We start from the raw sequence: 144,179 nt of genomic DNA, 5'->3' as shown, positions 1-144,179 counted from the left end.
GCAATTAGAAAACTATGACATAATTGCTGTCACAGAAACATGGTGGGATGACTCACGTGAGTGGAGCCCTGTAACTGAGAGTTACAAGTTTTTCAGAAGGCACAGGCTGGGAAGGAGGGGTGGGGGTGTTGCGCTCATGTTAAGGACGGGAGAGATTGTGAAGTGCTGTTTCTGAGTAACAGCCATGAAAAGGTCAGGATGCAGTAGGTGAAAACCAAGGACAGGACCAACAAAAGACACTTGGTTGTGGGCTGCCTGATCAGGGGGAGCCTGTTGATGAGATGTTTTGCTTCAGATACGGGAAGCATTACAATCACAGGTTCTCATTGCAATGGAGAAGTTCAACCACATCTGCTGGGAAAGCAACACAGCTGGCTCCAGGCCATCCAAGAGACTCCTGGAGTGTGTAGAGAACAAATTCCTGGTACAGGTATTAGACAAACTAATGAGAGGTGAGGCATTACTGGACCTGGTGCTCACCAATGCAGATAAGCTTATCAAAGGATTTAAGACAGAAGGCAGCCCAGGCTGTAACAATCACCCTGGTTGAGTTTGTGATCTCACGGAGCTTCAGCCTGGCAAGGACAAAAGTCAAGACCCTGAAATTTGCAAGAGTGAACTTCTAGCTGTTTAAGGAGTTAGTGAATAAGATACCCTGGATAACTTTCCTTAAGGACAAGGGGGTTGATCAGAGTTCGCAACTCTTTAAGGCAGCTTCTCTTAGAGCACAAGAGTTCTCTATCCCAGTGTGTAGGGAACTGAGCAAGGCAGGCTGGAAACCAGCATGGCTGGGTGAGGATCTGCTCTTCAAACTGAGTAAGAAAGAAATGCACAGCTGGTGGAAGCAGGGACATGTGACCTAGGGAGACCACAGGCATATGGTTCAAATGTGTAGGGATGGGGTCAGGAAGGCAAAGCTAAAGTTGAAACAGGGCTTTTGAAGAGACGTGAAAAATAACATGAAGAAAAATAACATGAAGAAGGGATTCTGTAATACATAGGTCAGAAAAGGAAGGCCAAGGAGACTGTATCCCCCCAGTAAGTGAGAAGGGTGAACTGGTGGCAAATGGAAGACTGAGATACTCAATGAGTTCTTTGCCTCGTCTTCTCTGGCAGTCAGACTTCCCAATTCCCTCAAGTCCCTGATCCTCTGAGTGGGTGTGGGCAGAGTGAAGTCCCTCGCATTACAAGCAAAGAACAGGTTCAGGATCACTTGGTAAAGCTGAATAGCCACAAGTCTATGGGATCTGGTGAGATACATCCCAGAGTCCTGAGGAAACTGGCTGATATTTTTGCCAAGTCACTCTCCATCATACTTGAAAAGTCATGACAGTCAGGTAAAGTGACTAGAAAAAGGGAAATGTCACTTGACATCCAGGCTGAGACATATGGGCTTCTTCACCTTGGAGAAGAGAAGGCTCCAGAGAGACCTCATTGCAGCCTTCCGGTACCTGAAGGTGGCCTATAAAAAGGAGGCAGATAGTAGGGACTTTTTATATGGGTAGATAGTAACAGGACAAGCAGCAATGATTTTAAACTGAAAGAGGGTATGTTTAGATTAGATGTTAGGAAGAAATTCTTTACTGTAAGAGTGGTGAGACACTGGCACAGGTTGCCCAGAGAAATTGTGGACACCACTGAAAGTTTTCAAGGCCAGGTTGGACGGGGCTCTGAGCAACCTGAGCTACTGAATGGTATCCCTGCCCTTGTCAGAGGGGTTGGAACCAGATGATCTTTAAGGTCCCTTTCAACTCAAACCCTTCTATGATTTTATGATCATTGTCAGCATCTTGGTACTGTTGTGAACCTGAAATTATATACTAAATGCCTAGTCTAATGAGAAGGAAAAATGATGAAAGAAAGATCTCTGTTTGCCTCTTCTTAAGTACAGCGCTTAACAGACATTCTTTAAACAAGATGTAATGCCCAAGGAAATACATGTGTTGACATATTAATTTAAAAATATTGTATATTTTTATATGCACAAACAAGGAAGCAGTGCCTGGATGCTTCAAGAAGGGCAAAATGAAAAACTGATTCCTGACTCAATACTTGTTCTACCACTATTTAATTAAAAAGTAACAACAGTAGTCTGGGCTCAGTAGCACATCATTTACCAACTGTACTACTTAGACACAAAAATGCTCATTTTATTATTCCCCATCAGTTGTTATGAAATTTTAGAGGATTTTTTGTTAATTTTCAACTTTTGTGAATTTGTCAGAAAAGGTACTAACCCACAGTGGAGTATATACTGTAGTTGAAACTGTGGGAGTGGTAGTATCAGTCTCATAAAATTACTTTATTGTCTTTTTTTTTCAGAGATTTCTGATGAACAACTTATATTCAGATGGTGCTCAATGTCATTAATACTCATTCTTGTGCAAAATAGTGTGCTTTTCTGTAGTCATACTAGGTTACATTTCCAATCATAAAGCTTAAAAGGAAAATTGTACCCAGCTATAAAAACTTCTTTTTCCTGTGCAATGACAGGTGCATCAGAAAAACCAAAATGACATGGTGGGTCAAAAACTATTGTTTTAGGCATTCTTAGGAAAATGTTACAGGAAAAATGAAATTAGAGAAAAACAGAATAGATCACATTCTGATTTCATTTGGAGGTGGAGTTATACCTGGACGCTGAAATATATTTTCAAGTTTTGAGAAACACATAGCACAACACATAACCATCCTTTATTGGGAGTGCAAATGCAGCTTTTGAAGAAAATGGAATTACAGTTTCTGGACAAAATAAGAACCTGTTATGAGCAAGCCACTTCTACCAGCTGCAAAGCATTATAGTTATTTACATTAAAGACCTACTTGCAAGTCATTGTGGGAAAGCAGCAGTAGCCTCATTTTATCAGTACACCACCTTCCACCACTTCACTGATACTCAGAATATGCTGGACAACCAAAACTCTAAAGCAGTTTGAAGGAATAACTTCTGCTTGCAACCAAACCCTATGCTATAAGGTGAAGAAACCAGAAATACAAAAGGATTCATAGCTAAGCTATAAATATTTAATATATAAATCCAGTTCCTCAAGGGTTCAAAAAGCTATATGAGCACTTACTATATATCAGAGGCATCTTTGACTTTCAGCTTGCATTTAAAGCATGTCTTGCAATTTTTCTTACTTCAAACCATGGTGAAGATTAAAACAGACTGATTTTGGCACTTCTTTTAACCTCCAGCTATTTCCAGTACATTACCTAGGAATCTCTGAACTATAGGAAGTTAAAGGAATGACTAAGGGACTGGATTGAAGAAATATCAGTAAGTCAAAGAATTTTAACATGCAGGAAAGAATAAATAATATAATTGATCATTTTAAGCTAATATTATTAACATCACATCAAGAAAGATATGACCAGTTCCTACCATGTTACATAAGTGCAGTTCCTAAGATTGTATAGCACCTAGGCAACTTAAAAGAATATTGTGCCTTGATTCAAGCTATATAGAGACTGCTTCTTACATTAACCTGATTTATGAAAGAATGAGAAACAAGCAGCTTTTCCCTAACTTGACCAAGAAATCATGAGAACTTTCCGAAGCAATTTCCCACGCACTGTCCAACTGTGGTTTGTAAGCTAAAATGAAGAATGTTCTTGCTTAGAGAGGGGATCTTGTCTTTCCTGTCATTTCTATGAGCTAGAAATATGAGTCTGAAGCATCAATTTCTTTACTCTTACAGAGAAATTGTGAGACAATACTGTACAAACAGATGAATGAAAGGAGAATACTATGAACAACTAGATTATCCTTTTGGAGAACATCAGGCATTGCTGGCAGAAAAATATTTGTTGAAATGGTGTTAAATTCCACTTTTTATAGGAGGTTAAATACAATTTTAGGCTCAGAGCAAAGCATTTTTTTAGTGCATTTCTCGTATATAGATTTCACATTCATCAGATATCATTCTCCATTACAGAATTCAGAGAAACATTTCTGTTAGGGATTTCAGGATTCCTTTACTACATATGAACAAGAAACTTATTAATGTATTCTGTAATGTGCAATAAATCAGTCTGCCATAGATTAGAGCAACCCCACCACTAGGACGGTGGTACCATGACCCCGGTTGTGATCATGGCAAAGGTGTCATCTCATTTCCCAAGAGTTCCTTATATATCCTCATTGTTCCTGGCTGCAATGTGTGCATCAGAAGAATCTTCTCAAACAAGAAGCATGTAAAAGGAATGTTAATAAGAGGTCAAAAAGTATTTCTCAAAGAACTTGTTTGAAACCAGACCGTTTGAAAATTATGGTCCTATCTCATTAATATGCATCATCTTAAACACACTTTGTATTAACAAATGCTGGCAATTTATGGGTGGAACGATAGATTCTGCTTTGAAAGATGATTATTTTTATTTGGAAGCGGCTGAAGAGGAATCTGGTTTGGGCAAACCCAGTGCAGAATGGGGTTTGCCTCAAAGGTAGCAGCTGTGAGGACTGCAAGATAGGGGAGAATGAACTGCTGAGAGTGAAGCAAGGAGGCATGCTGGATGCGATCATCCTGTGATGCATTCTCTCAGCAAAACAGAGAAGGCTATCTTTGCAAGGAGTAGACTTCGTTTAAGATATGATAAAGAAAAGCCAATCAAATTTGAAGGGAAGGAACCTTTATAACCTTGGTTTCACTCATACTATCATAGTGATCATAAAACAAAGAGCAGATCACTCTTCCAAAAGGATCACTGCGGGGAGCTCCTTCATCAGTGGACCAGTAGAGAAGCTGTCACGGTAAGAAGTCTGCCTTTATGGTATACTGGAGTTTATACCAGCAGCTCACGCAAATTTCTGTTCCTAATTATTGTACTTATGTGAGTTCTTAGACAAATGTTATCAGGAAGATACGGAGCATAACTCAGCTCCAGCTGTTCTTAAGGGAGACAAAATTTATTTCTACCAAAGAATTGTAAGTACAGTAGTGAAAAACAAAGCACATTTACGTATTTATTTTTCAAAAATAACAGCATAAAGATATTTTGTAAACTTCTTACAGCAAGACATCTCACATTCTAAAATTTCTTCAACTTTAAAACTGAGCTGTAAAAATCTACAGATATTTCCTAATCTTACATAAATATTTGCTGAATAACATGATTTGACTTCCATTACAGAGAATCATACAATCCTATTGACTGCCTTAATGACTTTTCTTAAAAAGTATCTATCCCTACTGAAGGTTCTTCCAGTTTAGGAGGAGAGAATGACCTCATCTAGCAGCATTAAAAATGGGTCTGTATGTCATATGTTATATATTTAAATGAATTTTTAAAAACCTCACCCAAATGAGTTAATTTGGTAACAAATGCACCTGCTTCATTTGGGCTCCAAGATGGAAATCTGTAAGCATGATGAGTGTTACATACTGCAGGCAACCCTATCAAAGTACAAAGACTGTCCTGTGTGACCAGTAGTTCTACATGGGCTCATCTGAGGCTGTAACACTGCTTCCACTTGCAAATTTGGGTGACTGGTGTCATCTATGACAAAAGAATTCAAACTCCAACAGAAATATCTCGAAATAATTTCAAGTATCTTATTAATGTAAGCTGTTAACCTCAGATGACAGGTCAGCTTATGTCTGTGTTTTAATATGCAGTATCTGTTTTAGTTATGTCTAAGATTGTCACTAATTGGAAGTAGAATTTTCTTTGGTGGTTGGTTGTTTTTTGGTTTTTTGTTCTTTGTTGGTTTTTTTGGTTGGTTGGTTTTGGGGGGTTTTGTCTGTTTGTTTGCTTGGTGAGTGGTTATTTTTCAAACTTGACAAAGTTTGTCAGCTTCAAGCCAAAGGCAATCTCCTATAAATTCACACTTAAAAAAAAAGTCCAGGAAGAAACTCTTGTACTTTCTAACATAATAGTCAGAAAACCAACATAGCACATCTTATTGCTAGATCAGGCTTCCAAGTATCTGCAAACAGAAATATGAGACAATGCCTCCCTTCCTGCAGTTCAGTGGCACTTCTCAAACACAGCACTCCCAAAAATCACACTGCTATTCAAGTGGACAAAGAATTCCAAAGCCTTATTTCTCTTCAGTGAAAGACAGCAACTGGAGTGTATGCTGCAATACTGTATCAAATTAGCCCTAGTGGTATCTAGACACGTGAAACTGGCTATGTGCTCTGCCTTAGTTTTAAGACTGCAGGTTAATCTACCCAAAAAAACTTTCCAGGGCCAAATGTTCAAAAAATGAAAGAATTTAGAACCAAATAATTTTAAACAACTAATTAATTAAACATAAATTTTTAAGCTTGAAGAATACTTGGAAGCAGATGAGGGGTTCTTCATGCATACTTTTTGTTCCTTATTTTAGAAGATAGTTCAGAACAGATAGTCCAGTGAAATAACTAAAAAAAAAAAATCCTTGCAGCAAACTTAATGTTTATTTTCATCTATTTTAGCTCACCAATAGAGCTCCAACTCATGAAGATTTTCAAAAGAAAATATTTTAGGAAGATCATTTTCTGTGGATTTGTTGCAATTTTTTTACAGCATAGTTGAAGCCTGTTGGTATTCATCCAGCTTTAGAGTACCAGCAAATTTAGCAACCTTGGAAACACTACAAGAAAGAAGATCTTAAGTATAAGGATGTTTGCTTCTATAGGATTTCACTTGAAACATAAGGAGACTTAAGCCTTTTCCCCTTCATTAGATTTGTGCATATTGCTTTTCAAATGGATCTGCAGATGAGTGCACCACCACTAAAATCCCTGCTGGAGCTGCTGTGAAAGACAAGTGATCTGTTGGAAAGATTTTATTAATTTTGTGGTCTTAGATAAGTAAGAGGCATTACAAGTGTTAAAGCAGAGTAGTCATTAAAATTACTGCTGAAACATGATTAATTATCCTCTCCCTGTCACCTGTGTTAGTCTGTCACCTTTCTCTCTGACCTGTTTCTGTTCTTATTTCCTCAGCACTCTGTGGATAAAATTTGTATTGGTGACATCAGTGATGCTGAGATCAGAAATTGGCTCCTTGCCTCTATTTTTCCATGCCTTCCCTCTAGTTTGCCTTTCCCTGTGCTCGTCTTCAAAGATGCTTCACTGCAGTCCTCAGTGCTTTGCAGGTATCCTTGACTACAGCTCACATTCCCAGCCTCTGGCCAGCTGGAGCCGGTCTGGATATAATCCAGATCAAAAGCAGGTGGCTAATCAGCAAATCAGCAACTTATTGGCACACAACAGAAGTGACTCAGTACTTCTTTATCCCCTATTTTCAGTCTTAAATTTGGCCAAAAAGTAGTTGTGGGTGGTGGATCTTAAAGACAGTACACTGCTAGTCATGTTGAGCTGTAGCAATTGGGGGGAAAACAACAAAAACCAAAACCAAAACCACGCCCTAATAATGGCTCTTCTGGAATTGAACAGAGTTGCAGACTTGCTCAGCTACATGGCAAACCCGCATAGCCTGATATTGCAGCTGATTTGTAATGTGCTTTTTGGAGATGGCATGAAAATAACTTTGTAATGCAGAAATCTATGACTGAACGGACAGCATAACACCTGTGGGATTAGAAAGAAAAACTGTGATGTATTTTAACAAACCTTTAAAGACACTAATTGCATAATAATGTAACTGTAGCATGAGATTTGTACTCCATTTATATATAACCCATCTGGAGCAGGTTCTAGGCACAAAGCAAGCTGCTATGAGCACAGTGATTGGAACATGTTTACAAAGCCCTGCTTGTATTTGAAATCAAAGTACATCCTCCTACAAACATTTGCACCCCATGAAGTTACTCAGCAAATTGTTACAAAGATAAGTCACTATTTATTTTCACTATCTATTCTTGGAAGGCTTGTTTTCTAAAGAATTTTTACTAAACAGAAACAAATTTAAAACCACAAGTTTTTAAACCTAGCTGTCAAAATTCTTGTGATAGTAGTTGTTTTACAGAACAGCTTCAAATTATCCCTTTTGTTCTCATCAAGTAATTAATGCAATTATTGAACTGCAAGGAGAAATTTCCCATATCAACACAGATTCAACATTTCTGCCAGTTAGACCATGGGATAAAGAGTTGACCTTTGTGTGCTGTCCATATCTGCTACTAGTTTCTTTCTTTCACGGAAATTGCATGCTGTCTTTGTGCATTCAAAGTGGGGATTATCTATCTTGCAAGAATTTAGGTGCTTGGCCAAATTACATTTGCAACACAAGAATATTATTCTCCACAGTATAATTGCAGACATAAGGAAACACTGCAGGAGAAAATTCACTGCTGTGGCTTGCTGAGCTAGAAATTCTACCATCATGTGTCAACACAGCTCCATATGCCAGGAGTACATAAGAAGGCCAGTGTTACCCTGAACACGAGTATTGGTACAATTTACTCAGTCTAGCATCCAATGCAATTTAATGCTGTTTTCTTTAATCCAAGGTATAAAAGTATTGAAAGCAGTATTTCTCAGGAAAAGAAAAATATGGTAGCTATGTACAGTATAGTTCCATAATGCTTTGGCAGCAATTCACTTGCTGTTATCCAAGTTAAAAATAAAAGAATTTTCAAAAAAGAGAGACAAAGCCAGATCACACATGTACACTTTCAGAAACAAAGTAGGGAAGGTTCCACCCATGCCATTTCAATTCCCATCTGCACTAACATCTTCGCCAGTTCTTGAAACCAGTGCTTTGATTTTCCCGAGGGTCTCTGTCAAAGCCTGGCCAATATAGCTGCAGACCTCCGTACCTAACTGGTTTGTCGGTTGTACCACTGTTGCATCACACAATCCTTTTCTACTCACTAGTGCCTAATAATAGCCGCTGTTTCTTGAGTAAAATTACACAACAATGTAACCCACCTACATGTTGAATAATGCTTGCCTGGAAGAAGGCACTTTAGTAATGACTGAAACTTGAGATCTCTGAAGGTGGAATTCCTTATTCCTCAATTCAGCCTCTCACAATTGCAGCAGCATTAAGGTACTTGTTTCTTAAATTAGTATAACACTGTTTTAACTGTAACAGAAAATAATAGTGTACATGAGCCATGGCACCATGTTAATAAAAAAGTAACTTGTTTACAATCTCTACAAAGTCTGCTTTATCCATGAGATCACCCTCTAACCAACTACAATCATAAATGTTTCCATTTGAAGTCACTTATACAGGATGTTCCAAAAACACCTATCAGATGAAACAATGCATAGAAATAAGTTTTGAAGTTATATACCAGCTATGAGGAAAACCTGCTGCAACCATGAGAAGGGAAAAGAACTGGCTCAGTCAAATGTGCTTCCCACTAGCTGCAGGAACCTCCATTTCACATTCCTTCACCTGAATTTTTTTCCATCAGTTAGTTTTAACTTGGCTTGTTTCTTATTTCCATTATGGCTTTTTTCCCATTGATACCACCTCCCGTGCTTCCTCTGGTCTTCACTGCCTTTCCTCAGCTACTCCCTCAAATAAACAAAAGTAATTTTTCTTCCAGACAGACCATGCATACCAGCCAGGAACTTACTGAAGTAAGCTCTCTGGTTTCAGGTACCTATGCACATTTAAAGGCAGATTGACAAAAAAAAAAAAAAAAAAAAAAGACAACAAACCCACAAAAATGAAAACCCAAAAACAAACCCACAGGAATTAGGTATAGGAAAGAAAATGAGTATTTAGAAGGAGCAACATTCTTTATTGGGATCCTTCATTCTTCAAAATGGCCAAATTTGTCTTGTTTCATGGGTGAGAGTACAGGGAGCAAGGAATAGCAATGATTATATTAATGATGCCAATAATGGAGCCTCATCTCTAGATTTGGAAGAGTAATATAGTATTACACCCTGTAAATGTTATTCTCTGTGGGTGCTGACTATACAGTAGTAAGACCCACTGTCTCCAGCGTATTTAGGTTGTTCCTCAGCAGTCCATGAGTTTTTGATAACTGGCCTAGAATGGGATCTTCCTGCTATTGCCCCTACTTGTGCATATGGTCCGATTCCTCTATTCCAAAATTCTTCATGTTGTGACAAACAGGTTTTTCATGCCAACTTGCCTGGCAACATGAAGAGTAGAAGTCTGTCCAACTAACCAATCAATTTTTAAGTGGGCAATTTCTACTTAACTTTTGGGACGGTTTCTGAATCTAACATGCTGCTAGTGCATCTAGGGTTAACCTTCCAGTTTGGATCTACCCTCTGTAAAGATTTGTGCCAGACCTTTGCTCTCAGGTACTCATGGGGAAAGTCCTCCATGTAGTGGCTTCAGAAACAGACATGGCTGTGCATTCTCTGTTTAGATTTAGCTCCTTCCTAGATTCTAAAATGCAACTTGTTCAGCCTCTTGGAGTGAAAAAACCTGGCTTTTGGCCCAGACAGACAGTAACTTAGAACAGCAGACTACCTGCTTTATCTGGGATAAGACAGCAATAATCACTTGCTTGAGCAACCTATACAACTGGAAGAGTCGGTTTTACTTCCCACTTGCATAACCTTGGCTTATGAGGAAAGAGTTAGAGATGCAAGGGAGTAGCAGAAACAAACAGGAGCAATAAAAGTACCAAGTCCTTTTCTTCTCCTCACTGTCCTATGCCATGACAGAAGTAGCAAGCTTAGTCCCTTGCAAGCCCTCCCTTACAGAGGGGAGAGAGATTACAGGCATAACTCTAATCATTACTTCAAAACAATTTTCCTATTGCAAGAATCATTATCACTTCTCCCCAAACAAGAGAAAGTTATGATAATAAATCCCAGTTTATTAACAATAAACCCCATTCTTTTCTAATTACAAATGAAATAACTCAGTTTGTTTACAATGGTGCAGGATAATGAATGCTTTGCTAGAGATTCCCATGTCTTTCACACCTGTTTCAGGCCTTACACAACTTTGTCTCCAATTAAACTGTCCTAGCTTGCTTTTTTTTTTTTTTTTGACATTACATCCCTTACATGTAGGGCTATAATAGCGTATTTTTTGTAACAGATTGTATTTGTTTTCTTGTTCTGCTGTGTTCTCTTGCACAGCACTCCAGTACTGGTTTCCAGTTATCTTTTAAATATGACTTTATTTGGTTACTGGGGGGATGTTTGTCTTGTTACTCTTCTATCTCAGATTGCTTGCATCTACCTGCTCACAAATTTGTTTTCTTTCTTGCTAATTATTCTTAATGCATCCAGTCTTAGCGGAGGTTCAGAAGTTCAGCAGCAGAAAGCAGGTTCTCTGTGGTTTTTGAAAGGCTTCTGAGAAAGTTCAATACAATTATGCATCTGTGCTGCTTACCGGTCTGTACACCTCACATACTAACACACATGAACCTAAATGTCAACGTTCAACCCAGCTGTAACTTTTCATAAAAATCTTACTGGCTTCCACAAGCACCCAGGCTGACAGCTTCCTTTGCTTGATAATTTGCTTACAGCACTGGGCCCAGTGAGAAGGCAGATGGCAGTCAGGGGCACAGCCATAGTACTTAATGTTATCGTTAGCACACATTAGAATGGATAGAGGCAATAGTGAGACAGGGGATTGTGCCCCTTAGAAAAATCCATTTGTCCTGCTAAATAGGAGGTAAATACAAAGGGCCAATAAATAATACAGGAAACACCTGAAAAAATTATGAGCATTATGGACAAAATATCAACCTAGTTTCATTCCCCAAGATATTAATATCAGGCTCTTCGGAACTAAGGAGTGTAAGCTTACCTACCTCATGGCCTTCCCTGGAGTGGAATCACTCTGCTTTCTAAAGTTTCCAATTGGAGATGATCCATTTAAATGTATCCCTTTTTATTTACTGGAATTAGCAACTGCACTAGAGTCAAACCCCTCTTAGACAAACACCTCTCCAGTATAAACCCACAGTTGCCTGATTATTTATTTTCCTTGATAGTTGCATCTTTTATCCTGAACAAATGAATTCTGATGCATTAAATATATCTACTTTCTTCCAGATATTAGTATATTAAGATTCAGTGGCCTCTTTCTCCTCATTATCTTATATTAATACTTTTCAAGTACTCCTAGGTAATTTAAGACTTTTCATGATGCCCCTCCAACTATTTCAGATAAGAAATTAGGACAACTTTTCCCCAGATTCCCCCACCTTCTGCAGGAATTGATCTGACAGGTTTTTTGCTTTATTTTGTTATTACTCTTAGCAGGTCTTTCTATACAAATTTATAGTGGAAAAAATCCTCATTAATTTTGAAAAATATCCTAGGTTTTTTTAGTAAGTGGTACATTTTCAGAAATCAAGAATGGCTGGCTAACTGCATATGTTTTATACACTTTAGAGAAAGTGAAAGTAGGAAAATAATTTCTGTTTCCTGACAGTTGATAACAGAAGTATTTGAAAACCATTGACAGAGGCCTGTTACACAGAATTTAACTCTTCTGAGTACCTTTTTACCAGAAATTGGTTATATTTACACAGTTCAAAAGCAGTATCCAATTCTGCTCCTTTAGCCATAAAAAGCATTAAAAAATCAAGTTTGTAACCCTATTAACAGCTTTTCATTGAAATATAATTCTGATTATTCTCTGTCTTAGGGGTGAAAATAAAGCACGAGGCTAGATACATCAATGTTTGAGACAGTTAGAGGCTTTCAGACTCAAAGACTTTAAAAAGTTCTAAAAATCAATTGGACGGAGAAGAACACGTTTTGAATGTGATAATGGTCTCATGTATATTATATTCCACCTGAGTATTAAAGAGTGCATGGAAAGAGACATAAGCATTGCAGCAAACTGCTGCAGCAGTTAAAAGACATTACTAACACACCGACCAAACAGCCAAGACAAGGGAGCGTCCCAGCCATCGTGATGTAAATTCTCTCCAGCAGGCTACATTTTCTCTTCAAGAACAGCACGGGGTGACTTTGTGAAGTGGGCAGTAACAGAATTTCCACATCCCTAGACATCCACAAAGCCTCACTGCAAAAACCATCACTCTATGCTTTTGACTTAAGAGGTTCACACCTCAGATATCACAGGTTAAACTGGAACAGCACTGTCAAACTTAGGCCCAGTAGTTTATCTCCACAAACATTTAAGAACCTAATAGGCCAATTCCAGGAACATGTTGTCCTGGTTGTACATAACAAGTTGTTAGTATGATTTATGGGAGAGGAAGCCTACCCATGGGGTAATGTTTTATTTAAATACTTTATTTCAATCTACTAGAATTTGTGTCACAGCTGCAATGGGAAGAGTGCTATTTGAGCCTAGTAGAACCTTGAAGAGCTTAGCAATTTTTCATTGGAGGCATCTAGCAAAGCCGGGAAGAACAGTCTGTGTTGAGCCCCAAAATTTTGTCTACTGACAGGTTTTTTTCTGCATTTATACCTAAGTTTCTGAAACTAAAAAAACCTAGATTTTACAAGGGATGAAGACAGTATGTAGCTACAGCTGTTTTGAGAACTTTATTTATCAGAGAGTAAGTATCTCAGCTAGCTAACTTATCATTTTTTGCACAAGACAAACTGCACTGTATCATTATCACTACACAACCATTAAGCTGTCAGGTACTTCGTTGTGAGTTAACTGAAGTACATGAGTCAGGTAGATAAAACATCATGTATTAAAACAACACTTCGTAAGTGTTGTTAAGTTTAAAATGTACAGGTTACTGAACAAGATGGCAAAGGCCAAACAGCCCCTAGTTATCAGACAGACAGTAAGCAAAGTCAGTGCAATAATGAACACAAAACCCTTGCAAGCTAAGGTAGCAGAATTTATACGTAATACAGGAGGAAACATGCAAATAGTCTGAACAACTCATTAGGGTTTCTGAAAGGAACACAGATATCTTTTTAACACACAAATGTTCCTGACTAAGCTAGGCTGTGAATTTATGATTATTTCACTGTGTTATTAATCCCTTGTATGATTTCCTGTTTATGGCTGGATGACCGTTTCTTGAATCAGCTGTTTTGTCAAATTGAATGCTGCCTTCAACCATCACCAACATCACTACAGAACGAAGTTTTCTGTAATGTCAAAAACACAGCCTGTAGCAGCATTACTTTGGTAAAATCTGATGGGTTGGCTCATACTCTAGAATCATAGAATGGCCTGACTTGAAAGGAGCTTTAAAGATCATTTAGTTCCAACCCCCTGCCATGGTCAGGGCCACCTTTCACTAGACCAGGTTCCTCAGAGCCCCATCCCATCTGGCCTTAAACACTTTCAGGTATGGGGCATCAACAACTTCTCTTCTTCCGGTGCCTCACTACCCTAACAGGAAAGAATTCTTCCTAATATCTAATCTAAACTACTCTCTTTCAGTTTTAAACTATTCCGCCTTGGCCTGTCACTTCATGTCCTTGTAGAAAGTCTCCCTACATCTTTCTTGTAGGCCCCCTTCAGATACTGAAAGGCTGCAGTTAGGTCATCCTGAAGCCACCTCTTCTCCAGGCTGAAAAATCCCAGTTCTCTCAGCCTTTCCTCATAGAAGTGATGCATCAGCCCCCTAATCATCTTGGTGGCCTCTGGACTCACTCCAACAAGTCACACTGCCGGTCACGCTGCCTTTGATGCAGCCCAAGAGGCAATTGCCTTTCCAGCCTGCACGTGCATTTTGGAAGATCACATCCAGCCTCTCAATTTACCTCAACAGCCAAAATTAAGCTGATTTATCTGAATTCCTCTGTTAAAGTGTGGTCATGTGAATTGCTATGTCAGCAGATCACTGGAAGCAGTGACTACAGTGAACAGCAGTGGCAGAGAGCTGACATCTACTTCTTCCATTGGCATTACTGAATCTAGGCCTGTCCTGTACACCATCCCATCATGAATGATTCATTTTGGCTTCCAGATCAATTGTCTAAGGCTAAACAAAAGCAAATTATTCTTATGCCTTAACTAGAGTGAACACTAAATTAGAAAAGGTCTGCATATTGACGAGGCCACTATATTCTAGCTGAAATAAAAACTCCCTATCTTAAATCACATACCTTCCTTCTCAAGCACCATATTTCATGTTCATGCATATGATTTAGTGACAAACAAGTACAAACAGAAAATAAAAATATCTCCAGAGTCCTACTTACCTACAACAGCACGAACAGAACAACCTGAAGGCTATATCTTGCCATTATTCTGAAAGTCGAAAAGCAGCAGAGATGGTCGCAATTTATGCAGGCATCTGATAGCCACTAGAAAAGAGTTACTCATCCCAGGTCTGCTATTTGCCTTTGGTACTTTTGATCAAATTGCGTAACTGAGAAGATAGCAGTCACTCATCTGGGAAAACTGTGTTATAGCACACAACAAAACTGCCCTTGCACACTGAAAACATATTTAACAAAATACTGAAACAATCCTCTCTTAATAGACCACTTCCCTGCCCATTTTACTGTTTTGTTTTCCCTTATCATCATACTCACTGATTTTTAATAAAATACATTTTTGAGATAAGAAGGTTAATGAGAAGTTCCTGGACTTGTCTCAAATGTTCCACCTTCATGTAGGAGAGAATCTCAACACACTCTGCTACTTCATACAAAATAGTTTTTTCTTTGCTTGACTTATAAAACTTACCATTATGTTCTAATTTTATTTAGTTGTTATTGTATTACGTGAAAACAGACATCATGACTGAAAAGTTGCAAATATATTCTACCGCTCAAGAATTTAAAAAAATTATTATATTGATATAGCCTGTGCTTTGCTTATGGATTCACAACCTTGTTATCTGAAACACAAGCACACAGTGAATAGGTAACATTATCCCAGAAAAATACTGTGAAAACAGAAAAAAAACACTCTACACTTTCTCTTCAGAGAATGAGAGTTTCCTTTTTGTCTGTGGTATTTCATTTTTTTACTTGTTGCCAGGAAAAGAATATCCCATATTTCATGCAATGAATTTAAGTATGAGGGAAAATGCATATCTAGCTCAGATTAAGTCATGTTAGCAGCAGTTAGTAAATTTATGCCAAATTCAGCCTTATTTTGGTCCCATTTGGTCTTAAATATGCTTATATCTGGGCAAAACCAAGTCTGTAATTCAAGAAGATAAAAAAGTACTCATAAGGGCCTCACGAACTTTTTAAAAATGGTGAGCAGTAGTTTATACAAACAAATAGTTCTTAGGTATTATAATTGCACCTTGTAGTCACTATGTATCACACTGGCATAAACAACATTGATGAAGGAAAAAAATATTCTGGAAGAATTTTTTTTTCATTTGCATTATGATAAGTAACTATAAAAAGGAAGAAGGAGCAAAGTACAAAGACAAACAATCGTGAGCAAAAAGAGAGGAACAAAAACTGGATTAGACAAAAGAAAAGTGCACAGAGGAGAAAAGAGCAAGCTATGGCAAATCCCCCATATAAAAAAATAATCTGAGGATTCAGGTTTTTGTAATTGTGTCCTCATGACAGCCACACTTGATATACAGAACAGTCATAAGATTACCCTGGAATGTAACTGATTTATACAAAAATTTCAGAGCAAGTCACACTTTCCAGAGGCCCCCAATATTCATTGCCTTAACAGATTTCCTTTCTAATCCAACAGCATACTGCAGAGTAGAACATACACTACATATATATAATAGATGCCATTCTTTGAGTAGTGGCTTGGCTTGACTGTTATTAGAAGAAAAAAAACCACTGTCATCTATACTCACTTTTTCACTTTGACTAAATTGAATCACCATAGTCTTCATAATCATACAGCAAATAATGTTTTCCCCCAATCTAGTACATTCACAACCTTTGTTATTTATTGGATCAAAATTCTACAGTGGTAGTTTTCCTTATGTATTCCACCACTGCCCTGCAATTAGCATGATGCTAATAAGGAACCCCAGAATAAGTTAATCACCATAGATTTTACCTGTGTCTGGTACTCAGAGGCAAACTCAGAGACTGTTTAAAGATAGGTAAATTCACATTTGCAGTAGGAGCACTATTAACATGAGCCAACAGTGTGCCCAGGTGGCCAAGAAGGCCAATGGGATCTTGTCCTGTATCAAAAATAGCGTGGCCAGCAGGAGCAGGGAAGCGATCCTTCCCCTGTACTCTGCGTTGGTGAGGCCACACCTTGAGTATTGTGTTCAGTTCTGGGCCCCTCAGTTCAGAAAGGATATTGAGGTGCTGGAGCGGGTCCAGAGAAGAGCAACAAGGCTGGTGAAGGGACTGGAGCATAAGTCCTATGGGGAGAGGCTGAGGGAGCTGGGGTTGTTTAGCCTGGAGAAGAGGAGGCTCAGAGGTGACCTCATCACCGTCTATAACTACCTGAAGGGAAGTTCTAGCCAGGTGGGGGTTGGTCTCTTCTCTCAGGCACTCAGCAATAGGACAAGGGGGCACGGGCTTAAGCTCCGCCAGGGGAAATTTAAGTTGGATATCAGGAGAAATTCTTTACAGAGAGAGTAATCAGGCATTGGAATGGGCTGCCCAGAGAGGTGGTGGATTCACCATCCCTGGAGATTTTTAAACGCAGATTGGACGTGGCACTGAGTGCCATGATCTAGTAAATGGACTGGATTTGGACCAAGGGTTGGACTCGATGATCTCGGAGGTCTTTTCCAACCCAATCGATTCTATGATTCTATGATTCTAACCACAGGAAGAATAGCAAAACCGATTCTCTGAGAACTTCAGGCTCCACTTTAGAACTCTGGGTTTGCCCCACTGAACAAAAGTTGTTTGACCACTTCCATCAGGCAGTTTAACAGGACAGGAACAGCCAGAACTAGAAAACAAATTATCTTATTAAGGCACACGAAAAGGTAACAGGATGCCAGAATCAGAACAGGTTAGCACCCAGGTCAAAGTCAAGTCAGTCAGTCATAGCACCCAGGAATGAATGCTTAATAACTGAGGACACATCAGAATGCCAAAAAAATCCATTCTGTGCATGGTTCTCTTTAATAGTCTTTTAAATTTCTTCAGTAATGAGTATGTTCACAAAATCTGCATCTGACAAAAAGCTAGTGGGCTTTGGTGAGCACCTTACAAGAGTGTATTGGAATGGAAAATGATGTTGAGAAATTACAGAGAAGCTAAAAAAATTAAGATAAAATTGAATAAAATCAAGTGTAGAGTTACAGTCTTGTAAAAAAACACACACGAAACTGAAAGTATCTGCTTAGGAAGAACAACAGCAGCCTGAAAAAAACAAAGTGAGAAAGAGATCAACACCACTCTGTACTTCTCCTATCCCATAAAATATGACATCAAACCAAACTCTAGAACTTTATCGACTACAAAATAAATAGGAACAGTAGCACATTATCACTGCAAGCCAACCACCTTGCTCACACACAGACTTTATTCTGGAATGTATTCAGAAGGCTCTTTTGACCAAGGAGATTGTTATTCCCCTCTAACTAGCCTTGAGAAGATCTCAGTTTAGTATTATCTTTTCAACATCACACTCACAAAAACACCTTGAGAGTTTAGAGCAAATCAAGCTACAGGTTCTATGTTTTAAAACTGTGAAGGCAGATAGATGAACATGTACATATCCAGAAAAAACGCTGAGGGAAAAAGTGCATTGAGTACCAAGCACATTCATAAAAGTTGTATTAGAACATAAGTTTTACTTTTAAATTTAAAAGTAATTAATTCTACCTTAAGAGAAGGAAAACCTCAAATCAGCTTTAACTTCGTTGTCAATCGTAACAGGCTGAGACACATCCCTTCAATGGAGTATGGCACACTCATATCATTACATACTGAAGAACAACAGACAGATAAAGAGTAACCTTCCCTCTAGGATTCACTTACTTCAGGAAAACTACTGTTCCCAATTAACAGACAGGTCATGAGAAGACTACTGGAGGTCACCTAGTCCAACCTCCTTGCTCAAGCAGGATGCCCTGGGGCATGGTACTCCTGATTTTGTCCAGACTGCTTTTGAATATCTCCAGGGAGGGAGACTCCTCAACCTCTCTGGGCAATCTGTTCCAGTGCTCAGTCAGTAAAGAAGTTCTTCCTCATATTCAGGTATAACTTCCTGTGTTTCTGCATTATCTCTCATCCTATTGTTCAGTATCACCAAGAAGAGTCTGGCTCCATCCTCTTGACATCCAACCATCAGATACTTATACATATTGTTGTGATCCCCTCTCAGTCATCTCTTCTCCAGGTTGAATAGGCCCAGCTCTCTCAGTCTTTTCTCATAACTGGGGTGCTCCAGCTCTCTCATCATCTTTCTCGCCCTCCACTGGACCTGCTCCAGGAGCTCCATGTCTCTTGTCCTGAGGAGCCCAGAACTGGACACAGCACCAGGGCTGAGTAGAGGGACAGGATCACCTCCCTCAACCTGCTGTCAATGCTCTTCCTAAGGTACCTCAGGACCCCATTGGCCTTCTTGGCCACAAGGACACACTGCTGGCTCGTGGACAGCTTTTTGTCCAACAGGATCCCCAGGTCCTTTTCCACAGAGCTGCTTTCCAGCAGGTCAGCCCCCAGCCTGTACTGGACCCTCCATTTGCCTTTGTTGTATTTCAGACAGTTCTTCTCTGCCCATCTCTCCAACCTTCCAAAGGTCTGCACAGCCCTCTGGGGTATCAGCCACTTCTCCACCCTTGTGTCATTGGCAAACTCACTGATGAGGCCTCTGCCCCTTCATCCAAGTCATTGATGAAGAAATTAAACAGTACTGGACAAGTATTGACTTTTGGTGGATCCTACTAGTGACAGGCCTCCAAGTAGATCCTGTGCAACTGATTATGACCCTCTGGGATCTGCCATTCAGCAAATCCTCAATACACCTCACTGTCCACTTGTCCAGCCCACACTTCCTGAGCTTGCTTATCAGGATATTGTGGGAGATAGTGTCAAAAACCTTGCTCTAAGTCCAGGTAGATAACATCTACTGCTCTTCCCTCATCCACCCAGGTACTTGCCAATCACACGTTCATTAAGCATGATTTCCCTTTGGTGAATCCATGCTGACTACTGCTCATCACCTTCCTGTCTACCACTTGCATAGAGATGGCCTCCAGGATGAGATGTTTCATCATGTTTCCAGGGACCAAGGCAAGGCTGACTGGCCTGCAGCTCTCTTGGTCCTCCTTCTTGCCCTGTTTGAAGACTGGGGTGACACTTGCTTCCATCCAGTATTCTGGCACCTCTCCTGACTGCCACGACCTTTCAAAGATCTGAGAGTGGCCTCAAAATCATGTCTGCCCGTTCCCTCAGCACTCATGGGTATATCCCATCAGAGCCCATGGACCTGTGGATGGCAATTTCGCTTCTTTATGATTTTCCTGGACACATGAAAAAAGTATTTTTGTTCTGTTATTTATAGAGAAACATGAGCATATTGGAATATTCTAGCTTAAACCCTTTTTCACTTGCCAGCAAAGCTAAAGCAGCTGGACTTCTAGGAATTGGTTGAGACACTAAAAAATACTCTTTTCTGCCATTTCTGCTGAAGTGGCTGGAAGCTCTGACAGACAGTTGGTGGCAAAGAGAGAAAATAGCATCACTAACTGTTACAGCAGGGGTTTCAAGGCGGTAATGGCGAGGTTGCTATAAACATCTGCAACTCCCTAATGGCAATGACCTTCTTTTGGTATAGGTGTCTCTGCAAGAGTTCCAGTTACATCAGTTTCTAAACCAACTTAATTGTATTGCTATCATTCCTCACATAAACAAGCTTTAGTTCCACAACAACGTATCTATGTAGTCAAAGCGGTATCTTTTCTCATTGTGATACTTTTTCTAGTTTGAAAATTTTATGTGCCATTTTACTCTTCTTGGCAGCATCCAAAACATTAATTCAAGTTCAGGGCCTGCATATTTTTTTCCCTTTGCTAAGCTAGATAAATTAATAGGGGGGAAACCAATTTATCCTTTAGCATGGGATTATTCATCACATTTAAATATACATATGCACGAAGCTTCAGCTACTCAGGTCTCATAGGGAAGCCTTATTGACCCTACCAATTAAGACTTTCATGTCAGTTGACCATGCGACCCTTGAAAAAAAATACATATGCGTTCCCATTCCCTCAGTACAGGTTACAACGAGATTAAATGGTACTTCATCAAAATGCAAAAAGCCTTCAGACTGACACCAGCAACACCCATGTTCATGTTCTCCCAAAATTAAATTGGATGCTGCAACCTTCCCAAAAATAAACATAATAATTAACTAAATATATGCGTTTTTATCCCAAAGTCAAGTGAACATTTTTTCTTTTGCCTGAAAGATTTACTTAGTTTCTTTTTTCTTCTCTGTATGCTTTCTACCAAAAAGAATGGCTTGACCTGGTTTAAAATGGTTTGAGTGCTGCTGAGTCCAACAAGCAGTTGAGCTGTCTTGAAAGGAAGCTTCCCCTCCATTATTTAATGTTTGTTTTCTCTTCTGCAGGCAGAAAAGGCAAACAGTCCTCAGATTTACTCTGGGGAATAGAGGAGGAAAAACAAACCACAAACTCAAATGACTACCTAATGAGAGTTTCAGTAAGGTATTAAGGGGAAGAAAGAAAAAAAGATTAAAAAAAGGATTTCTTTACCACTTTCATTTTCATTAGCATAATTGTCCAAGAATGTTAACTACATTCCTTTATCTCTTAGACACCGGTTTGCGACTCATAGCTTAAGACAAAGCTAAAAGCAAAGCTATAAATTACACATAAAAAGATTTACATAATGACATAGACTATTTTGTATACACAGATTTGAATGTTTCAGTTTCTTTGATTTTGTTCCCAAGTAAATATTTTTCACAGACAAGGGTGAACTGAAAATGTAGTCTTTGAAACTTTTTATTTTATTGACACTTAGTGCTGTCCAGTTAGCTCTGATTCTTACACACTTGTCTTTCCGCATTTTGGTAGTTGACTTTACAAGTAAGATAAAGCGAACGACTAAGTTGGAAAACTACAGAAGCAGCAGTAATTAGGACTGTATTGCCAGCATTGTAACTTGGTGATTACTGCTCCAATTCGAACCATGAAAAGTGCTCCAAGCTAAACACCACGTAAACAATAGCTGTCACTTAAAGACCACAAGGTGTATTTGGTGCTCCCAGCACTGCTTCAGGTCCTTAATTAATCCACCTGCCCACAGCAGAGAAACTTCATGTTAAATTCGGTCACCTAAGCATCTGTAGTAGCTTCTGATTTTAATATTGAAGTTCCTACGAACATTTTTACTCCGTAGTAAAAAGTGAAATTCACAGTAAGAGAGATACACTAGCTTCAGAAGGGCAAATACCTCCCATATGATAAGATCTTAAAAAAATATAACTGCACGTACGGTGGTCTGGCTGAATTTTTTTTTGTCTCTAAAACTGGTATTCAACAAAAAAACCCCTTTAAACTGGCGGGCCCAGTACTTTAATGAAGTACTCAATCGCCTGTTACACGAACAGCTAGCTTGTGCAAACAACGTGAGAGCTCTGCAGCCCTGCAAACCAGGTAAACGATGTACACCATAAAAAACCCCAAAAAAACAACAAAAAACCCCACCAAAATCCAAACAAACAAACAAACAAACAAACAAAACCAACCCCCCCCAAAAAACCAAAAACCAACAACAACAACAAAACCACCCCCCCCCCCCCAAAAAAAAAAAAACCCACGATCACCACCATCAAAAACAACACAAAAAAGCCACAGAGAAGTACGGCACCAGCACGCGGAGCTGGAAAGTGTACTTCTGTATCAGCTGTAAAAAGCTCCGCGGACGAAAGCAAGCAAGACGGAACAAACATAACTGCACTATAACGAGAGATCTCTCCTCTAGGTCGGCTTTACGGTCTCCGCCGACACTCAAGCAGCTGCCCCAGGAGGGTCTGCGGGCAGCCCCGGCGCTGCCGCTGGAGCCGCCGCCCGCATGAGAGACCGATTCAGCTAGAATGCTCTCGGCATTCCTTCTCTTGTCCACGACAGTACCCTTTGAGAGAGAACGGCGGGCGTCCAAGTTTTTGTTCCCGACTTTTTTTTTTTTTTTTTTTTTTTAAAGGCAGGGGACACCCACAGAGCCCAAACGCCAGGTACTGCAGACCTCAAGCCCATCAGCCTGGACCCTTGCCCCCTCCGTCAGCGGGGCAGGGGCACGGCGCAGTTCCGGCACCTTCTCCACCTCTTCCCCAAACTACTCCCGCGAGTGCCGCCGGTGCCCTGCCGCCGCCTCCGCACGGCAGGCGCTGCTGCCCCTCTCTCCCCCCAGCAGATACGAGCTGGGGCGCGGCGGAGACACGCGGGGCACGGCGCCGCACGGCACGGCACAACCTCCTCCCCCTGTCCCCGCACCGCGGAGCCGAGCGGAGCACACCCCCCCCCGGCCGCCCGGCTGAGCGACAGTCGCCGCGACCAATAGAACAGCCCTTTCCGCGCAGGGGGGCGGACACTCCCTGGCCGGCGGACCAATGGGAGCACCGCTTCCTGAGCAGTGGCGTCCGCGAAGGGGGGCCGAAGGAGGGGCAGGAGTTTAGGAAGAGGAGGGAATGGCTGTCACCAGTGAAGTCATGTTGGTAATCTAGTCCCTCGCTCCGGTTCCGGGCTCGGTGACTCACCGAGGGGGGAGAGGAGCGATACCCAGCACGGCGCTCCGCCCGGACGGAAGGTAAATACAACTTACAACTCGGTCCGCCCCCCGTCCGCTCCCCGTAGCCGGCACGGTCTTTCCTTGTCGGCGGCCGCGCCGGCTCGCACCGTGCCCACCTTCCCTCTCTCCGTCTCTGCCCTTCCCCGCGCACGGCCCCGCCGGTCCCGGCCGCCGCCGTGCCACCTGCTTCCTCTCCCCACCTTCCCCGGCGCCCGGCCCTCCCGAATATTTATATGTCCCAGTGGGTGGAGAGAAGAAAGTTTTGATCCGGTATTATTTTGGAATAATCGTGATGCGGATCTCCGGGGCGGGAGCGACAGAACCCCCGCGGCGTCGCCGGTGGCTGACTCGTGAGTCAGCGGCGCTCTCGGTCTTGCCGCCCAGCGAGCGTGTCACGGGCTGCGGGCGACGCGGGCACGGCAGAAACAGATCCGTGGGGAGAGACAGCCCGCACGGACGGGCCGTGGGGGCCCCGCCGCGCCTGCCGGGGGTCGCAGGGTGAAGTTCACGGTGTCCGGAGGCGGCAGAGCGCGGTGCGGCGGGGCTTTTTCTCCGCCGTGGCACACGCTGGCGCAGACCCAGCCGAGGAAGGGGAAGTAGGGAGGCACGAGCAGGGAGGAAGATGGTGCGCGAGAGAGCGGTCTCGCCTGCGAGGAGAGTAGCGGTGTTCCCCGGCAGAGCCAGGGAGGCCATGATCCGGATCATCTCCCTGCCTTTCTGTCACAAGCACTGCACACAGCGGGGAGGGGGGAGCAGCGGGGGCTGGGACTTCGGCCGGCAGACTGCGGCTCCTGTTGCTTTTAGGTCTCCTGTTTTTAACTGTGCAGTCAGTCCTGCTGTAAAGGTGTCGCGGTTCACTTCCCAAAATAGCGTGTGTGTCGTCGTAGCCCTCCCGTTTTCCCTGCAGAAATCCCGCCCTCCAAGCGGAGTAGCACAAAACATGCGCTACAATTTTGGAATCGCCTGCCAAGCAAAAAAGCGTTTTATTTCCGGTGTGCGCGGAAATTTTATTTTTTTTAACCGGGCCGGGCGGGAGCGAGGATGCACGCGCGCGGATGCTCAGGTATCCGCAGATCGGCTGCACCTATGTCGGGAGAGGGGACAACCACGGCGGTGGTTGGCACCTGGAAAAGTTCTGTGCCCTGCCGGAGGCGGGGGCGGGCGGCGGGGCGCTGCTGCAGACACTGCCGGGCGGGGCCAGTGGGCAGCGGAGCCCGTCCAAGGGCCGCTGCGGGGCAGAGCCGGGAGGCGGCAGCGGGGGCGGGGGGTGGCCTTTCCCGTCCCTCCGCCTGTGCGAGCGGCGGCGGATCAGGAAGTCACCGCCGCCACAGACAGGCGCACAGACATGTTTGGTCGGCGTGACATGGTGGCGGAGGGAAGGAGAGGCGGGCAGGCGGGCCTGGCCCAGCCCTGAGGCATGACCCGGCTGCCCGCCCGCCTGCCGCCTCAGAGGTACGGGGGCCGTGCTCGGGCACCGCAGCCGCTGCTTCGGGGATGGGCGGGAGAAGGCGGCAGCGGGGCTGCATCTCCAGGCAGGGGCGTTTTACAGCCTGTCGACCGGGGAGAAAACTTTCCAGAAAGGCCGGGGGGGAAAACAGGGCCCTTCTGGTTGTGCGCGCCCGCCCCGGCGCCTCTGCGGGGAGGCGGCGGGTTGCCCGGCGCCGAGGCCTGCGCGCCGCCCGCCCTGCAGGGCCGGACCCCCGCGGGCACAGCGGTGCGGCCGCGCACGGAGGGAGCGGCCGCCCTCGCCCCGCCGCCCCCCGGGGCTCCCGGGTCGCGGGTCCTTTGCCGTTGTGCCCGCGGTGCGCGGCGAAATGGAGTTTCTTAGGTTGTCTCCTCCCCCCGCCTCCCTTTAAATTTATGATGGTGGAACAACAAACTGCGCACGGCTGGAAAAGTTACAGCTCTTCTAAACTCCATCTGAAGTTACAGTTAACCGATTGGTTTGTTTTTCCTTCCCCCCCTCCCCACCCCAAGCGTGAGCTGTGGTCAAGTAAAGGGAGTGGCTAACTGTCTGCATGACTACACAGATCACCCAGAATTTTTTTTCTTTTGGCATCTGCCGTTTATGTTTGATATTCAGACTTAGAAAATTTTATGTTAACACCGCTCTTTTTAGGATGTATTTTTATGAATATTTAAATATGAGTATGTAAGTAAGTAACTAATTGAAGAACTGAAGAGATAAGGTGGTTGATGATTTTTTCGTTTGTTTGGATTTTTTTACCGTTTAAGTATTCTGCGTGCTTTCAGTAAAAAAAAATTGATCTGGGGTCTGTGACACAGTGTTGTTCCGTTTGCATTCTTTTCCTTTTTACTTTAGCTTTCTAAAGGGTTACTTGGTTTTAACCAAAGCCCTTAAGGCTCAGACGATAAACTCTCTACCGGAATTTAATTCCTTTGGTAGTATACCAGTTACATGTTCGGGGTGGAGCACTCTCTTCTGTGTAAATTACTATTGTTGTGCAAATACAGGCACACTTTCTCTTTGGGAACCTAATTGCTCTATTACTGTCTTTGACTTTGTTTCTTTTGTCCTTTTGTTATTCTAGGGAAAAAAGTTGTGTACCAGAAGGATAGGGTTGCCTTAAGGCGGGTTTTTATGTCCATGTATATCAGTAATAGAAAGCAAAAAGACTGTATGGATAATGAGTATTTAAAAATTAAAGAGTATCATACAGAATATGTGGACTTGCCAGAGGTGAGGGTAAAGCTTCATTATATGCAGTCGTTCTCTCATGAGTTATGTCTCAGCTTTAGGACTGGTATTTCTGTGGTGTTTCATAGAACGTGTGCCAGGAGACTCTGTTCAAAGCAGTCTTAGATCTTTTCTTTTATTCATTTCTGAAGTGGTCTGTGAGCGTTTCTTGTAAAATTTGAAAAATGCTTTCACCAACATCTGAGGCCTGAAAATTGACAAGAGAAAACGTCCTCCAGCTAGCATACTTACATTAAATATATTCTTGACAAAGGCCTGTTTGAAATTACTATCTGCAGGTATATTTTTTGTTAGACTTTTGAAGTTAAGGTCAGAATGTGCACAGTAGCAACTTAAAAAAGTGTCTACACTTTTACCTGTTTTTCATAGTCCTAATTAGTAATATTGCTGTGAATTAGTGATCCTTTTCAGAAGCAGACTTTTCATATGACTGAGAACATTTTTGCAAATTACTTGTCAAAATGCCTGTTACGTTTCTGTGTGTTTTGAGCTGCAGTTGAAGTTTATGTATAAAGAGTGTTTCCTGGAGCTCCCTCACTTTTGAAGTGTATCTGAGTAGTTTTTATTTTTTTGATCCTCTAGTGGAGTAGGAAACACAATATTGTGGCATAAAGATCACCTACCATAAAATTGACAGCAGAGAAAACTCATGCCTTATTTCCAAGATAAAATAAGGACGGGTGAATAAGGGAAAGAAGTAAGGCTTAACACAGCTTTGGTAGTTTGTAAATGTAGCAGAATAAGAAGAATAATACTGAAAAGTTTCTTTGTTTCTGACACATGTAAAGTCATTACTTCTCAGCTGTAAAAATTTTCCTGTTTGTCTCCACTTGGCAGAGATTATTTCCTATGTATCACTTCAGCGTTTGAGTACCCAGATGCATCATTTAGAGGTGGGGCCTTTGAGAAAATGTTAAAAATAAGTTTGTTGTTACAGAATTTACACATTTTTCATCTTTTCATTGGTATTTTGCAGTAACTAACTTGTATTTAAAACAATCTTCTCCCTTCTTTCTCCTCTTCTTCCCTGTTTAAGTAAAGGCAAGGCCTTTCAGGAATATGGTGCATTCCTTTACTTCTGCCTGCCTCTCATTATGGCTTTTGTTTTTTAGAATTAAATGAGAAGACAACATTCAATAACTGTGATTAATACCTGTAGTAAAGCTCATGGTATGAAAACTTAAATCTGTGACCACTGAGTGGTGTCATATATCAGTTTTCTATGCCTGAAAGTGGAATTGACATATGTAGCAAACATGAGCGTGATCTTAGACATTGCCTGATGGCAGTTAAGAGTTCTCAGTGCAGCTATTGGCTCTGTTTTCCTCAAGGCTACTGTCTTCTGCAGCAAAGCCATCAGAAAGGATCATATGTCTGTGCTGTAGTGTCCGGCAGCATAGCTTAGCTTAACTTGAGTGAACTCTGATTTGTGATTATGCCTTTTGACAATCTGCAGTACATTCACCTCCCAGCTCTTAGGCAGTCATTTTTTGATGCCAGTTTTAGCATTTTGTAAGAGGGTAGGCTGTAAGTTAGAGTGGTTGAGCTTTGTGAAAAGCTGGAACATCTACACAGCAGAAGTAAGAATTTCTACAAGAATATTTGAAGGTGGGGAGTATTAGACTATCGTCCTAAAGTAAACTCCATGCACGTGAAAAGGGATCTTATAGTACTCCACAATGAAGTTTCTGGTATAAGCACACCACTCATTTTGCTAGCCTTGCTGAGGTGCACGCAACAGTTTTTGGTAGATAGCTAGACAAGCAGCTAAAGCAGTGTGCAGAGGTTTTTTTTTTTCTCTGGCCTAAATGTCTGGATAAGTAATCAAGGTGCAGCATTTCTGGTTTTGTGGTTTGTAGTTTAAACTACAAATTCCGTTACAGAAGGTTTTCAAGTTACAGCGAAGTTACTCAGGTGAGTATGCAAAGGCAGGATCTCAGCTGTTAGTGTGTTTGGCTTCTCTTACGTGAACTGAATATAAGTTAGTTGAAGATTTCACTCTTCACAGGTTTTTTGTTGTTTGATGTAAACCTGTTTATTGATCAGATGACAATAGTAAAAACATGATAAAAGTAAAGAAGAGTGTCCTGTGAGGTTGTACAATACAAAACACAAAGCAATAAAAATTTACTTCTAAGCATGATAAGTTATTTAATGATGATGAGCGGCTGTTGTTACTAATCAGTTCTTTTACTTTGAATGTATTAATTTGATTAGCAGATTAAGCAAGTAATACAAATCAGTGACAGTATCATTTTATGCTTTCTGTGGTAGTGTAATAAAGGTAACTCCTTTAGCCTGTAGCATATCACAAGTACACATATCTTTTCAAAACCACCTGTGAATCATGACCAGTTGGAGGTGTGTGGGAAGAAGTAGACTGTAATTATTTTTCCATGAAGACAGAGTTACAGTCAGCTTTGCAGTATCTCTGTAGCTGTTGTGTGGGTCCATATTTCCTTTTCATCAAAGCTAAGTGGTACAGTTTCCTTACTTTCCACTATGTATCTAAGGTAGGGGATCTGGCCAAAACATTCTGGCTGAAGTTCAGTTTAGGCTGACAGGAAAGGCCGAAGTTATATTGGATGGTGAAGGGAACTAGCTGGAAGAATTATAAATTCTTACTGCTCCATCTGTTCTTAGACTCGGTGTGTGCCCTGTCAAAGCAGTCTGTAATCCCTAGATCTGTTTGGGTGTACAGCTGGTCTTGAATTCCAAAGTAATGCAAATGGTTTGTTACCTGCTGTGTTTTAGTTTGGGATCTGCTAATATTGCATATTTTCCTCATGCAAAAAAAATCCGTACTTTTGTTACCTTTGTGTTTATAGCAGGTTTATACTAAAATATATATGTAATAGAAACACTGAATTGATGGAGACCCTGTTGTACATTGAATTAGCTACATCTACAAAACTTTCTAGGTGCATATGAAATGATAGTGCAGAAACATTTATGCTTAGGGAATGTTATTTCAGATTCTGTTTAGGATATTGACTGTCCTAAACCATTTGATCTAGAAATAGTTGAGCAAAGATCCTAAGTCTCCATCTTCAGCTCTTGGGTTTGTGGCACTTCTTTGTATTTGGATCTGGCTAAAGTTACACTGACAGTTGATAGATGCTTTTTTCCCTTCCCTGTCTCAACTCTAGTTGTGTCCGGAAGAGGTGGAGAAATTCTCTCAGACCATGGGAAGAGCTGTGTGATTCACCACAGCTAATTCAGTTGCCAGTAGTTTCATTTGGGACTGTTTATAAAAGAGATTTGGTCATGTTGATTTAAATGAAAACCAAGAAGTGATAAAGGCTTACAGTTCAGGAAAAAATACATCCTTTTTGAAATCCTGTGAATAACAGTGCTCTCATGAGGGTTTTGAGAAAATTGTAAGATTGGACACTTGCGAAACAATTAAACAATATGTAATGCATTTGACAATGAGGGCCAGCAGCCTTGTCATTTGGAACAATAAGATGGATTGTTTGGTTTTTTTTTATTTTACTGTAGCCTTTGTAATCTGTTGGAAACATTTTTTTTTTTTTACCCCTTCTTCCCCCTCACTTTGTATTTCTAACAGGCACTACTCATTAAAAAGCAGTCCAAACAAATAGGTCAACACTAACTTTGGCAGGGAGTTGGCTTCGTACTGCTTTTTTCATTGCTGGCACCAGAATTTAGCCAAACTAATACCAATGCTATCTGCATGGAGCCTGGCCACTGTTGCACCTATTGTCCTTTTGTAGATTTTTGCTTTGACTTTAATGAGACTTTGGTAAGGGCCTAGAGGAATTAGATACCTAGCTCTTACTGAATTTTAATGAGAGCAGGGTGCCTAATTTCCATGGTTTTTTTATACAATCTCAGATTTAATAAATGCAAACTAAGCTATTTTTGAAACATGTTAAATCATATTAAAACAGGTACGTTCTGGGAGCAGATCCTTAGTTGAGAGGGCCATTTATGATGTGTTCTGGCTTAGAGCAGTGAGTGTTTTTTTAATTTTGTGGACTACTATTGCCAGAGAAAATTGCCTTGTCTCTTTATTTCCGTGGCTGTCTTCAGACAGGATTTATTACTTGCAATTAAGTAGTATTTTCCAATGGTTTATGTTCCTCTGATATAGATCTTATAAATTACTTTTTTTTCATGAAGTATGTTCTTTGACATACTGATCTCTGAATACGCGTGTGTTTAAGGCAATTCAGAATTATGTGAGATGGGGTGAATTTGTCTTCTCTCAAAGAAAGATGGTGAAGGAACTTGGTCTGGTGTAAGTGGTGCAACATTCACCTCTGGTAATTATTGTTTTTTACAGTTTGGGCACTTGCTATTCCTATTAAAAAGAATTTAAAAATTTTCAAATTTGCGTACAGAACATGTTTACTGTGTATGTAAATGGCAGTGTAACTAGTGAAGCTGCAACTGGACCCAGTTTTTATGGAAACTAGCAAGTTGATTTTGAAGTAGAGGTGAATAGAGGTGTAGATTTTGATACTCATTTTAATGCATAGATGTAGGTAGATGTCGTTTGTGAATTAACATTTATATGTTAATACTATATGCTGATAGTTTTGTGATTTATTGTGCTGTGGTTCTGTATACATTTTTCTGGGGGGTGGTGGTGGTGCTAGGTATCTGTTTTGTTAAATGGATTGAATTTGGCTTATAACATGTAGAGCAACTCAGTTGTGAGTGTGAGTCTTAGATTTTGCAATGTATTGTGATGATTGACTCATGTAAGAACTGTTTGTTGTGTGGAAATGTGTGTTGTCCTTCATACAGCTGAACAGTAAGTCTCTTAGAGGAAGTTATGGCACGGTATTAGCAGTTGTGAACATTTGATAACTTGATTCCTTTTGTGGTAGTGTTGTGGGGTTGTAGGGAACTAATTATTGACTTTAGTGTTTTGCACTGAGAACCTTCACAGGCACCTCCATGACTTACCTTGCAAGAAAACAGGATCCCAAGGTTTCAAGTCATAGAAGCACACGATCATAGAATATCCTGAGTTGGAAGACACCACAAGGATCATCCTGCACAAAGCAGCCCCAAGAATCACACCATGTGACTGAGAGTGTTGTCCAAGTGCTCCTTGAACTCTCTCAGGCTTGGTGCTGTGACCACTTCCCTGGGGAGCCTGTTCCAGTGCCCAACCACCTTCTGGGTGAAGAACCCTTTTCCTGATATCCAGCATCCAACCTTCCCTGACACAACTTCATGCTATTCCCTTGTGTCTTGTCACTGTTCCCCAGAGAAAAGAAATCGACACCTGCCCCTCCACTTCCACCATGAGGAAGCTGTGGATTGTAGTAAGGTCTCCCCTCAGTCTCCTCCCGGCTGGACAAGCCAGGTGACCTCAGTTGCTCCTCATACAACTTCTCCTCAAGGCCCTTCACAATCTTCATTGCTCTCCTTTGGACGCTCTGTGATAGCTTTTTGTCTTTCTTATACTGTGTCGCCCAACACTGCGCACAGGACTCGGGGCTGCCCCAGTGCAGAGCAGAGCGGGACAATCCCCTCCCTCGACCGGCTGGCGATGCTTTGCCTGATGCCCCCCAGGACATGGTTGGCCCTCCTGGCTGCCAGGGCACTGCTGACTCATATTCAACTTGCCATCCCTAGGTCCCTTTCCGTGGCACTGCTTTCCAGCATCTCATTCCCCAGTCTCTATGAACATCCAGGGTTTCTGCAGAATCTAGCACTAGAAGTTTTTCTGTTAAACTTCACATGGCTGGTGATTGCCCAGTCCTCTAATTTGTGGAGGTCTCTGTAGGGCCTGTCTGCCTTTGAGAGAGTCAACAGCTCTTCCCAATGTTGTGTCATCTGCAAACTTACTCAGTCCTGCAGCCAAGTCAATGAAGATGAGCGGTGTGTGCTTGGAGCCCAGAAAGCCAACCGCATCCTGTGCTGCATCGAAAGAAATGTGGCCAGCAGTTCCAGCAGTTTGAGGGAGGTGATTTCCCCCTCTACTTTGCCCTCTGCCTGGACACTACCTGGAGTGCTGTGCAGGTCTGGGGTCCTCAGCACAAGAAAGACATGAACCTTTTGGAGCAGGTCCAGAAAAGGGCCATGAGGTTGAGGAGGGATGGGTGGAGCACCTCTCCTGTGCAGACAGACTGAGAAAGGAGCGGTTGTTCAGCCTTGAGAAGAGGTTTTGCAGCCTTATTGCAGCCTTCCAGTACCTTAAGGTGGCTTATGAAAAGGAGGCAGAGGGACTTTTTATATGGGCAGATAGTGACAGGACAAGCAGCAATGGTTTTAAACTGAAAGAGGGCATGTTTAGATTAGAGCTTAGGAAGACATTCTTTATGGTGAGGGTGGTGAAGCACTGGCACAGGTTGCCCAGAGGAGTTGTGGATCTTTATCTCTGGAAGTGTTCAAGGCCAAGTTGAGCAGGGCTCTGAACATCCTGATGTAGTGAAAGGTGTGCCTGCCCACAGCAGGGGGGTTGGAACCAGGTGGTTTTGAAGGTCCCTTCCAACCTAAACCATTCTGTGATTCTATGTGGAAGAGTGCTGGGCCTAAGATAGAGCCCTGTGGAACTCCACTAGTGACAAGTCACCAGCCTGATGTTACCCCATTTACTGCAACTCTTTGTGCCCGACCTGTGAGCCAATTGCTCACCCATCACATGATGTGTTTATCCAGCTGTGTGCTGGATATTTTGTCCAGAAGGGTGCTGTGAGACACAGTTTCTAAAGCTTTACTCAAATACAAAAAGTTGACATCACCTAGTTTCCCTTGTTTAACCAGGTGGGTGGTCATAAAAGGAAATTAAGTTTGACAAGCAGGACTTTTCCAGCATAAAGGCATGCTGGCTCTGACCAGTGACTGCATTATCCTTCAGGTATTTTTCAGTACCTCTCAGAATAATCTTCTCTGTAATTTTGCTGGTCACAGAAGTGAGACTGACAGGCCTGTAGTTTCCAGGATCATCCTTCTTGCCTTTCTGAAAAATTAGGATGTTAGCCAACTTCTGGTCAACTGGGACCTCTCCAGATTCCCAAGACTGTTCAAAAATCATTGAGAGGCGCCTTATGATGTCAGCAGCTAGCTCTTTGATTAATCTCAGATGTATTCCATCAGGCCCCATGGGGTTATAGGGATCCAGCTGGAGTAGCAGATCCCTCATTAACTTCAGAGTCAGCTGGGAGTTTATCATTATCACAGCCTTGGTCCTTCAGCTCAGGGCACTGTGACCCCCCCTTTAGTCCGTCATCAGTGTTGAAGGCAAAAAAGCATTACACTTCTCTGCCATGTCTGTCCCTGTTTGTGAGGTGACCATCCTCATACTGTAACAAGCATCAAATCAAGGAGGGCATCTTTCCTAGTCAGCTCCCTTAGTACCTGAACCACAAAGTAGCATCCAGCTGTTTTAGGAATTGTCTGGACTTGTTTATGCCAGGTGTGTGGTGTCCTCAGTTAACATCTGGCAAGTTGAAGTGACCCATAAGGACAAATTTGGAGGTGTCCCTTAGTTCCTTGAAGAATTGGTGTCATTGTCTTGGCTAGGTGTTCTACAGTAGACTCCCACAATGACGTCTGCCTTATTTGTTTGTCCCGTAGTCCTAACCCAGGGGCTCTCAACTGTGCCATTGCCGGCTGTAAGCTCCATACATTCCGGCCCCTCCATTACAAACAACACCACCCCCCGCTTCGCCCGCCCTGACCTAAGGAGCATGTGACCATCCATCATGGCACACCAGTCACAGGACTCATCCCATCAGGTCTCACTTATGCCAGTGATGTCATATATCTGGGACTGGGCCTATGCTTCCTCTTGCTCATTCCTCATGCTGTGTATGTTGGTATAGAAACATCTCGAGTATGGTTCATTGTAGCCAGCACCTTGTGAAGCAGATTGATCTTATTAGCACTCAGTTCCTCAGTTTTGGCTTGCCATCCCATTGCTTATCCCTGGCAGACCTGGTTTTGCCCTTTCCCTCCTTCCAACCTAGTTTAAAGCTGTCAGTGAGCTGTGCTAGCTCTCATGCTAAAACACTTTTTCTTCCTTTGAGAAAGTTGTATCCCTTCAGGTATCAGAAGACCAGGTGTTGTACAGACCATGCCATGATCAAAAAAACCACAAATTCTGCAGATGACACCAGCTTTGGAGCCACATGCCCCTTGGAGGCAGCAGACTTCCCTGTGGTTTTGGTCTGGTCTGTATAGCAGGCCCTCTGTTCCCCTTAGAAGGGAGTCATCTGTGACAACTACCCTTCTTTTTTTTCCTAACCGGGGCAATTGTGATGAGGGGGTAGGCTGTCTTGCCCCAGGTGGCTCCTCCATTGCAGAAGGACCTTTGTCTACCTCACGAGTTGACTGTCGTTCCAGTTCCAGGGCCTCATGCCTGTTGTAAAAGGTATCAGTCCTACTTGTCATCTTCAAGTTTTCAGGAGGAAGAAAGAGCCTTCCTTCTGCTGTGAGCAGTAACCTCTTGTCTGACTGCATCACAGGATTCTGAGTCCACCTGCGTCTTCACCTCAGTGGAGGTTTGAAACTCCTGAAACTGTAGCATCTCTGAGAGTTATATGTCAGGCTCTTGCTGATTCTCATGAATGCTGTACAGCTTGTTCACTCTGTCATTTGGCTCCTTAACCTGGCGACACAGCTCGTTGACAACAGCACATCTTCCGTGAAAGGAATGATTGTCAGTCCCAGCCTTATGGAGAGGCGTTAGGCACTCCTGGCAACCTGGGTCGCAGAGAGCTACATCTACCATGAGAAGATCTGGCTGACTGGAGGCTTCTGACACTGCTGTGACTGGTGACTGGTGCAGTTATGGGGAAATGAGCTCTGAGGCATGTCAAAACCATACTTGTGGGAATGGTTACTTGTAGTAAGACTGCGCTCTTCACCAACTGCTGGGTGTGTTCAGAGCCCTGCCAGTGTGCCCTGGTTGCTCTCACTATCTCTGGGCCCCTTATGAGAGAGTGGGAGCAGCCGCCATTCTTGCTGGCTCCACTCACACCGAGTCAGCTGTTCGAGGGCAAGCTGCCGGCTTCACATGGGTGTTGGCGCTCTCCTGCGCTTCCCCTTGCTCCAGCCATGCTTGCTGCGATCCATGGCTCCGCACCAGAGCTGTTGGCCTTGGTGAGGGGTGACTGGGAGCAGCATAGCCATATTTAAATCTACTGCTGTCACTGCTGGTGCTGTGTGGGTCTCTTGGGCAGACAAAAAAAAGATCAGAAAACAGTCTTGATAACCCTCTTAATGCTTGTTTTGCTGCATTACCGTGAGTTTTATAAGTATGGATTTCAGGGCAGTTGTCGCTTTTCAGGGAGAGATTTTTGAACACATAAGTCACAGAGGCGCCCAGCTCTCTTGCCTGCTTTTAGTAGTGCTGTGCTTGATCCCATATGACGTGTCTGATGATAGCAAGTCAGTTCAACTGCCATTGTTTCTGGTAGATGTTTCTCATAGCATGCCAACTGGGTTTTTTTGTGAGTAACATACAGACATCCAGAAATGGATGGAACTGTCAGGATCCTTATCCTTCTATTGGGCTTGTAGAAGAATGGGCAAGCCAATGGGCAACATTAAGGATCATTTAAGCATTTTCTGCTGATGACAGCGTGCATGTGTGTGTGTCTGTGAGTAACGATTGCCTGTAGATTTTATTAAATTTTTTTCAGTGCCCCTAATGTCACATAGAAATTGTGGTTTTGTTTTTGTTTTGTTTTCTTTTGTTATTAGACCTATTCTGCTAATTGAAAAGGAGACAGAAAATAGATGTCCACGCCTACAGACCCTGGCACCATGCCTCATCCTGGTCCTTCTCCTGGACCAGGACCTTCACCTGGACCGATTCTAGGACCTAGCCCAGGACCAGGGCCATCTCCTGGCTCCGTTCACAGCATGATGGGGCCAAGTCCTGGTCCGCCCAGTGTCCCTCATCCAATGCCAACAATGGGGCCTACTGATTATCCACAGGAAAGCATCCACCAAATGCATAAGGTAATAGCTTACAAGTGAACCTTATTTCCCTAAACTTCTCTCCACTGATCAGAAAAACGACTTACTCGTTTAGAACCTGCATAACTGCTATTACACATTGTGTATCACCTGCAAAACTTCAGGTTTTCACTCCTACTTCTGTCTTTATTACTAAATATTAGTCATGTATCAGATTAAACAGTTTCCTTGTTCTTAGTAGACTAGTTTGAACTATAGAGTTAATAGTTTGCAAATCTTCGTTTGTAAACTGTACTTCTTAGTAAGGTAGACATTACTAGGGAGAAAAAATGAATTACAGTGTTAAAACCCTAAGGTAGACTATTCTAACCCTAAGGTAGACTATTCTAACCACTTTTTTTTATTTTTTTCCCTCTTGTCTATTTGTACATATCATGTGTTTTTTGGGATGGTTTTTAGTTTTGCCTGAAATTGTTATTCTTTAAAAAAAAAACCAAACCAACCAACCAAACCACCAAAAACCAAAACCTAGTATTTTCATCTCTTAAAGGGTTTGTTCTCTACAAATTTGTTTACTCTTCCATACTGAAAATGTGGTTTAAAAATGTGGGTTTCAAGTTATTTTATGAAGACTCCATCTTATAAAGGATTATGAAACTCTGTCATATAAAACATGTGAATAATTAGACTTCAGTGGTGGTTGTTAAACACTTAAAATTGCATGTGTGCTTAGACTGTCATTAATCTTTTTTACTTTGAGGAAATACTTGCTTGTGTGGAAATTCTTTTGTGAGAACAGTCTCTTTCCTCTTGTCGCTTTTGTTTGGTTGTGTACCAGAGATTTAGAGTTTAGGAGAATTTCATTTGCGATGTTGTTCTACTCAGAAATACGTATTAGCAGCTTACAAGTCAACATATTGAAAACCTTTTGGTAACTCTTGTTGATTCCACTTGGAATTGTTATGTGCGTATAGAGAAATTTATAAGAATAGTTTTAAAGTAATATAAACACATTTTAATTTTCCTCATCTTATTCATGTTGACATTTTCACATATGAAGCAGTTTAATTTATTAAAACAATGTCCAGTCAGGAGGGACATGACACTACTATCTTTTACATGAAGAACTGTATATTTTTAATAGCACAAAGACAGCTGAAGGAAAGGAGGCCATCATCCAGCTGCCCATTTGTACTGAACTGTGTAATCTCTTGAGAGTACGTGCAGTAACTATAACTTTTTCATTTGAATCTTGAAGCATGTGATTTAGCTGTTAGCCAGATTAGACATTTGCAATTGGCATTTCTTTGTTTTGGGGTCAGTTACAGCCCAGCTTTCCAGATCTCTGTCTTCAGACCTCATAGCCAGGGTTCCTACACCCTTCAAATTCTCTGATTTCTTTCTGTTTTTAAGTGATTCCATACCTGTAGAAGAAGACGGTGGCACCAGGAATTTTCCATAGAATGGTTGAATGCCCCACACATTATGTTTTTAACTGATACATCCTGTTATATCAGCCATTTAATCCTATGTCAGAATTAGAAACAAACCAGCAAATGTCATCCCACAAAGGTCTTTCAGAGACTTCAGAAGGCATCTCACAAGGTTCTGTGAGCCAGAGTAGAAATTCTCCCACTGAGGTGGCATTGAAATGTTTTGAAAAATGCTCCACAAAGAGTCTGGATAGCTAATTCAAAGAACATCAGTCAGTATAGCTGTAGTAAATTACTTTACCTTGACTGCGATATTGGAACAAAGACTGTAACTTCATGAGTCTCTCTTCACAACCTTGCTGCCCTCTAAGATTGCCCATTCACAGGTTCCACCATGTCTTCATGTGTATGACAGCAAATGGGTCTGTTGAGGTGATAGAAGTGAAAAAAAAAAAAACAAAAAAATTAAATAAAATTTTGGTTATTTTTTCAGTCTAGATGAATTTTCAGGTCTGTTTCCCTGTGCAACCCCAGAAATAGTGTATTGTGATGACTGATGGAAGGGTCTGTTTAGGAAGTGCTGTGGAAGGGGGCTTCCAGACTATTTCAATGTTGTTCAATGTAATTAAAAAACTGGTTAGCCACCCGCATTTTGACCAAATACATGTTTTTTTTCTACTCGGTGCTATGTAAACCAGTTTGACTTTAAGTCATGATGTAATGTAACACTTTGTTTTTTCTAGTGAAATGGAGTAAAAAATGGGAGATGGCACAAAAAGTGTCCTAGTTACACAATTACTTGTGGGGTACACATCCAGTATATGCAATGGGATGTGGTTTTTTAAAAGGAAAAAACGAAGTAGTGAAACAACTTTGTTCTGTGTTAGATGTTTGTCTAGCTTAAAAACAATAATATGATGCATAAAAGTTTTAAAAAATCTAAAGTATCAATCAATAGCTAAAACGCTGAAACAAATTGATATTAATAAATCATAATTCCCAAAGTATGTTTACTTAATGACTGTTAATATGAAAATTAAGTACTGTATATTCACTTAGTAGCCAGATAACTCTCCACAGGAAAATTTACTGTAGATTTACATAATGCAGTTTGGATAGAAACAATAAAGTAACTATTTTTCTTGATAGTTTCTTAAGTAGTCTTTTGACTAGCAATCAAATTTTCAGGAAAATACTTACAGTTCCAAATTTTACTGAAGTGTATCTTGGATGCATGACAACTACATTTAAGGAGAAGTACTTAGGAAGTCTCGGGGGGGTACCACTAAATGGACAAACCATAACGGTCTCAGAGAGTCTTTTGAGGAAAAAATACTTGGAAACTGGAAGATATTAAAAGAAAGCATTGTTACATTGGTTGCCCTAATCTTACTTTTCCTCAGCATCCACATAAAAGTTCCTCTGGGGGCAAAACATCAGGTTATGTGATTTTAGTCTGAACTGACTACACTACACTACTTTTACACAGTACCCCACAACATCCTTCTTTCTAAATTTTAGAGAGATTAATTCAATAAGTGGATTGTTAGATGAATGAGAAAGTCATTGGACAGTTGCATCCAGAGGGTAGTGGTCAACAGCTCATTAGGGACAAGTGATGTCCCTCAGGGGCCCAGTATTACTTAATATCTTTATTGATGACATAGACAAAGGGAACGAGTGCACCCTCAGAAAATTTGCAGATGACAGCAAGATGAGAGGTGCAGTTGTCACACCTGAAGGATGGGATGCCATCCAGAGGGACCTGGACAAATTCGAGAAGTGAGTCACGGGAATCTCACGAGGTTTAGTAAGACCAAGTGCAAAGTGCTGCACGTGGGTCAGGGCAACTGCTGGTATCAATACAGGCTAGGGGGTGACAGATCAAGAGCAGCCTTACTGAGAAGGACTTGGGAGTGGTGGTGGATGAGAGGCTGGACATGATCCAGCAATGTGTGCTCAGAGCCCAGAAAGCCAGTTGTATCCTGGACTGAATCAAAAGCAGCATGGCCAGCAGGAGAGGATTCTGCCCCTTTGCTCTGGTGAGAGCCTGCCTGGAGTGCTGCATCCAACTCTGGAGTCACCAGCCCAGGAAGGACAGAGTGAGTTGGAGTGAGTGCAGAGGAGACCACCCAGATGATAAGAGGGTTGGAGTACCTCTCCTGTGAGGAAAGGCTGAGAGAATTGGTTTTGTTTAGCTTGGAAAAGAGAAGGCTTTGAAGTGAACTCATTGTGACCTTCTAGTAGCTGAAGGGAGCCTACAAGAAAGGTGGAGGGGGACTTTTTACAAAAGCATGTAGTGACAGGGCAAGGAGGAATCATGCCAAACTGAGGGTAGGTTTACATGAGATAATAGGAAATTCTTCACGTGAGACTGCTGAGGCACTGGAACAGGTTGCCCAGGGATGCCCCATCCCTGGAAGTGTATGAGACCATACACAGGTTGAATGGAGCTCTGAGCAACTTGGTCTAGAGAAAGGTGTCCATGTCCACGGAAGGAGGGTTGGAACTAGATGATCTTGAAGGTCGCTTCCAACCTGAGCCATTCCATGATTCTATGATACAGCTTTCTGTATGCTCTTACACAGTAGCTGTGTAGTAACTGGTTAGTTATGTCTTAGTTATGACAAAAGTATAGCTTTTTAAGTTGCAGGGTTCTCACTTGAGGGTGGATGTAGTACTGTGAACTCTTGGTTTATTTTCTCTTTCAATGAATTGTAACCTGATGATAATCACTTCTTTTATGAATTTGTAAAGGGGGGTGTAAATGATTACTGACTACGGAAGAATTACTATGATGTCATGGACAGTATTACTGGTGTTGGTGAATGAGAGAAAAAGGGAGAGAAAAAGTTCTTCACAAATGTGGTAGTTTTTACTAAATATGTTAGATGTTCCATTAAAACAGAAGGCAAATGGTTTCTCATTTCAAATATTGTTGGCTAACAGATGTATGCACAGTAGGCGTTCTGAGAATCATAACAGTTCTGCTGTGATTCTGGAAGTAACACCTTATTTATCAGCAGGCATGTTCCATGCATTGTTTTGTTTGTGTCTGCATTAGTGAATAAAGAAAGGAAATATCAATGTCAACTTCGAAAAATCAAGAGAACTCATGTAAAATGGTGATTCAGTGATTTGTAAGAGGTTAATGGAAATGTTGGCCAATTCCCTACTGCAACGACAGTCAGACTGGTTGTCCATCAGTGATGCATTCAGTTATGCTGTGTAGTTATGTGGCAGTTACATGACAATGCATTGCTGTTTGATCTCTGTAATTTTGTTTGTTTTAGAGATGATCTAGAAGAAATCTAGTTCAGTACTCAGTTTTTGATTTTAAGGCTGTTTTCTTGGTTGGTTTTTAAGAAGGTGGATGGAAAGAAAGACACCATAATTGGACAGTTTACCTGGAAATAGGTCAAACCATGATGCAGTACTGTCTGTTAGAAGACCTTTGTTACTAAACTAAGAGTAAAAGCACTGTAGGCAGAATGCTTCTTATGCATTAGACATTGTGTAAGCCTGCCAAGTATGTAGGTGTGTGCTTGCCTTCAGTTGAAGTTCATCCCTCACTCTATTTTCTAGAAGCATTGCTTATATATCTGGCCTGTTCAGTGCTTGTCCTTACTGGGACCAGTCAAAACAGTAATGTCTACTCAAAGTTGAGTATGTCTCACGTTCCTGTTCTCCTTCTGTCGTATTAAAAGAATAAAATAAAACAAGTATCCCAGTGGGCTCGTAGGGCTTTATTGGTATCCCAACAATGTCATTGTGGAAGATAGCTTTAATAATTTATAGAGGACTGAAGAATTTGCAGAAATTACATTGTGTGTAAGGTTCCTTCTGTAATTTTTAACCTGTTACATAGATTTGAAGTTATCCTCTGACTCTGTAACTATACAGTGATTAAAAAAGTTACAGAAAATAACTGTTTTTCAGTTCTTTTGGTCCACTGCTGTTCCCTGCTGAATTGTCTTCCCTATTTTAGATGTTTTGCCCATAATCAATAGAAGTGCTTTTAGATGAAATATATTCTTGGAAATACCAGTCTCTGCATACACTAGCAACAGTATGATCATTAAAACTAATTTTGTCTTCAAAGAAGTTTATGCTATCTTCATATTTTGTAAAAAACTGATTAATGAGTTCTAATGAATTTAGTTTTCATTTTTTTCACAGCATAATTTTTGCAAACACACAGAAGCAAACCCCTTTCTTCCTTTATTTAGACTCCTTTCTATTAGACTTGAAGCATTTCAGTTTTCAGTTTTCTACAGTTTTGTTAATGTGGGTAAAACTTATCTTACAAAACCCTGCCCTTTTGATCAATTCTTTCCATAGAAGCATTCCTTCAATTCATGTCTTATTGTATGATCATGTTTCTTTACCTCTCTGTTCCTGTTCGATTTTTTTTTTTTTTTTTTTTGAGTTCTCTTTATGAAAGGCCCCATATTTGTTTTTCTCTTCACTGCTGTTCTTTGTTACCAGCAGCTCCTTTCCCCACCCTCTGTGTGCTGGTACTTCTGATGTATGCATGCTGTGTCCCATCGTAGTCCCGTCCAGAGCTGCCTGGATTCGCAGAGGTTTCATGGCTGTCACCTATTAGTGCCATGAAACCCAGCAGTCACACCACAGTTGTGTCCAGCTAGAGCCTTCTGTTCTGGAAATCAGATCAAATTTCCTTCGCAGTTTCCTTCTCCTCTTGGTGGCTCTAAAGATTTAGTCCTCGACACATACCATGACAAAATGTATCCAGCTTTACAGGTGTTTTGGTTTCTGTACTACTCAGCTAGCACAGGCAGAATGTGAACTCAGTGTTCTCTTCTGTGTTGGTTATCTTTGTAAGTCGGGGCAAAGAGAGGGAGGGATCTTCATGCCTCGGAAAAGGGCATTGGGATTTATTTGGTTAGCGAAGTGGAACTATTTTTAATGTGTCAGTCATCTGTCTCAATGTTTCTGCTTCATATCCCTAGTTCTTGTAATCAAAAATAGCTTCTTGAGTGGTGGGTGTTTTTCAGATACAAGTTCTTTTCAAAAATATTTTTATACTGTCATGACAACTAAATGATTTAATGAAACATGAAAAATCCATTTAACTTCTCTTTTTTCATAACTTTCCCCCTTTTAACCCATAGTTCTGATACAGAAAAATTATAGTGAAATCCTTAAAAAATGTTGATAAACAACAACAAAAAGAATTCCGTATGTTTACAGGTGCTTTCAGTCAAATCTGAGTATTGCAATGGAAAGCAGAAAATTTATATGAAGGGTTTACAAATTGAAATTTAGAATTATTTTTTACTTTGTAGAAGGCATGACCTATCTTTAGTTCTGTTTAAACTGAGTCATGTGAAACAAATTACTCAAAAATAAGAAATGTGTCACTTTTTTTTTCCTGAGTTGACATAGCTTCTTGCACTCTCTTTTGGTTAGCTCTCTGTATTTTCCACTGTAGTAAGTTATTTTAACTATAATTTTATAAAGAATTCTCAATTAATAAGTGTGGATTTAGATGAAATAGACAGCAAGATCTCCATTAACAGTAGGGTTTAGTAAGAGCAATATTTAGTGTGAGTTTGTGCATGTGTTAGAGAGGGGCAGAGCTGCGTATTTCTCTAGAGAGTGATGCCAGGCTGTTCCTTCCCAATGCAAAGCCTTGCAGAGCTCTAAGTTAGAAGCTTAATCTCTTCATAGTTAGGGATATGATGTAATTTTTGCTTTTAGGTAAAACTTAATTATTTTCTTAAGACATCTTCTTTATGTTGTTATTTTCCCCCTATTTTCACTTTCAGATTCCTTCAGTTTCTGTAACAGAGCCTTTCTTAGTGCCCAGCATGCGTTCAGCATGTTTTTTGGGCACTTGGACCTGTTTTGCATTTCAAGTACCTTGGGAACTGTAGTTTTTGATGAGTGAATGGGGTGACAGGAACTACAGGGAGCACAAGTATTGTTCTCCCTTCCTTGACTGCCTATCCTTGTTTTTGCCGGTAAAGATGAGGTTGTCTCCTGCAATGTTTCTCCTTGTTTTTGAAGAGAAACAGTTTTTGGGACATTCCAGTAGAGCAATGACCGAAAGGGCAAAGTTTGTGCTAAAAATAACTCAAGCGAAGCCACAGGCTGTACTTTCATAAGTTAGTGTGTGTTACACTGCTTTGTAATATGAGCCCAATACACTTTGTGTGTTTGTATTTGGACAGTTTGCCTCCCTGCCATTGCCAAACAGTTCATAAGGAGAGAAAAAAAAAAAAGGCAGAAAAGAAACAGGGAACAAGCAGTCTAATGGTGTTCTGTGTTTCGTCAGATGTCTGATTCCAGGTTAAAAGTTTGCATTGTTTTTACTCTTCATGTGTTTGTTTAGATTTTGAGTTAAAGTCCTTCAGATTTTTATAGGGGATTGATATATTATCTCTGTATAAATACTTATTTTGTTTTCACAGTCTATTGATGGCTTGCACGAAAAAGGAATGGTTGAAGATGTTCATTGTGGCTCCATGAAGAGTATGCGACCTCCTCATCCTGGAATGGGCCCACCTCAGAGTCCAATGGACCAGCATAGCCAAGGTTTATCCTTACTGTGCATGCTGTGTGATTTTGGGGTCTCTTTGCTCCACAAAGAGTCTGTAGTTGCATGTAACAGATTTCCAATTATTTCCTTTCAGCTTTGCTTGGAAAGGCTGAATCCCTTTGCTTTCTGGAGCATCCATCAGTCATGTGGTGGAGATAGCTGAGGTTCAAGCCCGTGACTGGGACAAGTAATTCAACAAAATCTATCACAGATTTCAGTTCACATCTCTATAAAAACCTCCATCTAGTTATCTCCTATCTTGTGTGACTATCTTAAATGTAAATGTATTAAATATGATTTCTTTTAATGCTTTGGTGAAGAAGTTATAAGAGAGAAGAACCCAAGCAAACCTGGAGAAAGTTCTTTAACACTCTGTTAAAGTGCTTATCAAAGTTCTTTCCAATGTTTTTTATGCCAGAAAATAGAAACTCTTTTTAACACATTGCTACATACCTTCTTTGTGTGTTATAGTCTGCAACATAAAAGGGCATGAGCCGCCTGGTATGTTGGAAACACCTGCTACTATTAATAAGTTCAGCAGATAAGGCTTTGTATATTGCACGGTTAATTATGTTACAGCAACATCTGAAGAATCCCAAATGAAATTAGGCTCTTGGTGTGACACACTACACAGATCTATTAAGAGGTGCTCCTTGTTTGATGTATTTACATGTTTGTATTACATAGGATAGGAGAAATGTTGAAAGGAAAAAAACAGCTACAGATCAGCAAAATGACTGAGCCTGAACTGCTTTGTGACTTTTCAGTGGGATGTGACTGAACCACTAGTCTTTAATTGGTCAGCTGAATCCCATTCTGGGACCTTGATAATTAGAAAGTAAATTTTTCATTAACCCTTTCAGTATCAGTTAAGTAAAATAGTACTGACTTTGCAGAGGCAAATTCTTCATCAGGTGAAACTTTCTCATTGATTTCAACAAGATGCAAGCATGATCATCTGAGAGAAAAATTTTTACTTGGCTTTGCATTCAGAGGACATTTTACATGTGATGAAATGAAGAGAGCATTTAGTCTGATGACGAAGATGGATCAAATTGAAACATTATGTGCTGAAAATACAAGAGCATGAATTGCAAACGCTTCAAATACAAGCAGCTTCTGAGTTGTTTTCTTATCTGTGCTGGCTGAGATTAGACTTCCAGGTAGTTTTGCTCTGCAAAAAGATGACTGTATTTGTAGCAGCTCTGTCAGGCTAAAGACTGCAGATCCCTGCTCTCTTTTTGGTGTATGCTGTCAACTGTTACAAGGTAAATAGACATTACTGTAGAGTTGTAATGTGGAGCAGGCTTTTAAAAGAAATGGTCAGAAAAACCCCCACATGTTCTAATATTTCAAATACTCTTCTTGACATCATAGAGGAATGTTTTAGCTTTCTTTGCCTCCGTGTCTCCATTTTTTTATTCTTACACAATTATCTTTTCCACAAAAGATGGTGATGGCACTTGGAGCTGTTTTGATACCAGTTGGGCAAAGTCCCATTTGCTAACCTTGTGTTTTCTCCCCGTTAGTTTACAGATCCAAGACAGAAAACCAGGTTCCTTAATAGACTTTCAACCTACTGGATACTTTTTGTCTGATATCCCACAACATTAGGGTTGTGTAGGACACTTGTGTTTTTATAAGTTTTGTAGAAATATACAAGGTGGTAAAAGAGAGTGAGTTTAACGATGCCCACACTCATGGCAAAAGGACAGTATCAGTTCTTTGAGAATCCATGGAAAGGTGCCTAGTAACTCTTCAAATCCTGACAAAATCTTTAGTTGTGTATGGTACATTATTAGAAAACAAGATTTACTTATAAGGTTCACTTCCTTAGAAATGTGTGATTGTTGAGCTTGCAGTACACAGTTACGTACAATTTTTAACAACATACGTGTCAAATAGAAATTACACCTTATTAGTTCAAGGTCCATTTTTTTCATGGCTTATTGTTTGTAGGCCTCAAGCTGAGGTAGATAAATATGCACCAATTAATATTTTTTGGGTGTTTTGGGGAAAGTAGATGAAGAAGTTTAAAACCTCAGGAAATGGATCACTCTAAACTTTGGCCATTAGTTTGGAAGCATAAGCGGAATGACCATTTATCAGTTAAATATTGTTCTAGGTAAAATCAAAGAACATTGTCTTTTAATTTTATGTGACATCGTCTATAATTCAGGTAATTGAGAATAGTTTTATGGAAAAATCACAGAATCATAGAAACATAGTATGGTTTGGGTTGGAAGGGGACCTTTACAAGTCATTTAGTCCAACCCCCTTGCAGTGAGCAGGTACATCTTCAACTAGATCAGGTTGTTCAGAACCCCCTTCAAACTGACCTTGAATGTTTCCAGGGATGTGGCATGTACCACTACTCTGGGGAACCTGTGCCAGTGTTGGACCACTCTCATTAAAAAAAAGAAGTCTTTCTTTTAGCTAGTCTGAATTTACTGTCTAAAACCATTCCTCCTGTCACTGTAGGTCCTTAAAAGTCTCTTTCCATCTTTCTTGTAAGCCACTTTAAGTTTTGAAAGGTTGCAATAAGGGCTGCTTGGAACCTTGTCTTCCGCAGGCTGAACAACGCCAACTCTCTCAGCCTGTCCTCATAGGAGAGGTACTCCAGACCTCTGATCATCTTCATGACCCTCCTCTGGACCCACTCCAACAAATCCATCTCTTTCCTGTGCTGAGAATTCTGTATGTAGTACTCCAGATAGGGTCTTAGAAGAGCAGAGCAGAAAACACCTGCTGGTCATGCTGCTTTTGATGAGCCCAGGATGTGAGTTTGCTTTATGGGCTACAAGTGCACATTGCCACGTCATGTAAAGCTTCTTGTTCACCAGCACCCCCAAGCCTGTCTTGGCACTGCTCTCAATCCCCACATCCAGCCTGTATTGGTACTTGGGATTGCCTTGACCCTTGTGTGGGACCTTGCACTTGGCCCTGTTGAACCCCATGAGGTTCCTGTAGTCACAGTTCTTGAGCTTGTCCAAATCCTTCTGAATTGCATAAAGTCAGCCTTTAGATTGACATTTACTATTATATATTATGTAAATATACTATTACTATATTATTTTATATGCTGATCAAACAAATTTACTATTATTTTTGAAGAGATCATAAGCTAAATTGATTTATTAACATGTAGACAGGTGTGATACAGTACTTAGTGCAGTACAGTATTTGTACAGTTGTCAGGATAAAGGATCCTGGCCTGTGAATGGGCTTCTCTATTCATTGTTAAAGCTAGTAGCAGTAAATGATAGACACAACCTTGACTGACTGATAGACGTTAGAGTTATATAAAGGTGCTTGGCTTGTCACTGTATATCACTAGGTATCATTAAGTAAAAGCAATATAATTTACACTAATATATTAAGCTTGTTAAATGACAGATTATAAACTTAACTCTAATTAGATGATAATCATCTGATTGTGGGTTTTCTCGTTAGTCTTTCAGAAAGGTTCTGTTTTAGTTCAGTGATGTTCCATATATTTGTGATCTGGAAAAAAGTTTAAAATCAGTGCTGATAGAATTTGCAGATAGCACAGGGGTTTAGCAGTAAATAATGAACAAGTTGGTTACAAAGGCTGATCAGAACCTGAGGAGAATGTGCTTATTTTTCTAGCATAGATTTTAGCACAACCAACAACATTGTATGTCTAGGAGCAAGGTAGTTTACTGTATAGTGGTATAAACTCTTATCACACAAATGAGAAAGTCTGAAAAGAGTTTTGGTTATTTTATCAGATTTAAAAGAGTATTGTCATGTACAGTTTTTCCAACCATGAGGTGGAATGTACTACCTGCATACAGAATCAGGAGGCTATTGAGGAGTTGCATCATCTTTTCTAATGAATTAGCTGAGGGCTGTACTTTGGTATTGTATTCATTCTAGTATCTGCAGTTCAGAAAGTTGTTGAGAATTGTTTAAAGTAGCATCAAATATTTGAAGCATCTTTTGTGTGAGGAGAGACTGAGTAAGCTGAAACTGCATAGCCTGAAAAAAAGGCTATTGGAAATATCTGATGGGACAGAGTGACAAAGAGGAAGCCAGAATCTTTGCAGTGAGTATCAGTGACCAAAGAAGAGAAAGTGGGTACAAACTGAACACATGAAATTCAATTGGGACATATGAAAACACTTTTTTACTGTAAATGTGACTGAATAATACAGTGGGTTGCCCAGAGAGTATGTGTAATTGCCGTGCTTGGAGATAGATAGTCAAAACCCAGCAGGTAGCTGACCATTTGAGCAGGGTATTGGTCTGGGTGGCCTTAAGAAGAACCTTCCAGTCTTAATGATTCTGTAAAATTGCACTTTACTTAGAAGACAAATAAAGAAATTACTTGAGACTTGGAAAGTGGGTTTGTTTTTAGGTTTGGTTTTGGGTTTTGGAGGGTTTTTTTGTTTGTTTGATTGTTTTTTTTCCTGGAGAATGTTAAACTCTATTTTTTATTCTTTTTGAGAGAGAATTAAAAGAAGATTTGATCAGTCTGCACATTCCTGGATGGTAGAAAGGCTTGAACAGGATGGAACCTTTATCTTTAAGGGAGAAAAAAGTGTGTGTGGAAGGGGAGTTGGAGGGGATAGTATAATTCGGTTCCTGCAAATTTAAATTAGGTGAATTCAGACTGTATTAAATATCTGTATCTTAATGAAGATAATTTAACCTTTTTGGAGAAAGATGACCCAAGTATTTGTGGTAGATTTTGTGTCATATGAAAGTTACATCAACACTGAATGTCTTTCTCTTCTGTTCAATAGACCAAAGGGAGAAGTTTGTTTAGATGCTAAAAGTCTAGTCTTGTTTAGACAAGTTAGGTAGACTGTTGTAGCTGCAAGGGTGCCTTTTTGACAGAAATCTGCCTGTTTACAGGCTCCAAGATTCTGAGAAGAACTAGTAAGTTAGAGTAGGAAACAATGGAAAGAAAACGAAGATAGATAGTCTTCATAAAATGCTCCAGTTCTTAGAGATTTGAGTGGAACAGTTGTGATAAATGTGTAGGCTGCAGTCCTTCTGTATGCAGTTTACAGTTGGAAATGATCACAAAACGAGATTTCATTTAAATGTCAAATGTTGCAATACTAGTCTTTTTAGTATTTTTTTAAAAGAAGAAAGTCTTACAAAAGATTGTCTCTAAGTAAAAAGCAAGTTTTTTTATAAAATATATGCTCAAAATATGGGTGATAAATTAGAAATAAATTGGCAAACTGCTCGTACAGTTGTAGGTATGATTTATGTAAATCAAGCATTCAGTTGTGAATGAACAGAAAGAGAAAATTTTGGAAGTAGTGATTCTTATGGTTTATGTTAAGAAATAATTACCCTTTTTTGAGGTGAGATGAGTGATGAGAAAATCAGAAACACTTCAAAGCTAAATCTGCAAAAATTTTGTAATTTTACTTAAGTGCTTTTGCGCTGTTTGAATGGCAGATACTGTTCTGAGATGTTTGCCTTTATTTAACAGTAATTACTAAGTTAAGGTATGCAACTTCACTTCGTGGATTTATATTTTCTTGGTGCTCAGTGAGATGCTAGTCATGCAGAAAGAAAGTGTTACTAGCTCAGAGAGATTGATACATTTTTATTGCATAGTGCAATAGGATGATTTTCAGGAGTCTGATGTTAATTTATGGGGAAAATACTATGACTTGGTATCTTTCTCCTCAGCAGTTACTCCTTTCCACTCCTAATGCCAAAGTGGAGAAAGGGTAACATTCCTGACTGGTTTTGGTGGCAAATTTTCATTTCTTCAAGTTGCACATGATATCCCTGTTAAGTCTTAAAACCTTTCTTTTGATGCTAATAGGTTAAATGGAAGGAAAATCCATAGCTCCAACTTCATATTTAGCTGTTTAAGTAGTAACCTTACTGCATTTAACTGAATCTGAATTGTGTTAGAAACTGCCTTCAGGCTCTGTGAATCAACTGTGCTGAAATTCGCAGTATTTATATGAAAAATATGAAATTTATGGTAAATTGTTAAGCTGTTAAACAGTTATTCAGAAGATTAAAATAATGGTTAGACTTGACTTTGTGAGAGGACTGGGAGAAGTTGCAAAGAGAAGCCAAATATTTATATAAAATAAAATATGTTTTAAATAATTCATAAAAATATATAAATGGACTGAAGTTAACAATTGCTGTATTTTTCCAGGTTTTGGAGCAAATTAAATGAAATTACTGTGATATAGCAGTGAAATACAGCCCAATTTAAGTTGTTTGGCTGTCTTTCCCTGCTGTTTGTACATGGAAACATAAGGGCTGCAGAAATTTAAGATTCTGGGACTTGATCTGTATTTATTTTTTATCATCTTTCAGTATGTATTAAACTTCTTAAAAAGTTTAATTTACAGAATTCACTAAGATTCTGCTACTTCACAGGCAGTGTTCATTGTCCTTACTTAAATTAGTTACACTTTCTCTTCTGAATTCTTTCTGCCTTTTAAAGATGAGGAAAGATCTGTCACCTTATTCATCTGCCTGCCAGTGTAAGACCTCTCAACAATTTATTTCTACAGTCCTAGTTTTAAGTGACTTGCACACATGTGACCTTTCTCTTTGTTCAGAGTTTCACAAGAACTGGTGTTAACCCTGGCCACACTATAGACAGGGAAATGCTGTATTTTGCTTACCTTAAGAAAGTTTGTAGCCTCAGTCCAATAAGGAGGTGTTTTCCACTGTGTTCCAAGATGTTATGCTTTCCTGCTGTGTGTTGTGGAGATGTATTTGGTTCCTTTTTGTTTATACTAACTTCAGTTGATGGTTGAAGTGATTTTTAAATGAGTTACATGACTATATTTCTTCAATCCCATTTGTATCTTCCTAATCCACTAATTCTCTTACAGTCACATTCTTGAGTAAAAATGTACCCTTGCTGATGGTTTTAGCATAAAAATGTGACATACATGATCCTCAGACTCTTTCATTGTTTAAGTCTTAATTTTTAGTGGTGAGTCAAGATCTGTGTTCAACATTCTGTGTTGGACTGCTAAAACCTTGACTCCTTCTGTGTCATGCTCATTACCAGGGTCTAGAATTCATTCAGATGTGTTCTTTTCTGTTTCATTATAGCATTAAAAGTGAAGAAAAAGGTCTCTCAGTTTTTAACTCTCTGGTTCTTTAGCTTTAAAACAGATAAGAAAGATGTTACTTGTTTCTGTTAACTAAAGTGAGAAAGCAATTAGAGCAGAAACTTTGCATAGTCTTCCCTCCAAAAATACTTGGGTTTGGTAATGTGTTAGAACTAGGATTTCTGCCAGTGTTAATATTGTAAAGAATATGCATTGTTTATGACATGCTGTGATGGCGTGTTGAACAAGTTGATACAAAGGGATGAAAAGAGTGATTATGTTGCTGATTATGCATACAGTTAAGAAAACAGAGGGTTTTTTACTGCTGAAAACTTGAGACTGATTTCTGATGTAGCCTCTTCTATGACCCATTGAAGGATTGTGGAGAAGGCAGACCAGACTCTCCTCAGAGGTGCATAGCAAAAGCAGAAGAGTAATGGTCACAAATTATATGAGTGAAATTCTGATGGGACTTAAGGGAAAGGAAATTCAGAGTGATTGAGAATCACTGTCATTGGAGGTTTTCAGAACTCAAAACAAGAGAAACCTGTTTCTGGAGAAACCTGGTACAGCTTTAAATGATAGGTTGGACTTTTGGGCCTTCATTTCCTGGTGTTGGGTGACTTCTACTCTCTGTATTTTTCAGAATTATAGGTTATGTATTGTCCTTTGAAAGTGTATAGATTTCTTCTGTTGTACAATGTTGTACACATTGTCATTCAACGCTTTTGCCATCTGAAGGTTAAATTAAACACTGATTCATGCAGAATAGAAGAGAAAAATTTCTGTGGAAGATGTAGAAGAAGGGGTGCTTGGCAGTTCAGCAAGTAATAATTAATTAGCTAGGTATTTAAAAACCTGCTGAATATTTACTTTGGAAATTCATGTGTGCCACAGAAAAATGCATTTGAAAATCTTCATAGCAGATGAAAGCATGTTTGCAGAGTTCGAAAACCTCTCTGTCTTTGCCTGTATATTAAGCATTCCAGTGGACTGTGTCTTACATTTTTTTCATTTATGGTATATGGTGGTTAAATTCAATGTTAGTGGATCTTTATGTGTGCGTGCTCAGCTGTATTAGAGTATGTGTAATAGGACAGGAAAAAAGCAAGTAGGATGAACAATTTATTAGGACAAGTGTATGGCTGTGTGTATTGTCACACTGTCTTATAAAAGTTCTCAGACTGTAAAGGAAAATTTCCATATAGCATAACAAAATTTACGTTGTGTAAATGCCACATTTTAACACCTTTACAAGAAGTTTGGAAGGTTCTGACATATTTTATGGGATTTTTTTTCATTCTTCCTCTTGTCAAGCATAGTTTCCTGTTGCTAGGAATCCTAATGCAGAGGACTTTAAAGGAGAGAGAAAGCGTAGGTAATAAATATATATCTAGAAAGCTCAAAAAATTTCTGAAAGCTCCTCTTTGCAAAACATAGTCTCAGACTTGTGCCTCAGACTGTCAGAACTGAAAACAAGTACTCAATATATTACACCACTCTTCTAAATTTTTATGGTCCAGACGGATTTCAAGATCCTGGGTCTGACATCTGTCAGTGATTAAGGAATTTATAACTTGGGCAGTAAGACTTGGAGAGGGAAAGAAACCATTCTTTGAAATGCAGTTTAGAAAACAATGCAGTTTGAATTAGGTGCCATTTAAAGTTAATCCTGAGATTTAAAAATGTAATAATGGACAAACATTGCAATAAACCCCATTTTATACTATAAAACAGTAATGTAGTTGTATTTTTTGTTGTTGTTTTTGTGGCATAGAGGTTGTATTTTAAAGCAGTGTGCTCACCAAGAGGGATCTGTGGGGTTTCCCCTATTTTCTTTTAAAAAAATTAAGAGGTAAAAGTAAGTTAGTGGACAGAGATGAATAAATGGAATAAATTTACAATTATTTACCATACCTTTTATTGTCACCAAGGGATGTATAAACAATTTTTATATTGAGCTAGTAAGTAGCTTATATTAGAAAGTAATTATAACTTTCTTCCTTTTTTTTTTTAACTCCTCCCTCACTTTCTCCTTTTTCTCTTAAACTGTATAATTTTTCATACCCTCACCAGACTCTTCTTCCTTTCTTGTCATCATCTTCTTTAAATTGAACTCACTCTGTTTCTGTCTTGTCTGGTCTTTCCCCATCACAAAACTATTTTTTTCCTACTGTACTTCCATCTTGTTTTCCTTTTTTAGAAGAACTGAAATCCTCTCTTCTTTGTCTATTTTATATTTACAACCTTTACTTGGTTACATTTTTATCCCCAGGCTTCAGCATCAATTAGCACGAATATCAGTTCTCTAGGACTCTCATTTCTCCACTTCTTTAAGTTCTAGTGACTTACAGCTCCTGTCATCCCAGAAAAGCTGAAACTACTTTGGGGTTTTGCCTATGTTGCCTTTACTGAAGGATCAGTAGGAACAGTGAAGCTAAAGAGAGGGCAGAATTGCTTTCTTCCATGATCTGGATCACATATAGAAGAAATTGATCTAGTTTCACTTGAAAGTCACAGGAAGAGTGAGGGAAGGTTTGTTGTAGATTTGGTGTCGAAGAATGTGGCATGAACTTAGGAGTTCTGTGATCTGTAGCTTCCTAACATGGAATATGTAAATAAGCCAGAAGATTTCTAGGTTTTTTTTTATTATTTTTGTAGACTTTTTCAATTTTTAAGAACATTATTTGTGTTCCACAGTATCAGAGTGGAAGTGGGTAAATATCATTACCTCTTTTTCACTCTTGGTGGACGAAAAAAACCAAACTTGCTATCTGTTATGCATTGTGAAGCTCAAGCACATACATAGTAAGTGTAATTAAAATTCAAGTGCTTTAATATTCCAGAACTCTGCTCTTCTGGAACTTTATAGAGTAGCATAGTCTTCAGCAGCTTCTTCAGAGGGTGATTTTTGTGCTTGCAGTTGATGCCCCAAATTGTTGAGCACCCGGATGGCAGAAGGTATCAAGTATTCTTTGTCTGGCTCAAACCTTTAATCTCTATACATTAAAGAGCAATTGTATAGAAAGTGAATACAATTTCTTTCTGTTTCTGTATGTTGGTGAGTTTTGGCCAAGAGGGCCTGTAGCAGTGAGTGGGTATTCCTTAATGTGTGTCATCAAAATCATCATGGCTGGGCTTCGCGAACGAAGATTTGGGAAGGCTCTATCCACATTTGTTACAGGCACGTTGGTGACTTATGAGGCCAATACGTGACAGACATATCCAATTGCAAAAGGCACAGCAGAAAGACTCCTTAGATGGTGTATTCTGCAGAACACGATTCTTTCTGCGTTGCCTTTTTTCCTCGAGAGTGATCCTGCGTGTGTTCTCAAAGGAGACAGCTGCGTTATAGATGGTGTGTCTCCAGGCCTCCCAATTTGAGGCCAGAGAAGGGAGCGACGGAAGCCCGCTGGCGGTCGGGGCGCCGGTCGGGGCGGCGGGGCCGGCGGGCCGCTGTCGTCGGGGCGGTGGCGGGTGGTGCCGCTCGGGTGGCCACTGCCTGGTTGATCCTGCCAGTAGCATATGCTTGTCTCAAAGCTTAAGCCATGCATGTCTAAGTACACACGGGCGGTACAGTGAAACTGCAAGTGGCTCATTAAATCAGTTAAATCATCAAAATAAACTTAGAATATTAAGCTGTAAACTAGGCAGACTTCACTGTATGTGTTCCACAAGGAAACATTTATCCAGAATTCTAGTAAACAGTACCATATCCTTGTGCTTCTGTATTGTATTTTATGTTGTAGTTTGTCTTACTCCAAACGTAAGACAAAGGGTAATTGTTATTTTTAGGAAATATTGGACTAAATAGCTGTAGTTCTTTTCAAAGAATAGCTCCTGAGACTTGATATCCCAGGGAACTTCAGATTGCACCTTGTCATTGCAGAAAATACTACAGCTATCCTGACTTGAGACAGACATTTTTATACTCTGTGTACTGTTAAAGAAATTTGATGGAATTTAGATTGAACTAACAGAAAGGTAAGTTTGTGATTCTTTTACTTGTTCTAGGTTATATGTCGCCACACCCATCTCCACTAGGAGCACCAGAGCATGTGTCCAGTCCAATGTCTGGAGGAGGTCCAACACCACCTCAGATGACTCCCAGTCAGCCAGGACCCATTATACCGGGAGACCCACAAGTTATTAATCAGGCTAACAGAGGGCCTTCCCCTTTCAGCCCTGCACAGCTGCATCAGTTGCGGGCTCAGATTCTGGCATATAAAATGTTGGCTAGAGGTCAGCCTTTACCAGAAAACCTCCAGCTTGCTGTTCAGGGCAAGAGGACCCTGCCTGGCATTCAACAACAGCAGCCTCCCAGTGCCTTCAACAGACAGTCTGGTAAGTGAATGCCTGGTAAGAGTCATTGCTCAGGTAATTCTTGAAGGTCTGCCTGTGGTAGATTAAGAAATGGGTACTGTACAGGGCTATAATATGGGACTGTACTCTGGCATCAAAGTGAACAGCATGACCCTTGATTTTAAGCTTGAACAAGTGCATAAAACACATCTATTATTAATAGGGTATTGTCAAAACTGAAATAGAAGTTATTTCACTGTGCAGTAGGGTCTGTCCTAATTATGCTTGCCAGAATGTTAATCATACTGTACTTACAGCAATTTCACTGCTTTTCTTAGAGTGAAAATTCAGTCTCCTGTCTTTATGCAGGAAAGTAGATAAATAATCTGGAGTGAGTTGCCTGATTATTTAGGTTGTTGAAAGTAAAACAAACTATCTACAGTGTGCTGTCAAGTGAAAGACATAAGGAAAAGAAAGCGTCCTTATTTTTTTCTCCTAATGGTAATAGATGTTACACTGTGGTAAGCAAGCACATTGCTCCTAAGAAAACTGTTACATTAATCACCCTGCACCTGTTAGTTTCAGAACACTTCCGTTAATGAGTTTGCATTAGAAGTTGAGGATTAAGATAGTACCATTTTCTTTTAAATAATTGTTTTAATGATTTCACCATTCACTCAATTTTGGTGGATATGGCTTTGCTACCAAATAAGTTGGGATTTTTTCATAAAACATGATTTTAATATGCTTCATTACATATATTTTTTCACAATAAAAGCTACTTAAATCCTTATTTAATGAAAAAAAGTGCTAGTTGCCTGAATAGACTGTCACGTTAGAAAGAAGAATGACTTTTGAATACTTGAAAATGCTTTGTGTCTTAACAACTTTTTTTTTCCTCTGTCAAATTGCAGGTATTGGATTACATGCAATGAGTGGTGCTGCAGCTGGACCAGGGTCTGCTCCAGGGATGCCTGGACATACAACCGCCATTACCCCTAAGACTTGGCCTGAAGGTATAGTGGGGAAAAGGTGCAGGGGAAAGAAAAAACAAAAGGTAAAAAGGCACGCAGAAAAATAGTGTAACCTTTACTGTGTCTAAGATTTTAATCAAGGAGAGTCTAACTTTTTATTCATCTGTGAATAACCCACATGAAATTACTGCAATTTTTAGACAGACTGAAATGAAGCATCTTTTTGCAATCAGAATGAAATATGTAAGCTGCCTGTGGGACAACCAGAAAACCTACTTGATAAGTAGTTTCTGAGCATGCTTAATTGCAGCAAGCTTGTCTTTCATCTCTAGTCATTGCTACTGTAAACAAAAGTTTTCAAATCATGATGGAATTAGGCTGCTTTCTTTTTTTTTGTTGTTGTTTGTTTGTTTGCTTGTTTTGGAATCAAGTAGCTTTGAATGATCAGTGTAGTCTTTGAGATCAAATGAATAGTGTAACCTTTTACCCCTGTGTGATAATCAGGTTTTGAACCAAATCATTCAGATCAGATTTGGGTTTACGGACTGATTTTGTTGCTTAAAAGTAGAGTGGAAGAAGTATTGCATTTAAAAGAATTAGGAATCCTAGTAATACATAATGTTTGAAGTTGTGAAGGATATTTTAGAGACATTTGAAAAAAAGTATAGTAGTGCAGACTTGTGAATAATGCAGGCTTCTCATACGGTACAGGTGTTATGTACGTAATGTTTCTTGTGGGTAAATCTAGAGTCAGTGGTGACTCTGTGATAGTTAATGTCATAACAAAGTCTCTGTCATTAGTTGGTAACTTAGCGCAACATAAAAAGAAAATGAAATAGTAGTATGTAATCAGAAGTAGAATTGCTTTTCTTGGAGTACTCCCAATGAATACTTAACATTTGAGTAGAATAATAAAAAGGGGGTAGGTGTTTCTGGAGAGGTTTTGTGTATGAGTTTACGAGGCACAGGGCCTTCTAGCTCAAATGCTCCTGCTAAGAAATGCTGGCAGATACACAGAATTGCTGGATGGATAGTTGTAGCTAAATAATCCAGTATGTCATCATAATATGTCTGTCCTGTTTAACTAGAAGCTGTTTAGTGCTTGTCTTTTTTCATTACTGTTTTTTTTATAAGAAAAAATTTGTTTGTCCTTGCTATATCTTTTTGGAGGTTTTATTTGATGTATTTTTAAAGACTGTGCTTATGTCTTCAGATTTATTTGTCACTCATTACACAGTCATTCAACTTGCATGATTCCTTGAAAACTGAGACTGCACAGAGGCTTTTGGTAGGGTTGCTTTTTCTCTTATTTTTTATAAGCTGAAGTGCAGTGTTGCTAAATACAGAATCTACAGCTTGTGCTCGAGTTCCTTTTCTGAAGTTTGATTCAGATGTGTGAATGACAAATGGTGATCTTGAAGAAATCTTTTCATGCAGATTTCAGGATGCTGGGTTTGAATTAAGGTTGATTACAAGATTGAGATGAACTTTGTAATTGTTTTCCCTAGCATTAAGTGACTATGACTCCTCAGAAAATTAAACGACATTTTTATTCTAGCAATGTCTGTTGTTAGTGAATTTGTGAACATCTGAATACATAGGTAATTTGTCATAGTGGCATACTGAAATCTATGACCCTTAGTGTCTATAAATGACAGGTAACTATTTTCGTGTTAACTGAGGTGTTACTTTTCAAGACAATTAGAATAATTGAATTTCTAGTACTTGAAATAAGTACAATTAATAGGAGATCATAATGAAACGCAAGCTGTTTATATCTGGCAGTTACTTCCAAATACAGTTGTAGAAATTTCGGTATGGTTATCAAGTTCTGATAGAGCTCTAAAATCAGACCTACTTCTGCTTGTTGCCAGATTGCGGTTATAGATGCTTTCTTCTGAGTGGTGCAGGGATAGTGAACAAGAGGCAGAACAAGGTCTAGCATTTGCAGGAAGTAATTTCTATAGCTGTTTTATTTCTTATGGAATTTAAAATCCTCAGGAATGGCAAAAGAAACAGTATTCATTGTAAAGTTTCAGGTGTTTTGTTTTTCTTCGGTCCTGCAGTGTATGGTATACTTGCATTTTAGTATGTCTATTTTAGAAACAGAATGTAGTCTATCTCAGTGTGCTTTTTCTGGTGATATTGAATGTTTGCCTTACCTTCACGTTCTGTCTTCAGAAATCATCTGGATTTTGTTCCTGCTTTCCATAGTTCATGTTGTGAATCAGTACTGTTACTGTTTCAGGCCAAGCCCCAGATATGAGTGTCTCCAATGCACAACAAAAGCTTCCAGCGCCTGCCCCTAGTGGGAGGCCTTCTCCTGCCCCCACTGCCACCCAGCCTGCTGCCACCATGCCTGGACCCTCTGTACCACAGCCACCACCTGGACAACCTTCTCCCATTGTCCAGCTGCAGCAAAAACAGAATCGCATCAGCCCTATCCAGAAGCCACAAGGATTGGATCCTGTTGAAATACTCCAAGAACGTGAATATAGGTAAAAGCAAATAACAAGATTAAAATGCATATGCAGATTCTTGTTTTTCACATCCTCAACTGGAACTCCTTGCAATCAACTCCTGTAGTGCCAGTAGTGTAAACTGAGTTTCTAGAGAGAAGCTGTGTCACAGAGAAGTACACAAACCACAGACCAAACAATGATTTAATTTTCCCCCAAGTTACGGACTGGTAAAATGTGCTGGCAGTATCATTGCGAACCACTTAAGTTTAAAACAAGCTCAAGGGCTCTGTTGGGTTAGTGTATTACTTGGATGGTGCAAACAATGAAAGCTGGGAAATCAAAATCCTTGTAGTCTACGGAGAAATCAATGTAGTGCAGAAAGTTTTCAGTATTATAAACTAAAGGAAAGTTAGAAGAGAACAGTGAAGGTCGAAAGGCTGATGAGGTAGTGGCTACAGCAAAGTCAAATTTTAGTAGGATGATGTGGTTGGCCGGTGACCAAAGAATACATATAATAGTAAGAAAGCATAGGCAAGATTAAAAAAGGTTACCAGGAAACATAATTTTTAAAAATTGCCTCCTGAGTGAACTAGATAGATGGTGGAGTATATTTGTTAGGAAGTATAAAGGATGAGATTTCTTTTGGAGTTAAAAAGGAACTTCCTCCCTCTTCTAATCAACAAGCTTCTTAAACAACTGACTTTGAGAATCTACTGGGCAGAAGGATTTTGACCTGCACTTAAAATATGTTCCTGATGATCATTAGTCAGAGGGAAGTAATTGCACTTAGGGTATTTACTTGTTTTGAACTGATGATGCATCTTCCAGTTACTTTAACGATGAGTTTCTAGGGAAAGGTAGCCAAGGAGGATGGTGATCTCACAGAAGACTGGTTTAATGACTTTTTCTTTATGAAAGTAAAACACCACAAAGTATTTTGGAATGTCCAGAATTGAGGCCTTGATTCCAGAAAAACATTTTGCATCAGATAATGCTTAAGTAATTTATCAACATGTTTTTGTTGTTATTCTGTCAGTCTTACCCTTATACCCTAGGACTGAATTACCGTAACTGTCTCAGTCTGAGCAATCCCTGTTTTCTAGCATCTTTTTCAGAAAGCTTGTAGAACACACCATTATTCGGTCTACACTTGCTCTGACTGAAAAATTGTAGCACTAAATTCAACAAAGGATCATTTGACCAGTATGATATAACCTCAAATTGTTACTCCTCCTGTCTTTCCAGCCCTGCTCTGTTGCACTGTTTGTGCCAATCTATTATGCCTTAGTATGCATAAATGTGGGAAAGTGAGGAATGACAGAAAATAGTGGTGATGCTTTTACTAATTTAGAGAACTAGTTGCAGATACAGCATATCTATCAGATTCTAAATACACTGATCTTGGCAGAGTGAGATGAAAATTTAATAGGGATTCTGCAGCAGAAGGGTTTTATATTTTTATTTTTTTATGCTAGCATGTAGATAAAGGTCTAAGCTTTTTTGATGTTGAACAACAGTGGTATTTGGTTTTGCTTTGAATACCAGAATATGTAGAATTCCTTGAAGTCTTTACATTAGTTAAAACTGTAACATCAGACAAAAGCTATGAAAGAAGCAGTTTAACAGCTTTGAATGGTGTTTTATTTAGGTTTAATATAGGCAAGTTTAATTCAGAAACATGATGCATTCACAATTTTTTAATGAAAAAGGAGTAGGAAAAAGCCAATATAAACGTTTGTATTCTGAAACCAGTGAGGTTATTGAAAGCTTTATGAAACAAGTGGCTCTTGAGATGTAATGTTTTGATAAAGGGGCATTATACTTGGAAGTACTTTTTTCTAACTACTTTGAAGTACTTAGAAAACTGTTTGAATTACACATTTCCATGAAAAGACAGAATTATCGTGTAGGTATTTTAGAGATGCATATTTCAAATGTGTAGATAGACCCAAAGGGTAAAATTTTGGTCTACTGCCTTCTTATGACAAAGTGTGAACTTCTAATTGGATGAACTTGGGAATTCTTGAAAGTTGCAGATTAGATGTACTCAGTGAGTGTACTGGTTTTGGCAGGGATAGTTACATTTCTTCACAGTAGCTTGTATGAGGCTGTATTTTGGATTCGTGCTGAAAATTACGTTGCTAAGACATAATTTCTAGTTACTATTCTAGTTACTGCTGAGCAGTGCTTACACAGTTTTGAGTTCTTGACACCTCCCCATCAGCAAGGAGGCTGGGAGTGCAGAAAAAGTTGGAAAGGGACACAGTTGGGCCAGCTGACCCCAACAGATGACAGGGATGTTCTATACCATATAATGTCATCATGCTCAGCAAGAGGAAGGTTGGCAGGGGCCCTGAGCTTAGGAACTGGCTGAGCATTGCCAACCAGTGCGCAATTGGTGGAGAGCAGTTGTTTTGATTTGCATCACATGTCTTTCTTGGGAAACTACAGGCCTGTCAGCCTGACCTCCTCAGTGCCTGGCGAGGTTATGGAGCAGATCATCCTGAGTGCAATCACACAGCACCTACAAGATGGACAAGGGATCAGACCCAGCCAGCACAGGTTCAGGAGGGGCAGGTCCTGTCTGACCAACCTAATCTCCTTTTATGATCAGGTGACCTGCCTGGTGGATGAAGGGAAGGCTGTGGATGTGTCTACCTGGACTTCAACCCCACAGCATACTCCTGAAAAAGGTGGCAGCCCACAGCTTGGACAGGGGCACCCTGTGCTGGGTTAGGAACTGGCTGGAGGGCCGGGCCCAGAGAGTGGTGGTGAACGGTGCTGCATCCAGTTGGCAGCTGCTCACTAGTGGTGTCCCCCAGGGATCAGTGTTGGACCCAGTTCTATTTAATATCTTTATTGATGATTTAGATGAGGGGATTGAGTCCACCATCAGCAACTTTGCAGATGACACTAAGTTGGGGGGTAGTGTCGATCAGCTGGAAGGCAGGAGGGCTCTGCAGAGGGACCTGGACAGGCTGGAGAGTTGAGCTGATTCCAGTGGGATGAGGTTCAACAAGACCAAGTGCCGGGTCCTGCACTTTGGCCACAACAACCCCAGGCAGCCCTACAGGCTGGGGACAGAGTGGCTGGAGAGCAGCCAGGCAGAAAGGGACCTGGGAGTTTGGATTGACAGGAAGCTGAACATGAGCCAGCAGTGTGCCCAGGTGGCCAAGAAGGCCAATGTGGCCAACAGGTCCAGGGAAGTGATTCTTGTACTCAGCACTAGTGAGGCCACACCTCGAGTACTGTGTCCAGTTCTGGGCCCCTCAGTTCAGGAAGGACATCGAGGTGCTGGAGCAGGTCCAGAGAAGAGCAAGGAGGCTGGTGAAGGGACTGGAGCACAAGTCCTATGAGGAGAGGCTGAAAGAGCTGGGGTTGTTCAGCCTGGAGAAGAGGAGGCTCAGGGGAGACCTCATCACTCTCTACAACTCCCTGAAAGGAGGTTGTAGCCAAGTGGGGGTTGGTCTCTTCTCCCAGGCAACTATCAGCAAGACAAGAGGGCATGGTCTTAAGCTGTGCCAGGGGAGGTTTAGGTTAGATATTAGAAAGAAATTCTTTGCAAAGAGAGTGATTGGGCATTGGAATGGGCTGCCCAGGGAAGTGGTGGATTCTCCATCCCTGGAGTTTTTTAAGATGAGACTTAGTGCCATGGTCTAGTAACCACGGCGGTAGTGGATTAAGGGTTGAACTTGATGACCTCGGAGGTCCCTTCCAACCCAGCTGATTCTATGATTCTATGGTTCTCTTTTTGCTACTTTTTTTCCTCTCTTTCCTTACAATGTAGAAAAATTATTATTTTAAATTATTAAACTGTCTTTATCTCAACCCACAAGTTTCTTTCATGATTACTCTTAGCCTTCTGATTCTTCCCGCCATTGTACTGGGAATGGGGAAAGAGTGAGGGAGCTGTCTGGTGGTGATTAATTGCTGGCCAGAGTTAAACCGTCAGTGACTTGAACATGGTTTTCTGGACTAAGAATGTGAAGTGTGCTGCTGAAGAGACAATAATTTAGTGCCAGATCATGGGCTATGTGATAAAATGTTAATTCTTGATGTGTTTGACTGTTTCTCTTGTATGCACACCTCTCTAGTGCTTAACAGCAGATTTTGTGGGAGGATCGTGCTACCATATATACATTTTCATTTTGTAAGGGATCATGTACATGATTTATATGTTAGAGCATGTTTTACACACAGAACAATATTGTAAACACGAAATATTTTAGTTTTAGCTAAACTTTTGTAATTTTCCAAAATTACGTTTAATTTTTTTTCAAGTGATAGCTATTTGTTTTTCCTTTCATTGTTACTAGAGAGTTACATGGTTTGTTTCATCAAACAATTAATCGGTTAGGCATTTAGAAGTACTTAGAAGTTTATATTAGTTAATCACATGTTAAATAGACCAGTACAGATGGAGAAACAGTAATGCAGCTATTAAAATATTGTGGAATCTGAAAAAGCTTTGAATCTAATGAAACATCAGCAGGCTGATTTTTCTCCCTGTAAAGCCTTGATCTGACTATAAAAAGGGCCCCAGCATATATTAACAAAGAGAAAGAAAATGGAAAGTTAATGTTGCTGTCAAATTCACATAGTTGTCTTGTGTTGTTGTGAAATGAGATTATATGATAATTGTTGTTAATCTGCCTGTGACTAAAGGTGGATAAAAAGAAACATAGATATTTACAATTCTTATCAGTATAAGAAGTTTAAATGATTCTTTTGTGGAGAGCTGTTAAAATTGTGTTCCTTTAAATCTGGTCAGAATGAAAAATTCGTACCATGCTGTAGTTGGTTGACCCTGGCTGGATACCAGACACCCACCGACGCAGCTCTATCACTCCCTTTCTCAGTTGGACAGGGGAGAGAAAGTATCACAAAAGTTCATGAGTTGAGATAATGACAGGGAGAGATCACTCAGCAAGTACCATCACAGGCAAAACATACTCAAATTGGAGATGCTAATTGAATTTATTACTAACAAAATCAGAGCAGGATAATGAGAGGTAAAATAAATCTTAAAAGCACCTCTCCCCCACACTTCCCTCCTTCCCAAGCTCTTCCTCCTCTCTCCCAGTGGGAAATGGGGATTATGGTCAATTCATCACAGGGTTTCTCTGATGCTGCTCAGGGAGAAGAGTCTTTCTCCTGCTCCAGCCTGGAGTCCTTCAATGGGTGACAGTTCTCCATTAACTTCTCCAGTGTGAGTCTATCCCGCGGGCAACAGTTCTCCATGAACTGCTGCAATGTGGGTTGCTCTTCCATGGGGTTCCCCACAGGGTCACAAATCCTACTAGGAAACATGCTCCAGTGTGGGTTCCTCTCTCCATGGGTCTGCAAGTACCTGCCAGGAGCCTGCTCCAGGGCCCATGATTTCACAGCCCCGTCTTGAGCATCCACCTTCTCCAGCATGGGTCACCTCCATGGGCTGCAGGTGGATCTCTGCACCCCTATGATCCTCCATGGGCTGCAAGGGGCCAGCCTGCCCAATAACTTTTTTTTCTTTCCTTCTTAAATATGTTATCACAGAGGCATTACTGTTATTTCTGATTGGCACACCCTTGGTCAGTGGCACATCTGTCTTCGAGCTGCCTTGCATTGGCTCTGCTGAATGCGGGGGATGGTTCTGGTATTTTGTCACAGAAGCCACCCCTGTAGCCCCCCTCACTACCAAAACCTGGCCTCACAAACCCAATATGCATGCTTTTATAAAACTCTCCTTAATACTTTCTTCAAAATAAAGGGCTGCTATTTAATCTCAGTGAATAGCTGTCTTAAAGATAATGATGTCTTTCATTTAAAGTTGTTCTATTTTGTTGAAAGCCTTTTTTCCACCTTCTCATTGCTAGATAAAAAATAATACACTTGGTAGTGTCCTGTGTAGATTGTATGTGATTTCTTTCTGTTACCTGCAAAGTATCTTCTTACGTATCTTCCTTGCTTACTGCTAGGCATTTCATGCCAGACAGATTTGAATGTAGAACTATAACCTCTGCTGTTGACCCCAGTTAATGAGGAAGGGATGTGCATCGCTCGTTTTGCAAAGAGGTCTCTGTGTAGATTCCCTACCGCTTTCTACATGACGAATATAAAATTCTGAACTGCAAAGATTAATTAAGTACATCCTTTAAATGGTGAGGTTATATCCTTCAAATAATTACAAAAAGCATCTAGGAAAATTTTTTCTTTGGATTCTCTTTACCTAATAGCTATTAGCATTTTTCCATGAAGATAGCAACAGTCCAACACACTGCAGTGATTCTTTTTAAAGACTACAAGGTGGCTGTTTGGAGAAACATCTCAATGTTTGTTACAAAATTCTTTTAAAAATCCTACTGACTATTGGAAAACATGATTACTATTGCTACTGTTGTTAGTAGTTTAGAAGTATATATTATATACTAGGAAAGTATGAAATTAAACTTCAAAATGTGTTCCTTTTTTTTGTTTGTTTCATGTATGTAACCCATCCAGCTGCCATTTTTCATTATTCTTCCATACATACTCCATAGATTTTCATTAGTATTCAAAGGTTTTTGTTCATTTTAATAAAGAACTGGCCTAGTTTTCACTCAGAGTTTTCTGAAGTAATATCTCTACTGACTTAGAAATACTGATTTTTTTTGTTCCTATTCCTTCCCCCTTCTGGGTTTTAAAAGGAGGGTAATCACCCACAAAGCATAGAAGTGTCGTCGTTTGTAGTGCAGACCATTTCAACATATGAAGGAAAACAGTTGAAGGAAAGTTACCCTGAAAATACTAATCTGCCTTATAATTTAATAATGAAATTTCATGTGCATTTATTTCTGATCAGCTTTTTTATAAACTCAAATTGAGAAAAACAAAGAAAATATTAGCACTGTGAGGGATCTTTTTTCTATATGGATGAGGACTCCATAGTGTGATGATGGGACATAATAAACAGACTCTATGAGCTTCGATTATGTTTAGCCATATCTCAGGAAATATGTGTATGTGGATTTTTATTAATAATTTTGATGACAGAAATGTACAGCCCAACCCAACTTCGGCAATTGCTTGAATTTTTACTGTGTAAACTTTTACGTTAGCAGGCACTTCCACATATTTTTTACCGAGAGTTAAAGTAACAAACCAATTCTGACAGAACTAGTAAGTCAGCATTTCAGTTCCATGTTTGTTTGGAGGTCACTCTTACTGTTAGTTACCTAAAATCGTAAGGTGTGTTGGAAGAACCTAAATTAACTTTTTTGTGCTCATCCTCATGTATAGTACAAGAAGGAACACTCAATGCTAAGAAGAATGAAAAAAGAAATTGAAAATTGAAAATTTCAGTTGCTTTACTAAGTTCACAACTCAAAAGAGAAGTTTGGAAAGGTTGTGACCGCTCCCTTAGAGTTTCATTAAAGACAGGGAAACTGCAACTTGTCTATAACTGTTTTGTAGGTGATAGTTTCAGGAGAAACCTTGCAGCTGTTTGGGAGGGAAAAACAGTAATAAATAATTGTTGTGATGCATGATTGCATCCATGTGTGGAGAAGCAACAGGTAGAGCACGCATCAGCAATTTAGAACAGCATTCTTCTCTTACATCTTGGCTGCTTTTATATATGAATGTACGCTGCAGAATCAGAATCACAGAATATACCATGTTGGTACATTTAGTCTGCAAGAAACCACTTAATTCTCAAGACTTTGCATCCTTAGGTGCACTAAAATCTGTTCTTACTGACTGGAATGCCCAGTGACAGATGAAGTTGTACGAAATGTGAACTTTTTTTAGTGTAGTACATATACTGGAAATAAGAAAATAAGCCAGTGTCATTTTCTGAATGAAGACTTCTGCAAGAATAATGGATCTGGAGAAATATTTGCAGCTTTTAATGGAACTTTCTCTAATTAGGAACTAACTCTTCCTGATTAATTTTTCAGTCTCTATGAAAAACATTACTAATGTAATTCTGCTTCAGTTTTTTGCTCTCTTGAAGACAGCAACTTTCTGTCCTGCAGTAATGCAGCATTGCATCTTTTTTGTTGTTCCAGGAACTTCAGAATTCTTCTGGTAATATTAAAATAGAAAAAAAACCAAGTTCTGTCTGTCTTGTCGATTACTCTCTCCCTCTCTCTTGAATTTGCAAATGAATTAAAAAAAAAGCTTGTAAAGGAGGAGTTTGATTTATAGTGTAGCAGTTGTGTAGCTGTGAATACTAACAAACTTGTCATTTGTCAATAAAATAATGAAGTAGAATTCCAGATATTAAGGGAAGTGCTCTCCATGTCATCACTGACTACGCTGTGCATAAAATAATATATCAAAGAAGCTTGAAAGCAGAATCTGAATAGTATGTGTAAAATGAAATTCCCAAGTTTCTTTTCACGTACCTAATTTTAGTCAAAATGAAAAGAAAGGCCAAAGGGCATATTCATTATTTGCTAATTTTCAAAGTGGAAAAGAATACCCAGTATCATCTTTGCAAAAACCTGTTGGTTCAGACATATAAATGTTGAAGATAATTTGTCTGTTTTTACAATATAATTTTTACCATAAAATTTTAGTAACAACTTGCATATTTTTCCTGGTATCTTATCCAATTTTCTATTTGATTAGGCTTCAGGCTCGAATTGCTCACAGAATCCAGGAATTGGAGAACTTGCCTGGTTCCCTGCCCCCTGATCTGCGAACCAAAGCTACAGTGGAATTGAAGGCACTTAGATTACTGAACTTCCAGCGCCAGGTAATGCCTTTTACTTGAGAAAAATTTCGTAGCAGTCACAACCAAACATGTTTGTGTAGCAAAGAGAAAACTGGAAAGAGATTTTGCAGCAGTGCTAAGCCTAAGAAGATTGTTATATAACAGAATATAACATAAATATAGCAGAATTGTTATATTTTATTTTTTAATAAACTCAAATTTTTTTTGTTAATAAAAATGTGCGAGTATTCTTTTTGCTTCCTGCTTTATCACAGAATCCCACAGAATCACAGAATATTCTGAGTTGGAAGGAATAGCAAGGATCATCGATTTATCTTCCAGTCTGAAGTGTAACCGTAGAACTGTGTCTTTCATAATGAACATAGTGTTGGCACAAAAACAAAATAAGTGCTGGACGGGCTGCAAGTTGATTTTAGCACAGATCTCAATAGACACATCTTTCTGGACATACTTCATATTTGCCATGAGTCTCCTTGTTTTAAGAAGAGTTGTATGTTGGTGGGGTGTGTGTGGTATTTCTCTGTGATCTGTTTTCAAGATTTCTGCTGTGGCACAGACTTTGAAAATTAGGCATAACAAGATCACACGTAAGATTTAAGTTGGATGTTGAGTGCACGTATCAGCAAACAAATCTCAGAAAAGGAATCACACTGCCAGACTCTTCTGGGCCTCTTTGCTGTTGGCTTTTACAGCTAGTTTGGAAGAACAGAGAGAGATACAGTTTGGCAGGTCAAGCAAAATACTTCCTGACAGAAGCCTTGGCAGTAGTTATACCGTGATGTCCAAGTCTTCCTTCCTTCTGCCCTTGGCACTCCTTTGTAATGAAGTTTTGTCAGAGGTCAGATGAAAAGCAGCAGGCTTTTCCCTGCTCCACTGCTGGCAATACTCTTCCAAGGCCTTTATATTTACCTCTCCCACCTGTCTTCTTTGCAGCTGGCAATGAAACAAGTTGTCAGCTATGTTCAGGTGCAGCACTAGAAAAGGTGTTATATATCTGGTTCATTTGTGTTTTACGTTGATGGTATAAGATCTTGGCTGGCCGTTTTCATTGCAGCAGGACAGTTGTTTCCAGCATCTTGTAAATTGGGAAGAAACAATGAGGGATTAGCACTTTTGGCCGTTCTGTGGAGGCTTAAGATTTCTTTAGGATTTCTTTAAGATTTATACAGCTTTTACAACTGTATAAATGCTGTATCTTTTCAGAACTGTAATGAAAAGGGAAGAGGAGGCTGGGATATGTTTTGGACTATTATTGTTTTATTCTGCCATAACAGTGTTTAAAGTTGTTTCTCCATGTATTAAAAATTATTCTGTTTTTTGAGTGGTTTGGGTTTTTTTTCCCACTGGTAGCTGAGACAAGAGGTAGTGGCCTGCATGCGTCGTGACACAACACTGGAGACAGCACTGAACTCCAAAGCCTACAAACGAAGCAAGCGCCAGACTTTGAGGGAGGCCCGCATGACAGAAAAGCTTGAGAAGCAGCAGAAGATAGAACAGGAGAGGAAGCGTAGGCAGAAACACCAGGTATTTTAACTTAGTAGGTGTTTGCCCCATGGCAAAAATGCGCCTTGATTTGTGATGTGGATCTTCCCTTTCACATATCTTATTTACCTTTGGAGTTTTTTTGACCAAAAAAACTCCCAACTAATGTGATAAGTAATTGTAAAATTATAAGATTGGAACTTGTTTATTTCTGATGTCAAATCAGGTGCTGTGTCAAAGTGCCTGCACTAACTTGTTTCTCTTTCTAGGAATACCTGAATAGCATACTGCAGCATGCTAAAGATTTTAAAGAGTACCACCGATCAGTCGCTGGGAAAATTCAGAAACTTTCTAAAGCTGTGGCAACTTGGCATGCCAACACTGAACGAGAGCAGAAAAAAGAAACAGAGAGAATTGAGAAAGAAAGAATGAGGAGACTAATGGTAAGGAGTAGAGGAAGGAGTATGGTTATTTTAGTTAAAATTACGTACTATATCGTTTTAATATCCTTATACAGTCTCAGTCACACCCGTGTGTTTCCTTTGCAAAGTACTCTGTAATGCAAAAAGTATAAATCTAAAACTACCACAGTTTGTTTATGTATGTTTCTATTGATGGTAATGAATGTGATATTGTTCAATTTAGCGTATGGCTCCTTCTTTAAGATTTTTGTATAGGAATAATTGGAGTTTTTTAGTGACGTGAAAACTTAACACAGCGACTTCTGAATAACATCAGCTTAATCTCATTAACTTCGTGTCTTAACACTGTTATATAGTTGCAGTGGTATTGGTCCATTTTACAAATACTGGACTGTATTTTAATTCTAGGTTTATAGTTTTGAAGATTCCATATGATTCCATAATTTGTTCATGGCATTGCTCCACAATTTTTACTTAAAGCTTTTCCCAAATGTAAAAATACCTAACCAATAGCAATAATGCTTCAGGACCGTAGTCGTTCCTATTTTATAATTTTTCCATCCTTAAACCTGCACAGTATCAGTTGTGTCACTGGACAGAGTAATATGGGCTTATGTGTAATCATGTCTTTGCAGAACACTGTGGAAACAGTCAGGGGGCTACCTGCATTTCAGGAGTTAAAATAATTCTGGAATTTAAAGTGTAGACAGATCAATGTGTACGCACAAATACATTAGCGACCGGGGTTGGAAAAATTGCTTCATGACATTGTTTAGATCTATTTTAACATTTTGTTAAGATTTTACCGACATAGAATGGAAAGGAAATTGACAAGCTTACTTCATAACTTGGTGGCAGAAAACATTGAGTGTCTAATAGAGGTGCAGATGTAATGCAAAACGCTACTCCCTGTCCAGAATCTCTTCCCACCATGAACATGGACTGAACAATTTGGTTTTAAAAATCACAAAATGAAATGTGGATATAATTAAATGTAGAAATGATAAAAACCTTGAAATAAAAGTTCATGCAAAATGTAAATTAAGAACCTGCATAAGAGAATAACAAATATGTAGACCCTAGAGCATTCTTGAAAATTACGTAGTAATCAGATCTATAGATCATGGCTAGTCTTTGCAAACGAAGATTCAGGAAAGGTCTCTACCCACGTTTGCTACAAGTGCGCTGGAGATACAGGGCTTTGCAAATGCGGGTAAGGCCTTCGAGCCTGCGCAATGGACTTTTTAGGTGAGACACAGTGTGTGCTGAACTGAGCCTACCCTTTAATAGAGATAATCACCAGCAGTTTGTCTAACCTAGCTCATAAAAATGTTAATTATTAGCAAAAAAAGAGCTGATTTAAAATAAAAGTAATATTGGTATTTTAGAAATATTTTTGTACATTGTGAGGTTGAGCTTATATCAAATCAGATGTGCAGTATGATAAGTAATAAAGATATCCACTGCTGGAAAGTATGAAATAGATTTGAATATCAAGAAATGGTGCAGTATACCAGTGCTTCCAGATAGTCAATGCTTTCTCCTAAATAGCCTTCACCAAGACTGTGGTTAATTTCTTACCATACATATAGGACTTCACAGGCATTTTCAGTTTAGTGTTTTGCACCTGATGCTCAATTAAATCCTTCTGCAAAAGCAGTCTATGTTTTATGTTAATGGGGTTGTTTTGCCTATTTAGTTTTAGTCCAGTTGTGATAAGTTTTGAATTTGCAGATGTGTACTAGCATTTTTTTTAAAATGTCATCTACCCTCAGATGCCTGGTATGGTTTGTGACAATGTGCTGTGTCTAAAACTTTTTGCATATCTTTTCAGGAATGTTGAATTCATTCCACAAATTGACCTTCATTTTCTGTGATTAGAAATGATGATTGTCCACAGCTCATTAATACTAATAGATATATATATATATATCATGTGCAAAAATGGGCATTGGTATAATTTAGGAAAATACTGTCAAGACAAACTTAAATGTATAGAAGAAGTACCTTGTCTAGATTACAAAGACTGTGTATTCAGTAGTATTAGTAACAACATGATAATGATAATTTATTTTTTCTGAAGCCTTGGGTTTTGAGCATTGTAGTTTTGGTGACTTGAACATTATAACAGAATTTTGCAAGCAGTTTTGCAAGCTCAGTTTGAACATTACAGCTTTTCTTGCTGTCTGCAGCTCTTGTGTCTCTCTAGAAAGGCAGGAGATCTCCAAGAGTTTTTTGAAGTATTTCTTGCTTGTGTTTGGTTTTTTTAAGGCATTGTATACTTCCCTTATTTGTTGTTTTAGCCAAAATTGGGAAAGGCACCTCTGCTGCTTTCCGTTTATTTTTCTGACATGCTACATTATATCTTCACAGCACATGAAAATAATATTCCTGGTATGTCTTACTTCTAACAACACACACAGTTCCATAAGGATGCAGGAAGACTTAGAGATAGGGGTTATCTGGTGAATCATGTTTTTGATAGTGACCTCTATCAGAGGTGAAATAACACCAGAGTAGAACGAGGGTAGATAAATATGCCCACAATTAAATTTTCACAAGATACCTAAAAAGAATGACCTGTATTCATACTGGAAAAAGGACTAAATGCAAGTTCACATCCAGCTCCCATATGGGTTCTTCCTCTTGCTGGGCTACCCGTACTTCATGTCTTTGAAAAGTCATCTCTATAGGAGACTCATCAAGCATCTCTGTTTCAGGACATTGCAATCTGCCTGATGGAGCATTGATTTTATTTTCCTCCCTTGCCTGTTAAAACTGCTGTAGATTTTTTCAGTCCTGAGGGTAGGAATGATGTAGAATTATGGAGTCTCTAAATCTCAGAGTCACTCAGGCTGTGAGGAAGCTCTTTAGACCAACCACCTTCTCAAAACAGTGTTAACATCGAGTTCCAAATGGGTTTCTCAAGGCTTTTTTAGTCATGTCTTGAAAACCTCTAACATCAGAAATGGCAAAACTTCTCTGCCTGTTCAGGTCCTTCTGAGATGCAACCCAGCCCTCGAGCATATTGACTGGTATCCCCCAGTTTCGTTTCATCTGCAAACTTGACTGGAGTGCCCTGCATCCCTTCCTCTGTGTCACTGACAGACATGTTAAACACAATGTGACCCAGGATAGACACCTTTCGTTTCCCTTACTGTTTTCAGATGAAGTATGACCCTCTGCCACACTGCAGAGAGGGACTTGGGAGTATTGGTGGATGAAAAGGTGAACAGGACCCAGCAATGTGTGATTGCAGCCCAGAAAGCCAACCATATCATGGGCTGCATGAGAAGAAGTGTGGGCAGCAGGTTGAGGAAGGTGATTTATCTCCTCTACTCTGCCTGTTGGAGACCCCACCTGGAGTACTGCGTCAGTGTCTGGCATCTCCAGCATAAGACAAGATGTAGACCTGTTGGAGTGAGTCCATATGAGGGCCATGAAGATGATCAGAGAACTGGAGCACTTCTCCTATGAGGAAAGGCCGAGAGAGTTGGGGTTGTGCAGTCTGGAGAGGGCTCTGGGGAGACTTGTGGTAGCCTTCCAATACCTTAAGAGAGCCTGTAAGAAAGCTGGAGAGGGACTTTTTACGTAGGCATATAGTGCTAGAACAAGGAGTAATCGTTCTTTGACACTGTCCCCCACAAGATTGTCCTGGAGAAACTGGCTGCTCATGGTGTGGACAGGTGCACTGTAGGGGGGTGAAAAACTGACTGGATTGCCAGACTGAGAGAGTGGTGGTGAATGGAATTACATCCAGCTGACAGCTGGTCACCAGTGGGGTTCCCCAAGGCTCAGTACTAGGGGCAGTTCTGTTTGATACCTTTATCGATGATCTGGATGAGGACACCCTCAGTCAGTTTGCAGAGGACACCAAATCAGGCAGGAGTGTTGGTCTGTTGGTGGTAGGAAGGCCCCACAGCGGTATCTGGACAGGCTGGATCAGTGGACCAAGGCCAGTGGTATGGGACTCAACAAGGCCAAGTGCCAGGTCCTGCCCTTGGGTCACAACAACCCCAGGCAGCACTAGAGGCTGGGGGAGGAGTGACTGGAAAGCTCCCTGGTGGAAAACGACTTCATAGTGCTGGTCAGAAGCAGCTGAACATAATCCGTCAGTGTGCCCAAGTGGCCAAGAAGACCAGTGACATCTTGGCCTGTATCAGCAATAGTGTGTCCCGCAGGACCAGGGCAGTAAGTGTCCCTTTGTGCTCGGCACTGGTGAGGCTGCCCTTCAAAAGCTCTGTTCAGTTTTGGGTACATTGAGGTGCTGGATTCTGTCCAGAAAAGGGAAATGGAGCTGGTGAAGGGTCTGGAGCACAAGTCTTAGGAAGTGCAGCTAAGGGAGCTGAGGTTAATTAGCTGGGAGAAGAGGGAGGCTCAGCAGGGTCCTTAACCACCTGAAAGTAAGTTGTAGCAAGATGGAAATTGGTCTCTTCTCCCAGGTAACAAGTGATAGGACAAGCAGAAATGGCCTCAAATTGTGGCAGGGGAGGTTTAGATTGGATTTTGGGAAAAGGTTCTTCACTGAAAGGGTGGTCAAGCATTGGAACAGACTGCCTGGAGAGGTTCAAAAACATCACTCGAGACTTGCGTATCTACTAACTTCCTCACCCTCACTAATACATAAACAGAAAACTGCTTTCGTTGAAAGCAAACAGATTTTCTGCAATCACAGAATATTCTAAATTGGAAGGACCCACAAGAATCATTGAGTCCAGCTCTTCAGTGAATGGCCCATAGAGGGATCAAACCCATGACCTTAGGGTTCTCAGAATCACTCAGGTGTGGTGCTTGGTGGTATGGTTTAGTGGTGGACCTGGCAGTGTTGGGTTGATGGTTGGACTCCATGATCTTGGAGGTCTTCAAACCTTAGTAATGATTCTGTGATTCTTTTGAAGAAAGTATGTTTTGAATAGGTATTAGGAAGAAAATCTTCGCTGTGAAAGTGGTGAGACAGGATGCCCAGAGAAGTTGTGGATGCCCCATCCCTGGAAGTGTTCAAGGCCAGGTTGGATGTGGTTTTGAGCAACCTGGTCTAGCGAAAGATGTCCCTACCTGTGACAAGGGAATTGGAACTAGATTATCGTCAAGGTCCCCACCAACCCATATGATTCTGTGATCTGTTGATACAAATGTATGACCCTCTGGGTCTAATCATCCGGCAATTTCTTTACCCATCTAGCCATCCCTCTATGCAGATCATACTGACCTAAGATAGCACTTGCTTATTGAAATAGGAGTTGGATAGTGTTTCTTTGGAAGCATGTCTGCCATGACTGACATCTATTTTGTATTGCTAGGCTGAAGATGAAGAAGGCTACCGTAAACTGATTGATCAAAAGAAAGATAGACGCCTGGCCTACCTCTTGCAGCAGACAGATGAGTATGTGGCTAACTTGACTAACCTAGTATGGGAGCATAAACAGGCACAAGCAGCCAAGGAGAAGAAGAAGCGAAGGAGAAGAAAGAAGGCAAGTAGATACAGCTGGTATTTTCAAGCCATTTCTTTTTCAAATCCAATTTTAATGTTAATAAATATAGTGGTGCCCAGTTGTCATACACATACCAACCAGAGTGTCTAAAAAATCTACACTGCCAAATTCTTAACACTGAGGGAACTCATCTCTCTCTCTCTCTCTCACTCTGTCTCTCTCTCTCTCTCTCTGTTAAAGTATGTATATGCTATTGTAAACTCAAGGTGAGCAGGAGGCAGGAGTGTAAAATTCTGAGCTGTTAACATCAAATTCCTCATAACATTAATTTGCTCATAAACTTTCTACAGGAGAAATTGGGACAGATGTGTAAGTTAGGATTAATGTAGCCAAAAAGGGTCCTGTGTATCAAAAATGCATCCTATGAGGAAGATGGGAAGAGTCTGATTTGCTTAACTGTTTCATGCAGGGCAACTGTGTTACACTTCCGCATTCTGCACTGGGCTCAGTCCATTTTGTAGGACCATTGGAAATGAATACAGAGAAAAAACTTGGGTGGTTTTATTATAGTAAACGGGTAATTTGACAGTAGGATTGTTCATTGTGCATTTTAAACCTTTAATTGAAACTTTTCAAAATTACCTTTCTTCCTATGAAATGTTTTACTCTGCAAGAGAGACTTGTTGAAACTGAACCAGTGCAATTTTCAAAAAAATAATTCTGTGTGTGAAATAGTCATTAAGGAATGTTTTGACATTTTTTGTGACCTCAGAGTACCTTTCATCTCTTGCAGAATGGGTAAGAGGATTTTTATAATCAACTTCTGCGCCTGGGTTGCTACTAATTATGAATTGAAATATAAACATTATGTTTACAGGGTTTACTAGCAGCACTCAAAATATGCTAGTAAAAACCAGCATATAAAAAATACTGATTTTGAACATTAATGGCCTAAAAAAATAGTTCGTTTTCTCCTGCCCTCTCAAAAACCTCTGTAATTTTTTTTGAGAGTATGTTCTTAACATAGAAACAATACCCTGGGTGCAAAGTTAAAATGTAGTTTAAATGAGCTTCTTGACCTGTGCTACCAATGAGAACAGGCCTGGTTTAATGTATGGAGTGCGCAGTAGAGATAGTAATTAATGAGACACCATGTGGAATAAATGCACTGCTCTAATGAAAAGTAATAATTTCTTTAACAATCTACATTTGTGATATGGTTCTCCTTCTATGTCAGTTTAGTTGAAGTATGTATAAAAACCAGAGTATCTTCTGGCCACATCAATAAAGACATAGTTTTCTGTCACTGAAGTTAAAGGGAAATATGCCCCATATATATATTCAGTGTTTATAAAACCTAAAACCTAAAGGAAAATTAGCAGAACAAAATAAATCTCTGCTCTCTCTTGGTCATCTGCAGCTTTTTGTTTGTAATTAACTTCTTTCCAGCAATCATCTGCTCATTTGGGAAGGATATAGGAGTTCACACAAATATGACCATTTATTTTAATTTAGAATTCTATGAATTTGTAATTGCATGGTGCAGAACTCATTGAAGTTAGTGAGCACAGTGTCTTTTTTCCAAGTCACGCCATTTAGTCCTTACGCTTTTATGTTTTGTAATCCATGTAAAAGTTTGATCTACTGACACCTGTAGTTAATATTTTGCACTTACAGAGAAATGACAAAAGAGAGTTCTTAGGATTTCCTCCTTGAAATGGCAATGAGAAAGTGAATGGTGAAGAAATACTTCTAATATTTGCCAGACTGACATTATAGAATATCCAAGAGAACCCTATTATTACTAGAATAAAATTTGAGATTAGTCTATTCTCCCTGTGGGATACAGTTTCTGGAATCTTTGATAGATTTTCCCTCTTTTTCCACATTCCTCTAGTTGCATTTTCTATCTTCAGCTTCCTACTGTAGTCATGGATTAGAAAAAAATATTCCATATGCAATTTTCATCTGATAGGCAAGTTCAACTTGCTGTGCAACCTTTCAGTATGCAGCCTATGCAGTAGATTTCCTGTTATTATTTCTTGTCAAGGATTAAATTGTCAATATTAAAGATATGTTTACATAGTCCAAAATAAAAGTACAAGATATCTGTCATTATTTACATTTATTCTTAGTGACGTATGCTTCTGCTTTCCAAAATTGTTTTTTAACTATAGGTTGTAAATGTTTTTGTTCTCACAGCTTCTAGTCTTTGCTCAGTGAACAGCACTGATGCTTACTGCTTTTTTGTGATTTGAGTTGTAAGGTTCTTTGCCATTGCCTGTAGCTAAGCTGTAATAATCTTTATATATTAGAGAGCAGTCTCATGTGCAAAAGAGTGGACCCCTGCCCTTGTTCGTCCAAGGAAAAAATATCGTCAGTCAATGTAGTGTATTCAGCCAAGGCCAGATATGTGCTTTCATAACTTACTCTGCCCTTCTGTTTATTTGAAGTCTTCAGTTCTGGTTCCTTTCTTTGTCAGTAGACATACCTGCTGCCTAGAAATGCTGAAGCAAGCAGCCTTAAAGCTCATATTGTTATTGTTCCTACTGGGTATCAGCTATTGTGTTGATCAGAACCAATGACATTAGTGGGGCCTGGTGAAATGTTTATAAACCTCTCCTGTATATTAAAGAGTGTTACACTTCATAAACATTTTAAAGATTTTAGACTAGAATTATGCCTAATCATGTCTCCATTTTTGGTAGTACTAATGGAAGAGTAGTTAACAAAGATAATTAGGCATGTGCCCTGAAGTGTGAAGGCTGTGTGAAAGAAATAAGAATAACATTTTGTAAAATGAGGAATTGAATGATACCTGTTGCTACATGTTCATTTGAAGTTCATGCCTTGGATAATGGACTTCAATGGCAAAGAAAAAGGCTCAAGACTTGATCTGAACCAGATATTAAGGATTATCTCAATATTCAGAAGTCCAGCTATTCCTCAGATATACTTCTTAAAAAAGAAATAACTAGATAATCTACATTTATCACATACATTAACAATACTTGAAAGTTGTTTATCTCTAAAACACAGTTTAAGAGATCTGTTCTTGTTGTTAGCATGATCTGTTTACATTGGTATCCAAAATAATACTTTGCTGTAGTGCTGTAAACTCAGCACTGTGCAATAAGCAGAAGCTGTATAATATCCTTTCTTTCTCAGAATTGTTTGAATAAAGAGGCAGACTATGTCTTTCATTTTCTCATTTTTAAGTAGGGTAAATGAGGACAGACTTTGAGGAAGATACTGCTTATTTCCTAGAGGTGTGCCTGGGAAGAAAAAGAATGTAGCTTACTCCAGTGAAGAACTCTAGGATTCTTTTTCTTTGTGATTTGAGTAATTGTTATTTTCACATGATTAGGATATAGTGTAAAACATTCCCAAAATTCTCCTTCTAATTAGTTGTCAGACCAAAAAAACCCAAAGTATGTACCCAAGATAAAAGTGCCCTACATGAATTTACAATCTGTGATATCTGCCGACACTTTCAAAACAGAGATTAAGGCAGTTTAGAGGAAATTAATAGTAAATCACATGAAAATAAATACATATTTTATTTGCATTAGAGCAGTGTATAAGCAACTGAGCTATAGGTCTGAACCAAAAAAATCAGTGGGCCGGCCACTTCTTAACATGCAGATTTATAACACTGACTACAGGTGTGTAGGTACTCTCTTAATACTAGTAAATGGTTTATGTTTGGTAGTAACTCTATGCCTATCTCTATCCATATCTGTCACACCTTAAATAATATGAATCCTAGGCTGTTCAGAAACAAGTGAAACATATTCATAATACAGAATGCTGACATCATATAGCGTATTCTTTCTGTACCTGTGTTCTGACCATGATATTTTTCAAATCTCCATTTGTTGTAGAAGGCTGAAGAAAATGCAGAAGGAATGGCATCTGGTCTTGGTCCTGATGGAGAGGTATGAATTTTACAAGGGCTTTTTTTTTTGTTGCTGTTGTTGTTTTTTTGTGGTGTTTTTTTTTTTTTTAAAAAAACAACTTCCTGGTGATTGTTTTGTGTATCATTGCTGTAACTTTAAAAAAAAAAGCCACAACCACAAATGTTATAAAAGCTGTTGTTTATAACCAGGAATAAAATTACCTAGATTACATTTATGCTAGCCTGTCACTATTTAGAAAGTTGAAGACTAAAAGAAAAAATACAGTGAGTCTATCACTGTGTATGCTGAAGTCTCCCTCTTAACTGTAATATGCTTAAAATAAGTAGTTTTCTTACAATCTATGTACAGACAATTTACTTCCTCATACAAGCTCATAAACACCATATAGTCGGTCTTCTCATCTTTATAAAAATACATTGTTGACATTGCATGTAATCACCTTTCAGTCACAATCCAGAATATAGTATTATGATGGATTAAGACATCTGAAGGTGCTTTCTTCCTCAGAAACGAGAGGAAAAGAATAATTTTTTCTGTGTCATTCTTTGAATAATATTTTTCACTCAGTAGCAGAGCATATGCTAACAGAACTATTCTGTTAGTGCAGTTTTTGTGTTAATTTTTCTATAAAGACTTTAGAATTGTATTTATTGTCTTTTTTGTACTTGCAAGCGATACTTACAATATAGTTCAAGAGTTTTATCGGAATACTTTAATATACATATGGTTGTACAAGGAAAATGCACATAACATTCCCATAACTTCAGTATTTATGGAAATGGCCTAGGTTTTACACTTTGTCAGTCAGTGTATTTATAATTGTTCATAATACTATAATTGTATAATTAGTATTTGTTGCTCATGAATGTATGTATTTGACCAAGATTCTTCAGCAGAAACAGTATTAAAAGGCAAAAAGGTTTCAAAGTAAAAAATAGGTGATTAAACAGGGCAAAGAAATAACAGAAAAAAATAATTATACTGCTCTGGTTTTGTTAGAGCACCAGAGTAAGTAAAAGATTTTGTTTGTGCAAGTGCTTCATCAGCTTAGTTGAATAAGCTAGGACAGTGAATCTTTAAAATAGGCCTTTACTTAAAAAGTTAACTAAATTGCTACATCCTTGTTTCTCAGTAAAAAGCAAAAAGGTCATAAGGTCACTGTATGTTTTCTGTTACAGGTGTCCATTGGTATAAATAACAGGATTAAATGCCTGTAAGAATACATACCTTGTGTCTTGATTCACAAAAACCAATAGTGTATTCTTTTCCATGCTGGTCTTACTAATTTACTTGGAATACTCTGATATGTTTGTGGATGTCACGTAGAATATGTTCCACACAGAAATACTGTGACTCACTGATTGCTTGATAGTCACGTGCAAAGGTGTGGCTTGTAGTAACAAAACTTTACTGGTTGTTCAGAACTGGAATTTTGAAAGTCCTGTTAGTTCTTTTTGTTATGTAATGCAGGCATGAAGTTCAGTTACCTTATGGTATAAAATTTCATTTGAATTTTTAGCCTATAGATGAGAGCAGTCAGATGAGTGACCTTCCTGTCAAAGTGACTCACACCGAAACAGGCAAAGTTCTTCTTGGACCAGAGGCACCAAAAGCAAGTCAGCTGGATGCTTGGCTGGAGATGAACCCTGGGTAAGTAGTTACCATACCAAGTAGGTTGTTTTTTTCTATTTGCATTGATATTTTTCATAGACTTTTTTCTTGTTTACCTATTCTGTTCTTTATTTTTTATGTAAGCTGAGTAGGAAATGTATTGAACCTAATCCCTCCTCTTGTTAACTGTAATTCATAATCTTTCTGTCATCTTTGTACAGCTATGAAGTTGCTCCCAGATCAGACAGTGAAGATGAAAGTGGCTCTGAATATGAGGAGGAGGTATGTATCTTTAAAAAAAAGACTATGACAAACAAAACAGTAAAAACAAGTACTTATTTCATGTGGTATTTTCCTGGTTTTCATAAGGAAGAGAGGGGAAGTGATAGCAGCTGTGTAGGTGCTTTAAGACTAAAACAAACAGGAAAATTAACTGATTTTGTAGTTCTCCATTCATAGCAGATGCTCTTTATACATGCTGTAAATGCCTAACTGGTAACCATGGTTAAGAGTAATACTTTACTCTTGACTGTTAATAATTGTAAACCAGATAATTAAGCAGATTCCTATATTAAAATATATCTCAGAAAAGACAGCATTGTGGCTTTGTTCTGAATAAAGTCAACACCTTTAAAGTTTACGCATTGGAGGTTTATATGCAATTCTGAATAACATGCTTATTATTTATATATTATGTTTATTAAAATGTTGGGAATTATAGCAGGGATTTGACATTCAGACTGTTCAGGGTAAGCTTATTTGGTTCAGTACTTTAATGGTGTTTTAAATACTATTGTTAAAAAAATTCTAAAAATAATTTTGAAATTGACACACACAAAGATCCCAACCTTGCAGGGTCATAATATTAGGTACTATGAATAATGAATACTGATACTTACATAGCACTTTTCAGATAAGTGCTTTCTAAAAGGAGAAGAGAAGTAAGGAGTAGAGAAGATCCATGTTCAATCAACAGCCTAGTAGCAGAACTAGGTAGAGAGTTCAGGTCTCATAAGTTTAGCTGTCTTTACAATACTAGACCAGATGACCACTGAAACTGACTGGACTGTGTGATATGCCTTTGTTGGGCTAATTTCTGCTAATGTAATTCTGTATGACTTTCAGTATTAATATAGGAGAAGAGGGCTTCAGATTTTACAATCTTACTTTTTTAGTGAGGTTTTAAATTGTTGGCAATCTGTTGCAACTGTAACCAGAAGACAGACCATCTTAAAAAGAGTAAAAATAACTGGGTTTAGAAAGTTAAGAAACTAGAAGCCTAAAATAGTAGTCCTTGACAGTTTTTCAAGCTTTATTAATTTATCACACATCTAGAATATGATATAAAAATCAACATGGTATTAGAATCCTGTCCTTGAACATGATACTCAGAGAAAGCTTTTTGAAAGTAAGATCATTAAAGGGGAAATAGTTTTTATTTCAGAGTAGCATGACTTTCTGTTGTTTAATATATGTCAAAAATTAATCATCTTGTTATGCTGCAGTGCAGTTTCATTGTAGAATAGATGTGAGTTGAACCTTGTGATTCAGATGTGTGTCGTAAAGCATTGACCAATGAAAGTTACTAGTATGTGAATGCCAGTTGAAGGTATGACTGAGGAACGTATTGCGCTTCCCAGCACCTCTGTTCTCTTTCTGTATTCTGTAGGATGAGGAGGAGGAGTCAAGCAGATTAGAAGCAGATGAGAAGATACTCCTGGATCCTAACAGCGAGGAAGTTTCTGAAAAAGATGCAAAGCAAATCATTGAGTGAGTGTTCCTTAGGTACTGGTTTTTGTTAAGAATTGTGATTTCTTACAGTGGCATTTCCCAAGAGTAACTTTCTCTAGATTACAGTGAGTTGTGGGAGCTTCTCTGGCATGAATATCTGCAGAAGGAGCATGATCATTTAATTGTGTACTGTTTATAAAGAATCCTGCACCCTTTGATGTACTCATCTCAGTTGAGGACTTTCACTGTTTCTTTAGACATACATATGTAAGCTATGGTCAAAAAAATATTTGTTTGCGGGAATTCACCTGAGTTCTTTTTCTGCTTTCCAGGACAGCCAAACAAGATGTGGATGATGAATATAGCATGCAATATAGTGCTAGAGGGTCTCAGTCCTACTACACTGTTGCTCATGCAATCACAGAAAGGGTGGAAAAGCAGTCTTCCCTTCTTATTAATGGCACACTAAAACATTATCAGGTGAGAAATCATTAAAATACTTAACACTTGGAATTACTCCTAGCATTTCAGTGTGGTATTTCAAGTGGCAAACTGAAAATTTGTTAAGATATACAAGATCTCTACTAGGTTAGAATTTGGGAATATGGACAAAGCAATGACAGTTATCTATCATGGATGATGTTTCATACATACTGCTTGAATAATAATACCAACTTTCTGCATATACCTCTACCTTTTTTTCATTGCATATGAATAATATATTGATTTTGCTATCATTCTCATTGAACTGTAATTTCAGTTCTTATTGTTTTAATTTGTGGTGGATTAACAACATTTTCCTTCTTCAGTATTTAGAAGTTTAGGATTTTATTTTTTAATTAAGATCCTAGTACTTCAGTGCAGTGATGATACAATTTGGAAATAAGAAAAATAGTTTACTGTGGAGGTTAGTGTAACATGTTCTTTACCGACTTTCACTGGATTTAGTAACTAGGAACTTCTGTATCAGACATAAGCTGGATTCAGGTGTGATTGAAAATGTCTTTGATGCATGTTTTCAACAGTTCTGCATTTGTACAACTTTGTAGGAAACTAGACCTGCATTTTTTCTCTAGTCAGAACATTATTTCTATATCCACATAAAATAAAGAATAATGCTGCAGACACGATAGTTTTCCTATTCTTGATTCTGAAGCTACTTTGTAAGTGGGACATGCAGTGGCAGTACAAATTCTGATCAACTCCTGCTAGTTTAATAAATAAATATGAATCAGTCCACATGTGGGTAAAGCCAGTGAATTGGCAACATTGTTTTGGAGACTGTCTCCCAGGGACAGCAGAATGTTACTTGAGGCACATAGAGTTTTCTGTCTGAACTTCCTCAGGACACTTAATTTTATGCTCGCTCCATGCATGAGACACACCAGAAGTCTGGATCTTAGAAGCAGAAACTTACTTTGCATGTCCATCAGTAATGTGATATACACATATGTGGAATTCTCTCTGATAAGGGAATAGTGCTTTCTAGCAGTACCCTTCCGAGTGTGAAATTCTGATACGTAGACATTGCCAAGCTACAGTACCCTGGCTTCCTTCCAACTCTGGAATTTTATACACAAAGCATATTTGGATGAAGTTGTCCTACTCTGGCGTATGGAGGTTTGGACAGCAGGCACTAAATGGACATGTGCTACAAGTGCTTTAGCATACCAATAATGCATTTGGCAAGGATGAGGCTTACATGTTTTGCACAGATTTGATGGTGTTGGTTTTGAAAGATTTTAATTGACACAGGCAAATGGCATACAATACACTCAGGAAGTTTTAGCATTTGACAGCTGAAATTGAAGAACAAACTCTTGCAGTGGTGTTTATCAGCCTTACATGTGAGTGCCTCTGTTGCTTTGTCTGCAGTACTAAAACCTCCTTGTATGAAATTCAGCTTTGTTGTGAAGACTTGGCTAAACAGGAGTGATGATTTCCCTGTAAAGGTAGACAGGGGGCCCCACGCATATAGTATTACTGCAGGAAATGCAGCATGTATGTAAACAGGGACATCAGAACATTGGTTCTGTACTGCTGATGTTAGTTACTTGTGTGAGTTTTAAATAACTGAAATTATTATTCTTCATTTCAGCTCCAGGGACTGGAATGGATGGTTTCACTCTATAATAACAATCTGAATGGAATTTTAGCTGATGAAATGGGACTAGGAAAGACAATACAGACTATTGCACTCATTACTTACCTGATGGAGCACAAAAGACTCAATGGCCCCTATCTCATCATTGTACCCTTGTCGTAAGTAATGGATCTCTTTCTAGCGTTGGCATCCTGAGCATTGCAGATTGGTTTATTTGGAACGCAACATACTGACAAGACCAGAAAGCTGATAAAGCGCTTGATTCTACTAATTTTGGCGAACTGGAGTAGTTTGAATTTACTCTAATTCACTCTTAAGCCGCTAGAGGGGGATGTTTTTTTCTTTCCATGCATGCAGTTTTCCATTCATCTTTTAACTCTGATATTAAAAATCTGTTGCTTAATTCTTTAAACGTCTGGCTCTTCATCTGATACCATGTAAGCATGCTTTAATGAGGTTGGATGATCTTTTAAGTACTATATAGCTAGCCCTGGATATATATAGCCTCGATGAGTGATACTCACACTTTTGTCAGGTGTCCAGATTATGAGTGTTTATTGTGCTGTCCTCCTTTGGCTTTTCCTTAGTTTTCCAAGATGATACTTGTTTTATAGATGACTTGTAATGCAATTTTCTTTCTCTGAAGGTGTGGTGTGGGTTTTAGTGATCTGGATAAAAAAATGCAAGGCACTGCAAAACAAATGTAGGAGATTGAGGGGTTGTTTGCTTCATTTTTCTGTAAGTGACTTGATTGATGTGCAGAAGCTCCTTGGCCTTTTCACTAGCTGATTTGTCCTCCAGTTGTGCTGCGTGTGCAAATCTGTTGCAGGATTAGGAATAATTTGATTTGTGGTCATTTCTTGATTTCTTTTGAGGTGTCCTGCCTTCTGGCAATGCTGCAGTAGCAACTGATTGACTAAGATAAATGCCACAGCTGTGCCTAATTGTATGAATATGAATTATGAGCTCTAGTGTGAAAAGAAACATCTGGGAGAAGATCTATAAAGTAAAACCAAGTTAAAAATAAAGGGAAAGTGTTATTAATGTCAGTTTTTACATGGGTACAGTAAAAATACCAAATTTCTCTTAAGTACTCTGTAATGATTTTTTATGTTTCTAGAAGAGGGAAGCTGAAACTTCTTTCTTGCATACATTTCAAAAGCTGCCTTTCTCTGCCCTTTCTAAATAGCTAGTATTGCTGCCATCACAAGTCCAATAAGAAGGGGAAAAAAACCCACAAGCAGCTGAAAAACCACGGGGTTATTTTTTGCTGTTGTCTTCTGATGGTTTTGGATCATAAGTAGTATAAAAGAACTTACGAATCTGTTTTTCTCTTCAAAGTATTTTGTTCTTTTTCTTAGTATGTTCCAAAATACAAAGGTGCATGTAAACCACTACTCTTACTGGTTTCAGAGAAGCCCCTGAATATAAACTGAAAGAGTGTTTCACACATTTTTTGTGCTTACTTCCCTCTGAGTTGCTTGTATTTTATTACAGTATATAAAGTGCATATTTAAAAATATGCTGTTATTTGTGGTGTTGGATTACATAAAATGTGTTGAAAAACTGGCAGCCACTTGGAAACATTTATGAAGTTTGACCTGCAAATGATGAAACATGTTACTTTTTCTTTATAATCTCTTTGATAGGACCTTATCCAATTGGACATATGAATTTGACAAATGGGCTCCTTCTGTGGTGAAGATATCTTACAAGGTTTGATTTGCCTTTTATATGACAATAGAATTAAAGGAATGAGACTAGGGCCAGTTTTTCTACTGTCTCTGCATGCATTTAGTCTGTTTGCTCATTAGATTTTGTGATGTATGTCAGGGCCTAAGCATGAAATTAATCACACTTAAGAAGACTGTAATAAACTGTAAAAGACTAGAGGAAAATTACTGTAAAAAACTGTAAAAAATGCAGAATAAAATTGTTAATTATCATATTGCAAGGCTTCTGGTGAGACTAATACAAATGGTGACTACTTCACATTTTAAACATAGCTGAATACTTTCTCGTTTGCCTGCTGTACTAGTGATATGGCCAAACAATTTGTAAGGAGGCTAGACCATTGACTACGTATTTTCATGGCCGCCATAAACAGCTTTACAGTCTAGCAACTGTTTAGGGAAGGCACTCTGAAGAAGTCTTGAACGTATCAATGTATTATTTACAGAACTGTAGGATTACAAGTTGATGTAGTTACTCATTGTCTGCTAATTCAGAAAAAAAGTATTTTCTTCATCAGAATAAAGAGTAACTATTAACTTCTCTCTCTCTTTTAGGGTACACCTGCAATGCGCCGCTCACTTGTTCCTCAGCTTCGAAGTGGAAAATTCAATGTTCTTTTAACTACTTACGAGTACATAATAAAAGACAAACATATCCTTGCTAAGGTAATAGACTGTCCTCTCTTTACAGCAAGACCAAGACACCTTCCAATGGTGCATACCACAAAACACATTTTTGTTTTATAGGGAAGGTCCCATTGTTCTGTCTTGCAGTAAAAGTTAACCCTTCTTGGTCACAGCTGTTTCCTGTGTGAACAAAAGGAATTTCCTGAATGTGGCCAAGGGACTAATTCCTTTGTGCAGTTCTGTCTGTATACCTGCCTGTCCGTGGAAGAACATGACTGTTCTCACTTCTGCATAGTATTAATATAGCCCGAATTTGCAGCAGTGACTTTAAATTTTTTCTGTTGTTTCTGACCTGAAGCTCACTCTTACTAGAGCTTTTCCGGCTATGTGGTGACTTTGTGACTAAATAGTTACCAGTATCATGAATTTGCTATCGCTCACTGACTGTCTACAGGTGTGCCTCAAGTGTAATGAATTAAATTGAAAACTATTGTACTGTAAGACTATTTCATGTACACACAAAACAGACTAGGGAAGTATTTTGCTATACAGAGAAACCATATGGTCCTCCTGTCCCATTGTTGTTAATTTTCACTTTTATTTCTGTTACATACTGCATAATTAGATTACTTGTTTGTCCTCTCTAATACAAAAGCAGTGCATTTTCTTAGTATAATTCAGAGTGTTTGAAAACAGCTTGAGACTGCAGAGTGTTTCTTTTCCTCTGGTTTTTCCCACTCTTGCTGAAAGATAGGAAGGACAGCCACTCAACCTGTCCTGGGAAATGGAATTAGGTAGCACCTATGAAAGGACAAACCAAGGCCTATGTAGTCATATGGTAAGTGTGGCACTTGGGTTGACTATCCATGTTGTAGTACAGGTGGTAAGAGAGAGCAATATCTTTCAGTATCTGCTGTGACTGCATTTAAACTTTCATATTAAGAAGTAGAAACTTCAGTTGAAAATGCAGTAACTGAGATGATTGTAATTATCCTGCTTTGTTCTCAATTGAAAATATAGGATTAACTGAAAAGAAAGTAAGTTCAGGGTTGCTGTTGTTTGTGAACATACTTCGTCTGAAAATGCTTTGTCCCCTTTCAAGGTTCTTGTTTGGAGACAGATTTATTTGGAGTTATTGTGGTCTCTTTTTTCCCCCGCAAACCATCTTCTGGCCTTGATTCTAATCTCTTTCTCAGAAATGGAAAGAATCTGCTGTTTGCTGTTACCATTCCCATCAGAATTCAGCATCAGATTGAGCATACCTAGTTTTTGTCTCTGTGTTTGCTGCTTGCAAGGACAGTGGTATTTGCATAATGCTTGATTTGGCTTTCCTCACAGCTGAGAGTGACTAGTGTCTCAGGCTTGAAATATTTTTGTTCTACACCTGTTGAGAGAAATTGGACAATGTCTGACCTGCTGTTACTTTGCCAATTTTTCTTCTTTTTCTTTCAGATTCGGTGGAAATATATGATAGTAGATGAGGGCCATCGAATGAAGAACCATCACTGCAAGCTGACTCAGGTCTTGAATACTCACTATGTGGCCCCCAGGCGAATACTGCTGACTGGGACTCCGTTGCAGAACAAACTGCCTGAACTTTGGGCTCTTCTCAACTTCCTCCTCCCAACCATTTTCAAGAGCTGTAGCACCTTTGAACAGTGGTTCAATGCTCCATTTGCCATGACTGGAGAAAGGGTACTGTGGCAGTTTTTTTTAAAAGATCAGAAACAAACCAGTTTGAAGCTCCTCTGACAACAGAAAGGAACTTATACAGAAGGATTAGTGTTTTAAATCTCTCCCTGGTACTTAGGGAGTTAAGATAACTAAAAGTCTGGTATTTTTTATGATACCAGAAAATTTTAATGTCACTGTAATTTTTGACTCAGAATCAGTTTGATCGTAAGATGCAAATAATTACTGCACATGCTTAACCTTTTATGTGAGAGATGACATTGCCTAATATACTAAGTTGCCTTGTAGTGACTTTTCTGAACTTCTGTAGGTGGACTTAAATGAGGAGGAAACTATTCTGATCATCCGTCGTCTCCATAAAGTACTTCGACCCTTCTTGCTGCGAAGATTGAAGAAAGAGGTTGAGTCTCAACTGCCGGAAAAGGTTTGCAATGATAGGAGTTTTGGAAAGGGTTTAATATTCCTTTTTAAGCATTGAATAGCGTTCCTTTTTCAGATTTATTTTTCAGAAGAGGACTTCTTTAGCGTTTGTTATTGCTGTGATTGGTTTGTTTATAACTCTTCAGAGAAAGCTGGCCACTGAGGAAGCCTGAATACCTGAAGTTTCTGAATTCTCAGGATTCCTCACCAGTCTTACAGCTTTAATTCTGTTTGTTGTCATCGTTGTAAGACATGCACCCTCTTCCCATAGAGTCTGGTTTCAATTTGTGAGTCAACCATAGACTGAGGATAAGACTCTCTGTCCTGTCCCATCCTCCTTGCACTCCTTGAACTTTGTTCCCGTGGCTAGTTCACTGAAATTCCTAAAGGACTAGTTGACTTTATGAAACAGGCAGAATTTGGTCCTGCATTATCATTCTAAAAATTGTGTGAATTTTCTTTTTGAAATTGCACAATTTTTTTTAACTAGTAGCTTTTTAATTCAGAACATAAAGTTATCTTCTGATTTGAAAGGTCATTGTTTTTGTATCTGGCCAATAAAAACACAGTGACTGTAATCTGGAAATGAGGCAATGGAAAAAGAAATGGATTAAATTGGGTTATGAAATCTTTGTATTACTGTGTTTAAATCTAGTGTGCAGTTAAAAACTACTGTAATAAATACAGTTTTACAAAGCTGAACACCATGTCAGGCTGAACGTAGGGGTCATACAGTACTTGATTAATTCACTGTGTTTTAGTGGATATTGAGAAAATGGCATATTTCTATGACAACCTAGGTAAGCATTATGCTAATTAGATACTGTGAGAGATGCTTATTTGCTGCATATACAATGATGATATTTTTATAATGTTTAACTCAATAAAGTCAACACAAAATACTTTTTTAATTACATGTTAAACGTAAAGTAAAACAAAATTAATTTCTAATTCTTTTTTTAAATTTTAAAAATTACAGAATGAGGAAAAAAATACGTTGGGTAATCCTGCAGTTACATTCTTAGGATCCAACTGTCTCATGGTAGTGTGACTCACAGATAATCTTTCGAGATGCTCACTGCTGTGCTTGCAGTTGGATTGCTGGTTACAAAAATTTTATGTGGTGTTAGGGTACCGATAAAAGATTAGTTGCTTTGTTTTGTGTTTTCAAACGGCAAGAACTTGCAGTTAGATCTTACTGATACTGTTATATTAGTGTGTTTATGGTTGGGTTTTTGTTTTACACTAGGTGGAATATGTGATCAAATGTGATATGTCAGCTCTTCAGAAGATCCTGTACCGTCACATGCAGGCCAAGGGAATCCTTCTTACAGATGGTTCTGAAAAAGACAAGAAGGTACAAAAGAAAGACTAAAATATGTAGGAAATACTGTATTATGATTAAACATGTTAACAATATTATTTCTGTTTTATAAAATCAGTATGTAGCTCATACTGCAGGTTTCTTATGGAAAAAGAAATCTCTGTCAGGCACACTTTTCAGTTACAAGACTGCAGCTCATGCTTTCTTTTCACAAAGGGAAGATATTACTTGTATTCACTGTAGTTGCAGTGCCTTTCTGCAAACAGGGAATGTTAGAAAAAAGCAGCATTTCCTTTGACCAAGTTAATTCAATAATGTACCTGAATAACTGTGATTGTGGCAGCAGTGGCTACAGAAGGTCGTTCATCTTGTCTTTCAGAGTGATTGGTTAAGTCTCGTTTCAGCCAGCTAGGGCTGTACACTTGCGTTCATACTTAGAGGATCTGTTGATGACAAAGTTCTTTAAGAGAACTGTATGATTCAAAGTCATGTAGTTAGATTAAAACTATGTGTTAGTAAATGTTGATTATGCCATCATGGGACTTCATCCAGTCAATGCAGTGTAAAGAAATTGCCATTCATCAACTTTCCACATTATAACAAATGTGAAATACTGTAGTAAATGTGAAATATCTTGAACAGGCACTGCAGAACACCTGGTGTGTAACAGTTTGGGTTTGCGCCTTCTTGTGTATATGTTGCTGATGCAGTGCAATCAGCACGTACGGTCTTTCCATAATCCTTTTTCAGATTGCCTTGGTACAGTGGGTGACTTTCTATTCAGTATCTTATTTTACCCTCCTAGTTTTGTGCAGTCAAATTGTTTTCTTTGCTGGTTCTTAATTAGAAGTCTAGACAAAACTGGTTCTTTTCACTGGATATTGGAACTCATCTTCATACTTCGAATACCTTTTAGACATTAATTTATGTTCCTTTGTTGTATTTTTTATGTAATTCTACAGTTTAATTTTGTCTGAAAAATTTCATTTTGTTTGAGTCTTCTTTCCTTTCTGATCTCTTTCTTTCACCTGCTTAGAAGCTTCTGTCAATTTTGTTCTACCTTGCTTCTCCACCCAGCTTTACACTTAACCAGTTCAAATTGCCTTTGTTGTCTTCTGAACACTTGCCTCTCCTTTCTCTCCCCAAGAGGCTACAATTTTTCATCTCTTGCCACCCTCTCTTAAATAATCTTTTTCTTTAGCTGTTTCATCAAGCTCTGTTATCCCTGCTACCTGTTGACAGCAGAGGGAGGTGGTTGTTAAGACCACTTGGCTTCAGTGATCAAACAACTACTGTTAGGAAAAAATCCTGTCTTTCTGCAGCTCTGACCTGGACCCAGCTGAGATAAGAGAAAGTTCATTAAGCTGGAACGCTTTAGAGAATTACATTTGTAATAAATATGAACTGCATTTTGGAGCAAATTGGAGAGGATTTTGAAAAGAACAAAACCAAATTTTGAATGTGTAGAGTGCCCCCTTCAAATGGATAATGGCTGCCATAGATGAAAGTTATGATTTCAGCGTACTTTCCAGAAAAGACTAGAATATTACTAGTATATATTATGACAAGTAGTGTATTCTCCCCTAGTTTTACGATTTGAAATTGCTAATTGTTTTTAAAGTCAATTTGAATTAGTCATACAATAATCTTGGAATATTGCTGCCACTCTGATTACATCTGGCATCTGAAAGTGGCAAGTCCTTGGCAATGTTACTATGATAAGATGTTCTCAAACTTTTATTCACCAGTTGCAATTAGTTGTAACCATACACTTTGGTCTAGCACAACAGCCTGATGTGTGTCCTGGTTCTACAGAAAGGTTAACTGTAGTGTAGATTTTGAGAATATACTTCTTTTAACAATAAGATGACTCATGAATTTGGTGATCTTTAGCTTTTTAGCACCTGTGGCCCTGTGTTTTACTTGGCCTAGAATGAGAAACCCATTATGTTAACAGACTGGAGAAGATACTGTGGAGTTGAAAAGCATCTAGCTAGAGTTGTTTCCTGTTAGAGGGTTCAGACCAGATGGAGTTTGTATGGATTCAAAGTAAACGGTATAAATAAGGAGGACAGTGGATGCTCTGCTTCACACCATGAATACTGCGAGTAGAAACATAATGCACTTTATGGATTGCTTCCGGATCCTCCTTTTTCATTGCAGAGCATTGTTAGGACTGGTGAATTTATATAGCAGGACAACTGCACAGTAGCTTCTGGATTTTTGTTGTTTTGTTTGGTTTGGGTTATTTTTTATTAGTTTTGGGGGGGTTGTTTTTGTTCGTCGGGATTCTTTTTTAATTAGTGATGCAGTGTTCAGGTTTGGGATAAAAATATTTTCAAAAGTTTTATTCTTAAGCTAAGAAATTAATAATTCGTTTTGCATTGTTTGTACCCATAGGGAAAAGGTGGGGCAAAAACTCTAATGAATACTATCATGCAATTGAGAAAGATATGCAATCATCCATACATGTTTCAGCACATTGAGGTAAGACTGACCGGTTTGATTTTGAGGGTTGTATTTATTCAGGTGGCTATCACAACAGAAAACTGCTGTAGAAGCTTATGTGTGTGGGAGGGAACATCTCTGTCCGCAGAATTTTTACTGGAAAGGACACATTTGAAAAAAACAGCCAACAGTCAACAACTCCCAGCTTTTTATTGTTAATCCAAAGTCTAGTTTAAAAGCATTTAATCTTATGGAACAGTGTTTTTAAAAAGTGAAGGTTTTTTTGTAAATTTAAGATATTCCAGAGCAACTTGATCTCCACATAGACTAAATTTGTGATGTATAGACACTAGTTCAAAATGTCATGTGTAGAATCTTTGTAACTGCTAATTAAATCTGTGTAAGACTGCTAGTCTTTTACAATGTCAATTAAATTGTCCTATTCCATCCACCTTGTTTTTTTCAGAAAAAAAGTACTATCTATATAGCATCTCTCAATAGGACCTGAAGTACATAAATATAATATATCTGGAATTATAGAAACTGTCATAAATATCTGGAATGAAGCTATGTATATGAATGAATAATTAAGTTCCTACTGTGATGTATTATCATTGTAGTTTTCACTCTTTGTTCTCTTGTATGCTGGTTAAATAAATTGAGTAATGGATCTTCTAGTAATCAGTATAAATTAATTAGAGTTCTACTGTATTTGTAATCTGGTAAAATGCAGAAGTTACTTCTGCAGACAATGAATTTCAAATAGTATTAGAGGAAAACATGAAGCAGAGCACTGGGGCTACAAGGTGGTTCCCAAGAGTAAAATCATCATTAAGCTCAAACCCCAACATTCATATATTTAATTTAATTTCAATAAGAATGCAAGATTTTTGGTTGCTGTGTAGTTTGTAATATGTTTATTGCTTATAACTCTGCAGGAGTCCTTCGCTGAACATTTAGGCTACTCAAATGGTGTCATCAACGGGTAACTGTTTCAGTTTTTCCTATGTTGTGTTGTGTTGTATTGCAGCTAATGATCACATCATTTTTCTGGAGGATGCATGCTAGCAGACTCAAGCAAACTTATAGAAAGGCAGAGGAGGCACAGGGCAGATATGTAAAGCAAAACACACTAGAAGTAGTGCTAGAAGTCTTACAGGATCTTTTCATGATCCTCCATCTCTTTCAGGATAGCCAGCAGAAAAGACTATCTTCCTTTCCCCTTATTTTGAAATAATTTAGATACCATCTGAAATTCATTGGAATGACTCTTCAGAAGTACGAGTTGGGATTTTCTTCTCCCTCGTTACTTTTGCCTTCTACTTTTTCCTCTTTACCATCTTTATTTCAAATTAAAGTAGCATTTTTTGCATAATCTGAAATGAAATAAATTTACTTTTTTTTTCTTGACACTTTGTACAACTGTCAAGTTAATGGATGCTTTCTGAACAGAAGGTGTGCACCATCCACCTGTCTTGCTTCCTGTTTAGGTGTTAATGACATTTCTTCTTTTTTTCCCCTTAACTACTGTACCAGACTGTTTGTCTCCTTAGTTAATATACCAGAATACTTGTCTCTTAAAAAGTTTAGTCTTTTGCTGATTACAGTTTTATGCCTATCAGAAGGCTATGTATCTTCTGGACTTTATACCAATGCTAATGATACATCATATTTTGCAAGTACAGACTCAAGGTTAGAAAAACGTTGCATGAAATTTATTTTTGTAAAGTGTATCACTGTGATGCTGATTTAGACATCCTGTTTACTTTTATTCATTTTCTCACAGTTATGAGTTGATTCAGTGCTAAGAGCCTGTTTTGCAATCCTTAGCACAGGAGACAGAAGGGCAGCTAACCAAAGCAACTGAACACTGTTCAGGGTCACCAAGGTTATATGGCTAAAGAGTATGTCCTCTGTCAAACTCCTTCTATTACCTCTGTATATTAGTTCAGTTAGCAATATTTCACTCCCATGTGCATAATAATTGATTGGAAACAGAGTTTCCAACATGTGCCTGATGAATACAATTTGCAACTACAGTTGCAGTTGAAAGTTGTTTTCGATACCAGTTGAAGACAAAACTAGGAGGTGAATGTTTTAACTGATAAAATGCTTATCTAGGTAAGAAATAATGTTTGTTTTGATAAATAATGAAAATAATTGAATTTCATAAAGGAGGGTATTCTGTGTGATTGAAAGTCTGCACAGTTTTTGTAATTGAAGAAAAATCAGGAAAACGGGAATTCACATGTGTGTTTATTTTTTTATTTTAATCATCATAAGCAATTTTAAAGAAAGAAAGGTGCTATAATCTTTTTTGGATTAAGTAAATTAGTCTCTTTGTTGTGGTCTGACACGATAATGACCGCAAACTTTTAAATGTGGGCTCATTCTGGCATTTACTGTGCTGTTTCTCTCAACAGAGCTGAACTTTATCGGGCTTCAGGGAAGTTTGAGCTACTCGATCGCATTCTACCAAAGTTACGAGCTACTAACCATCGTGTGCTTCTTTTTTGTCAAATGACATCACTAATGACCATTATGGAAGACTACTTTGCATTTCGAAATTTCCTTTACTTGCGTCTCGATGGTAAGCTAAATGGAAAAAAAAGGGTAATTAGCAGGATAGGTAGCATTCTTCATTAGTTTGGGCATGGAAGCCCTGGGTTCTCTTCATGGTGTCTTCCTAGCACACCAGTGCTGTGATGTGACTATACAAAAGTGTAAAGAGGTTCAAAAAATTACTTTATAAATCTGCAAGGATATTTATCATGAAATTATGGCAGTAGACCCTTAAGCTGCAATTTACTGGAATTTTCCTTATTCTTCCAGACAAGGTACTGAGCAAGATACGTTTTTGTCTCTGTTCATAGAGTTAAGTAATTTTCCCTCGCTCTTTCAGTATTTTCTTTCGTCTGTTTAACCTGCAGATTATTTGGTTAGGGGATTGTTTTGATGAGTGCTCAGGTCTGTTCATGAAATGCAGATTATGTAGAAATTTGATGCTTAGGGGCTCATCTCTTTTTCACAAAGGGTTTAAAATCCAGAGTCCCAATCGGTCATCACTGTCTAAGTTGTCTGAAGATATTCTCATGATAAGAGATGGTAATGCCACTGCTGTGCCTACGTTCCAGTGGAATTCATTGATTTTTATCAGTTTAAAGTTCAACTGCTATTCTCCACAGTCTGAATTTCAGGGATGGGTAAATCAGTACCTGTAGCTTTCTTCGTGAATTTCCCAGGAAAATCAGGAGCCTTGACTCCTTCATATGTAGATAAGTTTTACTACCTTTGAATGAAAAGATGATTTAGAAATATTGTGGAGTATTGTTCAATATCTTTGTTCAGTATATTTATTGACTATTCAGTATGTTTATTGATTTTCTAGATGAGGAGATCAAGTATACGCTCAGTAAATTCACGGTGACACCAAGTTGAGCGGGAATGTTGATTTAGTCTGCTGGAGGGTAGCAGGGCTCCACAGAGGGATCTGGACAGGCTGAATCATTGGCCAAGGCCAGTGGTATGGGGTTCTACAAGGCCAAGTGCCAGGTCCTGCCCTTGAGTCACAACAACCCCAGACAGTGCTACAGGCAGGGGGAGAAATGGCTGGAAAGCTGCTCAGCAGAAAAGGACCTGAGGATGCTGGGGAAAAGTAGCTGAACATGATCCAGCAGTGTGCCCAGGTGGCCAAGAAGGCCAGTGGTATCCTGGCCTGTATCAACAATAGTGTGTCCTGCAGGACCAGGGCAGTGATCATCCCTCTGTCCTCAGCACTGATGAGGCCACACCTCGAGTCCTGTGTCCAGTTCTGGGGCCCTCAGTTCAGGAGGGACATCGAGGTGCTGGAGCAGGTCCAGAAAAGGACAATGGATCTGGTAAAGGGTCTAGAGGATAAGTTAAACAGGGAGTGGCAGAGGGAGTTGGAGTTATTTAGCCTGGAGAACATAAGGCTGAGAGGGAACCTTATCATTCTCTACAGCATCCTGAAAGGAGGTTGTAGCCAGATGGTGGTCGGCCTCTTCTACTAGGCAGCTAGCGACAGGATGAGAGGACATAGTCTTAAACTGCACCAAGAGAGGTTTAGGTTGGACATTAGGAGGAATTTCTTCACAGGAAGGATGATTAAACTTTGGAATGGATGGAATAGACTACCCAGGGAGGTGGTGGAGTCACCTGGAGGTGTTTAAGAAAAGACTGAATGTGGCACTTAGTGCCATGGTCTACTTGATGTGATGGTGTTCAGTTAAAGGTCGTACTTGATGATCTCAGGGGTCTTTTCCAACCTAGTTGATTCTGTGATTCATTCTGCAATTCTGTAAAAGGAAAATAGAGTATCCCACCTGAGTTTTAAAGCTGTTTGCCGCAGAATGTCTTTGTCAAAACTGTCCTAAGAACATACTAGCATGCTAACAAAGCCCTCTTCACACCTCTGGCCTGCAGGTGTTTTAATGCTTCCATTCAAGAAAGATTAATTGTATTACATTCTAAATGTTTTAAATAACCTTACATCATGTGTTTTTAAATGAATTCTTTTTCATGCCAGGATGTTTACAGCAAGATGTGGTATGGTAAATACACCTCATTGTTTTAAGATTTTCCAGGTAGTTCATTAAATTAGATGGACCGTTTTTCTTCTTTTCCAATTTTGTAATTATCTACCATACTGGAATGCAATCTTTATGTAGATTCTATCCAGCTGTCTTCTCATTTAGTGTGTTTTCTACCCAGTTGATGTGGGTACCTTACCCAGTTAAGGGGTTCAGTGGGCCAGCAGTTTGGCTGTGTGGTTGTGGTGGCTCTGGGTGGGATGGAGTTAACTTTCCTCCTGGCAACCCATATAGTGCTGTGCTTTGCATTTGTGGTTTAGCAGGGTTGATAACTCTCCAGTGATACCACTCCAGTGTTTTGGCTATTGCTGAGCAGCACTCCAGAGTGTCAAAACTTTCTCTGCAAACCACCCCTCCATCTCGGAGGCTGGTAGGCTGAAGGTGAACTGGGACCCAGATGAGACAGCTGACCAAACTGACAAAATGGATGCAAACAGCAATACAAACTGAGGGAAGAGGATGCAGGGACATTCCTTGTTGTGGCATTTGTCCTCCCAGTTACTCATTATGAGTGCTGAGATCCTGCTGTCCAGGAAGTGGGTGGACATCTGGCTGCTGATGGGAAGTAGTAAATACATTCCTCTTCTTGCCTTGCTGGCATATGCACCTTTCACTTTTATTAAGCTGCCTTTTTATCAGCACGGGAGCTTTTCTGTCTTATTTTCTCCCCCTGTACTGTTGAGTTGGGGGGGGGTAAGGGGATGTATCTGGCAACCAGCTGAGGTCAACCCACTGTAATAATAAAAAAAGCTTCATCTTCTGTACATATATCACCCTCAAGACAGGACGTTTTAAGAATTTTCGGTCCTTTGGTATTAATTATGACTCTGAAGGCAAACAGTGATATTTTGATAAATCTCTATATAAGTAGCTTTTAAAGATATTTAATGCTATTACAGCCAGAAGGCATTAATCAAAGCTAGAGGTCTTTTCTGTTTGTGTATAGTAACTTCAGTTGAAATTTATGTGAGTCATGAAAATGTATAACAATGTTAGCCAACATTTTAAGATTTACTTTTGAAAATTCAAGATAAATACTTTTAAAGAGATATTTAGAAGTCCGTCTCTTACATGTGATAGGCAGTTGACTAAAACATTTGTGGACAGTGTTTATTCTGTGTGACATAAAATGTGTCAGAGGTGTCAAAGAGCAGTGCACTAAAATTACCCTTCCACATGTACTTTTAGCAACTGACATTGTATTTATATTATTTCAGTTCACATCTTTTTATGGGATATTCATATTTTTTTCTTTTCAGGCACAACAAAGTCAGAGGATCGAGCTGCTCTGTTGAAGAAGTTCAATGAACCTGGATCACAATACTTTATCTTCTTGCTGAGTACAAGGGCTGGAGGGCTAGGCTTAAATCTCCAGGCTGCTGACACTGTTATAATCTTTGATAGCGACTGGAATCCTCATCAGGTTATTTTTATTTTCTTATCTTCATGAAATGTGCAAAGAATTCATGATTCATTTTTGAGTTGCTTCTTTAAATAGGAGATATAACCTGGAATGAAAGGAGAAGAATCCACATAAGTCATAAAATGCTGCTTTGAGAGGAATTAGTGAGGCAAACTGCTGCGATCAAGAAGTGTTTTAGTTTGAATCACTGAACTAATTCTGTGTCTGCGTATATATTTTATCTGAGTTTCAGGGTATCCTCAGAGCGATAGGAGTAACATAGTAGAGATTTGTAACTAGGAGTGTTACAAATGTTCTTCATTTGTATAACTGTGCTCATTCTTTAACCCTTAGGACATAATAACTAACGCTGCCTTTTCAGCCTTCAGGAGGTAGGTTGCAACACTTCAGTAAAGGTTGTGCTGAATGCTGCCTGTTTCATGAAATCGGTAACCATGTGAGTGCAGAAGGTCTTGGCCTGAGATACATTGTTGGTGTAGTGGTTAGTACTGAGAGTGGATCACCAGGAAAAGAGGGTATCAACCACTTTGACTTATTTAAAAAAGCCAAAAGATGTAACTGAAGTATGTCTTTTCCACCTTTTTTTTTCCCCTTTTTGTTTTTAAGAATGGAAGTGAGATATCTCTTGGAGTACATAGCCATGTGTGTGTTTTCAGCGATTTCACTTATCTGTGCGAATCACATCATAGCCAGCGATGTGTAAAAGTAAGGGAAGAGAGACTAAAAAGAGTTTTACTCTCTCTATGTGTTTTCCTAACAGGACTTGCAGGCACAAGATAGAGCTCACCGAATTGGTCAGCAGAATGAAGTTCGAGTCCTGCGACTGTGCACTGTGAACAGTGTGGAAGAGAAGATACTTGCTGCTGCAAAGTATAAGCTGAATGTAGATCAAAAAGTTATTCAGGCAGGAATGTTTGATCAGAAATCTTCAAGCCACGAAAGGAGAGCCTTCCTACAGGCTATACTGGAGCATGAAGAAGAAAATGAGGTAAGGTAGTTAGAAATTATTAGAAAGAGGATGTTTCAGGAAGTATGGAGTAATTTTTTTTTTCATCATTTACAGAGATTGTCATTTCCTTTGAAATTAGAAATGTCATCATATTCTTACCATCAGTCAAAGAAATAGCTTAATTTTTCTCTTTTTTATCATCACAGTAATAGGTTATAATGTAATGGTTATGAAGTAATGGTTATGATTAAATCTTAGTGTAGAATTAGGCATTGTAACTTAAAACCCATTCTGCCCTTCATAATTTTGGCAAATAATTGCATTCAGAAAAGATTTTTTCCAGAACAGTTCCTAAATCCTATAAACCAGTTCCTAAATCCCATTTATATGTAGGTAATTTGATTTTCAGACATGCTGAGCAATTAGCACTACCTAGGTTCAATCATGAAAAACCATGCCTATTGTGCCTCTTCTGGAACCTCGGTAAGAGTTAAGATCTGCTTTGATGTGCTTTGGGCTTAGGGCAATCCAGCACCACTTCCTCTTCAAGAAACAATTAGCTGATTAAAAAGAGCTGTCAAGTCTTCTTTTACAGTAGTGGACAGCGAGGTTACAGAATTACTCACTGTATGTCCCTGTCTCTTCATTGTCTTGTTCTATGGAACTGTGAGTGTGGAATGATGAGCCTATTCTTTTGCCTGTCCCTGCAGATTCTTCTCTTAATTTGAAGAAAATTCAGCATTTGAATGAAAGCAGTATTTGGGGGAAAGCAAATTAATGTATCAGTTGTGCTGATAACACACACACAAAATCCTGTTCTGCGGTGACGTTTCTCAACTAGAAAATACCTTGTAGTAGTTAAAGACAAAGAGATTTTGAGACTGATTTTGCCTCTGAGTATGCCTTGTATGTCTGAATATGGTGCATACTGAAAGAAAGAAGGTTCTATAGCCTGTGTTTCACTGGCATCCTCCATTACAGGGTGTAAAGTTTCAAAGACTTAGGAGTTTCCTTCTTCAATCATTAATCCTTTTGTGTAAACTCTGTCTTGCGCATTTAGAAAATGTAGTACCTCATTAAGATGGAATTTTGTATTGTTTTAGTATTTCCCTAAAATTAGAGTGATAAACATTATCAGTAATTGTCTTTTATTTGTAGTGCCAATGCAGAAACGCGGTGATACATATGTACCATTTTTGATTAAGTAAAACCGTAGTTCTAAAGCAGCCAATGCTATCTATATTAGTAGATAGATTAACTTGAAATCAGCAAAAATATTGAGTAAGCCTATGTTTTGTGTTTTTTTAATTGATGTAAATTTGTTTATTATGTTTTCAAAGCCCTAGAAAATATTTATCTAACTGGTTCCGAAGTCAGGCCTGTAGCTCAGGGACTACTTGACTTGCATTATTTCGTAGATAACTTCAGAACAATCTGCTTCTTGTGTGTTGTTCAGATACATTTGGTCTGTCATCCTGAAGCAAGCAGATTTGAGCAAGGCTTGTTTGCCATAGCACAGCATCAGTGTTTAAAGTTAGCATTGATGTTGGTGTCTGACTTCTAACAGCAGACTGAAGATTTGAAGGAATACTTCTGTGTGAACAGAGACTATGCAAAATTTACCTAAACACTAACACTCTTGAGGGACTAAGAGGGATTGAATTTGCACCATCCTGCACATTGCTTCTTCATTGCTGCAGCACTGAAAACAAATTTGAGTATCATATGAGAGATTGACTAGAAAAAAGTAAATCTCTCAGCTAAAAGTTAATATATCAATAATAATATCAACCATATTAAAACAACTTTGACTTGCAAATATATACTAGCACATCTAAAAAAGAGGTTGTGTAGCGATCACCTAGTTAAATATTCCCATGCTAAGCATGCATTAAACTTGTCACACTTACATGTAGAGCGCTGTTTGTACTTTCTTAGTGGTTTTTGTAAGTTTAGCATTGAAACTCCCTTATTTTTCTTTCTTCTTTCCTCTTCTTTTTGCACTGTTTTTTTTTTTTTCAACAGTGCTGGATAAAGGAAAGAGGTAATTTCTGTGTATTTTGAAAGATTTATTTTATACAGCAGCGTATCGCAAGTGATTAAAAGTAACTTGTTCATGGAGTAATTTTGTATTAGCACTGGTGTTTTTTTTTAGTTTTTTCTTCTGCCAAGTCTACCTTATTGGCAACAGGATTGTTCACACATCCTGTTAACCACAGATAATACGGACACAGCTTCTGCTGTGTGATCCCTGATTTTTTCAGATCAACAATTACTTTGAGGTGGTAGGAAGTGTATGAAACTTCCAGGATGATCACATTCATAGAAGAATCTTTTTTTCTCTCTGTATGTAACCATGTGACTTCCTTTTTTTGAACATTGAAGGAGAAGTGAGTAGAAGTAAGAAGAACCAGCTACCACTTTCCAATTTGCTTTGTTCATGTTAAATTATATGTTCATTAAGGTACAAAGGTGTTCTCTGAGAATTGCATCAATAAGAACTGGGTTTTTTTTTTTTAGTTGTAGAAATCCTACCACTGGAGGGAAGATAAGTGGATATATAAAGGTCTTTTTTCTTCATTTCAGAAAAATAATAGCTACAGGATATTAGGTTTTTGGGGTGTTATATGCAGCATCCTATACTCCCATTACACTGGATTCAAAATATGAGTTTTCATGAAGAATTATAGGTCTCTGGTGTACTGTAATAACAGGTTTAGAAAACCCTATGAAGGAATCACTGTAGTTTTACCATTTCGAGTGACCTGTTTTCTGGGCTTTCATAATAATTCAGGGAGGGAAACTGAAATTGTGGACTCTGATTGTGTTAAAATGGGTATCGTAAGTATTCAGCTTTAACATTTTTCATTGAACGCTACAGTTTTGAATTGTTTTTCAAGTGTCTGTTTCTGTTTTTATGACATAACTGATTTTGTCGAAGTAAAATTTTCACATCTCAATTTGTAAGCAGACAGTGGACAAGAGAAAGGGATTCAGCAGTGTTATTTTCCAGTATAAAGACATATTTAATTTTTTTTCGTTTAATCAGGACTTCTTCATTCTCCGTGCTTTGGCAGCAAAGACCTCAAAATGTAGAATAGTATATCTGGGGGAGCACTGTAGAAGAGCAGAATGAAAATACATTTTAACCAAAGCACTGGCTATGCTTCTGACCCAGGAAAACCACAACCCAAATTTTCCTCATTGTGTATTTGTTCATTTCCACATTCTTGAATTAAGAAGGTAGTAATAAGTCCCAGTTGTCTCTCTGATTGTTATTTTTGTGTAACTTCTGAATAGCTGAACATTTTAAAAGTTTTAGTTTCACTTTTGAGTGTTTCACACGTGTTGTCTGAGAAGGAGGGTCAGTGAAGCTCTGACTTGATGGAGGCTGTTACTTCAAATTGCATGTAACTTCTTTCTAATAATTTTATCCATCTTTTTAACCAGGAGGAAGATGAAGTTCCTGATGATGAGACTCTGAATCAGATGATTGCTCGACGTGAGGAGGAATTTGATCTCTTTATGGTAAGGATGATGTGATTATAAGTAGATTATCTTCTCCAGTGTTTTAACTAAGGCTTTAACCTTTTGTCATTAAATTTTGGAAAACTTTATTGGAGGAATATGCTTTATTTACTTGCATTGTTTATCTGAGGAAAGAAGTGTAGTCTGCTTAAACACAGAGTTCCTCACACAACAGAAAGACTCAGAGATCCTTGCTGTCAGTACAGTGAAAAAGTGACAATCTGGAGGAAGAATCTGACACAACCTGAGAAATTCGTAGTGCGAAAACTGTAGTCACAGTTTGGCTTGCTAATCCTACAGCATCCTTTTGCTATTCAACATTTCTTCTTCCTTTTGGGCTTTGATGTTGGCAAGGACAACTACAGGAACTTAACTAGATAGCAAATTAGTAGACTTACACTGTTGTTTTCTTGATGAGTTAGCTGGAGTTTGCTGATGGTTTTGTCAAGGGCCCAGTTACTGGCATCTCTGCTGCTACAGCTGTTGAACAGTTACCAAAATAGAGCTAGTGACAGTAGTTCAAATGTAAGCCACTCATTTTTATTACTACTTCCCTTTTTGCTAATGCTACTGCAGCACTGATGGAATAATTACTAAAATGTCTGTATAGGCATGGCTCTTGCCTCATTGAATGTTATCTCAGAAAAACTGAAATCTCTAAAGTCCGGCTGCACAGAAAATGAGTGGTTACAGACACCTGTCTTTTTAAACTTTGCGTCAGTGATTCGGATGTAAGGAGATTTACGTGACAGAAACCAAGAGGTGGCCTTTCAATCCAAAACTCAAAAGAAATAGTTTCATCCAAATTATTGACTGAATGTACCCTGTTTTCTGTGAAAGTAGATTTGTTCTGGTAGTAGGAGAACTTCTTAGTATTTCTTCTTCAGATTCAGAAGGGAAGAACTAATCCTTGAATTGAAAATAGCTGATGAATTTATGTCTATTAGCAGGAAATTTTTAAAACTTCATCTTTTAGTATTAAATTTGAATTGTGTGGATGTAATTTATGGTTTTCATATTAATTGACATGGAAGTTTTTAGGGGAAAGTAAAGAATTGCAGTAGAATTGAAGAGGCAAAAGTAACATGCTTTGAAGGCCAGAGTTTGAAAATAGTAAGATAGAAAGAATGAAGTTAAATATTAATGGCTAAGAAATAATTTTAATTGTTAATAAAAATGGTTTTCATTGTAGTAAACTGTTTAATTATAAAAGAAAAATCTGAAAAAAAACTTTGGCAGTCAGGGCTCTTTGTCTTCTTTCTATCAATATTTCAGGTCTTGTACAGTCAGATAAAAAGCACAGGCTGTATTCTCCCTACCTTAGTGATACCTGTGTCTTCCTAGAGATAATACCTCTGAATTCATGTATGTCTGTGTCTTGGCTAGGGTTGTAGAAGGATGATATGTCTAGTTGGCCTCCTGTGTTAAATGCAGCATCATGCACACAAGGAAGGGGTTTACACATAGTTGAAAACATTTTTTATGAAGGTTTACTGGCCAAAGCAGTAGCCTGCTACAATGCTACAGCCAATTCTGATGCTAGTCTATTAATATTTTTTTTTTCAAATATGAAAATTAAATGCTTGGTCACCATCTGTTTGTTTCCTCTGCTTAGCAACTAATTACTGAGTAATAAGTACTGTATGACTCTTCAAAAGGCCTAATTGAAATGGGTATTCATATTACCTGATTTGAGTACTTAAGAAAATGCAGATGCAATTCACAGAACCATAGGAAGCTTGATCAGCATATAGTCAATAGAGAAAGGTGCATGCTTCCCCAGGAGGATTATGAAGTATCTCACTGGTGAGAAGGTCATGGGAATCTATCCTCAGTATCCATATCTGTTTTCTGAGGTAATTGCTCACCACACTTGAAATTAATTTATATGATTATTCAAAATTTTAAATTATTTATATTTCAGCTGAAAGTCTTAACATTACCTTCTAATGTTCTTAACACTTTATCCAACATTATTTGGTATTTTTGTGTTTTGATTTTTGTCTAGTACAGCAGTATGATCAGGAAAAATTCAGGTTTAAGCATGTTGACTTTCTGGCACTGTAAAGCTTGCACTGTAGGCAAGCTCTTCTCCGAATTTATTAATTCTCTTTTGATTCTTCTTTTCTAATACGAACTTCTAAATTTTCTTCTTCTGATATTCAGGCACACAAAACTGTGTGTTTTCAATTATTCCTTTTAGTTACATAATACTAACACCTTATGGGGACATCGTGAGGGAATGATTAGTATTTGCAAATACAAAAAGCCTGTGCAAATAAGGAAGAGTGTTTTAATTAACAGAACACAGCAGTGTTCTTGTGATCTGCTTTTTGTCACTTGGCTGCTTCGTTGTCTTAGTTACTTCAGTGAAAGCTAGTTGTGGAATAGTGAATATGACTGAAAATTAACAAACGAGTGTAGCTTTTTCTTTTTATAGTTGCATTTTAGAAGTATTTAAGAGTATCATGAAAGGGAAATACCTGTGAAGGACTTGTTTAACGTTTCAGATATCAGTAGATAGGTAGACATTTACATGGTGCGCTCAATAATTGCCCTTAAAACTTTTTTATCCTTTCTCGATTCCCATTGCAGCGTATGGACATGGACCGTCGCAGGGAGGATGCCAGAAACCCTAAGCGTAAGCCACGCTTGATGGAGGAGGATGAATTACCATCCTGGATTATTAAGGATGATGCTGAAGTTGAAAGGCTTACGTGTGAAGAAGAAGAAGAAAAAATATTTGGTAGAGGATCCCGTCAGCGCAGGGATGTGGACTACAGTGATGCTCTCACAGAGAAACAGTGGCTGCGGGTAGGTTGTGCCTTCTAGTTGATTGGTTGGGTTTTTTACATTTGAAATTTAGTCATTTGGGGTGGGGTTTATTTTTTTTGCTTTGAAGACTGCAGCAGGGAAAACACAATGTAGTAGTTAGGCCTAAAATATCCTTATTATCCAGCTTTTGCTGCTGTGTTGAAGGCGTAAATAAGTCTCGAACTGCACTGCAGAAACTTACATCAGTGTTTTTAAGTGCTGAATCAGGGCTATGGTAGCATTCAGTTGGAATTATTCTATTGCCATGGATCTTGACATATTTCTTACATCTTTAGGCACTTTCATATGTGTCATCTTTCAGATACCCAAAGCATTCTTTTGTGGCAGTGGAGACTAGTAATCAGTGTATATTATAACTTTCTGTGCTGGAGAAGCTGACTGTGTTTTTAAATACCTGAATTTAACCCTTTTAAGAATTTGGAAATTTTCACATAAGTTTCCTTTCTCTCAGGCTATTTCATTTCCAAATCTTGAGCATTTCTTGGCTCCACTAAGATCAAAATACCTGATAAAGGATTTAAGAATTTAAGGCCTGAAAGCAAAGATTCTAAACTTAACTCAGACAAAATTTGTGGTTTTGTGGTACTTAAGGATTCTTGCTGTTCTGTGAAATACACATCTAGTGAGTAATAATGCATGTGTCTTTTCAGAGTGGGAGTAAATATAGGAAGGAGCATGATGAGGATTGATTGTTGGAAAGTCTTTTCAGAACAAGGAAATTTGATAATATTCTGATTTCGAAAACTTATAGATAAAGTATTTTAAGAGCAAAACGAAGCTACATGGTTTGACAGAGTAAGTTTTATTGTAGAAGAACAACAGACAATACCAACCTGAATATACAGTGTAGTTTTTGTGTATAATTTGCTAAAGATAGGTAAAAATCTTAACCTACTTAGTTTCAAATGTGATGTTGGTGTGAGTGCATTGTGTAATACTGTGCTAGGAGCTAATCTGGATTGTGCTGCTTTGGGGAGAAAAGCTTTGAATGATACATCAGCTGTAAATTTAAGCAAGTCTGTGGGAGTTTTATACTTGGCATTTTCAAGGAGCGTACATCTACTCAAGGCCATTTTAAACAAATTTTTTTAAATGATGAAATACTCTGGCTGTGGCAACATAGACGTTAGCTTTGACTTTTGTGTTTTGTGTCTTGAGTTGGCTGTAATACTTGTGCTAAGTGTTTTATTTTTAAAAATGGCAACCGTAAAAGAAATCATCTGATCCCTCTTCCTTCTGCAGGCAGAATCATCCAGTCCCGTGTCGTTTATAGTAGTAGTTCATCTGACCTGTTCTTCTAGGCATTCCTGAGCAGTGAATTTAAAAATCCAGAGCAGAATGTTTTTAACTGTTTGACTTTTCCTTATATTTTACCTGAATTTTCCTGTTGGAATTAAAGCTAATTGGTTCTTGTCCTAATCACTGCTCATGCAGAACAGGCTACTACCTTTGTTTTTTTTCAACATTTTGTGTCATAGAAGAGTTGTCACCCTGTTCAGTAAATTCATAAGATTAACAACCACTGCTTATGCAGTCTTTCCCCATAGTTCCTGTTTTCTAGCTTTTTTGATTATTTTGACTGATTTCTCCTAGTTTTTCTATATATAACTGGTGTCTTTCTACGGGTTTGGTTGAAAGCTAGACATCAGAATTCCAGATGCAGCGTCATTTGAATAAGGAGGAGGAGTTCTTTCACATAACTTCTAGGATACTTACACCTCATAATCCAGTATTTCATTTTCTTAACATGAAAGGTATTCACTCATGTTAAATTTTTGATCCAGTATAAGACCTTAGTCCTTTTCTGTGGATCTACTTCTTTGCCAGCTTTTCAAAATCATGTTTCATATAGTCAGTATTTCCTTCCTGGTGAGAAGATTTAGCATACACCCTCACTGAATGATACCTGAGTTTTCTTCACGAAAATTACTCTGAATTTTAAGCCTATCCTTAGGTAAACTTCTGGTCAACTTGGTGTTCTTTTGAGATTTAGTGGGCATACCTTCTATTCTGTGTTTCCGAAGACAGTAAAAACACTGCAAAGTGCTGGACCATTTGATAAAGAGTCATTAAGGACTACTCTGAAAACAATTTCTCAGCAGGTCTCCATATACTTGATAGTGGTTTTTTTCATTGTTTGCTTCTGAGTCTGTTTCATGAGGCCAAGTTAGAAACCTTGCTACTCAAGATGGTATATATACTAACCCTTTTTCACCGTGGCTTGTTTTTCTGTTGACAGAAATTGTTCTCCCTTCTCTCTATTGTGTTGTTAAGCATGTTTTCAGATTAGCTGTTACCTAAGTCAGATTGCTTCACAGTGCACGCACTAACTCTACTGTATACATAGTTTAACATGTTTTCAGGTGTCCCTGAGAGTGTGTTGAAACAAATACAAGAGTAGGAACTGCCAACACTTTTTAGACTCCTTTTGATGGAATTACATTTATAGTGTAACACTGCTTATGCACATTCAGAATAAGACTCCTAATTGGGTAGATAATGAAATGTGAGCAAAGTTTTCTGAGTTTTTTAATCTTATTTTTCATGAGTGTAAAATGGAGTTCTTTGTCACACCCATTGGCCATTCAGCAGATTCAGCAGAATCTTTTACATCTTCTTTGAAGATGCGTTAGATTTTTCTGTAATGACATCTCTAGAATATGTCATAATAATTGTGTACAACATATTCAAGGGAATATTTAACTGTATAAACATTAAAAAATGGTGTTATATAGTTTATAAGCACTTGTATCTTGTGGCTTTGACACTGTAACCTGTAATAGTCTCATGCATATTGCATGAAAACTGTAATTAATTGTTTAATGTTAACTTGGATGCAGCAAACTACTTATATCAGTAGTTTGCTGATATAAGATAGAAGCAGTAAGTTCTGAATTGACTAATACTTTAATTCATAAGATACCCTTCTAACTGTGTTCTACAATCATGCTGTTCTCCAAAGATAGGTCTATTGTTATTGCAATATTACAGAAGGAGATTTGTTTACCAGCATCAAGGGATGCCCCTTATTTCTTTCTCTTGCTGTGGCTGCTGTTACAGCTTTATAGCTGTCTTCTCATGGGGTTTTCTGAATAAAACTTTGCATTTCTGACCAGTAAATTAGTTTCATAATATCAATGTCTAGTCTTCAGCTGTCTCTTTTTCTTTTATGTCTTATGGAGTTGACTAGATCTTTTCTAAGAAGTTTTGCCTCATTCAGCAGCCAAAGCTCTGACTGTGAAGATAACTGCTCGCCCTTTCTCAGTTGGACTCTGAACCCTCTGCTGACACACGCAACACTGAAAAGTGTAGTTCAGATCACGGCACATGCCCACAGGATCCGCTACACACTTCAGGGTCTGTATGCATGCATGTATACTGACAAGTATGTCAACTCCCTTCTTGCTAGGAGGTCAAGTACCTGAATTTGGAAGCAAGGGATGAAATAATTACAGAAGCCGTATAATCATAGACAGTATTTAGTGAGATTGTGCTGCTGCCCCGAACAACCTGTAATTCACTGACAGCCTCCCAGGAAATTTCTAAAACACAAACAGGCTTCATCACTAGCTGTCGCTGCAGCTTGCTGTTCTCTAACAGTTGGCATGACAACCATACTTCCTTAAAAAAAAAAAAACCTGTAAGGAGGAGATTGCTTCCTGATTCTACAAAGCATTTCTATGCTGGAAGTATTTCATGCATTAGCAGGTTCTGTCTTTGTATGATTTCTAATAGAACTACAAAATGCTTTACTGGATCCCATGGCATATTATTTTCTAGAGGGGTCATCTACTAAGAAATCTATTGCCTAGCACAGGTTTCAAGAAACAGAGGACTTTTTTTGAGTAGTTACAAGACCCTTAAGACAGTTGCATCTGGTTTCAGCTTCTCATTCAACTTAATTGCTGGCTAGGTGATACGAATAAAGTTTTAGTCCTTAGTTGTTCAACTAATTTGAAATAGCTTTGCATGTTGACCAGGGAAACATATCTGAGTACAAAATCAGCAATATCTCATTTACATCATGCAGAATTGCAGAAGTCATGTTTGTTTAGTTGATCTAAAAATTGTAAGTGAAATTCCGACATTTGGTTTGTAATTAGTCAGTCTTAGTTAAAGAAAACCAGTGCTGGCTTTCACACATACAGAATATCTGATGAATAGTGTTTAACATAATCATGACAAATTTTATTTGTTTATATTTACTAACTGAGGTTATGTTGTATAATAAATCAAACTACCTAGCGGGAAAATTGTTGGACACGTTTTCAAATACTTTCTCATCAGATGGAACTTTGCATAACTTTTGGATTTTACACACTCTCTAATAGTATGTTAGGTTAAGTTTGGTAGCAGAGAGTAAAGTTGGGCCAACTTGTGGCTACAACTTAGTATAAATCACTAAAAGTTTTTCAAGTAGGTTTGTGTTTTCTGAGAGACATTCACTTTTTTGTATACAACTTTAGAATCAATACTAGGAACATAATTCTAAGACCTGGTTTTGTAAACTGTGATGGTGAAATTTGATTTTACAGTAGTCTTTGTTAGATACTGAAATAGCTGAATGGAAAATTAGCATTACATTCTATAATTGTTTTAGTCTATATTGGAGGCTGAAATTCTGAGAAGGAGAAAAAAATTAACTTTTAACCCAGTGCATAGTTTATCTGAATAGTTCATGTACATAATACCCCTGCACCCCTGTTTTTTTCTCTTCATTACTCCTTTATACCATTTTTGGTTACAATTGCAAAGTTTCCTGACTTGCTGCTAAACCTGTTTAACTGTCAAGTAAGTGGGTATTTGCCCACAACATTTGAAGAAAGTTACATTCTGACCTAAACTCTGCTCTGTAGTACTGAATCGTAATTCCAATTGAATTTGTTAAGCTGTAGGGGAGAACAAGTCACATTTAGAAGACTGTCACTGGAGGGTTACAAAGTCTTCCGTCCAAGGATGTTGTCTGTTTTGTGACCAGCAATCATCAGAATGCCCCAGGTACTCTTTTCTAGTGTGCAGTTTGAGGCTGATAAGTTTTATGCATGTGGAAGCTGATTTTTTGAAGGATTAGAAAGTTGGACATGACTTTAAAGCCTTATTTAACCAAGTCATGATTATGTTCTGCATATTACTATGTATCTTTCGTGTCCTTTTCATGAAATTCAATTCAGAATCTACTTATGGAAAAAAATAGGTAGTTTTAAGTTCCAGTGAAATTAAAACTAATGAAGCAGTTTAGATGAAATGGGGTTTTCTTGGCTTTTTATGGATGAGAGGGAATTTAAATGCATCTGCCTGATACCTTCAGTTCTCTATTTTGACAAGATAATTTTGTTAGTATATAAAGAAAAGGGCCTGCTTTACACTCTGGGTGACTTTCTCAGAATGTGGAATCAGGATTGAGAGTATTAATTTGAGAGTATTAATTTTGGAAACTAAAAAAGTACTTTGAAATGCTTCTTCAGTATTTTTGAGATATTCTCCGCAAAGTAATTTTTAGTGTTTGAAATACATTCTCTTTGTGAGAAAGACCTCAAGTCAGGAAATCTGAACAGCTATTTACAAGGAATACCAATCAGTAAAACATTGCTGTATTTTCATAGTATTCTTTTTTTTTGAGTCTGTGATTTTGACTATACAATGTTATATGTAAAGTACCATAACAAATATTTCAAGTGGAATTGTGCATCTATTCCCCTCTAGAAAAATTGGAATAGTAGTGAGTGACATGTAAGTCCCTTTATGTATTTTTTAAAAATGTGAGGAGTATTGTTAGTATTAGACTAAAAGAAACTGCATTTTCTTTAAAATAGCTTTAGTTTCTGACATACCAAATTTATGTAGCCTGGAAGTTGCGAGCTAAAACTCTGGGTTTCAGGTTTTGATGTATTATTACTGTTTTGAGTGCAAATTTTTTCCTGAAAAAAAAAAGGTCCTGTGGTTAAGATGCCAGAAATACTGTTCAAATCAGCTACTAGGAGAAGGGGAGAGTGAGGAGAGACCTCCATTGCAGTCTGCAGCTTCCTCAGGAGGGGGAGCAAAGGGCAGGACTGATCTCTTCTCTCTGGTGATCAGTGGCAGACCCAAGAGAATGGCCTGAAGTTGCGTCAGGGGAGATTTAGGCTGGATATTAGGAAGAGGTTCTTTACCCAGCGTGTCGTTGGGCACTGGAACAGGCTCCCCAGGAAAGGTGTCATAGCACCAAGCCTGACAGAATTCAAGAAGTGTTTGCACAATATTCCCAGGTACATGATGTGATTCTTGGGGATGGTTCTCTCCAGGGCCAGAAGTTGCAGTAAGTGATCCTTGTGGGTCTCTTCTTACTCAGGATATTCTGCGATTCTAAAACTAAAACCTAAACAACTATTAAATAATTCACAAAATCTACAAGAAAAGAAGTCTGCATTAAAAGTGTAAAATATTATTGTTGCTGAGGCGTATGGTAATGGAACGAGAAACAGCAAACATTTTAATATTTGACTCCACTGCTATGTTCTCTGACATACTTTGACAGTAACAATGATGGGTAACATGCAGTAGCTTACCTTTTTGTCACCTATTGATTTTTGAATAAAGACAACTTTTTTCATATGTTGAAAAAAGTAAATTAAAAATAATCAATTAAAAAAATAGATGTTGCATTTGCAACATGGGTAAGAAGTTACCCATACCTTTCCAAGTGTACATTGTGGCTGAAGTATTTATTCACTCTAAGCAAACTGAGACCTTTTTTGTAGAAGGCCACCTTCTAAAGGCAGACCTGAGCAGGTGATGGGAAGCTTCATGCTGATGTTTTTCTTGCAGCCGGTGTGACAGGAAAAAGTAATTCTTCTGATGGATTGGCATATGTATGTAGAGCTCTTCTCTAGCTCTAGCTCTTCTGTAGAAGTGATAGCAATTTGTCTTGTATATAAACAATATGGAAGAACTAACATAGCAAATATGGAAGAATGGGGAAGTTTCAGACTGATTTTCTCAAAAATTACTCAGCATATCCTTAGGCATGTCACGAGTGGCAGTTAGCTTCCTGAGTCATCTTGAAGTACCTTACTTGATGAGTACAATAGTGTACTTCCTTACTCTAGCAGTAAAATTTTAATCTTAAAAAAAAATCCCACAAAAACTTTGCAGTAAACACAACCATATAATTTTGTCCTGTACTCTGAAATCATCATGTTTAGAGTGTTACAGTTTATGGTTTCATGGGTATCCATTATGTATCCTTTTCAGTTGCATCTGACCTTTTTAGCTAGAATTCGAGCTCAGAACTAAGGACTTTGTTGCTGCTTACAGACTTACTTTAGTTTTTGTATATGCATCTGTAGTATACAATACTATACTGTACATTATTCTGTTGGAAAACTTTGTGTCTTCTTAGCTCTCATTGGCTTTTTTAGGAATCTTCTTTGTTTTGTTCAGTTAGTATTTGCTCAGGTAATAGTTATTGCTTGTCAGACTGTGATTCGCATTGCAGTTTATCCCAGAAGACCAAAAAGACATTCTAGACAGGTACTGTTCATGTTATATTTTTACTTTTAGGCTGTGATTTGCATCTTAAAGGGTCAAACTGTACTGTAAGTCCTGCCACAGTCAGGTAACTGCAGCTTTAGAAGCATCCTGAAGACATGGAACTCACTGCATCACTAAGCATCACAAAATGGGTATAAGGTACATAAAAGATACACGTAACTAAACTTTTCTCAGCAACTTATCCAAAGTTTGACTTAGTTGCATTTCATGTAATCTTCCTCCAAATTCTTCTAAGTTATTAAAAAACTACATTGGAAATGTCACAAGGGGCTATCTCCTGCTGTTTATTCTTTAAACACAGTCTATTTCTATAAGCAAATTTTTTTTCCTCTGTTGGCATAGGAAGTGAGTTTTCTAACCTTTTGCCGTATATTTTTCTCATACCGTACTCTCTTATGTGCTTCCCATTCTTCATTGCCTCAGAGTACCTACATTAAAAATGATAGATCTCTAAACCCAATTTCCCATGCTATTAGAAAAATCCTTAACTTGTTTTCTGTGAATAAGAAGATACAAGAATTCTATGAACATCCACTAAAAAATAATTAAACTATAATGGTTTCTGAAAGTTGTTCATTTTTTTGCGAGATACTTTTATCTGTTTTGTTTTGGGGTTTTTTTCTTTGTTTTGTTCCCATTTAGCTATGTTCCACATTTTAAACTTGTAATAAAAAATAACTGCTGAGAATGTGCGAATGTACTTAAATATAAGGGGGGAGAAGAACATATGAGAGAAAATATTTAATGGGACGACTGTTGGCAGGAGCTGAGTTTACTTTAACATGCTTAAAGATGCCAGTTTAAGCTTTGTACTATAAGCTTCTCATGTTGCATCATTAAATACAGTAGTGTTTCAGGATACACATAAAATTTATGCTCACTTGTAAAATAGAAGTCTTTTGTTAGTCTATTCATCCATTGATCAAAAAGAAAGAAAACTTTTACTATTTTTTCTGGGCAGTTAGAAGGCACCACTGAATATCTGTTTACTTGAGAGCCAAATAATTCCCTTATTCTAAGGCTACAGATTTGGCTCAAAATTGATGATTCCACACTGGAAATCTGCTAATCATCCCTTTGTGTTTTAGTCCTCAGCTGTGTTGTTTCCATAGTAGAAGAAAAAGCATCTTGTTCTTTATAGGAAACGTTCTACTAAAACATGGTATCCTGCTGTATGTTGCCAGATGTTGTTGTTACTCCCCCTGAGTATGTTCCAGAACAAGAGTTTGTCATGTCCACTTACCTTTTCCAGTGCTTAGCATTGTCAGTTTTATTTTTACCATAGGAAAAAATGCCTGTTGCTGCAAATGTTTTCAACATTCACTGCAGGTAAATGTCCTGGAAAGAGCCAAGACTGTGGTTTCTTTTTGAAGAGCTGATCTGGTGAGGGTATAAACCCTGTCTTAGAAGAAAAAGGAGACAAAGTTCTTTGGATGCAGAAGGGCTAAGCCCTGGAAATTTTTTTTTTTTTTAATAAATTTAAAAATCCATTAATTTCCATTCTTAAGGATTGAAATTTGAGAATTTTTTCATAAAGAATAAAATCAAACATGAGAAGTCTGTCTTTAGTTGTTAGCATTATGAGCTGCAAAACATCAGCCACGCTGTTAGTCTACCGGGAGGTGACATTGCAAAGTAAAGATTTCCTACCATCTTTCACAACAGAAGAATAGCATGTCTTTTAAACAAGGTAAATGATAAGGAAAAAAGATAAATTAACATTGCTCAGAATTACTCAGAAACCTGCAACAGTAACAGTATTTTGTGAAATACAAGGTAAACAGCAATAGGAAATACTTGTCTCAGAACTGGGAAGAAAAGTCATTCTATGCACTTATTGGTGGTCAGATATAGATGTGTTTCTGATTGGTTTTTTTATGCATGATCTCCCGTGTGAAATAAACAATGTCTTACCTGACTGAGAGACAGTAAATGCCTGGAAGTTTTTTCCATGGTTTTGGATCTGGCCTTTGTTGTTGAGTATTTTCAAGACTTCATTGCAACATGTTTCCTCCTGTTCTGTGACATTTTATCAGTGAGCCTGAGCGGAATGTAGGTTTTACCAGGAATACTACTAATTGTCTTAAATATTGTTCATAATTTCTAAACTAATTAATCAGCTATTGTAGAAAGTCATTAAAAATGGAAGGAAAAAAGTAGTCTCAGAAGGCAGTAGAATGATACATCCTTCCAGTAAAAGATTTATTTTAGATCCAAAAAGGAAGATCTGGAAGCAAAACCCTCAGTACAAACTAAGCTATTACAAACTTGAAACTATTTTCCTTCTAAACTCTGAGATGCCAAGGTAGTAAAGAACATCTTCTGTTGTAGGACACGAAAGTGTTATGCTAAATTCCATGCTTGTTATTTTAAAGGAATTTAGGAAAAGGCAAGAAAAGTAATTTTCCTCACCTCCCCCTGGCACCCATCAGAAAAGGTAATTTTCTCAGGCAATTGATTTTCCTTGCCCCCTGTTCTAGGGAATATAATGTCCCTGGTTATGAAAAAGCATAACTCGATTGCCAATTCTCTCACAATACCTTTGTCAGTATACTGTCCTCTACACTCCTGAAGTAGGCTTTCATGAATCAGAATTCTGGACAAGACAGAAAAATGCTGATAAAAATTAAAAAAGGGGAGAAACCTTCCCTTTTTACACTTCCTCACTGAATAACACCAGTCACTAAATGCTCCAGAATCCTGTCTAAGCAACAAACATGCATCTCTGTGAGAGTGAACAAGATAAAGGGGAAAAAGTGAGGCATCTCTGTCATGGTAGATTTTACTTTAAGGTGAATTGCTTGTGAATCTGAAGCCAGGAAACGTATCTGCAGTATTTTCATGATAGTCTTCCAGTGTCTTTCTTAAGTTAGTTACATCTTATTGTGTCTCTCGATTTTACTTCTGATCATACCTCCAAAGATACCTGCAACTGTTTCCAGTGCCAGTGCATTAACACTATTTACTTTTTGAGTCATCAATATGTGAAAAGGCTATGAACAATCTGAAGGCAATCTCAAATACTCACTGTATCATGTACCTGAGAACTGCTATTTTAACATCCCTTTCAGAATAAGTTTATTTATCATCTGGCAACTTTCTTGCGTAGAATGTCACAGGTCTGTTATATATTGTCCTCCAGTCTTGAATGAGAGCCTTTTTTCACTGTGTTCAGAAACAAGCTATAATTCTAAGTGACAAGAATTCTTAAGCAGATAATACAGCTTTCTAAAATGAAGGGGGGAATATTTGGGAAACACAAAAAGGCAAAAAAAACGACAACAAAACTGTTCAGTGATAAAGAGTCAGAGGTTGATATGGATAGTTTCTGACATAGACTGTGTTTAGATTTCTCCCCCATCTTTCTGCTGCTTCTAGATGAGATTGGCTTGGACAAGAGGTTGTTTAAATGCAGTCTTCTTACCAAGACATTTTGAAAACTGTAGAAGATAGTTACAGATAGTTCTGTAGAACTTTTAAGGGTGTGGCTGAGTAGTTGTAGACTACAGAATATCAAGATTAAATATTAGGATATTTGACCTTAAAAATTTTTTTCAGATCAGCAAGAAAACACTGAAGATAAAAGCTTTGGTCCTATTAATACTTTAAGTAGATAACTTTTTTTTTTTTCAATGTTATGCCCTGTTGCTGTAGTTGAGACCCTTTCTCTTTAATGATAACTTACATTCTCGCATGGTTTTACCAGGTCTTTTTGGCTTCAGCCTTTAAATCAAAATGAAAAAAAAATTATTTATAATTTGCATTGTTGCTGTCCTTAATGTCTAATTAAATATAGGCAACTGGAGCTTCAGTGCAAATAATTTTCAAATGCAAAACAGAAAACAGTCTATCTTCTCCCACTTCTTAAAATACAAATTTTGGTGAAGTGAAGATGCAGACCTTAATTGAACACATGGCTGAAGGACTCAGTGTCCATAATTGCTGGAAGCTTATCTGAGAAGACTATATGTTACGAGTTGATGTGTTTTTGCAATAATTACATTGTATTCAAGTTTTTTAAGAAAACAATACCTTTGTTTCTACTTAAGTGTTGGATGGAGACTTTCTGGCCTATTCCTTATGTGGAAGAGAATGAGTCACCAGCAAAAGCGAGGAAAAACTGGATATAGTCACGAATTCTTTACCTTTGGCAGATTTTGGTTTACATTCTGTTTTCATTTTGTCCCAACAAAACCAGTCTGGTAAATCTGTTGTACAGTAATATCCAGCAAGGAGAGGAAATTCAATTAAAATAACTCTTCATCAATCCTTATAATTGTCTTCAGGTATTTTGTCATTGCACCGTTGATAGAATATCTTAAGCCCTTTCATCTAATTGTCAAGAGTTATGGTATTCTTCTTCACAGTCTTTATCTGTAGTATACTGACCTCTGTGCTATAGCATAGCAAGATATATCTGCAGTGTAAAGGAACTTTAGAAAGCCAAGAAATAATTCTAACACATGGAAATTAGAAGCAGTCCCAGACATAGGAATGATACCGTTAAAGAATAAACAAGAGAGCTGGATTTTGAAGAGATCATTATAAGAACGTGAACATCAGGGTGTTCGAAGTTGAAGTCTTCATTTGTTGCCAGATTTAATCTGAGAAAAAATGTAAAATGAAAAGTGGTAGGGTTTCAAATAGAGGGGGAAAAGAACTTCTCTTGGAATATCAATGGAATTTTCCGAGAAGGATTATGTTGAAGAGAGAAATTGGTAGGGGCAGGTAGATGTCGTTTTAGTGCTTTCAGTGTTTATTGTTAGCCATCCATAGGGTTCTTCTCTTTTAGTATGGTAAATGGGAACTTCATTTTGCAAAGCAGTCATCTGTTGTTCATTACTGCACTACTGACATGTTTTTTGGTTTTAAGTGCTTAACATCCCTTAAGCTTAGTCATAGCCCTTAAGCTTAGTCATAGCCCTTAAGCTTAGTCATAGCCCTTAAGCTATGACTTGGCCATAGTAAGTATAGTGCCCAGTTAAGTTATTTGTTGTTCCCAGAAAAGCTCGTTCTTTTAGAACCTTTGCATGATTGGTTTAGTATTTATGTTCAGGAAGCTGGGAAGGTATTTTTTTTTTTTTTGTTCACCTCTGTTTTATCTGCTTTCTGTGGAAACATTGGGTTTAATTAGCATGCTAGCAAATCTCTTCACATGATAATAGCTCTCTTCCAACTTTGCCAGTTGGAAAGACACAGGGCACTGATGTTTGAAGGGAAGGGGTAAGTTCTCTAAATGTTCATTTCATTATGATAAAATTGGAGAGGGACACAGGAATAGGTCTCATGTCCTGTTTCCCATTTGTCTAAGCAGCATCAATCAGACTTATTACATGGCTCCCTGCTACTTCTGGTTTATGTGTCCAGTTTCCTTGACTATAAGTAGTAGCAGTAGCTTTCACTGTGCCTCAGCTTTCTCACAACCACACTGTGAGAAATCAAAGGAAAAATAATTATATATTACAGTGTTGTGCCATCCAAATGAGACGGGCTTGGACAGCAAAACTGATTTTTATTTTAAGATGAGCACCTCCATTGATTCACTCTGTGATCACACTTGAGTGAAATTATATTAAAATTAATACAAGGCTTCCTGTGAAATTATATTAAAACTAATATAAGGCCTAGTCAATTGTTGACTTGCAGAAGGTAGTCCTGAAACAAAACTCAGAGGTGTAGCTCTTAGTGCTTGTTTGAGTCTATAATTCTGAATTGAAAAGGTGTTCAGTCATGGTGCTGTGTCATGCTCTCCAGAAGAAGTTAAGAATACATCTGTAATGTCCTGTCCTTCAAATGGAGAAACAAAACAGTTTGCATTTCATCCTTACTTTGTTTCTGTGGTTCTCATGTAGTGTATCCATATTCACTAAGAATACTTTCACCTCAGAACAGCTATTTTCCTTTCTCAAGGGAAAAACATAATTGCAAGCAGCAATAGGAAGGCAGACTGTCTCAGAAGTAACTTCTACTTGCCTCCTTACAAATACATTTTTGTGCTTAGGAGGTGGGGGCTTCTTTTTGGAGGAACACAGTTTAATTTCCTTAATCCATGATCAGTGTGCTCTTTCTTAAAATTCTGGTGTCCTGAGAAGCCAGTGCACTCTTAGCTCTTTAGCAATGAAATTGTTTCATGCGCATGGACTAGATTACAGCAATAAGAGAGAGTCAGAAAAGCAGGAACATTTTGTCAGTATGGAACTTAACGTGGGGTCCTCCAAGGTGTATTTGCCTTTTGTGAGGCACTCAGCAACTTGCAAAATTTGACATTAAATTTTTACAGCTTTCTTCCAAGAAAATGAGGTTTCCAAATATTTTTTGTAGTGTTTTGTCCAGTTTCCTAAAGGGAAGGAAAGTGTTAAATTTTTATTTGTGTACTATTTTCCTTGACTCCCTTGCTGTTCACCTCACTAATCCAGAGGCGTTTGAGCATGGGAGATGTCTGTGTTATTTTGCACTCTCACACAGCCCATCATCTGTCAGGAACTGGAGATTTTTGCCTGGGATTTGTATCATTATCGTACTGATAAAGGTTTGGAAGGGCATTGTCTTTGGTATAGCACTTAAGCCCTAGAAAAGTAAGCTTTTCTAACAAAGAGCTCAGTCAGATGAATTAGCTTAATAAATATTTCGTTGCTAATACACACATGCTTGGATCATATGTGTAGACATATGCACAAATCATTAATCTGTCTGCTGATAATTCATTTATGTGGTACGGTTTTAAGCCATCTTTTGAGGCAGAATAAATCATACAGGTTTAGTTTTAAATATTACTGTTTATATACAAAATACAAATCTACCACTATGTTGAGAGTCATAATAGCCACATTTTTGTACTTCTGGTAATGTCACACTGATTTTCAAGTGGGATCACTAAAGTCTTAAATTAAGGAAAACTGTCCGAGTTTACATTCACCCATAGAAGTTTTGAAAGCTTAGTATAAACTGATACATTACTGGTTCAGTTGAAAGTTTAACATCTGTTTGCAGATCTGTAGTTTGCTAAGAATTAATTTGCTACCTGCTAGTTACTAATTTTAAGAGTGCGGGAGTATAAGTTACTTGACTTGGGTTTTATTTTTATCATTTGTCTTTACTACAAAGCTATATATAATATTAAAAAAAAAACACAAAAAAACCCACACACATACACAAAAAACAAACAAACAAAAAAAACCAAAAAAAACCCACAATGTTTTTCACTTTTATCTTTTCTTTTTGTGAATATTTATTTTCAAATATATTGCCTACTCCAAGCAAGAATTTTATGCAGAAATCTGAAATGAGATGTTAGTAAACTCTGTGATGACAGGACCACTGTGAATTTTTTTAGTGGTAGAAAATCTGCCAAGCAAGCAGAAATATAAATACATTGTAGTTAAGCGAAGACCAGTTTTGTGAAGGACAACAAAATACTACCAAAGTTAACAGAATGATAACTTGGTTTGGTTTAGGGGTTTTTTTCTAATTTTTTGTAAATGAGAATATATTTTTTCATCAGTTTCAGTAACCAAACCTGATCTGTTCACTGCAAAGCAATAGGAATACATTTTCTGTAATAAATGCATCTTTAAAATGCATGCAACCTATTTCAGTTTTCAAATCATACATGAAATTTTCTAATTGTGCTGTAATTACTAAAATGCTAACAAGAATCAGTAACTGCTCAGCTAAAGATCTAACTTGAATGCCTAGAATAATAAGGGGAGAAATATGATAAGTAGTTGTCAATATTAAAAAGCAGGCTGAAGGAGGAAGGCTTCGGGCCTTGTAGTAGGTAGAATGAAACAGCAGATTTCAGTATCCACAATCCTTTCAGTATTAAATTTTCAGTAAAATAAAATTACTTGTATATGAAAACATAGCCTTTCCCCAGCTCTCTTTTTTTTCCTGATCAGCTGATGAAGAGACTAGCAGCTCGCTGCTTTGCTGGCTTGTTAATTTTATCCCCACTAACTGTGATTTCCGATAGCCGGCCTGCTGATAGTGGTAAGGTAAATATCCTTTTTCATTGCCGTCTTGAAGATTCAGTAGAACTACATCACAGGCATGTGTAGGTGTGTAACACATCAAAAGTCAGTGTTCTCCGTGTTTCAGTGTACAACCGAGTGCTCGAGGAGAGCAGTGACATTAACTGTTGACAGCCTTGCATACTGTATTTATTATTAGCTTTTGTAGCTTCCAAGATATGCCGAGAAATTTCCTTTTCTTAATCTTTGTTAGCCTCAGTGGTTTATAGCGCTGTCCTGCTTTATCCAGATGAATATTAATGAATTTGTGTGCAGGTTTTTTTTTTCCTTCTCTTTTCTTCATAACTCATTAGATCTCAAGCCTCCTTCATAGTGTTTATCTGAACGCTGTGGAAGCATGATGTAAATTGTCTTTTGATTATTAAGGCCTAGTTTCAGGCTGTCTCTAAGGATTCTGCGTTTGTGTTTGTTCTGTGGATTTGCACATCGGAGGATGCATAGGAAACAGATTTCAAAATCCCACTGGTATTTTTAACATGCCAGGTTGTTTTGTGTTATGCATTAGGTTTTGTTCACGAAATGTTTTTGAAGAGACATTGTATACAGTTGAGAAAAATTACGTCTGGGTTGTAATCACTTTTTAATATTGATTGTTGTGCTCACATGATCATAAATATTAGCCATGTTTGATGCTGTGGAGAAATGAAGGTAATTGCTTTAGGATTAGAGCTCTTTCAGCTGCAAGAAAGGATTGATTAGCATTTGCATGTACTCAAGGCAATATTGAGGCAAAAGCAACAAATATCAACATCAGTTATATGAAAGCATTAATCAGAAAGCCTTAATTTTAAGATTTTTTGTTTAATTTTTATTTCAATTCTCTTATGATCTGGTATTTTTTATTTGTTTTCTTTTGTTGGCTTTTTCAAATCAAGAAAAGTTCAGCTTCTTGCTTTATAACATGGATCTGACAGTGTATGTGAACAGGTTCCCTTTATTCCTAGTTTGGTTTTTCGTAGCAATTTTTTTATCCCTCTGCGTAGAGCTGCTGTGTCTGGTTAAAAGCATACATCCAGGTAATTGAAACAAGTGTTCAATGTCTGTGACTATGTGTGCAGCTTGGTTTTTGGGGTGGGTTTTTTTCATTCCCATGTTGTGAGAGCTTTTTACAGTAAACGCTGTACTGTCAGTGCTTCTGCCTACCTCCTGGTTACTATTCTAGAAGAAAATGATACATTTTAGAGATGGTTTTAACAGGCCATTTAAAAGTTGCTTAAAACATTTGGAAGAGAAGTTGAGTTGTTACTGCATGAAGTATCTCTGTGTTGTTTGTATGCACAAAGAATTGTGTGTGAGTTGGCTTTGGGAGCTAAGCACAATTTAGATTATCCCGTTTGAAACATGTGATACCAGAGTCTGTTTGGCGTGGAACTATATAACCCAGAACTAACACTGATATGAAAAAATTAATGTTTGTTGTACACTTACTGAGACAATACCACAGGCTGTGATTTGGTGCGGAATTCAAGGTTCAGATGAACAATGCACCTATTTAGAGAAAGGACAGTGGGATTCTAAGGACAAATTAATGTTCAGTGTCTCTTTGGTTGCCAGCAACTCAGTTGTACTCCTCTTTATAAATAAACTGAACATTTTGAGTTGAATTATTGACATCCTGTGGAGTTGCATTGGGTTTTGTTGTGGTTGGTTTTAAATACAGTTTTTACCTTTGCAATATCTGTTTTGTTTAAAAATCATACTTTTTGAATCCATGGTTGTCAGGCAATTGAAGACGGCAATTTGGAAGAAATGGAAGAGGAAGTTCGGCTTAAAAAACGGAAGAGACGAAGAAACGTGGACAAAGATTCTGGGAAGGAGGATGGAGAGAAAGCAAAGAAAAGAAGAGGCAGACCTCCTGCAGAGAAGTTGTCACCCAACCCACCTAAACTGACAAAACAAATGAATGCTATCATTGATACTGTGATAAACTACAAGGATAGGTGAGCTTAGAGATGGTCTCTATCTATTGCATGTCCTCTCTCCCTCTCTACCGATATCGATCTCTGTGTTTTATAACAGTTTCATTTTTTTCAGTCTTCAGAAGGACTTGCTGACACAGCTTTTCAGATAAGTAATTCCACTTAGGGCCTGATCCTGGAAGTCTCAGACTTAGGATATTTTAAGACTCATCTGATAGAAAGTTGTTGAAACGCAATTACAAAAAGTAAGCATAGAGCTCCTGCTTAAGAGTAAAGTCATTCTGCTCAGAAGGTGTACTTAAGAACATTTAGCTTGAGTGGGATTTTCGTTCAGTGTAGTGGTGCAGCATGTGTTGAGATTAATCTTTTCAAAGACATGGCTATCAATGCAAGTTTGCATGGGTCTCGCCATGACCTGAAAGACTGCCCAGAATGCCTAGGGTACGTATCAGGAGTGTCAGAGCTGCCAAAAGAAAAAGTACAGAACTATTGAGTAATATGTTGTCCACAGAAGAGATGGATTCTTGTTTGTCAAGCAGTTCCTATTTTCAGCTTAAAAAAATGCTAGATAGCTGGACCTCAGGAAAAAAATATTCCTTCTGATCTGAAATGCCATCTGAAGACTTCTGTTCTGCAAGTTTTCAGATGAAAACATCTGTACTTCATGGGCAAGAAATTGAGAATTAGTTCGTAACATCTTTGAGTCAAACTTGATTGAGAAAGTTATATTTTAACTCAGCTTCTATCTGTCAAAAATCAGTAGATCCTTCTCATGTACTTGTCCCATCTTTGCTATACAGTGAATTACTTAAATCATATAAGCACCTTTTATAAACTAAATTAATAATAAATGCATTCAGAGAAAGTCAAGAAGTGTTTGCATTAGGTGACCTGCATAGGTGTAACAAAGTAATTTTTGCCTGTAAACAATTTTCAGTTTGTGACTTTAAATGGCAACTTACACTTTGCCCTTTTTTGCAGCTACTATTCTGGCTCTACCTGTACAAGGGTGACTTCTGTGGTACTTGGCGAAGCACACACTGCTGTGATGCATGACTCTTTTGGCATGTAACTGTTACAGTGAACCTTTCTGTGATCTGTGGGCTCTGTCTAGAGCACATCCTAAAGTTTGTTGGAACAGCATTCACAGCAACAAATATGATGAGGAGGAATCTGACTACCATCTCAGTGTATTTAGTTGACTGTGACTCCCAACTAATAATATAGCTGAGAAGGGAGGAGTGTTTAAGTTCAGGTATTCCAGTCAGGGCTGCAAGGATTTTGCGTTCTCGGCCTTGAACCTTGTCCTGAAGCTAAGCACTTCTTATCAGGATGCCTATTTCTCACTTTTAAAATAGCAAGCGGAAGTTACTTCTGCTAACCTCCAGTAGGGGATAACTACTGATAGTAACTGATAGTTACTGGGGAGGTTAAAGATTTTTGCCTGACGTTTGTGCCCCAGGAAGTTCCTATTTGATTTCTGTCAAAAAAATTAACCACTGATCTATTATGTAGTTACAAGGCATACTGTTCCCTCTCCCAGGAGCCCACATCTATGCAAGACAGATTGTTCCCAATTTAAAAACTGTATGAAGCTCTATTCTGTAACAAATTAAAGATGCCTGTTAAAGTGAGGTATTCAGTGCTATGAGATATACAGAGGAGTTCCAAGTTTCTGCGTTCTGATTTTTTTGTGAGCTAACATCAAACCACTCAATCCTGTGAAAGCTGGGGCAGAACAGAATTGCACATTTAGGCATCAGGAAACTACAACATCTTAAAACTCTTTGGAGCTAACTTTGCTTTAGAGTTCAATTACTATTTTCAGGATTTGCCGCTTTAGAATTAAGTGGATTTTAGGTGTTGGAACCCCTCAGCTTTGTTGGGGGTTCATGTTTGTTCAGCTCTGGGCTTTTGTGTGTGTGAAAGCAATTGGGGCAAGTATAGAGGGACAGGTTAATTGGAAGAAAAGTAGGCCATGAGCTTCATCTGGGGAAAAAAAATGGGTTTTCTTGTATTTAGTATTTGAATGCTTGAAGTCATCTTTGTCTTAAGCTAAAATTTTCAGTGCTAATAGATGATTCATCTTTTCTTCATGGTAAGTCCAGTGGGCTGATTCAGACTATGGAGAACTGATTGTGTCCCAAAAGGTGGTCCGGTGATACCTATCCAAAATCTTACTGACTTTGGCCTGAGTTACTTTGTCAGAACCAATTCTACAATCTTTAGTAAGTTTTGTTGTAGTTTAAAGGGCAGCATGCAAAAGAATCAAAGGAATACATTACTAAACTAATAAGCCTCTGCATACTTTAGCTCATGTTTTCCCTTACTTTTGAGAAATACAGAAGTACGTCCTTGTAAATACAGAACGACTTCTCTGTTCTTATTAAAATCTTTCTTTAAAAGAAAATTAAAATCTGTGGTGCTCACAAAAATCTGGAGTACCAGTTGGCTGCTTTTCTGTGGCGATGCTGTATAATGTTGCTGCAGGGAAGGATTCTCCAGTGCTTTCCTAACTGTCTAGTACTTACTCGACTTCTGTTGTAGGCAGCTGGGGACAAGTATCATCCTTTCCTTCCTTATTTAAGAACCATCCAAAAAGATAGGCTGGGTTGTCTATGTCAAGGAAAGCTAAAGGTTACAACAATACAAACAATAAACTGTAGGAAATTGAAGTTTGAACCACATGATTATTATGTAAAGGTCAAAAAGTGTTTAAACAGACATATTAGCAACATTTGAGGTAAATGTTCAGTGTGGAGAAATACAGCATATGATTGTCTGAAAAGGAAATTCAGAGGTAGTTATCCAGGTATTTGTAAAGCTGAATTAAAGAACTCCATGCGAGAGTGGAAGTTAGCATTTAGGTTGGTTTGCTGTTTATCTTTGTTGTGTCGTCAGTGCAATTTCAACCTTTTATTTAGATTTTTTTCTTATGCCGTGCAGTATAGCAACTCAGCTATTTCCTTTTATTCCCATCATGAATCCCAAAATTTTAATGAAACATTACGTTGACAATGTGTTTAATAGTTCTTAGAGAGCAATTTTTAAGTAAAAGCTGATTTTCTTTGGATCTTTCTAGAGAGCTAGGAATATACTGAAGGAGAGAAAACTGCAGTGAGATTTGACTTGACCGGCAGCCAGCATTAGTTTCCTGAAATTATGGTACCTGGGGTGTGTCCCATATAATAAAGAAAATAGTTAAAAAAGAGAAGAAGTACAAAGATGCAAGGCACTGTGAAAATGTACGACTTGGACTTTTTAGATGCCTTTGGTGTGAGAGTTGTTGAGGTCCTTGTCAAGCTGACTATACTTGCATCTTGCAGCCTGTTTTGCTTTGGATTCCAGTGTTGGGAGATGCGCTTCAAGCTTTTCTTCGTGTTGATAGGCATTTCTTTATCTTATCTGTATATTTGTCCTTGTTAACTGGAAACAGATAGTGATACCTCAGTCTGAAGAACTGTAGGGTTTATGCTCCAAATCATTAAATAAAAATCACTATTGAAGTCACTTTTTAAAGGCACCTGTGCTTTTATTACTGAGTTTTCAGTATCAAACCATAAAACATGCCAACTGTAGATACAGAGCAGTACTTACAGATGCAGATCCTTTTTTACTCTTCTGTACTGCTTTGCTGTCACAGGTAAAGCTGAATTAGTCTATGTTTCATCTTAATGGTTTAGAATGGAGAATAGGTTTGTAATGAAGCAGAAGTAAGAGAGAAGATATGGTCAGCATGCTCTGACTTCTAGTCATCTGATCTAGTGAAAGATGTCCCTGCCTACCCACAGCAGGGAAGTTGAACTAGTTTATCTTCAGAGGTCCCTTCCAACCCAAACCATTCTATGATTCTGTGAGTTTGGTAAAGCACTTTTTAGGACACCACAGGAAAATTATAAGCTAATATGAAAGAAAGAGTAGATTAATGAGTAAGCTCACTAATCTGAGTGAAAACAAGCAAAAATATATAATTGAAGGCACTGTTAAAAAAGGAGCTGTTAAACTGGAAAGAAGATACCACAAAAGTTCTTCAACCATTGGTGTTGGCTTACATCACAATATATTTATTATATTTATTAAATGAGGAATGTCCTAGCCAAAATCTAAAATGTTATAATATCAATATTGGCATGATACAGCAGACTGGACACAGTTAAGTCTGGAGTAAAAGAAATGGCATGAAATACAGTACCTCAGAGTGCATTATATGGTACTTACAGACTTTAAATAGGGAACTTCTCTTTTGGTTCAAGTATCAGTTCAAGTGGAACTGAAAGAAAAATAATTACCTGGGCAGAGAAATTAACTGATCAAAGCCAACTACAATCCATCAGTATTATCCAGCCATAAGAAGATAGGAGCTTCACACAGACACTATTGCCTGTGTGGATGTGGAAATACTCATTATAAGTGTGTGTCCTTGTATGTGACACTGTTAATGCTTCTGAGTTGCTGTACATAGTACTTGAATGTTTTTCCTTTCAAAAAAGATGAGTTTACACTGTGACAAGTGTAAGTAATTATTTCAGTGATAAGTAGCATGGGAGAGCCTTGCAAGAGGAAACAGGTTGGTTTGTTTATCCAAACATAGCACAATCTTGAGAGGGGAAGATGATTACTCTCAGTAAATTCACTGAAAAGAAGGGAAACCTAAACACAAGAAGAGTCTAGAAATATGTAAAAATACAGGATGGTGGCCACAATATATGAGCATATATAAGCATTCCTTAGTTCATACAAGTTATTAATTAAAAGTTGTGGAACCTTTCCGTATGAAGTAGTGGGACAGAAATAACTAAGTAGATTTAACCTTGGATCCTTGATTGAAAATCTTACATACGATTATTTACAATACCAAGACCTTAGATTGAAGGTCCTGGAAGCACCTTTCCAGTTACACATTGATCCCAATTCTCCGAAACAAAGCATGTGCATCATCTTTGCAGACTGCTTTTGCAATAATACATATTAATCTGAGATTTTGTTGCAGTTATTTCTTAAACTAAGATTTAGGTGCCTCTACAGCCCTGTAACTTGTTGTAATCTTGCAGTGTAAAACACCTTTTTAGAAGAGAGCAAGTTGGAATGCATCAGTCCAGCATTATTGTCACATGTTTTTCCAGTTCCGATGCTTTTAATCTGTCTTTCCTTCCCTCTAAAATAGAAACAATTATTGTAGACTCATATGTGTAATATTTATGTTATGCTTTCAAAAAACAAGAACACAGAATCACAAAATGGGCCAGATTAGAAGAGACTGTAGTGGGTCATCTGGTTCAACTTCCCTGCTCAAGCAGGGTCATCTTAGAGCACATGGCCAGGATTGCATCCAGATGGTTCTGGAATATCTTCAGTGAGAGAGACTCCACAACCTCTCTGAACAGTCTGTTCCAGTGCTCAATCACCTGCACAGTAAAGTTCTTCCTCATGTTCACGTAGAACTTCCTGTGCATCAGTTTCTGCCCATTGCCTCTTGTCCTGTTGCATGGCATCACCAAATCAGTTTGGCACACAAAAAGTAGTTTGCATGTCCAGTAAAATGCTTGAAAGCGGGAACAATTTTACTGGATTTTTTTACAAAAAATTTTACATTTTTCGTATGCCAAATTTGAGCCCCAGCTGCTGAGTTTTCATTATGCACATGCAGACTTAGTCTCCCAAACAATCTTTTTCCTCTTTTGAAGTTTTATTTCAGAGGAAGACAAACTGTTAAGTGTTACTTACTTTTTCTGATTGTTAAAATTAAGTGGAGAAAATGAATGATACTTCGTTCCAGCAGGACTAGGAATGTGATTGACCTCATGGACTGTCAGCACTGGTGAGGCCACACCTCGAATCCTGTGTTCAGTTTTGGTCCACTCACTCCCAGAAGGATACTAAGGTGCTGTAGTATGTCCAGAGAAGGGCAACAGAGCTGATGAAGTATCTGGAGCACAAATCTGTTGAGGAGCAGCTGAGAGAGCTGTGGTTGTTTAGACTGGAGAAGAGAAGGCTGAAGGGGGGATGTTAGCACTTTCTACAACTACCTGAAAGGAGGTGGTTGCAAGGTGGGGACAGCCTCTTCTGCCTGGTAACAAGTAAGAGAACAAAAGGAAATGGCCTCAGGTTGCCGCAGGGAGGTTTAGATTGGATACTGGGAAAAACTTCATTGAAAGGATGGTCTGGCATTGGAACAGGCTGCCCAGGGAAGTAGTTAAGTCACCATCCCCAGTGTTGAAAAATCATGTGGATGTGGCACATAGGGACATGGTGTACTGGTAGACTTGGCAGTGCTGGGTTAATGGTTGAACTGGATGATATTAGCGGTCTTTTTCAACCTAACCAATTTTGTGAGTCTGTGATTCATAGCTTGTAATCATTCAGCTTCCTTACAAACCCACTGTTCTCTTCTGCCTTGCCTCAGAGTTTGATGTTTCCTGTCTAGGTGCCGGTTTGATGCTACCCCTAGTTTGCATTAACTTTGCTTAAAGCAACAGCTGAACACAGGAGTCCCAGGATGCTGATAGCTCTATGTCATACAGAGTGATTTTCATTTGTGCTCTGCTTACTGTTTGCTCTGTTCATAGATTTAAAGTAAGGACTTGCATGGTGTACTGGTTATCTTCACAAAGCCTCCTCCCAGTATTGGGTAGCTGTTGACTGCATTTTAATAAAGCTGATAAGAAAACTGGAAGGTGGAGTTGTTGTGCCTTTTTCCTGCTTGACAAGAGGCTACCCTTGTCTGTGGTGCTTAGCATTTTGATCACTCCATCATTAAAGCCAACATGTTTAAATTTGTGCCCATAGTACTCTAATTTTGATGACATAGCTCAGGGAGAGAGTATTTTTCCTGTATGTGAAATGGATTTTATTCAGACTATTTTCAGCTGTTTTCTCAAGTTGCCAGTTTTTAACTGTTGTAAAATGAAGAGTAGTATAATTAGCCATCACTAATCTAATGAATAATTAATTATGCCAACTGATACTCTTGGATATTCAAACACACAAAGTAAATAATTCTTATTTATAACCAAGCCCAGGTTATGGAGTACGTAGCCATATGTCAAACCCAGGAATTATATGTTTAATTTTTTTTGTCCACTCCCATTCAATGATGGGGACAAGTCCACCATGTATTACTGCAGTCAGTTCCAAAAAGGAACCATTAAGTACATTTAATGAAAATTAGTAATCTCCCTACATAGCTGGTTTACTGTTGTTAAATAGCAAGGAACCACCTCACTATGTCAGCTCTTCTAATTCTCCTCTCCCACACTCGTTTGTTTTTTTTTTAAAATAGCATTCTTGTGAGTTGCATTTGATTTAAAGTTGTACTTACCAAGCCATGGTTCTGATTGTGAGCATGCGGGCAAGGGTGCAGAACGCTTCATTCTACCCACTCAAAATTGAATTTCAGTATTGTTAAAAGTTTGAAATTTGCCAGAAGTACAAGAACATGTTGAAGTTTCACCTTCATAGTTGTCTCTCCTTTTGATTTCAAAGGAGAAAGAGTACTAATACTTCTGTCAGGTCTGTGGCAGCTTATTTCTGGCCAAATACTACTCGGGAAAATAAATACAAAAAGAGCCTTGTACAAATGACGTTCCTGCATTTCATTTCACTGAAGATAATACTGACTAAACAGGTAGAATTATATGCTGGTATGCACCTTGTAAGCAGTTTGACAAAACTGAGAGAAAATCGAAACACTGAGCACAAATATTTTTCTAACCAAAAATATTTTTTAAATGAGAAGTATTTCGTAATGATTTTTTAACTTGCACAGCATGCAAGTATTTTTAACATGAGCAAACACAGGACTAGCATGGTAAACTGATGCAGTAGCAGTGAACTGTCACTCACAGTTCTTTTGCAGTCAGGTCTTTTAATTTATTCTGGTCCTTCTTCCTTTCAGCACATAGCCTGGTAGTTGCTAGGCAACCATAAGTGATTTTTACTGCGCATGATTTCTATGTGGTAGTTGTTGTGGTTATTATTTTCTAATTACATAAGCGGGGACAAGGATTAAAATCAGAGTTGTATTAATAATTACCAATTTTCTCCTACTGTATCTACAACACAGCAGTTTGAGATTATGTTAGAAAAGATCACATTTTTTTATAGTATGGATGCACATATACAAAGAGAGTGTAAGATAAATAGTACTTCTTTGTGAGAGTAGGTTCTATAAAAAGGATAGAATAAGCTATTATTGATCTGAGTAGACAAAATCATACTCTAGTGTTTTGTCTGTTGTGTATTTCATGCCCTTAGTGCTTTTACTTTCATTGCCTTAAAAGATTCTCAGTAATTAATTATATCAAAAGCTGGAAGGTTTTCTCTGGCATTCCTAGTTAGTAAAATGTGTGAATAAATCACAGTTGGCTGGTTCTGTACCAAAAAATATAGCTGTTTAATAATTTATTACTGTTGTATTTTTAAAATAAAATACAGTATGAAGGTGATTGTGTGTATATAAAAAGAGAACAAAATACAGCCATGACATAAAAAGCTATAATCATCAAGAGCTCTTTCAATAGGACAAATATACTAAACATGTTTTAAAATTTGATCAAAATTATTTTATTAGTAGCTGTTTCCTTTATGCTGAAGTCATTCTGTTTGGTATTAGATTCTGAACTGCAACTGAAGAAACACCAGCTTCAATGGTTTAGTAATTTTACTCGTATAGATATTTCTGTTAAAGCTGCTGAGATTCAAACAGGGCATTGATAACTCAGTCCTTCTGCATAGCCAATCCCCATTCAAACTGTGCAAAGGTGCAGGAAGGTAAATTACAGTGTGCTGTGTAATGATGCAACAGGATACTGCTTTGCTTTTCCTCAGGATCAGTGCCTTGCATATATAAGTTGTGCACTGATCACTTAATGAATAGCTGAATTCCTCCTGGACTTTTTTTTTATGATCATAAGTAGTCTGAATGTTTCACAGATATAGAGCTTCTTTCACATCATTTTATTCTCGTTTTACAAATGGAGAATAGGAACTTAAATTTCAAGATACCATTTGGGCACCAGAGATCTGATTTCTGGTGTTCTTAGTGTTGTATATGTTCAGAACAGATTTCACTGATCTCAGTTGCAGCTGTGACTGCTCAACATTTCCCTCTATTAATAAAATAAAATAAAAAAGGTCCTCAATTTGCAAAGAAATAGAAACACATTGATTTAGCCAGTTGCATAGTGTGTACTTAATGCATTGCTTTTCCTTGTATTGCTTCCAGTTTCACTTTGAGAGGGCAGTCTGTGATGAAGAGAGGTTCTGTCATGTGGCGTGACAGTCACGCAGGTCATGAACAAGATTGGTGCCTTTAAATCCATAGTATAAACACTTTGACAGGAGAAGTATGAAAGTAATGAATTTGTGACTCTGTACCAAAGATGGCAGGTGCAGTGGCCGGAATTCCACAATTCTTTGCTGGCAGGAGAGAAATAGTAAGACTTGTCATTTTATGATTTGCTCTGTTTCAGTAACAGGGTGCTTCCCAAATAAATTAGATCTCTTGAGTGAAATTGCTAGTAGCTACCACTGAGGTGTGAGTGGCATCTTGGAGTATCTATCCCAAGAGCTCTTTGGGGTAGACCTCACTGTCATCTTTCCTGGCTGAGATGCACCGTACACCCACCGCCTTGTCTCACCCTGCAGCAGCACACCCCAGAGTGCCCTCAGGCATGTGCCGTAAACTTGCTGGGATCGAGGAGTTACTGATGAGCAGGCAAGGGGAGCGGCTTCTGCTGCTGCAAGTCCGACAAAAGTTATCAGGATGAGACAGAGGCTTTTGGTTTCTCAGTCTGAATTGTATGAAAAAATATTCTAGCTGCTAGTTGGTGCCCAGGATATTGGTGGAACAACACTAATTAGCAGTCTGCAGTTAGAGCATTTACACTGTTGTCCTCTCTGATGCAAGGAGCACCATTGTCCCAGGACCATTCGGAGAACAATAAAAAATCGAGAATTAGGTGAGCACCAGCTAGTTAGGAAATGAGGAAAATCTCTTTATTCCTACTTATTCATTAGTCTCTCAGTTACATAAGAAAAATAGTACCTTCTCAAATTCTAGTGTTATTTCAGGCATTAAGAAATGCATAAGGTATAGTAAGCATTCATTACTTCCATAAAGGGCAGAGCTGTTATGTGCTTTTTATCATCCTTATCCTCCACTACAGAATTGCTTCAGTTAAATTTCAATTCAGTTTTAGTGTAATGTGTCTCATAAGATCCTACAGCACTCTGGAGGATGACTGTGAGAGAGAAGCTCAGGCGGAGACCAGGACTTGGCAGCCTTCTTGCCCAACTCTGTGGTATTCCTGAGTTACCATCTGAAGATGCAGCTGAGAAAACAGGGCGTTTTTGGTGTAGCTGTGAGAGAAGGAAGCATTTCAATGTGAACTGGGAAATGCTCATGAATGCTATGTGCGGTGAACTACCGTTCTTCACAGCAGAGCTTTTTTCTGCTCCTTTGTGAGAAAAATGACAGGCATGCGGGGAAAAAAAACAAAACAACTAAGTCCATAAGTACCTTCAACACATTTCCTCTCCAGGTGACTTACAGTCATGTATTATATTGGAAACCGCAATTAAGAAGATTTTAAAAAGACCCTCAACTTGAAAGTGTTAAAATGGCTATTAAAAAAGGATAAACTATGTGAAATATGGGAATCTTAGAAATTCTGAACACCTGTAAGTAAGTGATAGGCAATATTCCTAGAGTATGAAAGTTTTATAGATAACCTATCAGTTTATTTCAGATGACTGAAAGAGTACAAATTGCAGTAGTGATTTTCACTATAGTTGCAATGATTTTCCCAAAAACCCTATAGTAATTAATAGAAAACCTAGACTAACATCTCGTTAGTCCAGTAGCAGTCAGCATATAGTATAATGGAAATCAGTATGAACAAATAGTGTGCTATGATGAGGAATTACAAAACCAACTATAAAGTGATGAAGAAGAAGATAAACTGAAGAGTGACAGAAGGGACACTTCTGATCAAATCCTGATCCCGCTTCTGTAAAGCTTATTATACATAATGATTTTGAATTATGATGATAACTTAGGACAGCACTTTTAAATTGTAAATTAATTATCTGTATCAAATTTAAAAATCAGGGGTCAGTTTCTAATTATTTGAAAAAAAATGATTTTATTTGTTTTTATTTGTGCTTATGTGCTTTTTTGAGGAAGTTGAAGTAGTTCTTTTCATTATGGTTTGTTTTTCTCAACAGTTCAGGACGGCAGCTAAGTGAAGTCTTCATTCAGCTCCCGTCTCGGAAAGAATTACCGGAGTATTATGAATTGATTAGAAAACCAGTTGACTTCAAAAAGATAAAGGTAGGAACCGCTTTTGGAAGTGGAGATTTCTCTTTTTGTTTTTATTGTACAAAAAGGTGGGCATAAAGTCATCTTTAAAATGGCAACATGAATATTGCATGTACCTGTATTTGTGGCATTAATTTTAAACATTGTTACACATCTTTTTAGTAATTTTGTTTAGTGTATATTGCAGTGTAACACTGTCATTTCAAAGTCAAATCAAACTGTAGCAGTGTGACATGAATGGCACTCTGCCGCAGTCCGAAGAGGGGATGGGACACAAAGGTGGGATGCAGGTAGAATGCTTTATTCACGCGTGTATGCTATCTTTTATCAGCTTGGGAGGGGAAAGGGCCAGAACATAGGGTGGAGCATGAGACAGACAAGCGGGGGGGCAAACCAGGATAGGGACACGGGCAAAAGAGGGAGGAACGTGGAGGAACCGGGGAGAGAAGAGGCGAATGGAGGCTGTCCCCTCTCTGCAGCTTCTCCAGCCAGTCGGCAGAGAAACAGAGGAGCAGGGAGGTGGATAGGCCAGGACATGCCCGGGAAATATAAATTCGGGGAAGCATACAATGTGTATATACATAATAACTGTAAAGTCTGTATCACAAAGTCCGTTCAACCGCTGCACATCTCCTTCCACTCCAGAGATTTTCCCCATTCTGACTCCTGGTCCCTCACAGCACTCTCAGAGATGACATCTAGTGCCTCTTTTGCAAAGACTTGATTTTGACTTGGTGAAAACACTGTGTTTGTGAAGATTTAGTGGTTCTGGGGGAATACAGTCAACCCTAAATTTAAAATCATAGAATCATAGGTATCTTGAGTTGGAAGGGGGACCCGAAGATCATTGAGTCCAACTCCTGGCCCTGCACAGGACCATCTCCAAGAGCCACACTGTGTGCCTGAGAACACTGTCCAAATGCTTCTTGAACTCTGTCAGGCTTGGTGCTGGGACCACTTCCCTGGGGAGCCTGTTCCAGTGCCCAAACACCTGCTGGGTGAAGAACCTCTTCCTGATATCCAGTCCAAAGCTCCCCTGTCACAGCTTCAGGCCATTCCTTCAGGTCCTGTCACTGGTCACCACAAAGAAGATATCAGTGCCTGCCCCTCCTGGTTCCCCTCACGAGGAGGTTGCAGACTGCAATGAGGTTTCCCCTCAGTCTCCTCTTCTCCAGGTTGAACAGATCAAGTGACCTCAGCTGCTCCTCGGATGGCTTCCCCTCTAGACCCTAGCTAGCATCATATCTTGGAACAGCCAGGTCAGATCCAACACAGTTTAGTAGATGAGGTTTAGGCAGCATGTTGCATGTTAAGTGATATAATAATTCTATAACTTTCATTTGTGTCACAGCTTATTTTGTTTCCTTGCTAGAAAGAAGAAACTGGAACTTCTTGTACCAAAAGAGCTCCATTTTTCTTCCTTTTAACCCTTCCAGTTCATGTAGAAATTGCTTCTTTTTTCTCTGTTAACTTGATGCATTTTTTGAGTAATATGTTAAAAACATGGTTGAAGATTTTGTTTTAAACAGATACTTGTTTTGATGCTTAGGTAAAATTTTTAAAGAGAAAGCTTTTCATGTGTTGAATCAAATATTAAGTCAGTGTCTTGTCTGCTGTTTTTCTTTCTACACCGATACTTGTCTTCATTTCCTCAATAAATGCAACAGGAAAGAATTCGCAACCATAAGTATCGGAGTCTTGGAGACTTGGAGAAAGATGTTACGTTGCTGTGTCACAATGCTCAGACATTCAACTTGGAGGGATCGCAGGTCTGAATGAATTAATTTCTGTTAAACATACAGGTTTTCCCTACCTAATGTTTTTAGTGCTTGTTGATTATTATTTTTGTAAATAAACCCTATGGTTTAATTCTTACATCAAATAGAAAAAAATGCCCACATTGTTAGAATCATCCAGAATTCACTGGACACAGATTCAGAGTGTGTATACAGAGAAATTGTTTTTTACTTTAATTCTGAGATCAGTTTTTTCTGCTCTGTGTGTACTTTAAAACTACAGTAAGACAATTTGAATGTATGGTAAAAGGTGATGTGTGTAGAGTAATACATCAACTTAGATTTCCACAGTGGATCACAGAAGGAGCAGATGTAACAATACAGCTTAGGACAGAATGTTGAGGAAATACTTCATGGTGAGCTCTTCAGTTTTGCTAATGGAAGATACAAATTCAAGGTTTGTCCAGTAGTAAAGATGTGCGTATGAAGCTTTATACCCTCTGAACCCTCTGGTTTTTTTCAAAATTTTTTTTTTATTGTTGAAAGGTCAGTGTCCATTTTTAGAGACAATAATAATAAATCCCAGATGAGTCTCAGAGGTTTAGAAGGCAAACTCATCTCAAATAGATGTTGTACACACATGAATGGGCTTGGTGGTGTGAATTCAGAACAGGATACTAACACAAAAGGATACTAACAAAAAGGAAAGACTACAAGATCTGGATGAGAAACTAGAAAGTTTTCTCACCATACAATGAAACATAGTCTTGGGTGATTATTTTTATAGATGAGGTCCAAAAAGTGTAATGCAAATACAGTATTAAATTGAAGCAGAGAACATGAAGACAGCCCCCATAATGTGCAAGAGGAAAAAAAAAAGATGTTAACAGAAGCCTAAATAAAAGTAAGCTGAAGGGTGATGCTTCCCATACTAATGCATCCTTCAAATTTCTAAACGTTAGTGATTCCTTTAGCTGAACTGAGGAGTTTATATTAAAATTTGAGAATTAAAAATGAGTATGCAATTTAGGATTGTTGGATACAGCTCATAATTTTGTTATTATTTTTGATATCTAGAGATAAAAAATGTTTTCTGTACATGTGGTGTTTTTACTGTCTTCAGTTACATGAAAACAACCATAAATAAAGCAACTGAAAGTATCTCAATAAGACAATTAATGATGGTAGAAAGCTTGGGACAAAGTTTTGTTACATGTCCAAATGTAAATTTTCACTCTACTGTTAGTCATAGAGCAGTCAAACAGCTATAAATATCTAATTATAACAAGTGGGGGAAAAAAGTGAAGGAAAGTTAATACCAAAAAGTGTGGCTGAGACTTCAGAAAATGGTAAAAGTTGATAGAAAAGATAAAAAGAGGTAAAGAAAAATCAGTAGTGAAATGGGAAAAATAATAAAATTATTTTCATCAGAGTGACTGAAGTTGCTCATGGGAAATTGGTCTCTTGTTAGACAAAGGTGGTAAAATTGACAGTAAGCCTGAGTAGATAGAACTGTTAGTAGATATTGCTACTCTGTTTGGAAATAGCTCAACGTGTATCAGAGTGTTGTAGTATTATTTTCTGCTCCAATGAACCAACATTAATTACCTGACCTAGAGTTTTTATAGCATGAAGCCCAAATAACAAACATGTAGCTAAGATTTTATTTTAGGATTTTTTCCTCTGTGAAGTTCTCACACCATTTATTTTTATTTCCCCTGAGTTGCAGGACACTTCTGCAGTAGTCCTCCAGTTTTCAGGGCTACCTTGCTACCCTGTGTTCTTTCTAGTAGTTCAGGTCTTAGCTCTGACATACCAATTCACATCAGTAAACTAGATTAGTTGTGTATGCACTCAAAAACAAAGGGCTAATCGAGGTAGTTGTTTAAGCACACAATGACTGCAAGTGTTCTCTTAGTATGATGGATGCTGCTTTTCCTTGAAGCAAAGCAGTTACATCTGAGATGGAACCTTATGAGGGGTTTTCAGGGATAGAGCGACTTCATGGGTTAAGGCTCTTGTCCTCAATGCAGCCTCAGTGTTTTGAAAAGTTTTTTGTGTTGTAATGGTTGAATGAAACAGACGCATAGTTAAAAATACTTTATATCTCTTGAAACAGATATTTGTCATGAATGTTGTCATTTGTCATGAAGTTCTGTTGTCATTGCTTTTCCCTTTATGAAGGGATTTTTTGGAACCTGTTGGGTTTGGATTTTCATCAAAATAATAAAATTTGCACAGCTTTTCATGAAGCAGCTCCAGGGTTTTTTGTGTATCAAAAGAGATATCAATATTAAAGATAATTCCACATTAAGAAGGTTAAAATAATTTTTAACCCCCCTCAATTTACTTGGGAAATTCTGTTTGAAAGTCTGGGTCATAGTTCTTTCCTAAATATGTAGTGAACAGCATTAAAAAAGTACAATGTTGTACATTGCCTTTAATTCTTTTTTCTTAGAAAAGTGTTTTGTCTGAGAAAGAACAGAAAGTTAGTTGAAAGAGCCATTCCTATGAACAATTGAATACTCTAGGCTTATTCATATGAAAAATAAAGGGTTCTCAGAGGAACTTGGCGGCTTCTCTCAATAGCTGACTTGAAAAGAAGTAGTTATAAGAGAAAGTCAGTTATTATTTGACTTCGAGGAAGGAAGCTCTGGAGTCTCACAGCTCACTAATGTCATAAGACAATATGAGAACAGCCTTTCCAAGGCATTAATGATTGTTTTATTTATATATAATTTTATATATATATTTTACCATGATCAAGGGCAGTCAAACATCTCATAACAAAAAGTACAGCAGCACTTGCAGAATGGGGAAAAGTCCACAGTGAGAGGCAGTTATTCTGAGAAGGACTTGACAATCAAGTGAAAAATGGGAATTGCATATTTCATGTAAAGTATTCTGAACAAACTTTTTCTAATTTGGTTTATTGAACCTACAAAATATTGGAGCAATTTTATCAGGTTTAGCATACAGATTGTATAATGGCAGCCAAAAATCCTCCTATTATCTTTTTTACAAATACCAAGTGTCCCTTTATACAAGAAAGTATGTCATTTAGCCAGAGGAGTAGTATGACAGCCAAGGTTGTTGACGATGATAAAATTAAATGCGGTCTTTGAGTCTGTACTCTTCTATTAACTATTCTTAACTGTTTAGTGCTGAATTGTCCAATGCTTGGCTTCTGATATTTTATGAAACAAACTGTACACTGTCATTTGTTTGGGTGATTACAAAGAACCAGATACTCAGCAAGACAACAAGATTTTTAGTGTGTTAATCTGAGAAATGTGTTACAAGCCAAAAGAAGTCCTCTCACTCTTGACAGTCCCCTCATACTTGATGTTAAAGAGAAAATCTGATGTACCAAAGATACTTTGGAAACTACAGAACATTTGAACACGTTAGGTTTAGAGCAAGCCCTGATTTTGTTTTTCAGACATCTTAGATCTGAGAGGAAGGAAGGAATGAGCTGCTTGGAATAAATTATTTTCCTTGTAGCCACTTTGGATTTCAGAAAAAAACCCTAAAGATAATTACATGAGGGTTAGCCATTTGTCATTATCAACTGTATTGCTAGACTATAACCTGTTTTTTAATTAAGGTGCTTACTGCTGAAGTCTGTTCCTTTGGTAGTTTTTCAAGGTTGTTATGATCTAATGAAAATCACAGTAGCTCCTGTGGTAATAGAAATTATAAGAAAAACATTCTAACTTGACATTTTAGATGTAATACCTTGTAACAGTTGTTTGCAGCTCACTACTGACAAATTTCTTCATTGAGAGCATGAAGAATTAATTGTACATTTGTACATTAATTTGTACATGTTGACATTTCTTGTACAATTCACGTAACAGGCACTTTTAGTCAGTATTTGAAAAGGCCATGTACTGTGTAGGTTTGCACTGAAAATTAAGATGTATGCTGTGAATTTTTGATATTGCTTGACTTTATAGTTGTGACATAGATTTGTATCTGTACTGTAGATCTATGAAGATTCCATTGTTCTTCAGTCTGTGTTCAAAAGTGCGCGACAGAAGATAGCCAAAGAAGAAGAAAGCGAGGATGAAAGCAATGATGATGAAGAAGATGATGAAGAAGAAGAATCAGAATCAGAATGTGAGTCCCCTGCTAAATACTGAAAAGAAAGTGTATCTGAAGGTGGAAGGAAAGGTTTTCCCGTTTCTGCATGGAGACTGATTGCAAGGTTCTGTTTTCCAGTGGTGGAAGTAATTACTTACTAAGTTTGCTGCTCTGTGTTTTAACATTCAGTGTAAGTCTTTCAGCCGAATTTTCTGGCTGTACTTTTTAGAGTACAGTAAACTGTTTTTAAGCCAAAAACAAATCACGGAAGTGCTTTGTGGACTGGCTATGAGTGTTTATAAAGCTTTTGTGTCCTGTTCATGTTATTTGTAAATAGAAGTACCTGGAAAGGCCAGAGACAATCTTTTTCCATGGGTGGTCAACCTTTGGGCATGGTGCGACATACAGAGTTCATCAGCTGGTTGAGAACCACGTGATGTTGCAAATACCCTTTAGTGTGACAAGGACTAAATGAAGCTCCAATTGTTTCAGGACACTCATTCAGTCCCTACAGGCTTGGAAATATGATGAAGTGGAGAAGCAGGGATCCCTTTGTTGCACTTTGTGCCATCCAGTACATTGACTCAAACTCTCCGACTACCTTTTCTCTGGTTGAAGAAGCTGTAATACTTGGCTCTGAGCTACTCTTCCAAGTGTGTCACGTGGATGTGCAAAGCGTGCAACTTTAGTAGCTCATTTGGAAATGAGCGGATATTCTGGAATCAGAAATTTAAAAAAGGTGTCAGCTCAAAATTTGCTGGTCACCTCCACATAACATTTCTGTAGTTTAAAATAAAAAAAAGACTCAATGTTTCTACCAAGGCTAAACATCTCTGTGGCCAAGGAAGAAAGTATTTTTAGATGTGTATCTTCTCACAGGACCATATACTGCCTGTAGACACTGTGCATTCTGAGAATGAAAAGAAAGGGCACATGGTCAACTTAAAGTTAATCTTTATAGTTTAATACAAGCTGTTGTTAAAACTATCAAGAAGTAGAGAAATCAAAGCAAATAGCTCTGTTTCATTGTTCCACAGTCCATATAAGGTCGGAGGGGAATATCTTTCAACTTGCTACCAGAGGTGAATCTCTGTGAACAGAGACAGCATTTAAAAGTTGATAAGTGAAAGTTACATTAATGTTGCTGTTAACTTTTTGCAGCAAAATCAGTGAAAGTCAAAATCAAGTTAAATAAGAAGGATGAAAAAAGTCGGGAGAAAGGAAAAGGCAAGAAGAGGCAAAGCCGAGCAAAAGCCAAGCCTGTCGTGAGTGATGATGATAGTGATGAGGATCAAGATGAAAATGTAAGTTTTGTTCAGTGAGACTGTGGAAGTGGTTACAGTGATTGCATCTCTGCCCTGTCCTGCTTACTGTCAGAATTCTCAACTATTCATGCTTAAGCACATGTTTAATCTGTAGTGATCATCTTGAGAGATTTGGGTGGGGGTGTTAACTGTATCTGGGTGTGCTTATGAGATCTGGTCCCAGTGCTGGAAGACAAGAAGTCTAAGAAGTTTGGAGCTTATTTCTTCGGGCTGTTACTACATCCCTTGAACCTTTAAGTCTCATGGTCTGTTTGCTGTTGTCCACAGATGAAAAACTTATAGCTTGATGGGGTTTTTTTTGGTGGGTGCTTCTACTATTTCAACAAATGAAAATAGATGTGTTCCCAGTTGTTTTTAAATGTCTGGATAGAAAGAAAGAGCTGGTGTTTCCTGACTCTCTGTCTTTCCTTCTCTTAAAGGAGTCTACAGCAATTAGCTGAAATGTCATGAAATAGAACTACTAGATAACATAGTAGCTTTCTTAAGGCTATCTTGATTTGTCAGTTTAATTGTCTTTTTTCTTCCCTGTACTTCCTTTTTTTTTTTTCCTTCTTTTACAAATTCCACAGAATAGCTGGAAAGAATTTCTGACTTGTCTTGTGTCTCTTACCTCTAGGACCAGTCGGAAGCAAGCGGAAGTGATGATGAGTGATCCATAGGGTTTATTTTCTTGGCAGAACTGACCCCTTCCCCTTCTCTCCTCTTTTCTTCTATTTTACACCCAGTGAATTCTTTTTGTCAAATAGACATTGGGTTGCTTCTGTATTCTCATTCTCTAAAAATTAGCTTTAGGATAGTGCCAGACAAACATATGATATCATGGTGTAAAAAAGAAAAAAAAATGTAACATATTGTGACCAAATAGGCCTCAAAAAACAACAACAAAAAAAAACTTCTGATGGAAAATGGGGGATATTAGTATATTTCTATAGGCTAGTTTTGACTTCGTAATTATTTGATTGTGCCTGGTTTTATCATTTGATAAGGTGTTTTTCAGTGGCCTCAGAAAGACAGAAAAATAAAAAGTCTTTTGTAGCATTGATAACCAGGAGAAGTCATTAAAAGCCACTGGTTATTTTATTTTTCATCAGGCAGTTTTCAAATTTCTAATTTGTTCTGTATTGTTTTTTACACTGTGGTACATATATGCAACTTTGTTTAATAGCTCATAAATGTTCAATAGTTAGCCTTCATCCACCTTGTCCCTTATACGTTTTTCCACTTTATGCTTGACGATCTTCAGAAAAATGCTTTTTGAATTGTATCAGATTTATGTCTACTGTAAACTTTGCTTAACTTTTTTTTCCTCTATTAAAAAAGTTGGGTTAAAAAATGCTATTGAATATTGCAATCTATATAGTGTAATGTATGGCTTCTTTCATCAGACTGATCTTCTATGTTACCAATGTGGATTATCACCTTTTCCCTAAAGTGTACTTAATCTTTGCTTTCTTTGCACAATGTCTTTGGTTGCAAGTCATAAGCCTGAGGCAAATAAAATTCCAGTAATTTTGAAAAGTGTGGTGTTGGTGCTTTCCTAATAAAGAGATAATTTAGCTCAATAGATGCGGCCTTGTGTTATGAGTTCCACACAAATCTTTTTATAGGAGGGTCAAGGGCAGGAGTGTCTCCTGTAAAATTCAAGTACCTTAGAAGTATCTTCTGAGATGGAGAGAAGATACACAAAACATACTAAAATAAGAATAATAAAACCAAAGTAGTAAATACCTTGAAGTAAAAGCATAGTTCATTACTTAATTACAATTAAAATAATTAAACAATAAAATAAACATTTCTTTTCTTTTAGGAAATGTGTGTCCATATGCCCTGATGGGCATGAATACAATTAATTATGCAGGCAGCCAGCTCACCTAGAAGTCTGTTTATTTAAAGTATTATCTTGAGGTAACAGGGTGGTGATGCAGTAAGATGCGGTAGTGTAAACATTTGAACTACATATCTGCAGTTAATTTTGCTGTTCTGGATAATCCAAACTTCTTAGATTTGAATATATATTGTGTAAAAATGTACAAGCCTAGGAACCTATTTGCAAACAGAACATTTCTGTCTGGTATGAACTGCGTGGTTCTCAGAGTGTGTCTACAACAAATCTCTTCTTACTGTGTTGCATTGTTGTGTTGGGTCTGGCTAAGCTGGAGTTCATTTCCCCACAGTAGCCCTCACAGTGCTGTGCTTTGCATTGGCAGCTAGAAGGGTGTTGATAACACACCAGTGTTTTGGCTACTGCTGAGCACAGCATCAGTGCTGTAACCTTCCTTCCTCAATCAAGGGCAGGATCCTGGGAGGGGACACAAGTAGGCCAGCTG

At 38.4% G+C, this 144,179-nt stretch overlaps 1 protein-coding gene across 5 annotated transcripts; it reads left to right on the top strand.

Annotated features, from left to right (window-relative positions):
• The first annotated feature begins 23,355 nt into the window (after nt 1-23,355).
• SMARCA2 (SWI/SNF related, matrix associated, actin dependent regulator of chromatin, subfamily a, member 2) lies at nt 23,356-143,414 on the top strand. Of its 5 annotated transcripts, none has more exons than XM_027752187.2 (34): nt 23,356-23,492; nt 35,884-36,144; nt 43,973-44,096; nt 55,194-55,523; nt 56,396-56,497; nt 58,704-58,953; nt 67,510-67,636; nt 68,966-69,139; nt 69,367-69,540; nt 74,820-74,990; nt 78,836-78,889; nt 80,391-80,521; nt 80,704-80,764; nt 82,152-82,252; nt 82,546-82,693; nt 84,312-84,475; nt 85,967-86,033; nt 86,606-86,716; nt 88,130-88,372; nt 88,680-88,793; nt 90,039-90,146; nt 92,514-92,600; nt 93,500-93,546; nt 94,985-95,151; nt 98,431-98,594; nt 99,355-99,582; nt 102,994-103,071; nt 105,667-105,885; nt 123,189-123,406; nt 134,612-134,717; nt 136,373-136,474; nt 140,431-140,563; nt 141,689-141,831; nt 142,469-143,414. In XM_027752187.2, exons 2-34 carry the CDS (start codon nt 35,920-35,922, stop codon nt 142,502-142,504), a joined length of 4,707 nt encoding a protein of 1,568 aa, XP_027607988.1. In that variant the 5' UTR covers nt 23,356-23,492; nt 35,884-35,919; the 3' UTR covers nt 142,505-143,414. The 5 variants fall into 5 exon arrangements, with proteins under 5 accessions (XP_027607988.1, XP_027607990.1, XP_039240424.1 ...); XM_039384490.1 differs by lacking the exon at nt 23,356-23,492 and adding an exon at nt 24,520-24,537; XM_027752188.2 differs by lacking the exon at nt 23,356-23,492 and adding an exon at nt 24,809-24,926.
• Nucleotides 143,415-144,179: the final 765 nt, after the last annotated feature.

This window comes from Pipra filicauda, unplaced genomic scaffold, assembly GCF_003945595.2.
Source record: "Pipra filicauda isolate LSUMZ 115617 unplaced genomic scaffold, ASM394559v2 scaffold35_size7292922_pilon, whole genome shotgun sequence".
NCBI lineage: Eukaryota > Metazoa > Chordata > Aves > Passeriformes > Pipridae > Pipra > Pipra filicauda.
Note: the sequence above shows the minus strand (reverse complement) of the source record. Positions and strands in the feature narration are given on the sequence as shown.

What these genes read in the sequence shown, in the direction of transcription:
- SMARCA2 (XM_027752187.2), top strand. Translation starts at nt 35,920, where the DNA reads ATGTCCACGCCTACAGACCCTGGCACCATGCCTCATCCTGGTCCTTCT. An exon ending in TCAAATGGTGTCATCAACGG is followed by an intron (nt 93,547 to 94,984) that starts GTAACTGTTTCA and finishes TTCTCTCAACAG; the next exon opens with AGCTGAACTTTATCGGGCTT. An exon ending in GCGACTGGAATCCTCATCAG is followed by an intron (nt 98,595 to 99,354) that starts GTTATTTTTATT and finishes TTTTCCTAACAG; the next exon opens with GACTTGCAGGCACAAGATAG.